General features: G+C 44.6%; 2 protein-coding genes, 1 long non-coding RNA gene and 1 pseudogene across 4 annotated transcripts; all 4 read right to left on the bottom strand.

Moving 5' to 3' along the window:
* Window positions 1-28472: 28472 nt before the first annotated feature.
* Window positions 28473-73719, bottom strand: LOC122934773 (zinc finger protein 883-like). 2 transcript variants are annotated; one of them, XM_044290468.1, is made up of 7 exons: window positions 73683-73719; window positions 65542-65698; window positions 65262-65429; window positions 65056-65179; window positions 33449-33546; window positions 33137-33194; window positions 28473-29895 (listed from the first exon to the last, which is right to left on the bottom strand). In XM_044290468.1, exons 2-7 carry the CDS (start codon window positions 65647-65649, stop codon window positions 28712-28714), a joined length of 1740 nt encoding a protein of 579 aa, XP_044146403.1. In that variant the 5' UTR covers window positions 65650-65698; window positions 73683-73719; the 3' UTR covers window positions 28473-28711. The 2 variants fall into 2 exon arrangements, with proteins under 2 accessions (XP_044146403.1, XP_044146404.1); XM_044290469.1 differs by lacking the exons at window positions 28473-29895; window positions 33137-33194; window positions 33449-33546 and adding an exon at window positions 62136-63933.
* Window positions 73720-86345: 12626 nt separating this feature from the next.
* Window positions 86346-114857, bottom strand: LOC122934779 (gastrula zinc finger protein XlCGF57.1-like). Its single transcript, XM_044290476.1, has 3 exons — window positions 114802-114857; window positions 94885-95008; window positions 86346-88076 (listed from the first exon to the last, which is right to left on the bottom strand). The coding sequence occupies exons 2-3, from the start codon at window positions 94967-94969 to the stop codon at window positions 86518-86520; spliced, it is 1644 nt and encodes a 547-aa protein (XP_044146411.1). The 5' UTR covers window positions 94970-95008; window positions 114802-114857; the 3' UTR covers window positions 86346-86517.
* LOC122934861 lies at window positions 95205-105838 on the bottom strand. The gene is made up of 3 exons (XR_006388718.1): window positions 105798-105838; window positions 95372-95527; window positions 95205-95259 (listed from the first exon to the last, which is right to left on the bottom strand). It is a non-coding gene; the product is annotated as an uncharacterized LOC122934861 (long non-coding RNA).
* A 23414-nt stretch (window positions 114858-138271) lies between the features above and the next one.
* Window positions 138272-144179, bottom strand: part of LOC122935555 — a 5988-nt pseudogene continuing 80 nt past the window's right edge.

Genomic DNA, 144179 nt, shown 5'->3' with positions numbered 1-144179 from the left:
TCTATCTTAAGAATGCTATGATTTGCCATTATAACCATGTTATAACGGAAAATAATAAAGTGAAGTTCGGGTCCCTTTGACTTTAATGGGGTCTGGGTTCGGTGTTCGGGCCCCAAACCTGAACTTTGACCTGAAGTTTGGGCGAACCCGAACTTCACCGGGTTCGCTCATCGGAGCTTCTTATGATCTCATGATTCCATGCTGAAGCTAAAAATGTCAAGAACATTTACTGTCTCTTAACATGTCAAAATACACTCACCTAAATAATTATTAGGAACACCATACTAATACGGTGTTGGACCCCCTTTTGCCTTCAGAACTGCCTTAATTCTACGTGGCATTGATTCAACAAGGTGCTAATAGCATTCTTTAGAAATGTTGGCCCATATTGATAGGATAACATCTTGCAGTTGATGGAGATTTGAGGGATGCACATCCAGGGCACGAAGCTCCCGTTCCACCACATCCCAAAGATGCTCTATTGGGTTGAGATCTGGTGACTGTGGGGCCATTTTAGTACAGTGAACTCATTGTCATGTTCAAGAAACCAATTTGAAATGATTCGAGCTTTGTGACATGGTGCATTATCCTGCTGGAAGTAGCCATCAGGATGGGTACATGGTGGTCATGAAGGGATGGACATGGTCAGAAACAATGCTCAGGTAGCCCGTGGCATTTAATCGATGGCCAATTGGCACTAAGGGGCCTAAAGTGTGCCCAGAAAACATCCCCCACACCATTACACCACCACCACTAGCCTGTACAGTGGTAACAAGGCATGATGGATACATGTTCTCATTCTGTTTATGCCAAATTCGGACTCTACCATTTGAATGTCTCAACAGAAATCGAGACTCATCAGACTAGGCAACATTTTTCCAGTCTTCAACAATCCAATTTTGGTGAGCTTGTGCAAATTGTAGCCTTCTTTTCCTATTTTTAGTGGAGATGAGTGGTACCCGGTGGGGTCTTCTGCTGTTGTAGCCCATCCGCCTCAAGGTTGTGTGTGTTGTGGCTTCACAAATGCTTTGCTGCATACCTCGGTTGTAACGAGTGGTTATTTCAGTCAACGTTGCTCTTCTATCAGCCTGAATCAGTCGGCCCATTCTCCTCTGACCTCTAGCATCAACAAGGCATTTTCGCCCACAGGACTGCCGCATACTGGATGTTTTACCCTTTTCACACCATTCTTTGTAAAACCTAGAAATGGTTGTGCGTGAAAATACCAGTAACTGAGCAGATTGGGAAATACTCAGACCGGCCCGTCTGGCACCAACAACCATGCCACGCTCAAAATTGCTTAAATCACCTTTCTTTCCCATTCTCACATTCAGTTTGGAGTTCAGGAGATTGTCTTGACCAGGACCACAACCCTACATGCATTGAAGCAACTGCCATGTGATTGGTTGACTAGATAATCGCATTAATGAGAAATAGAACAGGTGTTCCTAATAATACTTTAGGTGAGTGTATGTAGTCCATGGTGTCCAATATTGGAGGTGGAAAAGTCCTACTGTACCACTAATCTCTCACTCAAGTATGGGTTTTATTTAATTTACTCGGAAAAAAAAAATCTGAATGAGACAACACTCTTTAACATTATGTTAAAAATTTATGAGTTCAACAATGTGGATCAAAGATAATGCTACCAAAAACTGAAAATGCTGAGGCATTTTCTTATCTACATTTCACATAACCACTGATACAGTAAATCACTTCCAGTTGTGACCCCGTGAGATGTGAGGGTCAAATATTACTGCCATGATGACTTCTTTAGCAACCACAAACAGACATACTGGGAAGGTTTAGAGCAGGTGATTTCAGGTCCTACTACAGCATCTCTACTGGCTGCATTTCCTATAGCCCAGACGCAATGGGTCCTAAAATTTCTTATATTTATTGTGAATTAGGCTAAGTCTACATTCACATGAACGGGAGAAACGGCTGTCAGGTGGCCATTTTCAGAACCAACAAAAGTCTATGGGGATATTCACATGGCCAGATGGATCCCATTGAAAACAACGGCCGTTTAGACAGGAGTGCATCCGTCTTACGACCATTAAAAAAGGGTGTTAAAGTAAAAAGAACATTTTTAAAAAATCCAGGGAACAGGACCTGGCGCTCCCCTCGTCGTGACGTTACATCATGTGATGTCACCACGCTTTGCGTGTCAGATCCTGCTGCACCTAGTAAGGAGTGAATGTCCCTTCTTATGCAAGTGGATGAGGAATTTTATTTTAACCCCTGAATGTGTACCTGTTTTTATTGGTCGTTAGAGGGGTGCACTCCTGTCTAAATGGGCCCATTGATTTCAGTGGAGTCTGTCTGGTTGTGAAAACAGCCAAAAATAGGACAAGTCCTATATCTAAATGGCTGCTATTCACTAAAACCATGGTCGTTTCACAAAAACGACCATGTGAAAATAGACTTTAATTGCCACTGAAATAGCTGTCTAGTGGGCGTTTTTCACTGCCATTTGAATGTAACTTAAGTCTTTGAAATAAGCTATTGAAACGTATTTTTCTTCAGTGTCTTTCTTACCGCGGAGTGAAACTGATTGGAAACTGGCTGCTAAATAAAACATGTTCCGTATATGTTGTGTACAGACCAGTAAGACACCATGACACTCTAGGTGGGCTGGTACATACTAATGCCTAGCTAAGGAGGCAAGGCCAAAATGGGTGAGCAGAAGACAGTCAACCCCTTAAATGGGTATTCCAATCTCAGAGAATGGGGGGCATATCACTAGGATATGCCCCTATTGTCTGATAGGTGTGGGTCTCAGAGGTGGAACCCGCACCTATCACTAAAACAAAGCCTAACAAGAGGCCGGCAAAGTGGTGGGGTCCGGCCACCACCATGCCTTCCCATTGGCACACTCGGCTATTTTTGGAATCCCCATAGAAATGAGTGGGAGCACACCACACTTGCGTGGCCACCGCTCCCATTCATTTCAGCGGCTGCATTAAAATGAATGGAGGGCTGTCCCTCTGGGATTTTGACAGCTCCGTTAACGAGATAGGTGTGGGACCCGTACCTATCAGATAATGGGGACATATCCTAGCATCAATGGTTCCGTTAGGAGTCTCCGACACAGATTTGGATAAAAATACTGAACAAAATAGTGCTGGATGTGATGGAAGTCCGCAAGTCTTTTTTATTTATTTATTTATTTATTCATTTGATATAGCATTTAATGTGCGTTATAAATGACATACTACCTTTTTGCTGCCATTCAATGTGATTATGGAGATATTTATATTGTCTTATTATGTTTTATTACTTTTGCACAGTAAAAACGTTAAAAAAAGTTTTTGTGCCAGTTCATTCAAAGAATAAGCCTAAGATGGCAGTTTTTGGGGGTTCATTTTGTTAACCCACAATCCCCCAAGATGTGATAACAGGGATCCTTGGGTTAACATGGAGCCCCAAAAAGATGCTACAGTTGCTATTAACTGTGGTGTCTAGGGGGTTAAAATGCTGGGATCACAGTTAGGGCTTGTTCACATGAATGTTTTTTGCGTTCCGTGCTGTTCTGGCCTGCAATCTCCTGCAGGTTATTTGACAGTAAACACAGAATATTAATCAGCTGCGGCATACCCACTTCTTCAACCCCAGCACTCTCCTGCCCTACAGGTGGGAGCCCTTCTTCTGCCATCTGCTTTTCCTCCTTTTCCACATCATCTAATATCGCTGAGAATATATCATCAATAACATCCAGCTCCTCTTCTCTCTGCATCTTGCTGACTTTTCTAGAACATAAAGATGTTAAAGGATTATTTGGAAGAAGTAAAGGCAGCCATTTTAGGAAACCGTGCTTCATTACTACGAAGCTCGAGGAAATTCTGATTCGTTGCGAATCAAAGTTTTCCTAAACTTTGACCGAATTACGCTTCAAATGCTTAGCTTCACTCAACACTAGTAACAATCTCTGCTCCAGAAGCCTGTCAAAGAGGCGTGACCTGGGAGAACGGAGCCAATCAGTAAGATCAGTGTAATTAAAGGGAACCTGTCAACTAAAAAACGCCTCCAAAACCACCAGCATTACCTTAAAGTAGCCAGCAGTATGTTCCTAAAGATCCTTTCCTTTCTCCGGCCAGATGCACCAAAATCTTGAAAAACGAACTTTAATCCCCTGCACGCGCTATGTAACAGCAGAGTTTGAAGTCAAGGGGCAGCGGCCTCCTCGAGTCAGGATAACCACACACCCCCTTTCCCTGCCCCTTCACCTCTGATTGACAGCCACGCCCGGGTAACATCTGACGCACACTCACACTCGGCCGGCTTTGCTGAACAGCCGAAAGCTATCAGCTGTCAATCAAAAGTGAAGGGGAAGGGGGCGTGGTTATCTTGACTTGAAGCGAGGAGGCCGCTGAACCCTTGACTTCACACTCTGCTGTTACATAGCGCGTGCAGGGGATTAAAGTTTGTTTTCCAAGATTTTGGTGCATCTGGCCAGAGGAAGAAAAGGATCTTTAGGAAGGGACTGCTGGCTGCTTTAAGGTAATGCTGTTGGTTTTGGAGGTGTTTTTTAGTTGACAGGTTCCCTTTAAATCCTGCTGTGGGATTGCTCTATGTCAGTGCTGTAATTTTGAGCCCGGTTCCTGTTTGTGAAAGTTTGCTCTATGCATTGTATAAGTTTCACATGTTTTTCACCTGGGTCATTTATCCGGACCACTGCCCAGCCTTTTGTCACTGTGCTGTTTGTCTCTCCTGGTTTTGGCTCAGCTTGTCTCTGTTGTGGATTTTGGTTTCTCATTTGGTTTTGATGGGCCTACCTGTACACCCTGATGTGTTATTCCTACACCTGTATGAAATGCCTATTCAAAGGTACAAGTAATCCCTCCTATGTCACATGATTAATACAGCTCAATTCTGCACCCCCTTGGAGACATTAGGAACCACCCATTTTGGGCCTTTCTAGGGTCAACAAGATCATGAGAATGGAGGACCTCCTCTTATAGAAGTACAGCTATCTCTAACAATTAGTATAATTGACAGGCCTTACAATTTACTACAGAATACTACACCTTCTTGGAGTAAGCCTTGTATTTGGGAGAGTGGTGGTCCCTTACTGCACCCACTTTTCATATTCTCCTCCTTTCTACCTTTTTTTCTTCCTTCTCTTTCTCTCAGCTCTCTCTTTAGCGACTTCTCAGCCACTTTGGCTCTTCCTCTGTTTTATGTTGCCCCCAGGCTGAGGATAGCTTATAAAAATCTATTGCTTAGAGGCCCTGGAACAGTTTTCTGGTGGTTCACTCACCTAGGTAAGTCTACTTTTCTAATAGATGGTCTTTTAGGGTATGTTGTGCAACAACATACATGTTGCACTGTTCTGGAGAGTACTGCATCTCACCATAGGCCATCCTGTGACCAAGTGATGCTTGTTTAATAAAGATTTTTTATTTTTGCAATAAAAAGTTTATTTAAACACTAAACCATCTTCTTATGACAGATTCCATTTATCATCTTTATAGGATTGTTTACAGAGTTGCTTGACTGGTCTTCTCCAACTGCTTTTGTCATTTAGGATGTGTTTCGGATTGTTTGCCCCAAGTGTTTTACCCCTGTCATATTAGGTAAGTTATTTGTTGTCTACAAAGTCACAAGATATGTTATGGCCTATTAAATAAAGCTTGTCTGACCACCCACTGGAGATTAATGGGACATCTGTCACTACTGGACTTTACCTGGATGTGCTATAATGATGTGATCCTATCTTAACAATCCTTGCCAGATTGTTAAACACATTTTTCCAATTTTGTTGAAATTGACACTTTGCTCCACCAAAACCCTGTGAAAAGAAGGTGTGGGTCTTTCAGAACTCTGTGGAACTTTCCTCATTTGGACCTACTTGGCTGGTCAGTCTTGATATGTGTAAAGGCCGATTTATTGGCCTGCATTTGTGGGAGGGGTGTAGCTGCCTTTATATCCGGCATACGCCCCTCCCTCAATGAACGTCTCGTCTTTTTTCTACCTACCACACGTGCAGGCAGGTGACGGCGGCGTTCCTGGCTCACGAGTCTGCGGTCAAAGGTGAGTATGCTGCCTCATCCAGCAGCCATGTCCACATAGTCCTGCCGGCGGTGTTTCGGCTCCCCAAGGTAAGGGGGAGCACTACCGCACCGGAACGATCGGCAAGGGAGCTTCATGCGGCTCCCCACGCAGCCATTCATCGTAGGGTTACAGGGGACAGCGTGTTCCCAACTCCGGCGCAGCGGTAAAGTCTTGCACGGGCCGCCGTGCAGTTAGATAGGAAGGTAGAGAGGCAGAGCTGGAGTATGATCGGTGGTCTATTAGTCAGGTCTGCCTGCTCCAGCTCAGTGCACAGGTCAGATCCCTGCTTGCTGGTGAAGATTAACCCCTTAGTGACCAAGCGTTTTTTCATCAATGTACTTGTATGAGGTCTTATTTTTTGCAGGACAAGTTATAGTTTTTAATGCACCATTTTAAGTACAGGTACTGATTGATTAAAGCAAGCTGTTTAGCTAAAACCTCCTTTGTTTAAGTCAGTAAAAGGCGTATTAGTGGTCACTAAGGGGTTAAAATAAAATATTTAGTATATAAGAGGGGTACATATGTGGTTTAGGCAATTATGTTAAGCACCCTATTTGTGGTTTCTCAGCAGGCTTCTCTTTAAGTTGCAGCACATTTTTTATTTTTTTTTGTCTAGAAAATATGACACAAAGGGGGAGAGAGGCTGAAGGTGTTTGTGTAGGTTAATCAGGTTTTATTCTCAGTTTGGTACTATATTATAGTACTGCTACAGAGCATGGTCTTACGCCGTATGATTCTTTGTACTAGGCTCAGTTGTACACGCAGCGCAGCGTTTGTTCGTACACTGGTGTTTCATGATTTGACGTTCATTTCTAGGTCCGTGCTTCTCTTTTCTCGAGTATCGCCAGAGTTTTTCTTTCAGATCAGGGTGTGCTATTTTCTTCCTATTGCAGCTGTCAGTCTTCAAGGCTAATCCAGTTCGGGTAAGCATTGGGTGTCTGTGTGTGTGCTAATTTCAGGGTGGCGGTTCCTTGTTCTGTCCTGATGTCTTCCTTTATCCGTCTCACCCTCGGTTCACACGTAATGTCCACCAGGGTCAATCAGCACAGGGGGTTACACTAGTTCACAGTCCCAACTCCATGACACTGTTGTATGCTGTTTTCCGTAGTTGTGATGTCACGCGCTTCAGACATCGTTGAAGCTTCTGTGGATGAAAATGTCACCGGCATGTCGGAAGGGGGCAGTGTATCGTCCTTGCGCTCTTGGACTATATCTAGACTAACGTCAGAGCTTTCCAGGAGGGGTATCCCTTTCCCGGCTACCGCCAGAAAGGCCGAATTGTACCGACTGCTAACAAGCTCAGTGGGCCCACGTCAAGATGAGGTTCCCAGACGTCTCTTGGTCAATTGCACGCCATGTTAAATAATCTCACGTTAACCGTTAATAGTTTCCAGGCTAGGTTGGAAGCTATAGAATCTCGCAACTCTGTCGTCCCGGTTTCACCTCCAGACGTAACTGTGGCTTCGACGTCAGCAGCAGATCCCCCTCGTACAACGACGTCTGTGCCGGTACTCGCTCCCGCCCATTTTGTCCCGACGAATATCAGAAAGGACATTCTTGAGGGTTAATCTCGCTTCTCTGTTAATCGCCACCAGGGATATTTCTGACAATAAGGTTATTGCCTGTGGTGAGGTATCTGTTGTATTGAGGGGTCCCGATCAGAGACTGAACCGCAAATTGACAATCCCTGAATTTGTCATGGCCTTCAGCCTGTACAGAGATGTTGTTTGTTCCGTCAGACCCGACAGAAGGGAGGAGCTTGATTTATATCTGTTTAGAGTCACGGAGTTGGGGTATAAGTATGGTGGTAATTCATTTTATGATTACCACTGTTCTTTTTCCGCCAAGGCCGCCGCGGCTCTCTCGCAGTTTCAGTTTGTAACAAACTGGGCAAGTTTAGATACCGAGCTGTTTTGTAGACACTTCGCTGGTCTTAAAGCACCATCTTGTACGTTGTGTCAATCCATTTTCCACTCTACAGAGTGGTGTCACAAGTCCGCTGCCGGTTTTCAGACTAGCCCCTCTAGTTCACTGTCTGGACCAGACGCCCTCAGGCCTTCTGGGTCAGTTGATAAGTTAGGTCGACCTGTTGTATACCTGGGTAAGGCTCAGATTTGCAACAACTATAATTTTGCTGTATGTAATTTCAGCCAATGTCGTTTGTTGCACATCTGTACTAACTGTTTTAGGGCATATCCTAAGGTTACCTGTACATTAAAGAACAATCAGGAGAAGAGAGCGCTGCCGGCACTGCTACACCTGACCAGTATGCAGGATTGCTAGGAAGACACAGGTAGTGCGATTCAGTGAATGGATACGGTGGCGCTCTGCTGAGGCAGACACAGTGGTATATGTGAAAACCTACGGAAAAACCTAATGACAAAAACTCCACAAAATTGGGATCGGGATGCCCTAGCAGATACCACCGAAGGCAATCAATATTGATGACACTCATATAGGCTTTGATTGATTTTAATGTACAGGTAATATTTGAAGGAGAGATGAGAAGAAACAGCGGCACTCACCAATTCCAAAGTAAAACGTCCCGTTTATTAAACTTATTAAAATCGGGTACAAGCAGGTCTGTGCACATAGATCAGTAAAGGTACAGCCGTTTCACGCTAAACGCGCTTCATCATGCCTTTCATGCTGTGGAGGTGAGTGACCTATAAAAGGTCAGGTCAAGCCACTCCCCCTACCTGTCACAACCAGACAGCTGAGAAGCTCTGACAGAGGCCTTTCAGAACCTCCTCCTTGAATTTTCTGTGTTGTGGTATTCAGCTCCTCCTCTCGTCAGCCTCTCTCAGCTGTCATGTGTTAATTGCTTCCCTTTAAATGCCTCCCCAGAATGCTTTTCTGGGCGGCTTATATTACTTCCTGGAGTGTGTGTGCACGCTGATCTGTCCTCCTGTTTGCTTCAAAGCTAAGTGTACCTTTATCTGTTATTTTCTGTTTGCTGGATCCCAGGTGACCCTGACCCCCTCCGTGTCTTGTGTAGGGAGCCGGTGGTCGTGTCCCCTCACTACTGTAGGGTGCTCAGGGCTTTATAGTCAAGGTTCGTGGATATGCAAACCTCCACCATTCGGATCTTTGCATAGGCTGAGCAGCCAGGGAGAGTGGCAGGTCTTCTGCAGGGGTCTCCCTTGGTTCCTTAGTTTTTGGATCCAGCGAGTCGTTTATACATGTTGCTTTGCCTTGTTTCCTGTACACATTCCGTGACATTATAAGCCGCCAAAACCGTCTTAAGCATGGATCCGGTTTCACTTTTGGCTGAACGCTTCCAGGGTCTTTCATTGGAGGTAGCTGACCTCCGTAAGACTTTTTCTCAGCTTCAAGTGACCGGTTCAGCTTGCGTTCATGGAGCTTGTTCTGAGCCTAAGATCTCGCTCCCGGATACGTTCTCCGGGGGTAGTGAGAATTTTGTGCGTTTTAGAGAGGCTTGCAAACTCCATTTTCGCCTTCTTCCCCATTCTTCTGGTGATGAGGAACGGAGGGTGGGGATCATTATATCGCTGCTCAAAGGTAACGCTCAGTCCTGGGCCTTTTCGCTGCCGGAGGGGGCACGGCCCCTCCGTTCAGTGGATGAATTCTTTTTAGCCCTGGGTCAGATATATGATGATCCGGATCGTATTGCTCTGGCGGAGTCTAGACTACGTCTCCTATGCCAGGGTAAACAATCCGCAGAAATATACTGTTCAGAATTTCGGAGATGGGCAGCTGATACTGGTTGGAATGATGCTGCACTCCGAAGTCAATTTTGCCATGGTCTTTCAGAGGGATTGAAAGATGCATTTGCCTTTCATGAAAGGCCTATTTCCTTGGACTCTGCTATGTCTCAGGCCGTTCGTATTGACAGGCGTCTTAGAGAGAGAGGAGAGATCTCTCCTTCCTGTCATACTCAGGTCCCAGGACTGTGCAGCGGTCCCATTCTCTGCGCAGGGGTCTCAGTCGCTGTCAGCCCCTTCTGAGCAGGAGTCCATGCAGCTGGGGTTGATTGCTTCTGACAATAGAAGATTCAGCCCGCATGGGAGGGTTTGTTTTTGTTGTGGAGGTATTAATCATTTGGCAAATATTTGTCCCTCTAGGAGATTCAGGCAGTTCTCTGGGTATAATAAAGAAACAAAGAGGAAAAAATCTTTGAAAAATGTTCCGTCTGTTACTATTGGCAGGATTGAGGCAGAGATTGAAGATTTTCCGTTTGCTTGTAGTTCCCGTTTTGTCCTGCTGGCTAGGGTGGCGCTAGAGAGCAAGAACATTTTTTGTGAGATTTTTGTGGATAGTGGAGCAGCGGTCAATCTCATTGATAATCACTTTGCGATAACTCATGGTTTCCAGGTGTGCGCTTTGAGAAAGGATATTCCTGTGTTTGCTATCGATTCCGCCCCACTTTCTCAGAAGTCATTAAAGGGCATAGTTCACAATATCCGTTTAATTGTGAGTGATGCTCATGTTGAGGATGTGTCATGTTTCGTCCTTAGCGGTTTGCCGACTCCTCTAGTGTTGGGGCTACCCTGGCTCACTAAACATAACCCCACCATTGATTGGCAAGCAAGGCAAATAAATGGTTGGAGTGACTTTTGCAGAGAGAATTGCCTCACGACATCTGTTTCTGAGGTTGCTACTAAGACTGTACCATCTTTTCTCTCTGAATTTTCGGATGTCTTCTCTGAGAGTGGCGTTCAGGATTTGCCCCCGCACAGGGAGTACGATTGCCCTATTAATCTCATCCCAGACGCCAAGCTGCCTAAATCTCGTTTATACAATCTTTCCCAACCTGAGAGGATCGCTATGCGTACTTATATCTCTGAGAGTCTGAGAAAGGGACACATACGACCCTCAAAGTCACCTGTTGCCGCTGGTTTTTTCTTTGTTAAGAAAAAAGATGGTTCTTTAAGACCTTGTCTGGATTTCAGGGAGCTGAACAATATCACAATTCGTGACCCTTATCCGCTTCCTCTGATCCCGGACCTATTTAACCAGGTTGTTGGGGCTAAAGTCTTTTCCAAATTAGATCTAAGAGGGGCATACAACCTGGTCAGGGTCAGAGAAGGGGACGAATGGAAGACTGCCTTCAATACCCCTGAGGGCCATTTTGAGAATTTGGTTATGCCTTTTGGTTTGATGAATGCCCCAGCCGTTTTTCAGCATTTCGTGAACAGCATTTTTTATCATTTGATGGGAAAATTTGTATTAGTGTATTTGGATGACATTTTGATTTTTCTCCCTGATTTCAAAACTCATAAGGAACATTTACGTCAGGTCTTGCTCATCCTGCGGGAGAATAAATTATATGCGAAACTGGAAAAATGTGTGTTTGCGGTTCCAGAAATTCAATTTCTGGGGTTTCTTCATCTCCGCTTCTGGTTTTCGCATGGACCCCGAGAAGGTCCGCGCTGTGCTTGAGTGGGAGCTTCCTGAGAATCAGAAGGCGCTGATGCGTTTTTTGGGCTTTGCCAATTATTACAGGAAGTTCATTTTGAATTATTCCTCTATTGTTAAACCACTCACTGATATGACCAGAAAGGGGGTAGATTTTTCTTCTTGGTCAGTAGAGGCGCGTAAGGCTTTTTCTAATATCAAGGAGAGTTTTGCTTCCGCTCCCATCTTGGTGCAACCTGATGTTTCTTTACCCTTCATAGTTGAGGTTGATGCTTCTGAGGTGGGTGTGGGGGCGGTCTTGTCTCAGGGTTCCTCTCCTGCCAATTGGCGACCGTGTGCCTTTTTCTCAAGAAAACTCTCCTCCGCAGAGAGAAATTACGATGTGGGAGATAGGGAATTGTTGGCCATCAAGTTGGCTTTTGAGGAATGGCGCCATTGGCTAGAGGGAGCCAGACACCCTATTACCGTATTTACTGACCATAAAAATCTGGCCTACTTGGAGTCAGCCAAGCGTCTGAACCCGAGACAGGCCAGATGGTCGTTGTTCTTTTCTAGATTTAATTTTGTTGTCACGTTCCGCCCTGGAGTTAAGAATGTGAAGGCAGATGCCCTGTCACATGTTGTTTTCCGGGAGGCGGGAATTTTGAAGACCCGGGTCCCATTTTGGCTGAAGGTGTGGTGGTCTCTGCTCTTTTTCCTGAATTGGAGGCAGAGGTGCAGGCAGCCCAGTCAGAGGCTCCTGATCTTTGTCCTCCTGGGAGGTTGTTTGTGCCTCTCGCTTTAAGACACAAGATTTTTAAGGAACACCACGATACGGTCCTTGCTGGGCACCCGGGGGTAAGAGCCACACTGGATCTCATCGCTCGGAGATTCTGGTGGCCTGCGCTTCGTAAGTCGGTTGAGGGTTTTGTGGCAGCCTGCGAGACTTGCGCTCGTGCCAAAGTCCCTCATTCACGGCCATCAGGTCCTCTCCTTCCCTTACCTATTCCTTCCCGTCCTTGGACACATCTGTCCATGGACTTCATAACGGACCTGCCTCGTTCCTCGGGGAAGACTGTGATTCTGGTGGTGGTGGACCGTTTTAGCAAAATGGTGCATTTCATCCCTTTTCCTGGTTTGCCCAATGCTAAGACGCTGGCGCAGGCATTTAGTTGATCACATTGTCAAATTGCACGGTATTCCTTCAGACATAGTCTCTGATAGGGGCACGCAGTTTGTTTCCAGATTCTGGAAGGCTTTCTGTTCTCGCTTGGGGGTTCGGTTGTCATTCTCTTCTGCTTTCCACCCGCAGTCGAATGGCCAGACAGAGCGCGTCAATCAGAATCTGGAGACATATCTGCGTTGTTTTGTGGCGGAGAATCAAGAGGATTGGTGTTCTTTTTGTCCCTTGCTGAGTTTGCTTTAAATAACCGTCGTCAGGAGTCCTCTGATAAGTCACCATTTTTTGGTGCATATGGGTTTCATCCACAGTTTGGGACTTTCTCGGGAGAGGGGTCTTCTGGTTTACCTGATGAGGACAGATTCTCCTCGTCTATGTCATCTATTTGGCAAAAGATTCAAGATAATCTAAAGAGCATGAGTGAGAGATATAAGCGTGTGGCTGATAAGAGACGTGTGCTTGGTCCGGACCTGAATGTTGGTGATCTGGTGTGGTTGTCTACCAAGAATATCAAATTGAAGGTTCCCTCCTGGAAGTTGGGTCCTAGGTTTATTGGGCCTTACAAAATCCTGTCTGTCATCAATCCTGTTGCATACCGTCTTGATCTTCCTCAGACTTGGAAGATCCATAATGTTTTTCATAAGTCCTTATTGAAACCTTATGTTCAACCCATTGTACCCTCGCCTTTGCCTCCTCCTCTGATTATGGTTGATGGGAATCTTGAATTTCAGGTCTGTAGGATTGTGGATTCTCGTCTTGTCCGCGGGTTCTCTTCAGTACCTTGTTCATTGGGAGGGTTATGGTCCTGAGGAGAGGATGTGGGTCCCAGTGACGGACATTAAGGCCTCTCGTCTCATCAGGGCTTTCCATAGGTCCCATCCTGAGAAGGTGGGTTCTGAGTGTCCGGAGTCCACTCGTAGAGGGAGGGGTACTGTCACAACCAGACAGCTGAGAAGCTATGACAGAGGCCTTTCAGAACCTCCTCCTTGAGTTTTCTGTGTTGTGGTATTCAGCTTCCTCATCTCGTCAGCCTCTCTCAGCTGTATGTTGGACTGATTGCTTCCCTTTAAATGCCTCCCCAGAATGCTTTACTGGGCGGCTTATATTACTTCCTGGAGTGTGTGTGCACGCTGATCTGTCCTCCTGTTTGCTTCAAAGCTAAGTGTACCTTTATCTGTTAATATCTGTTTGCTGGATCCCAGGTGACCCTGACTCCCTCCGTGTCTTGTGTAGGGAGCCGGTGGTCGTGTCCCCTCACTACTGTAGGGTGCTCAGGGCTTTATAGTCAAGGTTCGTGGATATGCAAACCTCCACCATTCGGATCTTTGCATAGGCTGAGCAGCCAGGGAAAGTGCCAGGTCTTCTGCAGGGGTCTCCCTTGGTTCCTTAGTTTTTGGATCCAGCGAGTCGTTTATACATGTTGCTTTGCCTTGTTACCTGTACACATTCCGTGACACTACCACATCACATAGAGGAACAAGGTATTAACTCAATCAATACTCTATAGGACCAAAAAATCACAGTGTATCAAACAAAAACAAATAAATCACTCCTAATGGTCCCATCGCTTCTGTCTTAATAATCCATAATGCTTCTTTCTGTAGGAGAAGCTTTTTTCTGTCTCCGCCGCGAGGCGGTAATTTCACTATTTCTAGACCTGCAACCTGTAAAAGGTCCTCGCGGTTTTGATGCGTTTCTTTCATATGCTGAATTAATCTGGTAGCTCCAATCTCTGTTTTGAGGCTATGCTTGTGCTCTCTAAAACGATCAAAGAGAGGTCTAAAGGTTTTGCCAATGTAAAATTGGCCGCAGGGGCAGAAAAGGGCATAAACTACAAAGGTGGACCTACAATTAATGAAGTCTCTCACTCTGTGTTTTATCATTCCAATTTTCAGGTGTGCCCCTCTCCGCATCTGTTCACACATAGAGCAGTGTCCACACCTGAAGTTGCCCTCAGGAATGCAGCGTTCAAGCCAATTTTTATTCACATTACATTTAAACTGGCTCTGTGTGATCATACTTCCTATGGTTTTGCTTCGTCTGAAGCCCACCACAGGCACACTAGACACTTTTTCTAAAAGGGTCGGATCCCTTTGTAAAATGTGCCAGTTTTTTAATATGGCATTTTTTATTTGCTGCGCCATGGGTGAAAAGTCAAATGTGAACACTGGTCTACTAGGAACCATGTCTGGAGTGCAGTTTTTTTCTTGTAGCCCTACATTCTGCACCAGCGAATTGACCTTAGACCAACGTCGCCTGCAGATCTTCTCCCTGCAGACTTGCAGAAAGCTTGATCGATACTAGGTTCTGAGTAACCTCTTTGTAGAAACCTTATTTTCATTATTTTAGATTGTTCTAAAAACTCAGTATCACTGGAGATAATCCTATTCAAACGTGAGAATTGGCTGTAGGGGAGTGCAGAGGCTACATGCAGGGGATGGAAGCTATTGAAGTGCAGTAGTGCATTGGTGGAGGTGGGTTTCCTGAATATAGTAGTTTCCAGGCGACCTTGTTCCACCTTCACCAAGACATCCAAGAACTCAAATTCTGAGGAATTTATTTTACTGGTGAACAACATATTCATATCGTTTTCGCAATTTAAGTAATCCACAAAAGCTGCAAAGCTTTCTTCATTACCTGCCCAAACAATGAACACGTCATCGATGTATCTAAAGAATGCTTTGATACATCTGACGAAGGGATTTTTGACTGAAAACACAAATTTCGATTCAAAGTATGCTAGAAATAAATTTGCAAAGGTACATGCAATGGGCGTACCCATTGCTGTACCAGATTGCTGATGGTACCACAAATCATCAACAGGAAAGCATTGTGTGTAAGTATGAAGGAAATGAAGGAAAGGGAGTCTGTGATAAACTCCAATCACTTTTACTCCAAGTTTCTGGGGGATTCTGGTATACACACTTTCAACATCAATAGATGCTAGGAAAAATTCTTCATGCCATTCTATCTCTTTTATTGCTGTTAAAAAGTCGCTGGTATCCCTCAAATAAGAGGGTATCCCTTCCAACAGAGGGTGCAATAACCAATCGAGATATTGGGATAATGGCTCGGTTACCGAGCCAATCCCTGCTACGATTGGGCGTCCGGGGGGTTTTACCAGCGACTTATGACCAATGCATTACTGCACTTCAATAGCTCCCCTACAGCCAATTCTCACGTTTGAATAGGATTATCTCCAGTGGTACTGAGTTTTTAGAACAATCTAAAATAATGAAAATAAGGTTTCTACAAAGAGGTTACTCAGAACCTAGTATCGATCAAGCTTTCTGCAAGTCTGCAGGGAGAAGATCTGCAGGTGATGTTGGTCTAAGGTCAATTCGCTGGTGCAGAATGTAGGGCTACAAGAAAAAAACTGCACTCCAGACATGGTTCCCAGTAGACCAGTGTTCACATTTGACTTTTCACCCATGGCGCAGCAAATAAAAAATGCCATATTAAAAAACTGGCACATTTTACAAAGGGATCCGACCCTTTTAGAAAAAGTGTCTAGTGTGCCTGTGGTGGGCTTCAGACGAAGCAAAACCATAGGAAGTATGATCACACAGAGCCATTTTAAATGTAATGTGAATAAAAATTGGCTTGAACGCTGCATTCCTGAAGGCAACTTCAGGTGTGGACACTGCTCTATGTGTGAACAGATGCGGAGAGGGTCACACCTGAAAATTGGAATGATAAAACACAGAGTGAGAGACTTCATTAATTGTAGGTCCACCTTTGTAGTTTATGCCCTTTTCTGCCCCTGCGGCCAATTTTACATTGGCAAAACCTTTAGATCTCTCTTTGATCGTTTTAGAGAGCACAAGCATAGCCTTAAAACAGAAATTGGAGCTACCAGATTAATTCAGCATATGAAAGAAACGCATCAAAACCGCGAGGACCTTTTACAGGTTGCAGGTCTAGAAATAGTGAAATTACCGCCTCGCGGCGGAGACAGAAAAAAGCTTCTCCTACAGAGAGAAGCATTATGGATTATTAAGACAGAAGCGATGGGACCATTAGGAATGATTTATTTGTTTTTGTTTGATACACTGTGATTTTTTGGTCCTATAGAGTATTGATTGAGTTAATACCTTGTTCCTCTATGTGATGTGGTAGGGGGAGTGGCTTGACCTGACCTTTTATAGGTCACTCACCTCCACAGCATGAAAGGCATGATGAAGCGCTTTTAGCGTGAAACGGCTGTACCTTCACTGATCTATGTGCACAGACCTGCTTGTACCCGATTTTAATAAGTTTAATAAACGGGACGTTTTACTTTGGAATTGGTGAGTGCCGCTGTTTCTTCTCATCTCTCCTTCAAATATTACCTGTACATTAAAATCAATCAAAGCCTATATGAGTGTCATCAATATTGATTGCCTTCGGTGGTATCTGCTAGGGCATCCCGATCCCAATTTTGTGGAGTTTTTGTCATTAGGTTTTTCCGTAGGTTTTCACACCGGGTTGGTTACATTGCCAGAGTCTACTCACGAGTGTAAAAATCTGCAGTCAGCTGGTAGAAAGCCCAGCGCAGTAGACGCGTTGATTAAAGCTGAGTTGGACAAAGGTTTCCTCATCGGTCCCTTTAAAACCCCCCCTTTTCAGCAGTGGTGAGTCAGCCCGGTTGGGGTAGTCACAGGCAAATTCAGCAAGAAAGAAAGACTCATCATTGATTTGTCAGCCCCACATGAGTCCCATGTTGCTAGTCTCAACTCCCTCATCCCATCGGAGGAGGTTAGCATGAAGTATTCCTCTATTGACCAAGCCATAGCTATCATCATGCACTTAGGTCCTGGAGCAGCGTTATCTAAGGCGGATATATCAGACGCCTTTAAGCTTCTCCCGATCATGCCGGCCCTCTGGCAGTGGCATGGCATTAAGTGGAGAGACCAGTATTACTTCTCTTCGAAGCTCACGTTTGGCTCTAAAAGCAGCCCGTGGCTATTCGATCAGTTGGCACAGGCCCTCCACTGGGTGTTAGAGAACAAGGTACAGTGTGAGCATGTCATCCATTATTTAGATGACTTCTTGCTGATAGAGAGGCCAAGAGTGGCCCCAGTAGGTCTCAAGAAGCTTCTGGATTGTTTCTCTCGGTTAGACGTCCCAGTGTCCCCTAAGATGGTTGAGGGTCCGTCCACTGTCATCACCTTCCTGGGCATTGTTTTAGACTCGCAGAACATGCAAGCGAAGTTACCCACAGATAAACTGGTCAGGATCAGGGAAGTGATACACAGGTTCACGGTTACTACTGTGACCACTAAGGCGAGTTCCAATCACTGTTGGGCATGCTGAACTTTGCCATGCGTATAATCCCACAAGGCAGGTCATTCATTTCTCGTCTGTTGACACTCCTCCCCTCAGCACCTTGTCAGGACAGCCCGGTGCACTTAGTCTGGCTCTAGCGGATCTTCACATGTGGGATCACTTTCTCCACCAGTGGAATGGAATTTCCCTTTTCATTCCCGCAATATGTAGTAGTTCTCCTGTAATTTTTTCAGGGTTTGCAGCCATTTTTGGCACCCATTGGTTGGCAGGCGAGTGGCCAGTCGAAGTCAGACGAATCCCGGGTTTCTTGCAGACCTCAGCACTATTTGAGTTGTATCCCATTGTCGCGGCCGCCCGTGTTTGGGGTAGCAATTGGTCTAATTGCTCAGTTTTGTTTGTAACAGATAACGCAGCTGTTATCGATATTTTAACCAGCGGTTTGTCTAAGTCCTTACATATTATGAGTCTCCTAAGGCGTCTAGTACAACTTTCATTAATACATAATTTCCATTTCAGTTGTGCACACTTGCCTGGTACACAAAACTTGGCAGCGGATGCCTTGTCACGAGCTAATACCTCCCTTTTCTTTCAGATCATGCCAGAAGCGGACATCACAGGTGCCATGATTCCTCCGCACGAGTCACTAGTCCTGGTCTAACTGAACACTTAGCTACTGCTCACATGTTGCTTGCTAAATCTCTCTCACCTAATATGGCCAGAGCTTACCACACAGGGTGGAACACATATTGTAGGTTCCAGGAGCGGTTCCCTCAGGGGCAGTCCAGCTTTGTAGAATATGTTCTTGCCTTCATAGGGTTTTGTCACTCCGAGTTGAAGTTATCCCATAATACGGTTAGGTCCTACCTAGCAGGGGTTCAGCACTTTCTGGCTGTGAGCTACCCGGATCGGGGTTCCTTATTCTCTGTCCACGCTGTTAAGGCCGCTTTGAGGGGTCTGGGTAAATGTAGCGTGAAAGGACGGGTCCGTAGACAAGCCATTTCAGGTCAGGTTTTCCGTGATCTCTCTGACGCCTTAGACGCCTTAGAAGGGTCCTTATGGTTTCCTCCTTAGCCTAGTGCTCAAAGCTGCTATTTATTTAGCCTTTTATGGGTTTTTGAGACCTGGTGAGTTCACGAGCTCCTCCAACAGCAGTAAGTTCGTAGCAACTAGCCAACTGGTTCCGAGTGTTGAGGGTTTCTCTTTACTATTGCCAGTGTCGAAAACGTCACAGGTGGGTCCTCCGGCTCAGGTGTCATTCTTCCCCACAGAACACCGTTGGTGCCCCGTCCGTGTACTCAATCAGTTACTGGCAGCATTAGATGGCCTTGGGCCGAGTAGTCCATTATTGCCTTTTGGCCAATCGCCTCTCACAACCCACCAATTTGTATCCCATTGGCCAGCTTAGGTGTGGATCCAGCTTCGGTGTCGGGTCATTAATTCCGCATCGGGGCTGCATCCGCAGCTTCAAAAAAATCAGGTGCCGACACACGTCATCCAAAAGTTAGGTCGCTGGCGGTCATCGTGTTTTAGCAGGTATATTCCTCATCCTAAGGTCGAAATGTCGCTTGCTTTTCAGAATCTGGTTCTGTAATTTTGTGTTGTAATAAAGGAAATCCTGCCTTTCAGTTTGCTGTTTTTGCCCTCTATTCAGGCGTCCCTACATCACCGTGGTTACGGCATAATTCTAGTCGCTTTAGAGTTGAGGGGGCCGTAGATGGGGTCAGTTCCTTCTCGCCATCATTAACCACGACCACAAGTGTAAAGGCCGATTTATTGGCCTGCATTTGTGGGAGGGGTGTAGCTGCCTTTATATCCGGCATACGCCCCTCCCTCAATGAAAGTCTTGTCTTGTTTCCCCCTCCCTTTCATATTACTACTCTTAAGGGGATGCCCTCTATTCAGGCGTCCCTACATCGCCGCGGTTACGGCATAATTCTAGCCGCTTTAGAGTTGAGGGGGCCGTAGATGGGGTCAGTTCCTTCTCGCCATTATTAACCACGACCACAAGTAATATATTTTAAACAGTGTAACAGGGCACTCAAGAAATCGTGACCATGTGGTTGGTACAGTTTGATATCTTTATTACTATTGTGAATAATGTTACTCTAACAAATCAATTGTAAAAATCGATAGATGAATCGATAAAATATTCGATAATATTTAATAAAAATAATCGATTTACACAAGGGCTCAGGATAATATAGTGCAAATATCGACAGTCATAAAACACAATCTCAAATTCAATTGTTCAGTCCAAATTTGGTGTGTACATCTGGGTATTGATAAAGTCCAATCGAATATTGTTATGTCCCACTTCCAATTGCAGCAGCGTCCCGCTGAAAATGAAGTAGATAGCGGCGTCCCGCTATAAAATTACTTGCAAGTAAAGTTTACCTTATATCAACCGAAGGTTCTCCAGACTTTAAACTTTGGATCCTCTCCTCTCCTCAGAAGTGTCTGTGACACGATGTATCAAGAGGTTTTCTTAGACGACTCTGTGTTTCTGTTGGATTTAACTGCCAAGTCCACCAGATCTCAATCTATTGGTGGAAAGTTTGCAGTGGCGTTTGTAGCAGAGATATTTCGTCGAAAGAGGCTTCCAAATGTAGTCTGTAAGTCGGTCGGTTTAAGGTACTTCGTTCCTTCAATATAAAGATGGGGGGTGTAGCACCAGACGCGTTTCGGGGTCCAAGTTATTGCCCCTTCCTATATTACTTCCTATAAGTAATATATCTGGCTTGTGACCCACTACATGACCTTGATACCACTGTATGGGGTCAAGACTAACAACTGAAGGGTCTTTCCTAAAGCTGATGCCACCTGACTTGACTTGCCCTACGTTCATTGTAATAAACACCCTCTGCCTCTCTCCACCTGTTCTCAAACATACTGCAATTTCACAACAGTTTTAGGGTCCATTCAGACGTCCGTAGGTGTGTGCACACCGGCAATGTGCGTTCCGCATTTCGCAGACCGCACATCACTGGCACTATAATAGAAAATGCCTTTTATTGTCCGCAGTTGCGGACAAGAATAGGACATGTTCTATTTTTTGGGGGAACGGAAATGCGGACAGCACATAGTGTGTTGCCCGCATTCGTTCCGGTCCCATTGAAAATTTATTAGGGTCCGCCCCCATTCCGCAAAATTGCGGATGTGCAAGTTGCGGACGTGTGTATGGACCCTATAGGAAACGTCAGTTTTTTATATCTCATTGAAAGAACCTAAACATAAGATATATTTTACATTTATCTTGAAACATGAATATTGTGGAATGATGCTTCTAATATAGTATGAAAATATCTCATATGAAGAGAACAGATTGATAATGGTGGAGGAAAACTCAAGATTGAAAGCCTCTCAACAACCGGCATCAGTTTCCACAAGTACAAGTGGTCCCTCAAGTAACAATACTAATTGGTTCCAGGATGACCATTGTATGTTGAAACCATTGTAACTTGAGTAATCCGTTCCAAAGCCCCAAAATGTCATCCAATATAAGAGAAAATGAAGATTTAAGAAAAATAAGCAGATAACTAAGACAGATAAAGCAAGTCTTTACATTTAAGTCAGGAATAGCTGATTACTAGCAACTAATACAACTAGTTTACCAGAGAAGTGGCCGTTGATTGGTTGGATCGAGTCTAAGACATTGTATGTTGAGTCTTACGATGGGTCAGTAAGGACCATTGTATGCTGAAAATATTGTATCATGAGGCCATTGTATATTGAGGGACCACTGTTCTTTCTTCCATATGATCTCTTCTGTAAATTGGATATGAGGGATTTCACAAACGAATTAGTCCGTTTTTAAGGACTAGAATTTAAACACAGTTGATACAAATTCAATTAGCTCACCTCCATCCACTATGTTGGTACACGACTAGCTCCCAAATGATATATGGAAAATAGAAGTTTGTTCAGTGCTCAGATAAAATCCATCATACTTTATTTACAATAGTCTTGAAACATATAGAAAAATTTCAAATCAATTTCTATATGTTTCAAGACTTACGATGGATTTTAAAGGGCCTCTGTCACCCCCAAAACTAATTTTTCATTTTTGGGCATATTAAAATCCTTATTGGCTCTTACCTTGTTCTGTGGCTTGGTTTCACAAAAAATCGATCTTTTAAAATATGCAAATGACTTCACTACCAGCAACTAGGGCGTCTACTTGCTGGTAGCCGCCGCATCCTTTAAAAAAAATGCCCCCTCCTCCTGCTGATTGACAGGGCCAGCGAGCGCTCTCCTCCTCCTTTCGGGTTTAGAGGTGACGTCATCGGCGCAGGCGCACTGAGGAAGTGCTGAGGAAGCGAGCGACCTTCTCTCAGAGCGCCTGCGCCAAATGAGGTGCAGGCGCGGGATTTGAATTGCAGACAGGGCCAGTCGGAGGAGGAGAGCGCTCGCTGGCCCTGTCAGCAAGAGGAGGGGGCGTTTTTTTTAAAGGAGGATACGGCGGCTACCAGTAAGTAGACGCCCTACTTGCTGGTAGTGAAGTCATTTGCATATTTTAAAAGATCGATTTTTAGTGAAACTAAGCCACAGAACAAGGTAAGAGCCCTATATAGGGAATAGTTATCCAATAAGGATTTTAATATGCACAAAAATGAAAAATGAGTTTTGGGGGGTGACAGAAGCCCTTTAAGTGAGTTCTAGAATTTAAAAACCAAAATTTGGAATTTTCTGAAGAATTAATAGTGTTACGCTGCCCAATAACCAATAGAAGATAACACATTTATCTGTGCTTGTTTGCACCTGCCTGACTACACAAGCCAATTCATACTGAATGTGGGAGGAACGATTGCTGCCACAGTCATTCCTCAACCATTTTGTTCTATTCGTTATTGGCAGTGTAAGCCATGTACCGGTGTGGCCTGCCCAGGATACAGTGAAGTCACGAACGAGGAAAGCGACCCCAACACCAGCTTTTGCCAAAACAGAATTATACTTAAATGCGGCAATAAACACAACCGCAAATGCTGGGAACATACAATCAATTTAACTACACCCAGCCCGTAGGCTGAGACCCTTGTGCTGCACAGCATGGCGCCCTCCGATAGATGAAGGAGGAAAGTGCAGTAATTTACCTACTGGCGGGCACAACTAAACTGCCACACCTTACCTGTTGTTACCCTAAAAACAAAAACCACTGTATGGGTGTTTGTCACGGGCTATCCTGCGGTGCAGCACAGCGGCTTACAATCTTATCAAGTTCTACAGTATTCCCCCTCCCATAACTGGTCTTGTAGCACGTGCCTGAGTATTCCCCCTGAGCAAGAAAACGCCAGCCTGGCTTGAGTTTGTGAGAATTTTATAATTTTATTAGCTCTCCAATGTGAAATGTCACTTTAAGTTATGGAGTCCTTGAAATGAACAGTAGTAACACTTGTGGCCTGACACAAACAGAAACCCTAACTAACTACAGGCCTAGTCTCAGTCTCTAGGCGCCAACACGGTGATGAGGTGTGTGCATGATCTTACCGACCTGGGTATGCTTTGCATCCGCTAGTGACTCTGAACAGAACAAATGTCTCTCCAACAAGCATGCCTTACCGCAGTTTGTGTTGCTTTGTTCCTCTGCTCTCATCAGCGTTCCTTGCAGAAATCCTTCTTCCTCTGGACAGAATCAGGATCTTGGACATGATCAGCTTCACTTAGCTGCAGCTCTGGTCACTGAGGGAGGCTCTCACACCTGGATGCCGTCAGATTCTCTGCTTACACAGTTCCTTAGTTTCACCTCCCTCTAAGATGGCTGCTCTCCCCTTCTCTTCCCTCCAGACTCTGTTTAAACCCCACCTCTCTCATGAATATGGAGATATATGTGCAGTCTGTAGCTGTGTTTAGGAAACAGCAGCATCTTGTGGCCAAACAGCAGAATGTCAGTCCAGAACATTTAATTTAATCACACAAAACAGTATTCAGACTGCTGTTTCCACATCTCACAGCAGCACATCTCTGATTAAACAGGAAGATGTGCTGCAGTTAATGGGGTATTTTTCATCCTGGTGAAAAGTGTCCGTCAGATGACGAATGTTTGCTCGTTTATCTGCTGTTCGATTATATGAGCTGATTTTCGTGTAATAGGGCCTTTAGGCACATTATTAGGCATACTTCTACTGTAGAATGTGTCCATTTAATGGCAGGAGCTTGTAATTCTGTAAATGAATTTCCATGTCAAGCCAAATACATTGAGGACATTTACAGCCCCTTAATCTTTTAAAACACTTCAGAAGGCCAAGGTATTCAAGGAACATGAACCATAATTATAACAATATTATCACACTCTAATATAGGTTCATTATCTCAGTTTTCACATATACAGTCAAGTCACATTATTATGACCACCAGTTAAGACCTACAGTAACCACGTGTGTAGCACGAACAGCAAATAGACAGACTGGGAGTGACTCAGTAAGGTCCTGGTAGGCTGTCACAGGTATCTGGAGCCATGCTGGAAGTATTCATAGAGTGAACACAATGATCAATTTAATTCCTGTCTGGGGAATTAGGAGGCCAGGGTAGTACTTGGAAGTCTTGGTCATGCTCCTCCAATCAATGGCAGACATTTCTAGCCGTGTGACATGTCGCAATGTCTTGCTGGAAGATCCCATCCACCCAAGACAAGACAATAGGAATGTATTTGCGTACAGCGTACATGATCTGCAAGGATGGATTCATACCCAAATCGATGGAGAGTGGCTTCCACATCGATAAGTGTGCCCAAAGAATGCCACAAAAACCTTTCCAGGCCATAATGCTGCCACCACCAGCTTGTGTTTTTCCACCAATGATTGCAGGGTGTTTGTTCTCTGATGTTTCTCGCCTAACATGCCAACATCCATCTGTTCAATGAAGCAGAAAGCGTGACTCATCAGAGAAGACAGCCCTTTGCCAGTCAGCGTAGGGCCAATTCTGAAACAGCAGCTTAAATTGAAGCCTTTTCTGCTGATGCAACTTTGTTAGAAAAGGTGCAGTGTCCATCTGTCTGCTTTGGAGTCTCATACGTAGTACAGTTCGCTGAACTGTTGTTTTAGACACTAGTCTGGTAGACCCCTGGTTCATTTTGGTGGTGAGCTGCTCCACTATAGCATGTCATGCCGCCCTCCTGCACCTTGCTAGCTGAGTTTCACCTACCACATCAATGGCGCATGGTGCTCCGCAGTTTCCATGTTGCTTATTCGCAATGGTTCCATTCAACTCACAATACACTTTCACCACAGCAGCATGATAACAGTTCACAAACTCCACCCTTGGCCTGAAAGCCAGTGATTATTCCTTTTTGCAACTTTGATAAATCTCCCTCTTACCCATGATAGCAATTACAGATTTATGTGCAGACAGCCTATCACACACCTTATATACCCACCAAGTTCACCAAGCTCACCACACACGACTTCCTTCATCAACTACACGCTGTCGACGCCGAATGTAGGAAGTGGTCATATTAATAGGACTCGACAGTGTAAATGAAAACTTCAGACTGAGACAACACTCTTGGACCCCATATTAAAAGATGAATACACTGATAGCAGAGTTCTGCTCATCTTCATCTCTCTAGATGAAAGATGATATAATTCTACAAAAATCTGAGAATTTGGAGGCAATCTATTTCCTTTATCATGTCTCCACCTCCTGTACAAGTTGTTGTAATCCTAACTACATGTCGTAGTTTTATTCCGGCCGCCTCTCGGCATGTTTGCAGTGCACGGATTCCGACAGGCTGTTCACTCGCACATTTTTCTGCACTTATTATCGCATCTTAGGTCATGCTCTCTTTCCACTAAGCCATACCCTCTTGCCAGGTGAGTAAAAAAAAGTGTCTAAAACAATGTGGTTCAAAGCATGTAGGCCAGCTGTTTGGCACAAATTGCACCAGCATTTTGAATAGTAAATCTCCCCCATTGACTTAGAGTTAGAGTTTTCCAACCATTTTGCAGAAAGGGGGGGGGGGGTATATAAGAGGTCACTTCACGTATTGTGAATTGTGAATCTGAGGAAGCTGGTATCTGTAGTGCCCTGGAGCCAGGGTACTGTGAAGTCTGGACATTTGCCCCTGTTTCCCCAATGCAAAGTCATCAACTCCTTACTTTATTTAAATTGAAAGGGTTAACTGTTTAACTGCATTTTATATGTATGTTGTGATATATATCCTGTTAATTTGCATTGTATTTACATGGCTCTGTGGAAAGGGCTAATGAATATTGAGAGACTTTTGGGGACTTTGAATGAGAAGCTGGTAATTTTCCACAGCTACCATGAGGTTTAAAGAAGAGCATGTTTTGGAGGGAAAAAGCCAGACTTGTTCACCACCAAAACCCGACAGACTGACCTTTTAAATGTTTGGTTTTAGCTCTGTTGTTATGTCTGAAAACTTGTTTGTGTCTGGAAAAACTGCTGTGTCATTGCCATTGAGTGTCATTGAAGCTCTAATGTAATGTCTATGCCAGACAGGAGTTGTAACTTTGTAATTGTTTGTGCTGAGCTTCTCCACTCCACCCCTCCCACTAGAAGGTTCCAGTCTATCTAGAAATTGTATATAAGGAGAGCAATCAGAGCCCCTAGTGTTCTACAGTTAGGGAACAGTGCTTGGAAGAGGAGACTCTGCCAAACTACGGAGTGACCAGAAGAAGATGCTGAGATGGGGATACTCTGCCACAGACCCTGGATCACCAGCCTTTGACCAGGGTACCAGCCTTCTGAAGAGAAAGAGGGACAGCTAGCTTAGTCCTTTCCTCAGCATCAAACCCTTCTTCTGCCAGGAGAAGCCAGCCCTATACCTCGCCTGTATTGTTTTGCACCTGAGTTCCTCCAGTAAAGAAGCACCCTGGTTTACTGCAGACCCTGACTCTCTGGACTTATTTCCCATCGGGGTGCACAACGCCTTGCCATCCCTTCCAGAGAGCAGCAAAACGCGGTGAGACCTCAACGGTGTCCGGGGGACCCAGAGTAGAGTTTGGGCCACCCCAAACCCTGCCACTGCATATCCACCCGCAATACACATGAGGTAGAGAATGTGCACGCCTTAACCTGGACACATTTATTATGCTGATTGGGTATCTATCTTTGGTATTGGATTTAATGTGTGCCATTTTGCTGTAATGTATTTTTCAGCTGTCTGGGTATTGCTACCATTCTTATTAAGAATTAGGAGTGCACTTATATGTAGGGATGGATATGGAGTCCCTTATAGGGTCTTTACTATATACAATATTTTGACTTTGTTGTTTTGCTGGGGCTATAATAAAGATTGTCATATTTTATATCCTTGGGATGTAAGGCTGTTTAATATAGCACTTCTGTTCTATACTCTGATTGGATTCATGAGCTACTAGTATCCTAGTCTAATATTTCCAATGTGCTCCCCTCCTTTGTTTATATTAATGATCTGTTTGTCTATCATCTGACCTGACCTGTGCCTGATACTATGATCTGTTTGTCTGCCTGTGCTCCGCCTTGTGCTTGTTGCCTGAATTATAACTCTGTGCCACCAGCCCTGTCCTGGGACTGTTTCTCTGACTCATATGTACTCTGCTGTCACGGCCTATGGTGTGTTTAGTGACACTTTCCTTCACTCGTGGTTGCCCGTGGCAACGTGTGGTGTTGTGTGCATGTGGTGGCAGTGTCTAGGCCTTCTGGCTGATCCCCAGGACATGGTTGCCACGCATGCCGTTGCCCGCGGTAACAGGTGGAGTGTGTGCTTGTTTGTGCTTTTCCCTTTTAAGTAGCTTCCATCCCTTGTCTGGTATTGGAAGGGTTAATTCCCTTCCTAGTGTGTGAACACTGGGTGTGTCTCTGTGTGGGTGTGGCTACTTGGGGCTATTTAGCTCCTGCTGGATGCCAGAAGCTGAGGGGTACTTCAGCCATGCGGTTTGCTGGAGTCATCCTCCTGGTATTATTCCAACTGTCCACTGAGGGCCACCCTTGTGGTCATAACTTATGTTAGACATTATTGTTCTTGTATTATTATAGGTCTAGTAGTGTCTTTATCTTTATTGCAGCATATGGTCCTGGGTTCCTGTGTGATGTGTGGTGTGGGCTGTGTCCGTTTGTGTTCTTGTGGACAGCAGCACTCCTGCATGGGTTTCAGGCTGTGTGTCTGTGGCAGGTACGTGTGATACTTGTCTACTTACCTGCCATTGCCATATGCTGTACATGTTCCCTTTTCCTTGCAGCTTGGCCAGTGAGACTCCGGTTCCTTCGTGAGGTGGCGGAACAGGTCGTCTTACTCTACTCCTAGTCCAGGGCCACCCTGAGGGCTAGTAGGGATCTTAGGTTCCTGAGTATGAGCCCTCCTACCATCAGGGCTGGCTCATACGGCTAGGAGACAGGGTCAGAATTAGGGATGTGATAGGAGGTGACCTGCTCCCTGATTCCTGTCCTGGCCAAGCAGCGACCAAACATCTTCTGGCATCGCACGGCTGAGGGTTTCCCCCATCCTCAGCTGTGACATCTGCCTGCCTGACCTCTGCCTGGTTCTATGTGTTTTGCTCAATCTTTCAGTTCCTCGTACTGGTGTCTAAGACACCCATGGGTAAGAAGCCAGCCAAATCAATTGGTTAGCACAGTAGTTCCACAACAATTGTCTGTAAGTATTTATTACGATTAATACATGAAAATGGCTTCCTAGGATAAACACATGACACATTCCCTTTAACAAGAACCGATTTTGAAAATAAACTTGAAAATGTTTTCTCTTCTGTGTGAATTCTAAGATATTCTACAAGATTTGTGACTAAAACTTTTCCTACATTCAGAATATGCAAATGAGCTCTCCTTTGAACTGATTTCTGACCAAAACATTTCCCACATTCTGAACATAAAAATAGTTTCTCGCCGTTTGAGTTCTTAGATGTTCCACAAGATGTGATTTGTGACTAAAATATTTTCTACATTAAGCGCATGAAATGACTTCTCCCCCGTATGAGTTCTCTGATGTTTAACAAGACTACTTTTCTTACTAAAACATTTACCACATTCTGAACATGAGAATGGCTTCTCTCCTGTGTGAGTTCTCTGATGCTCCATAAGACTAGATTTCTGAATAAAACATTTCCCACATTCAGAACATGAAAACGGCTTCTCTCCTGTGTGAATTCTTTGATGTTCCACAAGATTTGATTTCTGACTAAAACACTTCCCACATTCTGAGCATGAAAATGGTTTATCTCCTCTGTGAATTCTTTGATGTTCCACAAGATTTGATTTCTGACTAAAGCACTTCCCACATTCAGGACATGAAAATGGCTTCTCCCCTCTGTGAATTCTGAGATGTTTAACAAGAACTGATTTCTGGCCAAAACATTTCCCACATTCTGAACATGAAAATGGCTTCTCCCCTGTGTGAGTTCTCTGATGTTGCACAAGATAAGATTTGTGACTAAAACATTTCCTACATTGAGGACATGAAACTAACTTCTCCCCTCTGTGAGTTCTCTGATGTTTAACAAGAACCGATTTCTTGCCAAAACACTTCCCACATTCTAAACATGAAAACGGCTTCTCTCCTGTGTGAGTTCTTAGATGTTCCATAAGATATGACTTCTGAGCAAAACGCCTTCCACATTCTGAGCATGAAAATGGCTTTTCTCCTGTGTGAGTTCTCTGATGTTTAGCAAGAACTGATTTCTGGGCAAAACATTTCCCACATTCTGAACATGAATATGGCTTCTCTCCTGTGTGAACTCTTAGATGTTCCACAAGATTTGATTTTTTGCTAAAACACTTCCCACATTCTGAGCATGAAAATGGCCTTTCATTACTGTGAATTGTTTGATTGAAAGAAAGATTGCAATTCTTTTGAAATGATTTCTCAAATGGAAATATTGTCCCTTGTCTATACCCAATTATTGGATCACCAATCAGTGAATGATTAGATGATGGTTTCTTGTGACCAGCAGTATTAGTGGATAGATCTCCGCTGAGCAGGTATGAAGGTACATTGAAAGTTATTGAATTAGCTTGTGCATAATTGTCATTTCCTATTTCACGATATAAAAGATGTCCACGGGAGTCTCTCATCCAGTCTTTACCTAGAATGAAAATATTTTTTACTTTCTAAAATAAAATAATTTTCTTTATTAAAGGAACACTTACATCAATTTTTTAATCACATTAAAGTTCTTTTGTTTAACCAAATTTGGGCAAATTTTTTTTTTTTATATACAGTACAGACCAAAAGTTTGGACACACCTTCTCATTCAAAAAGTTTTCTTTATTTTCATGACTATGAAAATTGTGGATTTACACTGAAGGCATCAAAACTATGAATTAACACATGTGGAATTATATACATAACAAAAAAGTGTGAAACAACTGAAAATATGTCATATTCTAGGTTCTTCAAAGTAGCCACCTTTTGCTTTGATTACTGCTTTGCACACTCTTGGCATTCTCTTGATGAGCTTCAAGAGGTAGTCATCTGAAATGGTCTTCCAACAGCCTTGAAGGAGTTCCCAGAGATGCTTAGCACTTGTTGGCCCTTTTGCCTTCACTCTGCGGTCCAGCTCACCCCAAACCATCTCGATTGGGTTTAGGTCCGGTGACTGTGGAGGCCAGGTCATCTGGCGCAGCACCCCATCACTCTCCTTCATAGTCAAATAGCCCTTACACAGCCTGGAGGGGAGTTTGGGGTCATTATCCTGTTGAAAAATAAATGATGGTCCAACTAAACGCAAACCGGATGGAATAGCATGGCACTGCAAGATGCTGTGGTAGCCATGCTGGTTCAGTATGCCTTCAATTTTAAATCCCCAACAGTGTCACCAGCAAAGCACCCCCACACCATCACACCTCCTCCTCCATGCTTCACGGTGGGAACCAGGCATGTAGAGTCCATCCGTTCACCTTTTCTGCGTCGCACAAAGACACGGTGGTTGGAACCAAAGATCTCAAATTTGGACTCATCAGACCAAAGCACAGATTTCCACTGGTCTAATGTCCATTCCTTGTGTTCTTTAGCCCAAACAAGTCTCTTCTGCTTGTTGCCTGTCCTTAGCAGTGGTTTCCTAGCAGATATTCTACCATGAAGGCCTGATTCACACAGTCTCCTCTTAACAGTTGTTCTAGAGATGTGTCTGCTGCTCGAACTCTGTGTGGCATTGACCTGGTCTCTAATCTGAGCTGCTGTTAACCTGCGATTTCTGAGGCTGGTGACTCGGATGAACTTATCCTCTGCAGCGGAGGTGACTCTTGGTCTTCCTTTCCTGGGGCGGTCCGCAAGTGAGCCAGTTTCTTTGTAGCGCTAGTGGTTTTTGTGACTGCACTTGGGGACACTTTCAAAGTTTTCCCAATTTTTCAGACTGACTGACCTTCATTTCTTAAAGTAATGATGGCCACTTGTTTTTCTTTACTTAGCTGCTTTTTTCTTGCCATAATACAAATTCTAACAGTCTATTCAGTAGGACTATCAGCTGTGTATCCACCTGACTTCTCCACAAAGCAACTGATGGTCCCAACCCCATTTATAAGGCAAGAAATCCCACTTATTAAACCTGACAGAGCACACCTGTGAAGTGAAAACCATTTCAGGTGACTACCTCTTGAAGCATATCAAGAGAATGCCAAGAGTGTGCAAAGCAGTAATCAAAGCAAAAGGTGGCTACTTTGAAGAACCTAGAATATGACATATTTTCAGTTGTTTCACACTTTTTTGTTATGTATATAATTCCACATGTGTTAATTCATAGTTTTGATGCCTTCAGTGTGAATCTACAATTTTCATAGTCATGAAAATAAAGAAAACACTTTGAATGAGAAGGTGTGTCCAAACTTTTGGTCTGTACTGTATATAGATAGATAGAGGGTGGTATCATTGTTATTTTTTGTTCTATTAAAAAGGGTATATGGGTCAATCTCCCTTTTTCTCGTCCTCGTCCTCCTCCATCATATCAACATGCTCATTAGGCTGCCCTCGCTCCTAATGTTTTAGATGTTCAGCTCAGCAGCGGGCTCTTACCCATGTTTTAGAGGGTCACCAGCAGGCCCTCACCCATAATGTTTTTGAGGGTCACCAGCAGGCCCTCAACCATAATGTTTTAGAGGGTTAGCTCAGCAGCAGCAGACTCTCACCCCTAAATTTTTAGATGGTCAGTGCAGCAGCAGGCCCTCGCCCAATTTTTTTTTAGATATTCAGCTCGGCAGCAGGCCCTCGCCCAGATTTTTTAGATGCTCAGACCAGCAGCAGGCCCTCGCCCATAATGTTTTAGAGGGTCACCAGCAGGCCATCAATTATAATTTTTCAAGGCTGTGTATGATGCCCTCCTTTATGTGTAATAAAGGGTCTATTGGAGTGCCGGTTCCTTGTAATATTTGGCAGCCCTTTCCCTTAGTGCATAGACTTTATGAGTGTAGGAGTCCCACTACCTAAACTATTGTACCACAATGTGAATGAGGCCCTCCATTGGGTGATATACAGGTTGTGTCGGAGTGCCTCTTCGTTGTAATTTTTGGCAGCACTTGCACTTTATATACAAGTAAATATACAGGAAAGAATGTTTCCTAACAATTTTTCCTCTAAAATCGATTTTATCTTCGGTTTTGTGTGTATTATTGTCAGTCTGTAAAACTGGCGTACTACTCGGACAACATCGTTCCTAGCAGCGACCTGGGAGTCCAAGATGCATCCAGACATCGTCCCCATGCTGTTCCCGAACCATTTCGGTGGTGTTTCCATCAATTTCTGACCTTTTCCTATGAACCAGACGCCCTCCCCTCTTCAGAGCAGGGGGTACCTGGTTTAATGCTCGGGTTCTCCCATTGACTTCCATTGTGCTCGGGTGCCCGAGCATCCCAATCTGTTCTACTCGAGCACCCGAACACTTTGGTGCTCGACCAACACTAACGCCTATACATAGATATATATACAGTATATATATATATATATATATATATAATTTTTTTGTTTGTTGGAGGATTTGTTTTGGACTCATTTTTTAATTTAGCTGCAATGCAGTTTAAGTCACAAAACGTGGGTTTGCCACATTTTTACGCCAGTTTCTGGTGTAGGGGGGGCCAACCTATGTTTTGATAGAGAGCTTTTAGGCTCCGCCAACAGAGACAAATCATGCAACCTTCACTCTGAACCATCATTTATCCTCCAGTGTTTTTTTGTGTTTCTGATTGTATCTGTCCGTATTATGTCACAAAATGAATTATTAACAACAGTAGTAATAACGATGTGGAGGAGGCGGAGGACTGCTCTCTGAACCTCTTATCATTTATAACATACATAAAGACATTTACAACCAAACAAGATTGAGGAAAGGCTCTTACCATTCACAAACAATGATATAGGATTTTTAAGTCCACGCTTTGTTCCACCAGAACTTTCCTGCAAGAATCCCACATTAAAGACATGAGGATGCATTACATATTTGAAAGGAGTAAAGATTAGTAACCAGTGAGTCAATAACTGTTTTGATACATGACAATATTTTGCCATCAATGCAGCTGACTGGCATTGTGCTGTTATTTAGAGCAAAACTATACTCCACTGCTGCTGGGGGGGGGGGGGGGGGGGGGGTCAGTAGAAAGCTCCATTACATCAGTCTATAAAGGATTTGTAGAAACCTCAGCTTCACCCACCTGATGATCCAGTGGGATATTTGGTTTCTCCTCTGGACAGTCCTGGGAATACTGAGGACTGGGACATCTCTCTGGTGGATTTCTCTGACTGGATCCATCTATAGGAAATACACACAGTGACTGAATACATTGTCTACATGTGATGATCAGATGATGGGGAATCTGACTCTTAAAACTGTTCTCCCCTCTACAGTCATGGAAGGTCTCCTCTTACCCGGTGATGTGAGGGACTGGTGATTCTCCGTCATGACGTCCTTGTACAGATCCTTGTGTTCTTCTAAATACTCCCACTCCTCCATGGAGAAATAGACAGCGACATCCTGACACCTTATAGGAACCTGACAACACAAGGATACAGTCATTACCAGACCCCTCCCTTGGCGTTATTGTATATTGTCCCAGCATTCCCAGCAGCGCTCACCTCTCCGCTCAGCAGCTCAGTGATCCTGGTGGTAAGTTCTAGGATCTTCTGCTCATGTATCAGGGAATGAGGTGGAGGCTCGGTGATGGGGCTCTGGGTCCTGCTCCGTCCTCCTGACACACGGGGTGTCACACACTCACCAGACGACTTCTTCACTACTGTGTAATCCTGTGTATGGGGAGACGCCGATCACTACAGAGATTCTAAGAATCCTTCACCTTTCCGGTCATTTCCCTGGTTTATTACTAGAGATAAGAGTGATGTCATGTGAGACTCTCACCTCTCCAGTTATCAAGGAGATGATCTCCAGGGTGAGGTCTAATATCCTTGCAGCCATGTGGTCTCTGTCCTTCTCCATCCTTAGTTGGTCATTGGTGGAAAGAGAGTCGTGCACCCAAGAAAGCTGTGGAAAATGTGGAACTCTGAGAGCAAAATTACATCTGGAAAAACATCTCACATGAAGTGAAGTGTCTCAGAAACTGGTAATTATAATGGACCAATGATTGAGTAGGATGGTGGTGACTTAGCTATTGACAGGTCTTATATATAGCAGATTGCTGATCATAATATATCGATTAGTGGCCGCCCCGTCTATACAGTGAATACAGTTACACAGGATACACACTGAAGCGTACTGCATACAGCAGCCAGATCTCATCTTCCAGCCAAATCTAAATCTCATATCCCACTAACTTCAAAGTAATGCCATAATCCTCCAAAGACATTAAGAGTAGCTGCAGTTCTTTCAAAACAACCGGTCTTATAGGGTCTTCCTCGTATCTAGTAGATAGTACCTACCAAAAGTGTTCCAGGGAAGGAGAATTGGGGACAGGGACAAAGATGCGCAAGACTCACTGATGCACATAGAGAGTGAAGGATAGCCTGACTGGTCCAATCCCACAGAAGAGATACCATAACACATCTATTTTTACAGTGATCTGTTGCTAAAGACCTTTGATGATGTCACAGTCATGTGATCAGTTGCATAGGATGCATGTAAAGTTTAGTGGCTGTAGGACCTTTGATGGTTACATTGGTCACATGACAGGAAGTGTTAAACAGTGAAAAACCTCCATAGTTTTGCTCCTCCCCTCATGTATATGATCACATGACTATGACATCATCAAAGGTCCTGTAGTCAGAAGCATATACCATCTATAGATAAGTTAGTGTAGTCTACTCAAATATACAGCAGAGACCAGAAGTAAATGGGTAAAACTGTTCCCCATTTTTCCCCCTCTCTCACATAGACTGTTCACCATGGTTCCCCCTCTCTCACCCAGTACCCCATGGTTACCTCTCTCTCACAAAGACCGCTCCCCATGGTTCCCCCTCTCTCACACAGACCGCTCCCCATGGTTCCCCCTCTCTCAGACAGACCGCTCCCCATGGTTCCCCCTCTCTCACACAGACCGCTCCCCATGGTTACCTCTCTCTCACAAAGACCGTTCCCCATGGTTCCCCCTCTCTCACACAGACCGCTCCCCATGGTTCCCCCTCTCTCACATAGACCGCTCCCCATGGTCCCCCTCTCTCACACAGACCGCTCCCCATGGTCCCCCCTCTCTCACACAGACCGCTCCCCATGGTCCCTCCTCTCTCACACAGACCTCTTCCCATGGTTCCCTCTCTCTCACACAGACCGCTCCCCATGGTTCCCCCACTCTCACATACACCGCTCCCCATGGTTCCCCCACTCTCACATACACCGCTCCCCATGGTCCCCCTCTGTCACACAGACCGCTCCCCATGGTCCCCCCTCTCTCTCACAGACCACTCCCCATGGTCCCCCCTCTCACACAGACCTCTCCCCATGGTTCCCCCTCTCTCTCACACAGACCGCTCTTCATGGTTACCCCTCTCTCACACAGACCGCTCTTCATGGTTCCACCTTTCTCTCGCAGACTGCTCCCCATGGTTACCCCTCTCTCACACAGACAGCTCTTCATGGTTCCACCTTTCTCTCGCAGACAGCTCCCCATGGTTCCCCCTCTCTCACACAGACCGCTTCCCATGGTTCACTCTCTCTCACACAGACCGCTCCCCATGGTTCCCCCTCTCTCATACGGGTACATAAGGTAAATATGTTGTCATATGCCGATCTACTAACCAAGGTACTACATAGTGGACTTTTCTTCCATTCGCAGTAGAGCCATAACTGTGCAGATATAAAATAGCCTATAGAGCAGGGAGGGCTGAATCTTCCATATTTTATCGGCTTATAGAGATGTTGCACTTTGAGTCTTACACGCTTCCTGCCCCAGAATAGGTCATTAATAATTCTCTCCATTAGTTAAAAAAAAAAAATCCTCAATTGATATTGGGGAATTACTAAGAATATAGAGGAGCTGGGGTAGAATCACCATCTTGACTAGGGATATTCTATAGGCTTTAGATAAAGGGAGTCTAAGCCATGTTGCCATTTTATACCTCAATTTACTTAACAATGGAACCAAGTTAAGGTGCAGATAATCTTCACCCTTAGGAGATATCATCATACCCAAATATTCTAAAGAATCCGAAGTCTTTAAAGTACTCAAAGACCCCTCAATGGGGAGCTCAAATCTGTCTACAGGCATAAGTGTGGTTTTTGCCCAATTAATATCAATACCTGAAACTTCACCAAAATAATTAACTATTTGAATAATTATTGGGAGTGTAATATTAGTATTATGTATATAAAATAACACATCATCTGCAAATAACGAGATGCGATCCTCTATTTCTGATATCCCAAACCCTTCAATCTGGAATCTTGCCTTATCCTAGCCGCAAGAGGCTCAATATAAATATCAAATAGTAGAGGAGAAAGTGGGCACCCTTGACGGGTACCCCTATTCAGTATAACGCTATTTGTCAAGCTTCCATTAATATTCAAAGTCGCCTTAGGGACTAATACAAAAGCTTAAACATAGTTATGAACCTATCTCCAAATCCCATTTTTTTCTAAATTCTTCCATAGAAATCTCCACTTCACCCTATGCAAGGCCTTAGAAGCATCAAGAGACAGGATGGCGCGAGAACCCCCCCCTTCCCCCCGGAGGATTGTATATTCGCAAACAAGCAATGCAGAATATAATGGGTACCTTAATTTGGAATAAAGACATTCTGATCAGCATGTATAATCGATGTAATAACCTTGGCAAGCCTTGTAGCCAAAACCCTTGAGAGAATCTTCACATCCGTATTCAACAAAGATATCGGCCAATGCGACCCCATATCTAGAGGAGCCTTGTCCTTCTTTAAAATTAGTGTTATCACAGCTTCTGTCATTTATTCCGGAAGGTTACCATCCTCCGGTGATTCAGTAAATACCCTCAATAAACATGGGAGGATAACTTCACTATATTTACGATAAAATTGTCGGAATATTTATGCTGTCTCCGATTGACAGTCTATATTATTTATGTGAATAAATTAGAATATGTAATGAAGGAGATTCTAGTCTGTTATCATAAATACCAAGCTAAAACAAGCTCGTGATCTGCGTTGAACTGAAGACAAAACCCCGTTATAAACAAAATATATATATAATTTTTTAATACAATTTTAGTGCAAAATAACATATAATATAATGTACAGTGGGTAACAATCAAATACTTATCAATTGAAAATCAATAACAATAGATTAATAATGATCAAAATATGTCATTAGGAAAACTCAAGATAATTCCACCGAATATACTCTAATTGCAGATATGTTAATAACCTAACTCCTTAACCTTGATCTCTCCCAGCCAACAGATGGATCAGATATTCAGAAAATGTCCTTATACATATAGATATTTTCATCCATATATAACTAGAACAAAATCAGTTCTTTAGGTTCTTCATGCTGAACAAAATTTACAAGATTCAACTCAATTCAGTATAAATCCTACCTACACAATATGGTTAATACAATATGTATATGTATAATATAAAGCTACCATATAAAAATTTATACTATACCGGATGATCTGACTGGAAAGATCAACGTCACGGTTCAGGGATACCACCAGGATTTTCAAATAAATGGAGAGATGGATGGAATTGCTTGGATAGTAGGATAGCTAGTCAGATGGCTTCCCCAGGTATCAAAAAGTGGATCTCTGGTTTCAAAGATGGATTTCAAAGATGGATCCTTCTATCCTCAAGATGACCATGCCAAGCTGATTTCAGAAGAGTCCTGATGACCCCTCTCTGTAGTTCCATACCCTCTTTTATTACATTTTAGAAAGGGCTTGGTCAAGTTTTATCATTAACTAGTGACATCATTTGATAACTAATAGGACCTCCCATAATGAATTTTACACTCTAAACCTTAATGTTAACCTAACACTAGATGGCACTAGTACCTTGTACCTAACCTGAAGATCCAATAAGCCTCCCTCAGGAGGATTTTTTTCTGCAAATTACCACCTCTAAAGGGAAGCTTTCTCAATAGCAAATATCCGACTGTATGTAAGTACCATGGTGGGTTTGGCAGATACATCGATGATCTGCTCCTTATATGGAGTGGCGATGTGTCTGCCATACTGGACTTTGTTTAGTATTTAAATACCAATCTATACAACCTACGTTTCACCCACTCCATAGATTCTCATAGCATTTTCTTCCTAGATTTGACTCTCATAGGCATTTCTGATAAATTTTTATATACAGAAACGTATCACAAAGAGATCACAGGTAGCACCATTTTGCAAGCAAGCAGTCACCATCCCAACCATACCATTAAAGCCATCCCGGTAGGTGAATTCATCAGAGCTGAGTTTTCATAAAGAAGAAGATTATATTTGGAACAGGTTGAAAAAAAGAGGTTACCCTAGTTGGATGCTAAAAAAAGAGCCAAAAATATAGCTGCTAATAAAAATTTAGATAAATTACTTTCTAAACCAGGTAAATATGCACATAAAGCTCCAACCAGATGTTCCAAACCCACCATGGTACTTACATACAGTCGACAATTCAGCTCCATCAAACAAGCGGTTTACAAATGCCTCCCAAGCCTATATGAGGATAGTATCCTGTATGATACACTCAAGGATGGGTGCAGAATTGTCCCCCGACGGTCCTGCACATTGGCTAACATGCTGTCTCCCTCATTCTTTTTACTAAAACTACTTTTACCAGGAGCTCCTGGCTAAAATATCAGGGCTTCACTAAATGTGGAAGACATCCACGTAAGACCTGCAATTTTGGACACTGCAACTACTACGTTTGAACATACAACACAAATGGAAAATTTTAACGTCAAAAGTTACATTAATTGCAATTCAACTGGTGTAATTTATATCATCAAATGCATATGTTGTGATCTTCTGTATGTAGGCTGTACTACTAGACAACTAAAAACACGAATACGAGAACATCTCAATTATGTGGCCAATCCCCAAGCTTTGGGGATTTCTAGCGCAGCGAAACATTTTATCAATATGCATAATAGAAGTGTCAGCTACTTGTGGATATTTGCTATTAAGAAAGTAACGCTTACCTTTAGAGGTGGTAATTTGAAGAAAAAAATTCTCCTGAGGGAGGCTTATTGGATCTTCAGGTTAGGTACAAGGTACCCTGCAGGTCTCATTCTTAAAAAAGAATTCATGCTGTTATATCACTAATGGCCAATTTCTCCCTTAGATTTATTATTTATGATAGTATTGTCATTCAGAGTCAGGAGCAGTTTTAACATCCACACCTATTTCACACTCATAATACAGACATTCAATTTTGGTATTGGTGACTGTTCACACCTATCGGTACCAATGTTGCAGGATTTTGTTAGGAGTTGTGCTCTGACATGGTTTTATGTATTCACCTTTTATGTCCCATGTATCACTTGGCATTCTTAATGCTACACTAGACAGCGGTGGTCTGTCTTTTTATGGTTTTGTAGTATATGTTTTGTCATGTTTAATGGTGTTGGATTTGATACGTGGCAACCCAGGGGTTAAGTGGCTGTGTATTCAGCAGTTTTCCTTCCCTCCCCCTACCTCTTGAAGCTCATCAAGAGAATGCCAAGAGTGTGCAAAGCAGTAATCGAAGCAAAAGGTGGCTACTTTGAAGAACCTAGAATATGACATATTTTCAGTTGTTTTACACTTTTTTGTTGTGTATATAATTCCACATGTGTTAATTCATAGTTTTGAAGCCTTCAGTGTGAATCTACAATTTTCATAGTCATGAAAATAAAGAAAACTTTTTGAATGAGAAGGTGTGTCCAAACTTTTGGTCTGTACTGTATATAAAGCACACATATTTAAATTTAAATCAATTATAGAAAATCTGAATTCATTAATATGGGTTAATCACCAATAACATTAATCTCTTTCTATTCCCTGCATCTAATTTGACTCAACAGATTTCTAGGTATCTGTCACAACCAGACAGCTGAGAAGCTCTGACAGAAGCCTTTCAGAACCTCCTCCTTGAGTTTTCTTTGTTTTGAATTTCAGTTCCTCATCTCGTTAGCCTCTCTCAGCTGTCATGTAGTTGGACTGATTGCATCCCTTTAAATTCCTCCCCATAATGCATTAGTGTGCGGCTTATACAACTTCATGTAGTGTGTGCGCATGCTGATCCTATTTTCCAGTCTTCTACAAGATAAGTGCTGTACATTTATTTGTGATTTTCTGTTTGCTGGATCCCAGGTGACCCTGACTCCCTCCGTGTCTAGTGTAGGGAGCCGGTGGTCGTGTCCCCGCACTATTGTAGGGTGTTCAGGTGGTATATAGTCGAGGTACGAGGATATGCGATCATCCACCATTGGGATTTTTGCATAGGCTGAGCAGTCAGGGAGAGTGCCAGGTCTTATGCAGGGGTCTCCCTTTTGTTCCTTAGTTTTGGATCCAGTGAGTCATATATTCATTTTGCATTGTTTTGTTTCCTGTACACCTTCCGTGACATTATAAGCCGCCAAAACCGTCTCAAGCATGGATCCGGTTTCACTTTTGACTGAACGCTTCCAGGGTCTTTCATTGGAGGTAGCTGATCTCTGTAAGACTCTTTCTCAGTTTCTAGTGACCGGTTCAGCTTGCGTTCATGGAGTTTGTTCTGAGCCTAAGATCTCGCTCCCTGTCATGGTCTTACCTCCTTGCTGTTCCCTTCGTTTGACATGTGCTGGCGGCCATCTTGGTTTCTGGGTTTTCTTGTAGCCTCCCACCCTGCGGCTCCTCCTTCCCACTGGGAGGAGCTGGATGCCCAGCTCATATATATAGGAGGTCTGTGGCTTCAGTTCCTTGCTTGGTCCTCCTGTGTTCACATGCTTCCAAGACTGCTGCTGCTTCTGGTTCCTGATCCTGGCCTCGTCTGACTACCCCGTTGGTTCCTGATTCCGGCTTCGTCTGACTACCCCGTTGGTTCCTGATTCCGGCTTCGTCTGACTACCCCGTTGGTTCCTGTTCCTGGCTTCGTCTGACTACCCTTCTGGTTCCTGACCTCTGTCTCCGCAAGACCCTGCTTCGGTTTAGCCATCCGTTCGGACTTTGCTTACGGCTTGCTCTTCAATAAAACCTTCTTATTTTCCACTTATCTCTTGTTGTACGTCTGGTTCATGGTTCCATGACATTAGGACCAAGCCATGAATTCTGACGGTACAGGGCCACCCTCGCTACCTACGCTGGTTGCCAGACTTGATCAGCAGGATCACCTGTTGGGTCGGTTCGCTGTGGCGTTGCAAACCCTGCTTGAACGCACGGCTCATTTAGCTTCCGTTGCCGATGGGTCGGTTGTCGCTCCTGGGCCCGCTCCTACTGCCGCTCCGGTTGTTGCGCCAGAGTCTACCCTGACACCTGTTGCTGCGCCTGTGGTGTTTCAGGGTATGACCGGTTCTGCCCCCCTTCCACAGCGCTTTGGGGGAGAGCCAACTCAGTGCCGAGGTTTCCTTAACCAGGTGGGCATTTACTTCGAGTTGCTGCCACATGCCTTTCCTACTGAGAGATCAAGGGTGGGCTTCTTGATCTCGCTGCTCTCGGACAAGGCCTTGGCCTGGGCCAGCCCTTTATGGGAGAACAACAATCCGGTGGTTGCCGAGTTTTCCGGTTTTGTTGCTTCTCTTCGGAAGGTATTCGATGTGCCGGCTCGTGCTGCCTCTGCTGCGAAGCTCCTTATGTCCATCAGACAGGGTTCACGATCCGTAGCTGAATACGCCATTGAGTTTCGTACCCTGGCAGCAGAGGTGGGCTGGAATAATGAGGCTCTGGTCGCTGCTTTCTCTCATGGTCTCTCGGATGCCTTGAAGGATGAGGTTGCAGCTAAGGACCTACCAGTGGAGCTCGAGTCTCTTATTTCTTTCCTGATTTTGATTGACACCAGACTCAGGGAGAGACCTTCCTTTAAGGAGAGCCTGCGGAGGTCTCCTAACAGATTGGCGCCTACGTTTGCTGTCCCACCCGTGCCTCCCTCTCCTCCCACGCCTCCTGGGGATGACTTGTCTGGGGGTGAACCCATGCAGCGGGGGTTTGCTCGCCTGTCTGAGGGGGAGAGGGTACTCCGGAGACGCGAGGGCCGATGCATGTACTGTGGTCTCGGTGGGCATTTTCGGTTGGCATGTCCGAACCGTCCGGGAGAACGCTCGCACCTGAGGTCCTGTCGGGGGCAGATCTTGGGTGGAGTCTCCTCGTCCCCGGTTTCCCGTGTTGACAAACCACTGATCACGGTTGTCCTCTCCTGGGTCGGGGGCTCGGTGACGACCCAGGCGTTGGTGGACTCTGGTGCTGGTGGTTTGTTCATTGATAGAGTGTTCGTTGCCGCCAATTCCATTCCTCTGCAGCCTCGAGGTTCCCCACTGGCTCTTGAGGCGATAGACGGCAGACCCCTTCTGCCGCCACACGTGACTCATGAGACCCTTCCAGTGGGGATAGCCATTGGTGCCGTTCACAGAGAGTCGGTCTGTCTCCAGGTTATTTCGTCTCCACACTACTCGGTGGTCTTGGGGTACCCCTGGCTCCAGAAGCATAATCCGACTTTCGATTGGAGATCGGTCGAGATCCTCTCGTGGTCACCGCAGTGTGGGGCTAGTTGCATCCATGGGCCTGTCAAGTTGCTGTGTACTTCCTCGGACTCTCTGTTGCCTCCTGAATACGAAGAGTACCGGGATGTATTCGATAAGGTGCGCGCGGTTGCCCTACCTCCGCACCGCCCATACGATTGTGCCATAGAGTTACAATCCGGTGCCGTTCCTCCTCGTGGCAAAGTCTATCCACTGTCGGTAGCGGAGAATGAGGCCATGGAGGAGTACGTGAGGGAGGCGCTTTCACGCGGACACATTCGCAAATCCTCGTCCCCGGCAGGGGCTGGATTTTTCTTTGTGAAAAAGAAGGGCGGCGAGTTGAGGCCTTGCATCGATTACAGGGGTCTCAATCGCATCACGATCAAGAACGCTTACCCGATACCCTTGATTTCCGAGCTGTTCGATCGCCTCAAAGGGGCCACGGTCTTTACCAAACTCGACCTGAGGGCGGCATATAACCTGGTAAGGATCAAGGCGGGCGATGAGTGGAAGACCGCGTTTAACACCAGGACCGGTCATTATGAATCCTTGGTTATGCCCTTTGGGTTGTGCAATGCGCCCGCAGTCTTCCAGGAATTCATCAACGATGTTTTCCGTGACCTGTTGCAGCAGTGTGTGGTGGTCTATTTGGATGACATCTTGGTATATTCTGCATCCATGGAGGCCCACATTCTGGATGTCAGACGAGTGTTGCAACGCTTACGAGAGAACAAGCTGTTCGGTAAGCTTGAGAAATGCGAATTTCACCGATCCCAGGTAACCTTCTTAGGTTACATCATTTCCGCTGAGGGGTTCTCCATGGATCCTGAGAAGGTTTCGGCTGTCTTACAGTGGCCCCAGCCCAGTGGGCTTCGTGCCCTGCAGCGCTTTTTGGGCTTCGCCAATTATTATCGGAAGTTCATCAGGGACTTTTCCATGCTAGCCAAGCCTCTCACGGATCTGACCAGGAAGGGCAGTAATCCTCAGGTCTGGCCGCTCGAGGCCATCCGAGCTTTTGAGGCTCTAAAGTCCGCCTTTGTGTCGGCTCCGATTCTGTCGCATCCCAACCCTGGGTTGCCTTTTGTCCTCGAGGTGGACGCGTCTGAGACGGGAGTAGGCGCCCTCCTGTCTCAGCGTAGAACACCAGAGGGTCCTCTGCTTCCTTGTGGGTTTTACTCCCGGAAACTGTCTTCCGCGGAGTGCAACTATCAGATTGGTGACAGGGAGTTATTGGCCATCGTGCAGGCCCTTAAAGAATGGAGGCACTTGCTCGAGGGCTCGGTGGTTCCGGTTCTCATCCTGACGGACCACAAGAATCTGACCTACCTCTCTGAGGCCAAGAGATTGACACCACGTCAGGCCAGATGGGCTCTGTTCTTGTCACGTTTTAATTACGTGGTCTCCTACCTACCCGGCTCCAAGAACATCAGAGCGGATGCCTTATCACGGCAGTACTCCGAGCTGTCCGGGGAGGAGTCGATTCCGACTACGGTCATACCCCCGAATCAGATCCTGGCCGCTATTCGCACCAGCCTGACTTCTCCTCTGGGTGAGCAGATTTTGGCGGCTCAATCTGGTGCTCCCTCTGGGAGACCCAACGGCAGATGTTTTGTGCCTGAGGAGTTGCGCACTCGGTTGTTGCGAACCTACCATAACTCCAAGGCCGCGGGGCACCCTGGAAAGAATCAGCTGTCCTGGGCGGTTTCACGTCTGTTCTGGTGGCCTTCTCTACGTTCCGACATCGCCGCATATGTAGCGGCATGCTCCGTTTGTGCCCAGAGTAAGTCCCCTCGGCACCTTCCGTTGGGCCTTTTGCAACCCATAGCCACCGGGGAGCGTCCATGGTCACACCTGGGGATGGATTTCATTGTGGACCTCCCTGCATCCCGAGGCCATACGGTCATTCTCATGATTGTGGATCGGTTTTCCAAAATGTGCCACTGTGTTCCTCTCAAGAAGTTACCCTCTGCACAAGAGTTGGCCTCGATTTTTGCCAGGGAGGTCTTCCGGTTGCACGGTTTGCCCAAGGAGATTGTGTCGGATCGGGGGAGTCAGTTTGTGTCCAGGTTCTGGCGCGCCTTTTGCTCCCAGTTGGGGATTCATCTCTCTTTCTCCTCGGCCTACCACCCTCAGTCCAATGGGGCCGCAGAACGATCCAATCAGGCCTTGGAGCAATTCCTTCGTTGCTATGTCTCCGATCACCAAGACAATTGGGTTGACCTCCTGCCTTGGGCTGAGTTTGCCAGGAACACGGCGGTGAACTCTTCCTCTGGGACGTCTCCCTTCATGGCCAATTATGGGTTCCAACCTGCCGTGTTACCGGAGGTATTCTCTCCCCAGGATATTCCGGCTGTGGAGGATCACCTTTCCGTCCTACGTGCTTCTTGGGTACAGATCCAGAGGTCCCTTGAGGTCTCTGCGCAGCGCCAGAAACTCCAGGCTGATCGCAGACGAGCGCCCGCTCCTTCCTACCAGGTCGGAGACCGCGTATGGTTGTCCACCCGCAACCTCAACCTTCGAGTGCCCACTCCCAAGCTGGCGCCTCGCTTTGTTGGTCCCTTCCGAGTGCTTCGCAGGGTAAACCCGGTAGCCTATGCCCTTGCGCTTCCTCCTGGCATGCGGATCTCCAACGTGTTTCATGTCTCCCTGTTGAAGCCACTGGTGTGTAATCGTTTCACTTCCTCGATTCCTCGGCCTCGTCCGGTCCAAGTGGGCAATCGTGAGGAGTATGAGGTGAGCAATATCCTGGACTCACGCCTGGTCCGCGGCCGGGTGCAGTTTTTGGTCCATTGGCGTGGTTATGGTCCAGAGGAGCGTTCCTGGGTTCCCTCCGCAGATGTCCATGCTCCTGTCTTGCTCCGAGCCTTCCACGCACGCTTCCCTCAGAAACCGTTCCTTACTCCGCGGAGGAGGGGCCCTTGAGGGGGAGGTACTGTCATGGTCTTACCTCCTTGCTGTTCCCTTCGTTTGACATGTGCTGGCGGCCATCTTGGTTTCTGGGTTTTCTTGTAGCCTCCCACCCTGCGGCTCCTCCTTCCCACTGGGAGGAGCTGGATGCCCAGCTCATATATATAGGAGGTCTGTGGCTTCAGTTCCTTGCTTGGTCCTCCTGTGTTCACATGCTTCCAAGACTGCTGCTGCTTCTGGTTCCTGATCCTGGCCTCGTCTGACTACCCCGTTGGTTCCTGATTCCGGCTTCGTCTGACTACCCCGTTGGTTCCTGATTCCGGCTTCGTCTGACTACCCCGTTGGTTCCTGTTCCTGGCTTCGTCTGACTACCCTTCTGGTTCCTGACCTCTGTCTCCGCAAGACCCTGCTTCGGTTTAGCCATCCGTTCGGACTTTGCTTACGGCTGCTCTTCAATAAAACCTTCTTATTTTCCACTTATCTCTTGTTGTACGTCTGGTTCATGGTTCCATGACACTCCCCAATACGTTCTCCGGGGGTAGTGAGAATTTTGTGCATTTCAGAGAGGCTTGCAAACTCCATTTTCGCCTTCTTCCCCATTCCTCTGGTGATGAGGAACGGAGGGTGGGGATCATTATATCGCTGCTCAGGGGTAACGCTCGGTCGTGGGCCTTTTCGCTGCCGGTGGGGGCACGGCCCCTCCGTTCAGTGGATGATTTCTTTTTAGCCCTGGGTCAGATATATGATGATCCGGATCGTGTTGCTTTGGCTGAGCCAGGGTAAACAATCTGCAGAGATATACTGCTCAGAATTTCGGAGATGGGCAGCTGATACTGGTTGGAATGATGCTGCACTCCGAAGTCAATTTTGCCATGGTCTTTCAGAGGGATTGAAAGATGCATTTGCCTTTCATGAGAGACCTATCTCCTTGGACTCTGCTATGTCTCAGGCCGTTCGTATTGACAGGTGTCTTAGAGAGAGAGGAGAGATCTCTCCTTCCTGTCATACTCAGTCCCAGGACAGTGCAGCGGTCTCATTCTATGCGCAGGGGTCTCAGTCGCTGTCAGCCCCTTCTGAGCAGGAGCCCATGCAGCTGGGGTTGATTGCCTCTGACAATAGAAGATTCAGCCCGCATGGGAAGGTTTGTTTTTGTTGTGGAGATTCAGGCAGTTTTCTGGGAGTAATAAAGAAACAAAAAGGAAAAAATCTTTTAAAAATGTTCCATCTGTTACTATTGGCAGGGTTGAGGCGGAAATTGAAGGTTTTCCGTTTGCTTGTAGTTCCCGTTTTGTCCTGCCTGCCAGGGTGGCGCTAGAGAGCAAGAACATTTTTTGTGAGATGTTTGTAGATAGTGGAGCAGCTGTCAATCTTATTGATAATCATTTTGCGATAACTCATGGTTTTCAGGTGTGCACTTTGGGAAAGGATATTCCTGTTTTTGCTATTGATTCCGCTCCACTTTCTCAGAAATCATTAAAGGGCATAGTTCACAATATTCGTTTAATTGTGAGTGATGCTCATATTGAGGATGTGTCATGTTTCATCCTTAGCGGATTACCTACTCCTCTTGTGTTGGGGCTACCCTGGCTCACTAAACATAACCCCACAATTGATTGGCAAGCGAGGCAAATAAATGGTTGGAGTGACTTTTGCAGAGAGAATTGCCTCACAACATCTGTTTCTGAGGTTTCTACTAAGACTGTACCACCTTTTCTCTCTGAATTTTCGGATGTCTTCTCTGAGAGTGGAGTTCAGGATTTGCGCCCGCACAGGGAGTACGATTGCCCAATAATCTCATCCCAGGCGCCAAGCTCCCTAAATCTCGTTTATACAATCTTTCCCAACCTGAAAGGGTCGCTATGCGTGCTTATATCTCGGAGAGTCTGAGAAAATGACACATACGACCCTCGAAGTCACCTGTTGCCGCTGGTTTTTTCTTTGTTAAGAAAAAAGACGGTTCTTTAAGACCTTGTCTGGATTTCAGGGAGCTGAACAGTATCACAATTCGTGACCCTTATCCGCTTCCTCTGATCCCGGACCTGTTTAACCAGATTGTTGGGGCTAAAGTCTTTTCCAAATTAGATCTAAGAGGGGCATAAAACCTGGTCAGGGTCAGAGAAGGAGACGAATGGAAGACGGCCTTCAATACCCCTGAGGGCCATTTTGAGAATTTGGTTATGCCTTTTGGTTTGATGAATGCCCCAGCCGTTTTTCAGCATTTCATGAACAGCATTTTTTATCATTTAATGGGAAAATTTGTATTAGTGCATTTGGATGACATTTTGATTTTTTCTCCTGATTTCAAAACTCATAAGGAACACTTACGTCAGGTCTTGCTCATCCTGCGGGAGAATAAATTATACGCGAAACTGGAAAAATGTGTGTTTGCGGTTCCAGAAATTCAATTTCTGGGGTTTCTTCTCTCCGCTTCTGGTTTTCGCATGGACCCCGAGAAGGTCCGCGCTGTGCTTGAGTGGGAGCTTCCTGAGAATCAGAAGGCGCTGATGCGTTTTTTGGGCTTTGCCAATTATTACAGGAAGTTTATTTTGAATTATTCCTCTACTGTTAAACCACTCACTGATATGAGCAGAAAGGGGGAAGATTTTTCTTCCTGGTCGGTAGAGGCGCGTAAGGCCTTTTCTAATATCAAGGAGAGTTTTGCTTCCGCTCCCATCTTGGTACAACCTGATATTTCTCTACCCTTCATAGTTGAGGTTGATGCTTCTGAGGTGGGTGTGGGTGCGGTCTTGTCTCAGGGTTCCTCTCCTGCCAAATGGCGACCGTGTGCCTTTTTCTCGAAGAAACTCTCCTCCGCAGAGAGAAATTACGATGTGGGAGATAGGGAATTGTTGGCCATCAAGTTGGCTTTTGAGGAATGGCGCCATTGGCTAGAGGGAGCCAGACACCCTATTACCGTGTTTACTGACCATAAAAATCTGGCCTACTTGGAGTCAGCCAAGCGTCTGAACCCGAGACAGGCCAGATGGTCTTTGTTCTTTTCAAGGTTTAATTTTGTTGTCACGTTCCGCCCTGGGGTTAAGAATGTGAAGGCAGATGCCCTGTCACGTTGTTTTCCAGGAGGTGGGAATTTTGAAGACCCGGGTCTCATTTTGGCTGAAGGTGTGGTGGTCTCTGCTCTTTTTCCTGAATTGGAGGCAGAGGTGCAGGCAGCCCAGTCAGAGGCTCCTGATCTTTGTCCTCCTGGGAGGTTGTTTGTGCCTCTCGCTTTAAGACACAAGATTTTTAAGGAACACCACGATACGGTCCTTGCTGGGCACCCGGGGGCAAGAGCCACAGTGGATCTCATCGCTCGGAGATTCTGGTGGCCTGCGCTTTGTAAGTCGGTTGAGGGTTTTGTGGCAGCCTGCGAGACTTGCGCTCGTGCCAAAGTCCCTCATTCACGGCCATCAGGTCCTCTCCTTCCCTTACCCATTCCTTCCCGTCCTTGGACACATCTGTCCATGGACTTCATAACGGACCTGCCTTGTTCCTCGGGGAAGACTGTGATTCTGGTGGTGGTGGACCGTTTTAGCAAAATGGTGCATTTCATCCCTTTTCCTGGTTTGCCCAATGCTAAGACGCTGGCGCAGGCATTTATTGATCACATTGTCAAATTGCATGGTATTCCTTCAGACATAGTCTCTGATAGGGGCACGCAGTTTGTTTCCAGATTCTGGAAGGCTTTCTGTTCTCGCTTGGGGGTTCGGTTGTCATTCTCTTCTGCTTTCCACCCGCAGTTGAATGGCCAGACAGAGCGCGTCAATCAGAATCTGGAGACATATCTGCGCTGTTTTGTGGCGGAGAATCAGGAGGATTGGTGTTCTTTTTTGTCCCTTGCTGAGTTTGCTTTAAATAACCGTCGTCAGGAGTCCTCTGATAAGTCACCATTTTTTGGTGCATATGGGTTTCATCCGCAGTTTGGGACTTTCTCGGGAGAGGGGTCTTCTGGTTTACCTGATGAGGACAGATTCTCCTCGTCTTTGTCTTCTATTTGGCAAAAGATTCAAGATAATCTAAAGAGCATGAGTGAGAGATATAAGCGTGTGGCAGATAAGAGACGTGTGCCTGGTCCGGACCTGAATGTTGGTGATCTGGTGTGGTTGTCTACCAAGAATATCAAATTGAAGGTTCCCTCCTGAAGTTGGGTCCTAGGTTTATTGGGCCTTACAAAATCCTGTCTGTCATCAATCCTGTTGCCTACCGTCTTGATCTTCCTCAGACTTGGAAGATCCATAATGTTTTTCATAAGTCCTTATTGAAACCTTATGTTCAACCCATTGTACCCTCGCCTTTGCCTCCTCCTCCGATTATGGTTGATGGGAATCTTGAATTTCAGGTCTCTAGGATTGTGGATTCTCGTCTTGTCCGCGGTTCTCTCCAGTACCTCGTTCATTGGGAGGGTTATGGTCCTGAGGAGAGGATGTGGGTCCTAGTGACGGACATTAAGGCCACTCGTCTCAGCAGGGCTTTCCATAGGTCCCATCCTGAGAAGGTGGGTTCTGAGTGTCCAGAGTCCACTCGTAGAGGGAGGGGTACTGTCACCACCAGACATCTGAGAAGCTCTGACAGATGCCTTTCAGAACCTCCTCCTTGAGCTTCCTTTGTTTTGGTTTTCAGTTCCTCATCTCGTTAGCCTCTCTCAGCTGTCATGTAGTTGGACTGATTGCATCCCTTTAAATTCCTCCCCATAATGCATTAGTGTGCGGCTTATACAACTTCCTGGAGTGTGTGCGCATGCTGATCCTATTTTCCAGTTTTCTACAAGATAAGTGCTGTACATTTATTTGTGATTTTCTGTTTGCTGGATCCCCGGTGACCCTGACTCCCTCCGTGTCTAGTGTAGGGAGCCGGTGGTCGTGTCCCCGCACTATTGTAGGGTGTTCAGGTGGTATATAGTCGAGGTACGAGGATATGCGATCATCCACCATTGGGATTTTTGCATAAGCTGAGCAGTCAGGGAGAGTGCCAGGTCTTATGCAGGGGGTCTCCCTTTTGTTCCTTAGTTTTGGATCCAGTGAGTCATATATTCATTTTGCATTGTCTTGTTTCCTGTACACCTTCCGTGACAGTATCTTATCTGCGTCAATATCTTTATTGAATCTGTCTAAAGCCTCTTCATATGTAAACTCTCCTAAGTTTCATAAACAAAAGCCTTCACATAAATCTAATCTTTGGTTAGTGATTCTAAGTCCAAAAGGAGTACCATTTTGAAAAATATCACTTCAGACCAACATGTCTTCTCTTTTCAAAGTTCCTATTCAGATACCTATGTTGGCCTTATTTGATGGACTCATTAACATCAAAAGTTCTGACAAAATTCATTTCGGACCAGGGGAGAAATTTCCCAAACAGGCCTTTATTGCAGCCTCTAGCTCCTGTAGGGAGAAATCAACATCCAGAAATTCTCTTCGAGTGTCCGTAAGGACTGGAAGAGAGATTGACTCCAAATATGAATCCATCACTTTATCTGGGATATTAGTATCTGATTTATATAAATCCGCAGAGTGCTTGACAAAAATTATTTTTATGCTATCTTGACCTTCAATAATTCTACCTTCGGATGAACGAATACTTACTATCTCTTTTTTTGTTGTTCAAATTCTTTTATTAAGAGGAGCCAAGAAAAGAACAATACATCAAAAACAGCCCAATTACAAGTTGAGGCTGTGTACATATATCTGTATACAAATCAGATGATCATGAATAGAATAAGCACAGGAATAGAGAAGTATGCAAATAGGAATATATCCAGTGGTCACATCTTCTCTTGAAATGTCATATCAAAATCTCAATAACAGGTGTAGAGAGGCAAGAAGCCCTGACGTATACTACATATCACAAGGACAAATGACTAAGACAAGGACACGTAAGGAAAAGAAGGGAAGGGGAGGGGGTTTCCTGACAAGAAAAGTAGTCGGATATTAAGCAAGACAGTAATAAATCCCAAATTGCCCAAACCTGCATTAAAATACTCTATAGCTCAAATGGAACTATCAGTGAGGCCTGAAAAAATCCATTAGGGGGATGAGTCTCCCTAGGAACTGGCGACATCCCTGCTTAACCAGTTGAGATAATCATTAGATCCCTTAAACAGAATCCAGGGAGTCCAGATTTTTAAGAACTTATTGGAGTTGCCCGTGTCCTCCGCCCAGAGCTCCTCCATTCTGTAAATTTTCTCAAATGTGATGAGCCAGTCCCTAAGAAGAGGGGCGGATGTGGATTTCCAAAATCTAGGTGTGACCAGGCGAGCGGCTTGTACAAAGAATCTTAGGAGACCTTTTTTCAAAGTGGAGGTAGAACTAGGAAACATAGAAAGCAGAGCACCCTCCGGTGTCCACCTGGAAGAGCTGCCACTAACCATATCATATAAATCATTAATAGATTCCCAGAATGGTGTAATTTTGCTGCAGAACCACCAGATGTGGACCTACTGCCCTCCTCCCGGCCACATCTCCAGCATAAACTAGGGCATGCGGGAAGGAAAGAATGCAACAGGGCCGGGGTCCTGTACCACCTGGACATGATCTTAAATTTTTTTTCCTGGAGTCCGCAGCTTATAGACGACTTATAGGATAATTCGAATGCCTTCTCCCATAGCTCGGAGGGGAATGACTTCCCCAGTTCTTTTTCCCATACACTTACAAAGGGTAGGGTGGAAATGGAGTCATCCTTCCCCTGGAGTAGCCCGTAAATCAAAGACACTAAGTGTGTAGGAGGGGATGTTTGGGTGCACAGCGCTTCAAAGGTTGTAAGATCCCTAGAAAGCGCATCTTTGGGGCCTAAGGAGGACAGGTACGTTTTTAGACTGATATACCAAAACCACGCCCCTTTAGAAGACCTCTCCGGGAAGGAGGAAAGGGGCCGTAAGGTGCCCCTCTCCATAACTGAGGACACAGAAGGGTTATCTGCAAGGTCCAGACCCAAAAACGATTTATGACTCATGCCCAAAGTGAATTCAGGGTTATTGAAAAGAGGGGGCAGGGGGCTGGGGGATTGGGTGAGGCCTAGAGGTATTGCAATTTTATCCCACATTTTCAGAATGCCCGAGGTCAATATGGGGAGCCGCGAGGGTCTTTTAGACTTAGAGATCCAGAGCAAGTTTTGGGCTGGAAACCCCACCTCATGCTTCTCGAACTGGATCCATCTTTTAGATTGTCCATTATGAAACCAATCCAGTATATATGAGAGGATTGATGCTCTATGATAATTTGGTAGGTCAGGGACCCCCTCGCCTCCCCTTGATCTATGGAGCACCAAAAATCTCATCCCCATCCTAGGAGAAGAGCCCGCCCAGATAAATTTAAGGAACATAGATCTAAGAGTCCTGAAGAAGGCGTTTGGAAGGGGTATGGGGATAGTGCGAAAAAGGTACAAGATACGTGGAAGAATATTAATTTTAAGCGTGTGTATCCTACCGAACCAAGATAATGGTAGCCCTTTCCAGGCCTTCAGGTCCCTCTTATCATCATCTTAATCATCCGCATAAATGGCAATCTTCGACTCCAGATCTCCTATTCTCAGGCCCTTGATAGACTCATTGGCCCTAAGAGCTCTGGCTAAAAATTCCATAACCATAATGTATAGCAGAGGGGAAAGAGGACACCCTTGTCTGGTGCCATTATGGATACGGAACGGTGTCAATAATGATCCATTAACTCGGACCTGGGTGCTAGGATCACGGTACAATGCCAGAATTCTATCTATCATGCCAGGGCCGAAACCGAACTCCTTCAGGGACTCGTTTAGGAAGGACCAGTCCACCCGATCGAACACTTTCTCTGCGCCGATCGATAAAAGACACAGAGGGGACCCCAATCTACTAGCTCTGTTAATGATGGCCATGGAACGGATGGTATTATCACGTGTTTCCCTCCCTGGGACGAAACCCGCTTGATCTACATGGATCAAAGATGGTATAAACGGCTTCATTCTGTCTGCTAAGATTTTTGTGTAGATCTTCACATCTACGTTGATCAGAGATATAGGACGGTAATTGCCACATGCTAACGGATCTTTCCCCGGTTTTGGAATAACACATATGTGAGCAATCAAAGCCTGGGGAGGGAAAGACGAGCCACCCGCCAAGGAGTTACACATTCTAGTAAAAGGGGGGGGAAATCTCACCCAGAAAGTACTTGTAAAAGCGAGGCGTGAAGCCGTCAGGGCCCGTGCTTTTACCAACTGTCAACCCTTTAATTGTTTTATGAACCTCCGAGTCCGTTATCTCCCTCTCCAGCTCCTCCCTCTGTTCAAAGGATAACTTAGGGCCGAGCAAGCCAGACATATATTCCCTGACCTTCTTAGTTCCTTCCCCCCCCGCCCTGCGGTTTAGGGAAGGAATATACGAGGCGTTCGACCTCGGCAGCAACATTCTGTGCGAGTCTCGCAGAGCTTTTGGAAAACCTCATTGGAGAGTGACCCTGCTTCTGCTCCAAACCAGCCAGTTTCAGCAGTAGTGCTTTAACCTCCCCAGCTCTAATTTTCTTAACTCTAGAAGCGTGTAAGATAAGTCTACCTCTAATTACACATTTTAAGGCTTCCCACTGAATGGTCGGGCTAGAGGTGTCAGATTCGTGGTTCAAAGCAAAGTCAGAAAGGGCGGATCTAATGTCAGCTGCACATACCGGATCCCTAAGTATGTTGTCATTGAGTTTCCTGGTACCGGACGATCTGGAGGGGTCACCAGTGTCTAGAGCTACCCAAGTCATAAAGTGATCTGAAAATAAGGCAGGTTCAATGCCCGCCACGGGGTATGATTCAAGTAAGAGAGAGAAATGAATATATAGTCTAGACGGTGATACGTGTTGTGTGAGGCAGAAAAAAACGTGTAGTCTTTTGTAGTGGGAGATAGGATGCGCCATACGTCTATCAATTTAAGGAATCGGAGATGTCTCTTGAAGCCACGGGCCACCCCAGGGGAAATAGAGGACCTACCGGAGGAGGCATCCAAGGATACGTCCAAGGGGAAGTTAATATCTCCACCAAGGACAATCAGCAGGCCATCAGCGAAGTCGATCAGGGCGGAAAACATTTTGGAGGCAAAACGAGAATGCCCTGTATTAGGAAAGTAGACATTAGCAATAATTCGGAGTTTAGACGATAAAGAAACCTTAATGAAAAGGAAGCGGCCAGAACCGTCAGATACTGTGTCTATAATTTCACAAGGTACTGATTTGTGGACGGCATAGGACACACCCCGAGATTTAGACTCTGAGTGCGTGCAGTGCGACCAGGTCGTGTAATATCTATTTTTGCAGGAGGGCACATGTCCTGTTTTGAAGTGGGTCTCCTGCAAAAGAGCTATTGAGACCTTTTGTTTATGCATGCTATACAGAATTTGATTACGTTTAATAGGCTCATTGAAACCATTCACATTGTAAGAGATAATAAGCATCTCAGGGGTATCTTGGCCACACAAACTAAACAGGTAGGAGCGATGGAAGCCCAGGGTGAGCAAACACCCCACCACCACCACCACCACTCACATATAAGGCATAACTGGTAGTAAGCTATTTGGTATACACGTTAATGCCCTTGTCTTAGTCCTACAAATGGGAGCACAGGACAAGGCCAAAATAAACAAGAACTGCATATAATACCCACAGGGGTATATTAATAAATTAGAAGAACGGCTATAGAAAACTAGCTGTAAACTAGTAATAGGAACTGAATACAGGAACCTTGAGGTTTGCAAAATCGTGGAGAAACTTGTGTCCACTGTACTCTGTCTGACAGATGTGCTGGAGGTGGCATCACCGGCCACTCTGGAAGGGAGACCTTGGGTAGCGAGAAAGTCACTAAGAATTTAGGGAGATCATCTATGTCTCGGAACGTCGCCATCTTGCCGTCTTTCCTGGCATGCAATTGGAAAGGGAAGCCCCAGCGGTATATAATGTCCTGCTCTTTCAGTAGGGCAAGAATAGGGCGTACCGCTCTGCGCAGTTGAAGTGTTCTTCTAGATAGATCTGGTAGGATCTGATTTGAGCCCCCTGATAGGACAAGTCCTCGGACTGCCGTGCGGCCCTCATAATGTCCTCCTTGATTTTGAAAAAGTGCACGCGGCACACAATGTCCCGCTGTCTGTTGGGGTCGGCTGATTTAGGCCCTAAAGCCCTGTGTACTCGATCCAGCTCAATGGGGGTATCATTTGACCTCTTCAACAGAGAGCTAAATAGCACCTGAACGGTGGCTTCCAGGTCAGACGGCGCAACAGTTTCTGCTAGCCCCCTTATCCGGAGGTTGTTTCTCCGGTGACGATTATCAATGTCGTCAATGTAGGATAATATCTGGGAGATTTGCAAGGAGTGTGCAGAAAGCACTTGCTGGTGGTCTGCGAGGTGTTCAAATACGGCCTCCTGTGTTTTTTGAGAGGCCTCCACCCGGTGTCCCAAGTGAATGATTTCCCCCTTCAGTACCTCCATCTCTGATTTGTAGGTCTGCTCGAGTCGGGAGACCCAATGTTCTAAGACCTCCTTTGTAGGCAGCGCTTGCAACTGAGCTTGTAGGTCCCAGCTGATATCGGAGGTGCATGAAGAGGGACTCCTGGAGTCTGTATCCGAGGGAGCCGAGCGGGAGCCGCGGCCTGGAAGCGGTGTGGAGGTGCTGGCGGCCATCTTGGGAGCTCCCTGCTGTCCCACTGTGTTCGGCTGGGATCCGAAAAATTTCTGAATGCCGCTCCGTCACCTTGCTGGTTGGTATCCGCATTGCCCTTTGTTGTTTTCCTACCCATTTTGATCAGGTGATAGCAGGTTTTATAGCCTGAAAATAGCTGTTTAAGCCGGAGTGGCGGGAGAGCTGCAGCGACACACGTCCTACTCAGCCATGAGCAAGCCACGCCCCCTATCTCTTTTTTTGGATCCGGATTCGAACTCACCCTGGCCAACAATTTCCCTGGACGGCCCGATTCAGCTAAATATTTTTGTCTCTTAAAAAAAAGCCTCTGCCGGGCCTTATCCAATAAGAAGTTGGAATACTCCTGGCTTGCATTCTGCATGCTTTTCCTATTTTCCTCTGTTTTATTCCTAGAACATTCCTTCCTGGTGCCTGCCGCTGCTTCTTTTAATTCCCTCTCTTTCATACCATACCTCTTTCTTAAGTTAGAAATGTTTCTAATAAATAGCAAACTCATAAAGGCCTTGAATATATCTCATACTAATTGAATTTTTACCGAGTTATAATTAGTATCCCAAAAACTGACAATCTCCTGTTCTATCATTTTATGATTATCCATTATAGAAATCCAATGGGGACTTAATCTAAATGGGGGTCTTACCCTATATTTATTATCTATCATGGATACCTCCAGCGAGTACGGTACATGATCCGATAGAGCCCTGGCCTCATATTTCATCCGCTTTCTACATCTACGATGGTTTTTATTTATCAGAGCCAGATCTATCCTGGACATGGAATTTCCAGATTTACTTACACAAGAGAACGCTCTTTTCCCCTTCCCCAAACATCAAGAAAATCTGATTCCTGACAAAATCTTGCCAAAGGGGGACCCTTGAACAGAAATATGGGTATCGCCCCCCCATTGAAATCCTATCTCTGGATTAAAAACACAATTGAAATCCCCATTAACTAGCGAGGGACATTCAGACCATTGATCCATAAATGTTAGCAAACAATTAAGTACATAGAGAGAGAAAGGTGAAGGAATATAAATAAAGGCCAAAATACATAATCTTCCAACAAGCTTTCCATAAAGAAAAACTAATTTCCCCTGCTTATCAATAGAGGATGCCTCGCAGACAAAATTTATTCCTTTGTGGTTTAGACTTATCATTTCCACTAGAAAAAGTGGAATCATAAGTCTGCAGGGCCTATCCTCTACCGAACCACGTAGCTGTCTCCTCAGTGAAATGGGTCTCCACTAGGCAAACAATCGCTGGTAAGTGTCTCTGAACCAAATAAAAAACTGCCTGCCTTTTTAACTTATTGCCCAGGCCCCTAACATTCCAGGTTAAAATTTTAATCTACATCAAATCAGCTAATAGAGCCAAAAACAACAGATCCCCATCTCCACCCTTCATACCCCCTCCTAGGAGACACATCGCAATCCACCCTATCCCCCCCAAACCTCTTGATCCGCCACATTACTGCACCAGATCTCTGAACTAAGACCACCCTCCCCCTCTCCTCCAACCCCACCACTACCACAAAAAAAACATATAGAAAACAACTGCTTAAATATTATTCTGATCAAGCCGATCTGTCACATGGTCAGAGGTGTCAAAAAATTAGTTTCCCCGTTGTAAATTATCAGAAATTTTGCTGGATAGACAAATGAGTACTTAATGTCCCTTTCTTGCAGTCGTTTCTTAACCGCCATGAAGCTGCGTCTCTTTTCTTGAATCTCTTTAGAAAAATCAGGAAAAAAGGACAATTTACTCCCATTAAACTAGACAGGAGGGCACTCCCTGGCCCTTCTCAAAATCATATCACTGTCTCGTGAGACAAGGATCTTCACCAGAAGTGCCCATGGCTGTCTTCCAGGGATTGGTTTACCCCCTGGGCCCCGATGTGCTCTTTCTACCAAATACAATGGCGAAAAATGTTCCTTTCTAAATTTTTCCAGAATTAAAGTCTGTATCATGTCTGTATCATGTCTTCTGTACCTTCAGGTAGGCCTAGGATTCTCACATTACCTTGCCTCAACCTGTCCTCCAAGTCTACCACCTTTTTTTTTTTTTTTTTAGAGATATTAACATCTATTCTCAGAGTGGAGATTTCAATTTTAAATATTTTAACATCATTTTCCAGGACCCCCACTGAGCTTTCTATATTTGTAACTCTGTCCCGTATCTTTGATACATCATCCCTTATGAGGATCACATCAGTCTTGATTGCCCCAAGCTGCGTTGAAATATCTTAATTCTCCATTTTTTTTTAACCGCCACCAAGATTTCTTTTAGTGGGGAGGATTCAGCATTAGACAAGCTGTTTATGTCCTCTCTCTCTGCCCCCTCATCATGAATGTAATCATCCACCACATCTTCCACTCTGGATCCAGCATTGGTTTTAATATTAGGATCATGCATCACTTTTTGACCAGCTCCTACTCTTGTGATTACATTAGGGGATTTCAAAAACTGGTACATTTTTGCTGATTCTGGAGGTTTCTGCCCCATTTTAGAGTAGTCCTCTGACCACCTATTTTGCTTAGGACCCTTTTTATTTCCTCTGTCCTCTCCCCCTTTTTTCTTCCCCCTCCCTTCTCTTCGATTCTATCTCATTCTACAGTGTCCTGTTCTTTGATATAAACCATGGCAAAAGGCAAAAAAAGAGGAAAAAAAGAAATAGAAGAAAAACAAATCCAGAATGGGCAAATCTCACAGGTCTTCATACAGTAGAAGAAATGTAGCAGCAGTTCATATTCATTTAAGGTGGTACCATCATAAATCCACTGTCAGCCTCAATCCACACCAAGAAGCCACAAGAGTGTAAATTGTGGAAGAACCGGTAAGCCATTAATTCCTGGATGTCAGCAGAAGGATCGGAGAGGCAAATATAAAGCAGCAAGGCAAGGTGGCTTAAACATGGAGGCCAAAGGTATGAGGCTAGGGGTTTTCAGACCTACTTAGATGCTGGCAGGAAGGAGAGACAGGGAGACCAGATCCAGAAGAAGCCAGGCGCACCATCCCCAGGGAGCCATAAACAGGGATCGATGTTACTGCGCAGCACAACCGCAGAAAGTCATCAAGTCAGGCTGACGTTTGGCGTCTCCAGCACTCAAAGGCATGTTCCGCCCAGCAAGTAGAACAGACCACGGCGTGGCGAGGTGGAGAAGGAGGAATGTTGTGCATTTTTATAAGTACACAGTATTATCTAATGATATTATAGCCAAAATGAATGCTCATTGCCTTTAAGAGGAAATCAGCTTGAACCAAAGTTCTGTTATGTGGCTGAAAAGACCAAGATGAGTTCATGGCAAGTTCAGTTTATATAAGAGTCATAGTGAATATGAATGGACATTGTATTTTAAAAGTTATTGCTAAAAGATATGGGTTTATCTATGGGGAGTATACTGGCTTCTCCAGACATGTCTGTCTGAAGGGAACAATGTTTGTTTCATGGCTAAACCATGACAAGATAAGAATTTATATCCTTAAGACACATCTGGTGTGTGGTGTCTATTCATATATTCATAAGTATTATGTATATTCATGTGTGCATTTATTTAGCTTTTTAGTATGAACATATCAATAATTCATGTATAATATGCAATATTGATATGTAGTATAACCAAATATTAAGGTAATACTTTATGCCGTATCACACTGAGCGAATAGAGTCTCAGGAGGTAAAGAAACACTAAGGTTTTCTGCTGTTGGAAGTTTCTCAGAAAAGCTAATGTTATTCCAGGCGTCGTTACTCAATAGCTTGGACAGTTAGATATACAAACCCACAGTGCGAGTGAGTATAAGGCCCATTGTATTTCTTATCTGACCATATACAAGATGGTATGGGAACCATCAAATTGGTTCTACCAAGTCTGGGAAAGATTACTTCAGAGTGTCAGAGAAGTATCGCTCCTCTTTGATTTACGTTGAGAAAGGTTAAAAGGTACCTAATAAAATAAAGCCACGTTATCTAAGTTTTAACTTAAAAGTCTGATGTTACAACAGTGCCATCTGGAGGCAGATGGACAATATTATATTATTTTACCATTTGTTTTATACCATGTCAAGGGTTAATATGACATCATTGTGTTATTAGCATACGAATACACCCACCTTACCTGATTGGAAATCCCTAATCCAGAGGGGATGATTCTTAGATAAGGTGGGGAATAATTACTCGTGTGCAGAGCATCAACTCACTCAGACAAACTCACAAAGGAAACTGACCACAAGAAATATACCCAAAAAAACTTGGATTATTTTGGCTACTAGGAAAGTTCTTGAGAACTGGTCCCATCTGAAACTCTTTTTTACCTCTGACCCAGTAACGTATACTGTGCTTACTGCTAGTGATATTAATAAGATATTTATCTCGGTATATAGCCAAAAGTCCCCATACTGTGGGAATATATAGTGTTAGGCGCCTCCATAATGCTGATTATTCTCTTAGCAAAGATGCATATTGCTAATGGAAAATCTGACATTATTTGAAAAGAGGATTAAACCCTTGGAAAGTTATTTTCCATAGTCCGATTGCCAAGCTGGATATTTTTTCGTATTAATATCATATATTTTGATTGGTCATAGGGAAGCAGAGTCAAGTGATAACATTTATTTTTCCTTTATTAATCCGTGTTTTATTGTTATAGCCTGTTTGGTAAACAGAAGATCCCAAGTTTCTCCTGGTATATAAATCATTGGTCTGCTTGTTAAAAGTATAGCATCAACATTTTGTGATAGATAAATTTAAGTTGTACTGTGCTTCATTGTTTGTCTTTGCAATCGTATTGATTTTATATTCTTTGTTTTGTATTGTGTATAATAAACTACATATATTTTTTTGCATAGACAATTGTCCCTTTATTCACTGCTTGTACAAATCGAATTAAGATACTCGATAAAAGAACTTAGAGGTGATTATGTCCGCCTGAAGGATCATATAATTTTGATATTTTTAATATAATTTTTTATACTTTTTTTTTTATCCTCTCTTTTATATGAAGATTCTTTTTATATAGAAGATATTCGACAGGAAGAGGGGGTGACGCAGCCATACCTACATCATCACGCCTATGGTGGAATATCTAGGAGGGAAGAAATTTTATGAACTGACTTGTCACAGCGGTGGCATCCTAATATAGGACCATGCTGTAATTTAGAAATCTCTTAGAACAAGCCATTCTTTCACAAATGTTCACAAAGACGACTGCATGTCTAGGTGCTTGATTTTATACAAGTGTGCAAATGCAACTGAATGAAACACCTGCATTAAATTAAAGGTTTTAATTGGTAGAGGTCTGAGTGCGAAACGCTCATTCATGGGGTGAAATGTTCTTTGGTGCACACATCTCAATCATCGATTCTGGGCAACAGATTGTGCCGTTTAAACAGCACTCTGCTACCCAGAAACAATGAATTTGTATGAGCGCTGTATCTGTGTTTTAGTAACATGCAAATAAATTGGTTTGAGCACCAAGGGACCGGCCAGAGTCCTTGGAGCACCTCTTTGGTAACACCCATCTGCTCTGGGCAATTTCCACTCCCCTTGCTTAATTATCTAGCCCTGTCAATCAATGGGAAGAGTGGAGTTCCTAGATCAGAGGGGTGCTACAAATGCAGTACGCCAAGGGTTTTGGCTGGCCCTTTGGTGCTCAAACCATCTAATTTGCCTATTGCCAAAAACGCAGATATCTCGGCAACATTTCAACCTACCGATATGACAAAGGTAAAGGAAGCATGCTCTGATGCTCTTTGAAAACAACTTTTATTTATACATATTAAAAAAATAACTATTCCTAACCTAAACATAGGTCACATAGGCTGTAACAGAGGTTAAGGTGCAGTAGGAGCTATAGAGAGTTGGTTATTGACCTCTGCACCATTAATAGTACTCACATATATACACACATACACCTGTCCCTGTGCTAAATAAAGTAATTTGATGGGCTGATTTGCCTAGCTGTCATTTTCTGCCTGTTTCTGCACATTTAATTATAATTGAACATAATTAGGGGCAACTCAGGTGGAATAATACAACACTGTGGGGTGCAGAAAAGTTTGAAATCCTAATGTGCAGCGGCATTGCTAGCTTTGATACCAGCCTTATAAATATACTCTATCCCGCCTTGAAGTATAATGACAGTCCAGTATTTGGCCAATTGGAGGAGAGAACATCACAACAACGTCATTCGACTCACTGCTAGTCCAACTGCCCTAGAAGCTGGGGAGACAGCACTCTAATGGGTCAGTTATAAATGGTTATTTTTTAAATATATCTAGATAAAAGCTGTTATCCATAGATTATTCAACGACAGACATCACTACCTACTTCTGTATCATCTATTTAACTATCATTCTCAATGTCTTTCTGACCTCAAAATATGAACATAATATGTTCTGTACATCTGATCCCCCTTTGGAGCAATCAGTGATTTCTGTTCTTCAAGCAGGATGATGGCTCTATATTCCGCTGTAGTCCTGCTCCCGCGAGCATCGTGGCAGCGTCCATAGGATCAGAATGTTTCAACAGTTCAACGCAGGTCCTTTGACCCTAAGAAGGCATCATTACTAGGTAGCTGGTTCTACAATGAAGCTGCACATGTTTCAGATTTTCTACAATCTGAACATTAAGGTGGCTTCTCTCCTGTGTGAGTCCTCTGATGTTTAGAAAGACCTGATTTCTGTTTAAAACATTTCCCACATTCTGAACATGAAAATGGTTTCTCCCCTGTGTGAATTCTTAGATGTTCCATAAGATTTGATTTATGGGTAAAACATTTTCCACATTCTAAACACGAAAACGGCTTCTCTCCTGTGTGACTTCTTAGATGTTGTATAACACTTGATTTTTTGCTGAAGCATTTCCCACATTCTGGACATGAAAATGGCTTTTCCCCTGTGTGAATTCTTAGATGGTTCACAAGACTTGATTTCTGACCAAAATACATCCCACATTCTGAACATAAAAACGGCTTCTCCCCTGTGTGACTTCTTAGATGTTCCATTAGATTTGATTTATGGGTAAAACATTTCCCACATTCTGAACATGAAAATGGCTTCTCTCCTGTGTGAGTTCTTAGATGTTGTATGAGACTTGATTTCTTGCTGAAACATTTTCCACATTCTAAACATGAAAGTGACTTCTTCTCTGTGTGACTTGATTTCTGACCAAAACATGTCCCATATTCAGAGAATGGATTCTTGCCTGTGCAAGTCCTCTGATGTTTAAAAAAGTTTACTTTCTTGGTAAAAGATTTCCCACAATCTGAACATGACAATGGCCCTTCACTGTCTATTATCTCATGGAACGAATGATTAGATTCCTTTTTTAACAGTTTCTTACACGTTAATATTTTCCCGCATTTTAGTTTAGTTCTTGTTCTGCCAATTAGCGACTGATTTGGTGAAGGTTTCGTGTGACCAGTGGTGTTGGTGGATAGATCTCCGCTGTGAAGGACTGAGGATACATTAGGAGTTATTGAATTAGCTTCTGTGGTATTGTTGTCTTCTCCTTCATGATGGGAAGATAAATGGAGATGTCTGTGGGAGTCGCTCATAACATCTTCACCTGAAAAAAAGGCCACAATTTTCTTATCTTTCCTAAGTAAGTAATTTGTAACCAATCACACATGTAAGAAAACAGAATAATATACAATTTCCGTAATCACATGCCTGAAAGCAAAGAAAGATCATAGAAAGCATAAATTTATGAGTTCAGGATATAATCCCTTGTAGAGATAGCGACAGGTGTTTGAACCAGTGTAATAGGATCCAATATTGACAACAATAGGTAAAAATATATATCATTAGTGGAAACTAATTCTTCAAGAACATGAACAGATTTAACAAGTGGCAGCATGAGTGGTGCAACGCATTAGGCCAACATGGAAACTACAATTTCATAAGTTTTCATAGCATATTATAGGTTACACATTAAACTGCTAAACAAATGTGGTTACATGTATAATGTGTATGTAAAGGCTAATCAACGCCTAGATCCTTTACTTAGAGGGGAGATAAGCCGCTGCCAGAGGAGTGCATAACTACATATGCATGCTTGGAGTAGCATTCATATGTACGGGAGGATCAGAATAGGTGCCTGTTAGGATTGTTCCGTCAACAACTATCTCATGTGTATGGCTGGCTTTAGATTTCAACTGCCTAGCATGTTTATCACATCTCAACTAATTATCATTGGCAGGATTTAGGGCCATACCCATTAGAAGTGTATGGGCCCAACCTGAAAATTTTGGAGGGTTCAGTGACCATGTCATGTGCATGGTGGCCTCCTGACTCTATCCTGATGGCTTCAGGCCCCTGGTATACATTACAATGGTAACATAAACTAATGTCCAATGACTAATACAGACAAATCAGATGACTCCTGATGTACTGTAAACACATCGGCCACTGATCACATACTTCCCATTTGGAGCACTGCTCTGTCCTACAGTATACCATTTAAAGTGCATGCCTACATAAACGACTAAAGTATGGGTCACTAGTATTTAATGATACAGAATTCTTGTACAAGCCATTCTAAATGAGAAAGTCAGTCAGATGACTAGCGAAAGTCTTCAAGAAAAAAATACAAGTCCAGTTGCTCAAAATTTAAGGGGTTTTCCAGAATCAGGATGGCCTCTGGATAGGCCATCAATATCATTTACAATCATGGAAGGTCTCCTCTTACCCGGTGATGTGAGGGACTGGTGATTCTCCGTCAGGACGTCCTTGTACAGATCCTTGTGTTCTTCTAAATACTCCCACTCCTCCATGGAAAAATAGACAGCGACATCCTGACACCTTATAGGAACCTGACAACACAAGGACACAGTCATTACCAGACCCTCCCTTGGCGTTATTGTATAATGTCCCGGCATTCCCAGCAGAGCTCACCTCTCCGCTCAGCAGCTCAGTGATCCTGGTGGTAAGTTCTAGGATCTTCTGCTCATGTATCTGGGAATGAGATGGTGGCTCGGTGATGGGGTTCTGGATTCTGCTCCATCCTCCTGACACACGGGGTGTCATACACTCACCAGACGACTTCTTCACTACTGTATAATCCTGTGTATGGGGAGACGCCGATCACTACAGAGATTCTAAGAATCCTTCACCTTTCCAGTAATTTCCCTGTTTTATTACTAGAGATAAGAGTGATGTCATGTGAAACTCTCACCTCTCCAGTTATCAAGGAGATGATCTCTAGGGTGAGGTCTAATATCCTTGCAGCCAAGTGGTTTCTGTCCTTCTCCATCTTTGGTGGGTCATTGATGGAAAGAAACATTGTCTTTCAAAAGAAAACTTTGGCCAAGACCGTCTTGTACCTAAGGCACCTGAAGGAACACAAGCAGGATGTGGAAGAACATCTTATATGCAACAAAGTGTTTCACAATTAGACCACCGATAACGTATGATGGAGGTGACTTAGCTATTGAGATGTCTTATACGTGGGCTATGAAAAAGAGAACCCTATATGCTTTTTGTGAAGTTTTTACGGGATAATTGACAAATGGAAGTGGTTTCTCCAAATTTGTTCCCATCTTATGTTCAAGAATACCTTCTGCAACATCACAAGTTCCATATTCTGTCGCACACTATTAGGTCTGGTGCCTTTGGAGGCCACAACCCTTTGCTCACAGTATCTTTTTTTGTGAATGCCACATAAACTCAGCAAAGGGGTAAATAAGATTTTTGGCAACTGGCCCTGAGTTGCTGAAAGAAACAATACTAACCCTCATTTTAGTTAACTGTTCATACATGCATACATCCATTAGGATGGCCTTGCTCACATTTTTATCAAAGTACATTGTACATCTGCATATCCATAGCTGTCCACCGAACACCAATTTTGGATCATAAAGTTGCTGTTCATGTAAATTATGTGAACAGAAAATGGTGACCTGGACTATTATTTTCATGTATGATCCCACCGATGCAGCAAACTGTAAGTAAGATGGAATGAGTGCATGTCTTGATCCTTTAGTGAGCTGACAGACATCTTGTCTCTCCAGAGAAACTTGAGACAGCCAACATGGAAGAAGTCAAGAGAATTACGATGGTCATGAAGGCTGCTACATTGACAGCAAAAGTAAGAGACTGATGTCATCAGGGAGTCCTGTTTGCAGGAAGTAATGACATTAGGGGATCAGAGTTTACTGCAACAGGAAAACCTTCTGCCAACTGGTGATTAGGTGGAACTTCTCTAGGTTGTCTCAACATACAATTGTAGCAGACGTTCTGAGCCAGCTGAGATGAGGAAGTTGCCCAGATCTGTTATTATCAGAATTTTCTGCTGATATAATGTAAATAGCTAGAGACTGTCATGATCTCGTCATAAAGTCCGAATGGGAGAGTCATGAAAAAAATATTGATCTAGAAGACTGGTAATGGATTCGATAGTTTCCATTTTTAATTCAGGCTTTTTAAATTTATTATGAGCCTGAAGGTCCCATTTGTTTTTTTACACCATGAACACTATAGAGTAGGATCCTGATCCTGTTTAGAAATTGGCACTGGTGTCTCACCTGCTCTTCGCAATTGCGATCAAGCTCCTTGGTTGCTTGATTGGTGAGGCAAGGTAACAAACTCCTCTATGCACCATCTTTCGTTATGTTGGAGACCCTGCTACCGCTATTGATCCTTTTTTGACTATTATAACAGACTTTAGACGCATTCAGTCCTGAATATTAACTGGGGTAAATCAATAATTTTACCATTAGACCCACTGCCTTTGGACCTGCGCTTAGTTCATACTAATCTGCTGGTTGTGAGAATCTTTAAATATTTGTGGGTGGAGATATTGGCAAGAGTGTCTGATTTTATAGAGGCTAACCTAACACTGTTAATGGTGAAGTTCACACAAAAAATTCCACTTTTGGTGTGGATAGGTTGTGGAAATTTGATAAAGATGGTTATGATGCTGCAGCTTTTGTATATTCTCCACAACTCACTGGTGTGTATTCATCTGTGGTCTTTTCACAAGATACATTTCGTACTTTGTTATGGAAGAAGCAATTTAGTCAAATTTGCTATGAGACTTTACAGAGGGACAAGTCATCTGGCAGTCTTGTGCTTCCTAATCCCCTATTGTACTCTTTGGCTGACAGATGCAGCATTTTAAAGGCTGGAACAGTAAGGATTGCTGGAAGATGAGTGGTTGATTAACATCTTGGGTTATGGGCTTGAGTCCCCCTATAGCTGCCCTTGAAGAGGGGCCAGAAGATGGTTTGGGATTTTTCCCTACTTTGATGCTCATGAGGAAGGTCTGGGAAGGTCAAAAATATATTTAAAGCCCCTATTCAGAATTCATTGTCTTTCCCCTATGTCACTCCGCCCCCCTACCTGACCTGTCCATTACATTTAATAGCACAACGCTTTCTCCAGTCTCGCAGGCCTGCAGCCCGGGGTAACATTAGATTCTGCCCTTAGCTTTTAACCACACATCCAAACCCTCACCTCCACCTGCTGATTTCAACTTAAGAACATCTCTCTTATTCGCGCCTTCCTCACCCGAGTCAACTAAAATACTAGTGCACGCTCTCGTCATCTTCCGCCTGGACTACTGCAACATCCTCCTGTGTGCCCTTCTATCCAGCCTCTTGCTCCCCTCTAATCTATTCTCAACTCTGCTTCCCGTTTAATCCACCTCTCACCCCCTTTCTCCTCTGCCTCCCCATCACCCAGCAAATTCAGTTTAAAATACTTATAACTACATAACAGCTGTCCACAACCCGTCCCCTCCTTAGATCTCTGACCTGCTCCCCCAGTACATTCCCACACGTAATCTCAGATCCTCACAGGACCTCCTCTGTTCTCCTCTCATCTGTTCTTCACACATCGACTACAAGATTTCATGTGCCTCTCCCCTACTGTGGAACTCTCTCCCCCAACATGTAAGCCTTCAAGAGTAACCTGAAAACCTACCTCTTCAGGAAAGCCTACCATCTCCAATGAGCATGCTGCCACCACACAGCCAGATGAGCAGCCTATACCCTCACCCAAGGGCGTAGCTATAGGGGGTGCAGAGGTAGCAGTTGCTACCGGGCCCAGGAGCCTGAGGGGCCCAAAGACCCTTGTGTCGCATAAGAAGATACAGGTATTATAGAAAGTGCATGCAGGTCAAGTTACACTTCTGGCTGAAGGGAAGGGGTGAGGTCAAGAATTTTGCATAAGGGGGTGGACGTTTCAATTTTTGCCTCAGGCAGCACGAAGGCTATGTGCTCCCCTGCCCCTGTCCACCAAGCACTCGGGGAAGGGGGACCCCAAGCTGAATTTTTGCACCAGGGCCCATTAGCCTTTAGCTACGCCCCTGCCCTCACCTACTGGGTTCTCCCCTTTCCTTATAGACTGTAAGCTCCAGCGAGTAGGGTCCTCTACCCCTCTGTACCAGTCTGTTAATAGTTTGTTTATTGTGTTTTTATGTTTGTGTAACCCCATCTGTATGTACAGCGCCATGGAATATCCCAGAGATCTAGGAAGAGAGACAGTTTTCTCTTGTAAGATATATTACAAACTTTCTTACATTCACCTGTACTATTCAGGTATTCAAAGTTTGTTGAAAGTACATTAACCATTTAAAGTCTTATACACACAACCATATTTTGTATCCATTTGTGCAGATTGCACCTGTTGGACCTATTCATTTCTATGGGTCTGCAAAAAGAACGGAAATCCGTGTGCTGTCCGCATCCATGTGTCCATTCCACAGATTATAGAACAAGCCTTATTCTTGTCCGTATTGCAGACAAAAATAGTAAATTCTAGTGATGGGCGTGAAAACCATGCGGATTGCAGATGGAAGGTGCCTGTATTTTCTGCATCCGTGAGCATAGGACATCCCTTTAAGTGGAGCCTTGCCAGTCACTCCCTGCAATTTGCTTCTGCTGCCTGTACAAGTGTGTAGCTCCACATGCATCAACACTGTATCTGCAATTCATTACACTCAACTATGCAAACACCTACATGATAGGCAGGGATCTGCTGCTCAGCTGGTTTAGCACTGAGTCCCCCTTCAAAGTTTCCCCTGCACAGTGGCGCTCCCAGTCACCCACGGTGCAGCAAACACTGAGGGGACATGACCTAGTGCCCAGACCCTCATAATCACAAACAGATGGCATATGCTATTGATACTCCCATTGTGAGACAGGAAAACCCCTTTAATCCAGAACAGCCTACCATTAGGCCTTGTTCACACTGCATGTGTAGTGTCCTCCTGAGATTTCTTGATATGCTATCCTCAGTATAGGTCAGGGATCAGCAACCTCCGGCATTCCAGCTGTTCAGAAACTACAACTCCCAGAATGCTTTATTCACTTCTATGGGAGTTAGAAGAGCAGCTGAGTTTCACAGCAGCTGGAGAGTCTAAGGTTTCTGATCCTTGGTATAGGTCATTGATATTCAATCTGTGAGCGTCTGACATCATACCTCCCAACCTCCCCAGATCCTGCGGGACAGTCCCAGATTTGAGTGGCTGTCCCGCGGTCCCGGTATGGGGGAGGTATGTCCCGCGTTCTGGCAGCCGCCCCTGTTTCCATAGGAAGCAGAGACAGTTGCCTGTAATGATGAAGCAGAAATCCGTCCGTCCGCTCTTTGCTCCATCATTCCTTCCCCTGTCTGCGCTCCACACTGCTGGTCTGGGCAGGGGGCGGCCGGGGGCTCTGTGCATCATCCTGCTGCTGCTGTTGGGGAATGAGGTGAGTATTGTGAGGGATAGCTTTCTTTACGCGGATCATCCTCACAAATACCTTCGCAGACAACAGGTTTTCATGTCATACCCCCCTTTTGTTCAAGCCCGTGAGGGTGAACACATGCATAACCACAGGAGGCTGGTAAAAGGGCAACCACCTGGCCTATAACCTTCCCTTTATTCCGCCAGACCCATGCCCAGCTTCCCACAAACACCAAGCTCACAGACTTGCCACTCATCCCGTCAGATTCCACAGACGTCTGGTTGCCACAAGCAACCACCTTGGTTTCTTAGTACCTTGACATGGCAGCCTCGGCCTGCTATCGGTCACAGCACATACGTCGCATACACAGCTTGTGTCATTATTAATCCTGACCTCTAGGGGCACCGATGAGTCAATCCCCACCTGGGACATTTTCTTATTAACCATAGAAACCTGTGAGACTGTCTATCCACCTCTGGTACATGTGGTGCACCCCCTAGCACTGCCACACTTTCCACATTGGGTTCCCCCAGCTGTATTCTCTCAACATTTATCAACACTTCTGCATTCTTTTTAATTTTTTTCCCCAGAAAGCGCTATTCCCCTGACCACATCCTGCAACGGAAAAGGCATGCCACTGTCACCACATATTTCATATGACATCACATTTTCATTATGCATTCCCACACTCTTGGCACCATTACTTTGCATTTTACAAGCACCATTGTTTTTTATGGTCACATCACTTAAAGGGGTCGGTACTGGTTCTGCAGGAGTTTCCTCACTAGCTGCAGAAGTGTTTCCCCACAGTCCCCATACCAAAAGAAAACCACGGCCCCACTTCATCTCATGTACGAGCATTTTAACATCACCAAGATCCCAGTTCCCACTTGAGTCTCACACTCAGTGAGAGCCACCGGACAGTTCATGCTATCCCCATGAAAGTCCCGCACATAGTTCACAGCTTCCCGGCTGGCATCAACCAGGCTCCCCTGGCTCTCCGCTTCCAACACCGCCTGGACTGGACTGCCATACACCACAATGTCGCACATTCTCGGCGCAGTCTCTAGTCCCGGTGTCTCCACACTGAATGGCTCGGCAGATAGCAACTGCCACTGGCCCACATCACCACTCATGGTCTCCGAGGCATTAGGGCACCGGTCAGGAACATGCCAAACCTCCAGAGCTTTGCTCCCTGTCACTTTAACTACTGTAGAAGAAACAACTGGAACGCTCTTACCCACAGTCATCATGGGTTTGGAGCTCTCAAGTGCTGTACGCACGTCTCCACAGCAGTCATCTTCATCGGGATGTTGGGAACCTCCAGCCCTTGGTTCCGGGTCATCCGAACACACAGAGGCTGCTCAGTGCAGTCGTTGCCATTGGAAACACCTCGACTCCGGTCACTCCAGCCGCACCCACTGGCAGGTAATGCCAGAACTCTTGAGAGCCGCACCGCTCTCCATCTCACTCTCTTCCTGTCGGTTGCCCTTGGCAACGGCATATATCTTTTCCTCCAGCACTCCACTCTCAGCCAAGTTCAGAGCAGTCTCTCCAAGTGCAGCACTCGGCTTTCTCAACAAGGAATTAGTTTCCAGCACCAGCTGCTCCATTACTTCCTCTGTGGCCTTGGTTTTTCGCCAAAATGGGCCACTACCCTCGGTATGAGTGGTTTCCACCACGCCGGACCATCTTTCACCCAGGTCGCCATTTTGACCAAAAAATTTCCACAGGTTAGTCTCTGTAAATTAGGGCTACTGGACCTTTAAGCTCCACACAGCCTTACAGCAGCAGTCAGCAGCACCTGTTCGTTCTGTCTTGTCGCTGCTCCCAGCAACACTTTGCCTTTTACTGTTCGGCGCGGATGCTTGCCGCTAGCAACACTTTATATCCGCGTACAGCAATTTCTGCAGCACTCCACACAAATAATGCTTGCTGGTGCCCTCAGGTGCCCTGGTGCCCGCATCCTCCACCAAATTGTGGGGATTCGCTCTGGTAGGCAGGTCAGCGGACGCAGTGTAGAAGGCAAAGGACCAAGTTGTAAATCACTCTTCAGTGTTTATTCACACTTATAACACAGCAGTCACTTTTCAGGTTTGGTGCTTGTTCACACACAGAAAAACAAAATAAAGTTCACCTGGTATCCTGGGTGTCAGTTCACACCCGGCTGAATGCTCAGCCTCAGACAGTCCAATTGCAGGCTTTAAGGCGGCCTGCTCGCCTGACACACGGTCTGCAGACCTCAGCACAGAGATCTCCAGAGCTCCACTGTCAGAGGGAGGTAATCCACACCACCCGGCAGTGGAGCTCTGGAGATCTCTGTGCTGAGGTCTGAAGAACGTGTGTCAGGCAAGCAGGATGCCTTAAAGCCTGCAAGTGGAGTGTCTGAGGCTGAGCATTCAGCCGGGTGTGAACTGACACCCAGGAGACCAGGTGAACTTTATTTAGTTTTTCTGTGTGTGAACAAGCACCGAGCCTGAAAAGTGACTGCTGTGTTATAAGTGTGAATAAACACTGAAGAGTGATTTACAACCTGGTCTTTTGCCTCTACACTGCGTCTGCTGAAGGGGGCACAGCTGGGCATATTACTTTACCTGGGCATATTACTGTGAGGGGACACATAACTGGGCATATTACTGTGAAGGGGCACAGCTGGGCATATTACTGTGAGGGGGCACATAACTTTGCATATTAATGCGAGGGAACACCTTGGCATATTACTGTGAGAGGACACATATCTGGGCATTTCTACTTTGAGGGGGGCACATATCTGGGCATCGCTACTGTGAGAGGACACATATCTGAGCATAACTATTGTGAAGAAGGCACAATGCTGTGAGGGGCACATATATGGGCATCGCTGTGAGGGGGCACATATCAAGGCATCTCTACTGTGAGGGGGCACATATCTGGGCATAACTACTGTGAAGTAGGCACAATGCTGGCATAACCACTGTGTGGTGGCATAAAGGAGGAATAATTAATATGTTGGGGCATTTAGGGGACTAGAGGAGATTTGTTGTTTAGTTATGTTTTGGGGCGGAGTTAGAGGCGTGACATAATGCTGAAAACATTTGCGCCGCACATACTGTTCCTCTTCGGATGTTGGGAGGTATGCTGACACCCTGTACTCCCACAGATCAGCTGTTCCCTGCAGCCTCCGGTACAGAACCTAGAACAGGAAGCACAGGTCCGTAATGTAGGGTACTGCAGCGCAGCACTCTATTCAGTGGTAGCTGAGCTGCAGTAACTCAGCACGGCCACTACACCTTGAACGGAGCCGTCTGCTTCCTGTTCCAATTATGAGCTAGGTTCTGTACTGGAGGCTGCAGGGAACAGTCGACTGGTGGGGGTGCAGGAGTGTCAGACCTCCACCGATCAGATATTAATGACCTAACCTGAGGACAGGCCATCAATATCAGGAACCTGGAAGACCACCAAGCACCAGAAGGTACAGGAGAACCTCACTACCCCTCCAACAGGCAGCTCACCTGCAAAAACATCAATCTCTCTCCCTTCAGACTCCTCCAACATGCATTCACATGTAAATAAAACTCCCCGCAGCCTCCTCCAAAATACAGTCCCATGTAAAATAACATCCCTGACAACAAGCAGTCCCAAGTGCAAAACTTTAACAATCTCTCTTTACCTGAATACAAAACAAGGACAGCCGTGTGGGGTGTAACTGATCACATGACTGTGACATCATCAAAGGTCCTGTAGCCAATAACATTAACAGCCCTCCCATGTAACTGATCCCATGACTGTGACATCATCAAAGGTCCTACAGCCAGTAACATTTACAGCCCTCCCATGTAACTGATCACATGACTGTGACATCATCAAAGGTCCTACAGCCACTAACTTTTAGGTTGCGTCTGGTGGAGTTGCTCCTGGCAGTTGAGTAGTGTGGAAGCTAGAATGGAGAAGCCATCTTCCATAGTTAGCCAAAGACACATGAGGACGTTCCCACCACCTCTGCGTCTTATCATCTCCGGCATTAAGTCTCTCAGAGACTCTCACTTTTCTTCAATACCCTGTACGCAGAATTCCAGGGTTTTTACTCGACAGCTGAGATATATTAACCTCTTCATGACCGAGCAATTTTCCATTTTTGTGTTTTTGTTTTTTACTCCCTGTCTTCTTGATGCCATAGCTTTTTTACTTTTCCGTTCACATAGCCGTATAAGGACAAGTTGTACATTCTAATGGCACCATTTAATATTGCATAGGATGTATTGGGAAGCTGGAAAAAAAAAAATGTAATTCCTTCAGAGTTTTATGGATTTTGTCTTTATGGGGTTTCCTATGAGATAAAACTGACCTGTTCCCTTCATTCTCCAGGTCACTGCGATTACAGCGATACCACGTTTGTATTGTCTTTCTGAACAAAAAAACTTTGAAAACAACTTAAAGGGGTTGTCCGAGTTATGAAAAAAAATTATATAGCACTGAAAATCTGATGTATAACTGAGCTAAGCAAGTTTTATGCCCAAAAAATATATATATTTCCTCATTTCCCTGGTTCTTTTCTGGGCCTTTGTTTACATGCAATAAAAAAAATCTCTGCCCCTCCCCCTGCTCTGCTAAGGAAGTGGATACAAGAGCTGCCCTGAGTGACATGTCTGCCTGCTGGGAGACTCTGCAGCATGTTGTATGTGTAGGACTACAAGTCCCAGCTGTATAATGACACTGCCAAGGGAGTGGATACAAGAGCTGCCCTGAGTGCTGGGAGAAAACAGCAACTTGTACGTGTAGAACTACAAGTCCCAGCTGTATAATGACACTGCTAATACACACAGGATCTTCCCCCTACCTGTAATGCTTTGCAGAACTTCTCTTTCAGCTCCTGTGCCCAGCAATTGTCTCCTCACTGCCTGCAGCTACACAGTAAACACTTCAGCCCTGTGTCTGTGCAGCTGAAGGGGTTAAGAATCCTAGGATAGAGAGCAGCCCGGCAGTGAAGGGGGCGTGGCCAGCACAGTAACATCTCCTTTACAGGCTTATGAATGAACATCATCAGAGCAGGGAGAGAAGCTGACATCACCGGTCATGTGACCCTGAGTGAAATCTGAGAAACCAGCAACTGGAGATAAAGTGAGTTAATTGTAAAGTTGTTATATTTGCCCAGTTAGGAACATAGAAAGAACAAAAAAATAACTCGGATAACCCCTTTAATTATTATTTTCACCTGAATATTCTGACCCGCATAACTTTTTAATAGTTATGTCTACGAAGCAGTGTGAGGACTCGATTTTTGGTGGGATGATCCGTAGTTTTTATTGATACAATTTTTTTGGGGGGTGTGATGTTTTGATCACTTTTTATACTGGGGAGGTGAAGTGATGAAAAAAACAGTGAATTGGCCGTATTGATTTTTTTTCCTGTTACGCCGTTCACTGTATGGGATAAGATGTTTAATATTTTAATAGTACAGGCATTTTCAGATGCAAAGCTGTCTATGATGATTTTTTATTTTGGGGAAAAGGGGGTGATTTGAATTTTTAGATAAATTTGTTTATATTTTTTAAAACATTTTAAAAAACAATTTTAGGTCCCAAAGGGGACCACAACATGCAATCATTAGATTGCAATTCGTATAAAGTAATGGCATTTTATCCATTACCCTATACAAAGATCAGTATATTTCAAATTCCTGAATTGGAATGTACCAGTAATAGCCTCGAAGCCCAGTACAGGCTCTAACTTATTACTGCAGTGGAACGCCTTCCCTGATCTCAGCCCGGGGTAGGCGTTCCTGCCTGGGAACCGCATGCTTCTGTTTTTTTTGCATTTCAGATGCTGTGGTCACATTTGACCACGGCATCTGAGAAGTTAAATGTCTGCAAGCGGCATTACCGCCAGTTGCAGACTTTATCCCCAGGTGTCTGCTGTGTGAAACAGCAGGCACCTGGGAACTCTGCTTCAGAGCAGGTGCCATCTTTAAAGACCTGACATGTGATGTACTATTACATCACGTCGAGAAAGGGTTAAAAATGTTTCACAATTTTGTTTGGCTTAAGGATTTTTATTTTGTTCCATTTATATTCATGTCTTCCCCATACACTAACCATGGCTGTCATTCAGTATCATTGGATAGTCAGACACTGAATAGGAGTATGAGGCACTTTACAATCAAAGCTGTTGGCTTGGCTGTTGCTAAGTTACCAGCACACGTGTCTACACGCAAGCGTACTGGCTATGATCCCTTTGCCATGTAGTGATGTCATCACATTATGACGCGGGAGCACAAGCACATGTGCATTGGAGAGAGCTGAACACCGGGGGTGCTGACACTTTGAACAATGTTATTAGGGTGGCCATTGCTGGTTCTATCTTTGCTTTTGTAAGTGACGCACTAGAGATGAGTGAACCTTTTTAAATTCAGTTGTGGTTCACCGAATTTTGGAAAAAAGTTCTGTTTGGACCTGATTGGATGCTACCTGAATTAAAGTGACTGGGTGGGGTGACTCCAATTGCCCTGAAAATTGGTTTATTTTGGCTTTTTCTCTCCCCCTCCCTAAGCTCTTGAATGCAATGACAATATATTGCAAATCATATCTGAGTGAAACTGACATATATAGCTACGGGTTAACACACATTTGACGGCATTAACCAACAGCTCGTTTTAAAACACACCGCGCCAGCACATGTCTCGTGCTTTTTCATATTCTAAAGCTTTCAAAAATGTTCCCTTATCAGTGGCAGATGATGTTCAAACAAACAGTGATATGGGATAAAGAAAAAAGAAAAACAGTGGCTTGTTGGGACCAAGCATCCCAAAATTATGCCTTGATGGGGTCAGAATGTCTGTCCACACAACACACACAAGTGTTAATTGTCAGATTAAAAAGTGTTCAGAACGTACAGGGTGGATGTGGAAAAGGACCGCAATAGTAGTGGCAGCAGAAGCAGCATAGCATGAAACATATAAAGCAGTAGATTGGCTGTGTATGGGTAGTAGTAGTAGCGGTGGATGCGTAGCTTTAAAGACTATGTACACCTTTGGAGGCATTTTTTTTAATGATGGCATTTAACTTATTTTTGGCTAAAAATCATATTTTCAATTGGCCTTTATTAAAACTATGGAGCTGTTCTGTCACAAAGGGTTAACTGTTTTTCTAGTTGTGCGACTGGTACTTTCACTTTGTGCCCTATCTAAGAAGCCTTATCTCTAAACTATTAAGAGGTCATAAACACTTATTCAAGGCACATTCTTATTAGTAAGATAAGGATTGAGCTTTAATGAGTATTTAGAATTAGTGTTGATCGCTAATATTCTAATCGTGAATTTTTATTGCGAATATCGGTACTTCATTTGCTGTCTGTTTTTCTGTGCTGTGATAGGGATTTGTGTCCTGTGATAGGAATTACTCTGCTGTGTAAGGGATTAGTGTCTTTGTCTTTCGTCTTTGAAAAAAAAAAGTCATTTTCTGTCTATTTTTCTGAATCCCTATTTTATTAGATTTTTGACCCATTGTCCCAAACCCAATAAAGTCATCTCAAGGTCCCTCTTTGTCTTCTTTGTATAGTTTTTTTGGCTGTAAAACATTTTTTGCTGTGTGCCGGCAGCGGTTGTCGTGGTAGGAGAGTTGGTTCTAGTGCTGGACTGCTGCCTGCACGGGGCCGCTCCTCTAGCAAAGTGAGCCACGCCTGTTTTGCGCACACAATATGTGCATATTACATTGCCATTTTTTGCAATCAAGAAAATAATGACTGAAGATCACGAATTTTAGAATTTGCTAATTTATGGCGAATATTAGGCAAAAAATTTGTGAAATATTGTGAAAACGAATAATAGTCTTTGTTACTCATCACTATTTATAATGTAAGAAAGCAGAGATAAGAAGTCCTGCTGTTCCTCAGATGACGAAAAAGACAAAACATCCATAGGCAGCTAGTAGAGCATGTCAGCTCCATACACAAAAAGGATTCCTTATTGTTAATAAAGACCAGTAGAAATTATTTTTAGCTCAAAATAAGTATAATGCAATAATAAAAAAATATTGCGCCCAAAGCATTTAATAGTGGTGGCAGTAGGGGAATGGCAACAAGCAGGTGCTGGCAGCAGCCCTATGGTACATGTTGGCAGGCATACAGCAGTAGTGGTATGATGGCGGTGGCAGCAGCTGTACAGAAGATGATGATGGGCAGACAACAACAGTGGAAAGATGGGGCACCATCACCGAGGCTAGATCTATTTATTGGCCTCAGTCAGAAGAGTGTGAAAATCCTTTCAAATCCAGACATGGCTTATTTAGCAAAAGTGATGTTTTGGACACTGGAGGAGGACAACTTGGTCTGTTTGGGTAGCACCACATTGCCTGCAGCGCTAAAAACCCTCTCTAAGATGACACTGGAGGCTGGGCAAGAATGAAGACAGAGAGCAGGTAGGCCTAACCTGGAAACTGAGGTGAGAGGTCTCCACTTGCTGATTTGCCTCAGCATGGTGCAGCAGGTGAAAAACTGTTCTATCATGTTGAGGAGACTGAACTGGCTGCTGCGGCGGCTACTGCTGTTTGTTGCGGCAGGAGATGGGTGACCCTGCAGGACCCGGAGAGGAGTCTCCCTGTCAGACACGCTAGTGGCAGGCATCTGCTTGCTGAAAGCGGCAGCACGCTGTGTACACAGTGTTTCTGGGTAATAACGTAATTTGGCCTCCCTTTTGGGGGAGGAAAGCATTCCCTAATTTAGCTTAAATAGCGGGGGTCTAAAAGCATGGATATCCAGTAATCATTAGACTGTTTGATGTGAATGATATGCATGTCCGTACATAAGCAAGCAAGCATATAGGTCCCCATTCTGGCTAGCATGCCCGAGGAGCCAGTTTTTTCTGGCTCCACCCCCTACTAAGACGATTAGGTGTCGTGATTATCATCCTTCACCTCATCCTCCTCCACTGGCAGCTCCTCATCCTTCATTGGACTCTCTCCTTGTGGTTCCCTAATAACTACAGGGAGGAAAGCAAGATGTGCTAGCTGTTATTCTTCGCATGAGCATTAGAGTCTGTTCTGAGATAAATATGAGGGGAAATAGATTGTTAAAGGGGTATTCCCATCTTGCAAAATCAGCCAGAGTTGCAGTTACTTCACAAATCACTTCCTGTTTTTCTGTTTCTAAGGCTGGGCGGGCTTAGGCAGCTAGACTGAAGCCTGTCCACGCCTCCTTATGACATCACACTGAGAGCTGAGTCCTACGTGCTCGTTCATGTGAAAAGTATGACTCACCAGTCTGGCTTGTACCAGGAAGTGTCTGTGAAGCTCATCTCTCCTGCTGAGGACTCAGATCAGTCCGTGGAGCAATGGTCAGTGATTTTATTGACTACCATTTAGATGACCTGAATACGAACTACACATAAAAGTTTTCATATCTATTCCAAACCCTATCTGTGCAGCAGAAACTGTAATTTACTGCAGCCCAAATGCATGTCTGCTAGTATCCATATGATTCGTTTTTTTGTCTCCTATAAAAAAAAAATCACTGAACAGCACAGATGCAGATTTGTTACCATTAGAGCTGTACTACATTAGAGTAATAACGTGCATATTCAACTCAGCCACATATCAGTGTATTACCCTATCTCTCCACCATTCTTTATATGCCATATATTGATAATCCCCACCTCACCAATCACTAAGAATGTACCAGCGCATACCTAGCTCTGCTACATAACCCTGTTATGTCAGTCCTACACCTGTAATATCTCTCCACCATTCTTTATATGCCATATATTGATAATCCCCACCTCACCAATCACTGAGAATGTACCAGCGCATACCTAGCTCTGCTACATATCCCTGTTATGTCAGTCCTACACCTGTAATATCTCTCCACCATTCTTTATATGCCATATATTGATAATCCCCACCTCACCAATCACTGAGAATGTACCAGCGCATACCTAGCTCTGCTACATAACCATTTTATGTCAGTCCTACACCTGTAATATCTCTCCACCATTCTTTATATGCCATATATTGATAATCCCCACCACACCAATCACTGAGAATGTACCAGCGCATACCTAGCTCTGCTACATATCCCTGTTATGTCAGTCCTACACCTGTAATATCTCTCCACCATTCTTTATATGCCATATATTGATAATCCCCACCTCACCAATCACTGAGAATGTACCAGCGCATACCTAGCTCTGCTACATAACCATTTTATGTCAGTCCTACACCTGTAATATCTCTCCACCATTCTTTATATGCCATATATTGATAATCCCCACCACACCAATCACTGAGAATGTACCAGCGCATACCTAGCTCTGCTACATAACCATTTTATGTCAGTCCTACACCTGTAATATCTCTCCACCATTCTTTATATGCCATATATTGATAATCCCCACCTCACCAATCACTGAGAATATACCAGCGCATACCTAGCTCTGCTACATAACCATTTTATGTCAGTCCTACACCTGTAATATCTCTCCACCATTCTTTATATGCCATATATTGATAATCCCCACCTCACCAATCACTGAGAATGTACCAGCGCATACCTAGCTCTGCTACATAACCATTTTATGTCAGTCCTACACCTGTAATATCTCTCCACCATTCTTTATATGCCATATATTGATAATCCCCACCTCACCAATCACTGAGAATATACCAGCGCATACCTAGCTCTGCTACATAACCATTTTATGTCAGTCCTACACCTGTAATATCTCTCCACCATTCTTTATATGCCATATATTGATAATCCCCACCTCACCAATCACTGAGAATGTACCAGCGCATACCTAGCTCTGCTACATAACCATTTTATGTCAGTCCTACACCTGTAATATCTCTCCACCATTCTTTATATGCCATATATTGATAATCCCCACCTCACCAATCACTGAGAATGTACCAGCGCATACCCAGCTCTGCTACATATCCTTGTTATGTCAGTCCTACACCTGTAATATCTCTCCACCATTCTTTATATGCCATATATTGATAATCCCCACCTCACCAATCACTGAGAATGTACCAGCGCATACCTAGCTCTGCTACATATCCCTGTTATGTCAGTCCTACACCTGTAATATCTCTCCACCATTCTTTATATGCCATATATTGATAATCCCCACCTCACCAATCACTGAGAATGTACCAGCGCATACCTAGCTCTGCTACATAACCATTTTATGTCAGTCCTACACCTGTAATATCTCTCCACCATTCTTTATATGCCATATATTGATAATCCCCACCTCACCAATCACTGAGAATGTACCAGCGCATACCTAGCTCTGCTACATATCCTTATATGCCTCATATGCCCCCCATCAGCCTCATATAGCCCCCATCAGCCTCATATAGCCCCCATCAGCCTCATATGGCCCCCATCAGCCTCATATAGCGCCCATCAGCCTCATATGCCCCCCATCAGCCTCATATAGCCCCCATCAGCCTCATATAGCCCCCATCAGCCTCATATGCCCCCCATCAGCCTCATATAGCCCCCATCAGCCTCATATAGCCCCCATCAGCCTCATATAGCCCCCATCAGCCTCATATAGCCCCCATCAGCCTCATATGCCCCCCATCAGCCTCATATAGCCCCCATCAGCCTCATATAGCCCCCATCAGCCTCATATAGCCCCCATCAGCCTCATATAGGGCCCCATCAGCCTCATATAGGGCCCCATCAGCCTCATATAGCCCCCATCAGCCTCATATAGCCCCCCATCAGCCTCATATGCCCCCCATCAGCCTCATATAGCCCCCATCAGCCTCATATAGCCCCCATCAGCCTCATATAGGCCCCCATCAGCCTCATATAGGCCCCCATAAGCCTCATATATCGCCCCCATCAGCCTCATATAGGCCCCCATCAGCCTCATATAGTCCCCCATCAGCCTCATATAGTCCCCCATCAGCCTCATATAGCCCCCTATCAGCCTCATATAGCCCCCATCAGCCTCATATAGCCCCCATCAGCCTCATATAGTCCCCCATCAGCCTCATATGCCCCCCATCAGCCTCATATGCCCCCATCAGCCTCATATAGCCCCATCAGCCTCATATAGCCCCCATCAGCCTCATATGCCCCCCATCAGCCTCATATAGCCCCCATCAGCCTCATATAGCCCCCATCAGCCTCATATAGCCCCCATCAGCCTCATATAGGCCCCCATCAGCCTCATATAGCCCCCCATCAGCCTCATATGCCCCCCATCAGCCTCATATAGCCCCCATCAGCCTCATATAGCCCCCATCAGCCTCATATAGCCCCCATCAGCCTCATATAGCCCCCATCAGCCTCATATAGGCCCCCATCAGCCTCATATAGCGCCCCCATCAGCCTCATATAGCGCCCCCATCAGCCTCATATAGCGCCCCCATCAGCCTCATATAGCGCCCCCATCAGCCTCATATAGCGCCCCCATCAGCCTCATATAGCCCCCCCTTTAGCCTCATATAGCCCCCCCTTTAGCCTCATTTTGCCCTACCCCATTAGCCTCAATAGCCCACCATCATCATCCATCCGCCCCAAATATCAGTCAGTCCGTCTGCCCCCTCAAGTGCCTCCATCAGCCCCCAATCTCATATATAACATATACTCACCCCGCTGTCTCTCCCACGCCGTCCGCTCTCTGAGTCCTCTCTCCCTTCCACGAAGTAATCGGCCACGCATGCGCAGATCTATTTTCCTCTTTGCTGCGCTACAACGCGGCTCAAAGGAAAATAGATCTGCGCATGCGCGGACCGCCCGGCGACGTGCGCGATCTTGATAAAAAGTACAGCCGCCGCTAGATCACCAGGGAAGGAGTGCGCAAGCGCGGCCAATGGATGCGGCCGGCGAGCGGCGGCCGTATCCATGGGCAGCGCTTATAAACTAGTGTTTTTTGAATTTGATTTTATAAAAGAATAGTAGGTTTTTTTAAATTGGTTGTATTTAGTAAAAAGTTTATTGGGGGGGGTGTAATTGAATGAAACTTGATTATATAGATGGGAATACCCCTTTAACGCCGCATTTGTCCCTACTGACAAATTTTGTGGCCTCTATAAAGGACTTCTGCACCTGACACACATTTTTAATGAGCTGCCAGTGCCTGATCTCGAAACAACATATGCTCCCTGCTGAGGCCATTTGGTGCATGACAAAATAATTTGAATTCCAGCGAGTTGGAATATCGCGGATTAAGTGGTGTAATGGCAGACCATTCTATCACTGCAAGCCCAGGAGAGCATCCCTCGTCACGTAAGAATGGCTGAAATGCAAGGACAGTCTCCTGGACATTGCCAGCCTGTGTAGCTACTCTCGCCCAGGCTGATCAGCTCCAACACTACATGGCAACGCTTGACTTGACACATGTAATAGGAAGGAGGGGGAGTGGGAGCAACACTGTACCATGCTGCTGTTGGGGACAGAAGGTGTGACGGCTGAGGATGGGGAAAACCCTCAGCCATACGATGCCAGAAGATGTTAACCACTGCTCGGCCAGGACGAGAGAACTAGGGAGCAGGTCACCTCCTAACGCATCCCTAATCCGTCCCTAACTCCTAGCTGCATGGGCCGACCTTGAAGGTAGGAGGGCCCATGCTCAGGAACCTCAGATCCCTACTCACCCTCCGCCGGTCCCTGAACTAGGAGTGAAGGGTAAGACGACCTGTTCCTTCTGGACACGGAGGAACAGGAGTCTCACTGGCCAAGCTGCAGGAAAAAGGGGAACAGAAACAGGCCTATGGATATGGCAGATGAACTGAACTAGTTCCAGCCACCTGCCACAGCCTTGCTGACTGGATCCGTGTGCAGGCAAGCTGAAGTCCACAACAATACAAAATAGAACTCAGCACACACACATCCACACACAGGAACCCAGATCCATAGCTGCACTGAATAATAAAGGAAAACATCAACTTAAACATCAGACATAAACTTAAACTTATGACCACAAGGGTGGCCCCCACTGGCAGGTGAGATAACACAGGAGGCTACTCCAGCTAGTCATGGCTGAAGTACCTCTCAGACTGGAGATAACAATGAGGCTTTATGGGCCCAAGTAGTCACACCCACACAGACACACCCAGTGTTCACACACACACAGAAAGGAATTAACCCTTCCAACACCAGGAAGTGTAGTGAGACCACATAAGGGAAAATAGACACAAATACTCACTGCAGCTGTTACCGTTGACAATGACATGTGTGGCAGACGTGTCCTGGGAGCCGGCCAAAAGGCCGAGACACTGCCACCACATGTACTAAACCCCAAACGTTGCCACGGGCAGCCACAGATAAAAGGAAAATGTCAGAGTGCACACCAAACATAAAACAGAGTGCACACCAGACATTCAGAGTGCATACATACACCCACACCACTCAGGTGTAACCGCATGCACTTGACAGTAAGCAACCTAGCACCAGCTCCGGCTGCTATACTGCCAAGTACAACCACATGTTGCCAGCGGCAACTACAAGTGAGGCAACATACTAGCGGCCCTCACCTGTGGCTGAACAACAACAACCAAACTGCAGGCAACAGTATGCAGACACAGGAGTCACGACCATGACCATGGCCGTGACACTCCCACCCCCCAAAGCCCCCCCCCCCCCCCACCAAAAAAAAGAAAACTAGTGAGGGACTCACACAAGGGGATAGGAGAAAGGGAATCAGTGTCAGTACCTGCGAGTCTCCCCAGGACTGCTGCCGGACCCTGGAACAACACACAGGAACCAGGATCCGACTGCCAGCCTCTGGAACAACACACAGGAACCAGAGACCAGCAAAGAAACAGCCCGAGGAGACCGCACTGACACTGCGTCCACTCTCCACTCACGTCCCCACTCCAGTCGCTGCCGGCAGACACTCCTAACCAGCACGCAGCTGGACCACTAACGGAATTCTGCCAGCAGACGACCAGACATAGGAACATGGAGAGAGACGAGGGATCACCAACACGGACACGGAAGGTAAGGTGGCGGGGAATAAGCCACGATGCCAGAAGATGTTAACCACTGCTCGGCCAGGACGAGAGAATTAAGGAGCAGGTCACCTCCTAACGCATCCCTAATCCGTCCCTAACTCCTAGCTGCATGGGCCGACCTTGAAGGTAGGAGGGCCCATGCTCAGGAACCTCGGATCCCTACTCACCCTCCGCCGGTCCCTGAACTAGGAGTGAAGGGTAAGACGACCTGTTCCTTCTGGACACGGAGGAACAGGAGTCTCACTGGCCAAGCTGCAGGAAAAAGGGGAACAGAAACAGGCCTATGGATATGGCAGATGAACTGAACTAATTCCAGCCACCTGCCACAGCCTTGCTGACTGGATCCGTGTGCAGGCAAGCTGAAGTCCACAACAATACAAAATAGAACTCAGCACACACACAGGAACCCAGATCCATAGCTGCACTGAATAATAATGGAAAACATCAACTTAAACATCACACATAAACTTAAACTTATGACCACAAGGGTGGCCCCCACTGGCAGGTGAGATAACACAGGAGGCTATTCCAGCTAGTCATGGCTGAAGTACCCCTCAGACTGGAGATAACAATGAGGCTTTATAGGCCCAAGTAGTCACACCCACACAGACACACCCAGTGTTCACACACACACAGAAAGGAATTAACCCTTCCAACACCAGGAAGTGTAGTGAGACCACATAAGGGAAAATAGACACAAATACTCACTGCAGCTGTTACCGTTGACAACGACATGTGTGGCAGACGTGTCCTGGGAGCCGGCCAAAAGGCCGAGACACTGCCACCACATGTACTAAACCCCAAACGTTGCCACGGGCAGCCACAGATAAAAGGAAAATGTCAGAGTGCACACCAAACATAAAACAGAGTGCACACCAGACATTCAGAGTGCATACATACACCCACACAACTCAGGTGTAACCGCATGCACTTGACAGTAAGCAACCTAGCACCAGCTCCGGCTGCTACACTGCCAAGTACAACCACATGTTGCCAGCGGCAACCACAAGTGAGGCAACATACTAGCGGCCCTCATCTGTGGCTGAACAACAACAACCAAACCGCAGGCAACAGCATGCGGACACAGGAGTCACGACCATGACCATGGCCGTGACAGAAGGTTGTCCGTGGAGGAGGAGGTGAATAAATGCCTTGTGTGAGAAACAGGCCGAATACAAGGCAGGAATGGCTTTTTGGGAGAAATAATCATGACTAGATATCTTTCAGTGAGTTTGAGTACACACCATCAGCTCCCTAAAAGCAGCAAGCTCTAATAAATGGTATAGCAGTGACTGCACCGCCAGCAACTTGGCCAGCTAATATGTCCAACTAATAAACCACACTAAGGATTTGCAAAGAAGAGTGCTATTTATTATTGATATCCTAGCAATATGCCACCAATGTTCGAGGTAACACAAGCCCTTTAATGGTGACAGGGGACGTGACTTGTATTCTTTGCACTTTATACATCAGAAGGCATTGTTAGGCAGCAGGTCCTACAATGAATTGCCACATCTGCCACATTTTTTTACAATCTGAACATTATAATGGTTTCTCCCTTGTGTGATTTTTCAGATGCCTAACAAGAACCCATTTCCAGTTAAAACGTTTCCCACATTCTGAACAAGAAAATGGTTCTTCCCCTGTGTGAGTTCTCTGATGTCTAACAAGGGCCCATTTCTGGCTGAAATATTTCCCACATTGTGAACATGAAAATGCCTTTTCTCGTTCGTGAGTTCTCTGATGATTAAGAAGAGTTGATTTATGGGTAAAACATTTTCCACATCCTGAGCATGAAAATGGCTTCTCACCTGTGTGAGTTCTTAGATGTTCCACAAGAAATGATTTCTGACTAAAACACTTTCCACATTCAGAACATAAAAATGGCTTCTCCCCTGTGTGAGTTGTCTGATGTCTAATAAGACCCTCCATCTGGGTAAAACTTTTCCCACATTCTGAGCATGAAAATGGCTTCTCTCCTGTGTGAGTTCTTAGATGTCTCACAAGTTTTGATTCGTGGATAAAACACTTTCCACATTCTGAACAAGAAAATGGCTTTTTCCTTGAGTGACATTGTAGATGTTTCGCAAGATTCGAATTCTGGGTAAAACATTTCCCACATTCTGAGCATGAAAACAGCTTCTCTCCTGTGTGAATTCTTAAATGTTCCACAAGAAATGATTTCTGACTAAAAGATTTCCCACATTCTGAACATGAAAACGACTTCTCTCGTTTGTGAGTACTCTGGTGATGAAGAAGAGTTGATTTATGCGTAAAACATCTTCCACATTCTGAGCATGAAAACGGCTTCTCTCCTGTGTGAATTCTTAAATGTTCCACAAGAAATGATTTCTGCCTAAAAGATTTCCCACATTCAGAACATGAAAATGGCTTCTCACCTGTGTGAGTTGTCTGATGTCTAACAAGACCTGTTTTCTGGCTAAAACATTTCCCACATTCTGAGCATGAAAATGGTTTCTCTCCTGTGTGACTTCTTAGATGTCTCACAAGTTTTGATTCATGGTTAAAACATTTTCCACATTCTGTACATGGAAATACCCTTTTCCTTGAGTGACAGCGTAGATGTCCCACAAGATCTGATTTCTGGGTAAAGCATCTCCCATCTTCTGAACATGAAAAAGACTTCTCCCCTGTGTGATCTCTCTGATGTTTTTCAAGAGAACCCTTCCACATAAAACATTTCCCACATTCTGAACATGTATATGGCTTATCTACTTTGTGAGTTCTTTGATGTCTAACTAAAAGTAATTTCCTGGTAAAAGACTTTCCACATTCAGTGCATGAAAATGTCCCCTTCTCTATGTGATTTTTCTCATGCACAAGAAGATTAGATTTCTTTTTAAAGTGTTTCCCACGTAAAAATATTTTCCCCCATCTATGTCCAGTTATTTGTTTGAAAGTCAGTGACTGATTAGCTGAAGGTTTCTTGTGACCAACGGTATCGGTGGATATATCTCCACTGTGAAGGACTGAGGGTACATTAGGAGTTATTGAATTTGCTTGTGTGATATTGCTATCTTCTTCTTCATGATGGGAAGATAAATAGAGATGTCCATGGGAGTCGATCATCCCATCTTTACCTGGAAAAAGATACAAAATTTTCATATTTTCACAGAGAAATTAACAGATTTTTTTTTAAATGAATAAACCAACCTTTATTGAGACAATAGTAAGCAAGTAAACAAAGTAAATAGATGTAAGAAAACAGGACACAGAACAATTTCAGCAAGTAAAGAATATTTACTTATAAAAAAAGGAAATCCCACTTTAGCAAAAAAAAAATTGCAACTTTTCTCCCTTCCCGAAAATGTGGGTGAGGTCTACGCAGTCCGACATATGTAACAATACCAACACCAGAAACATCAGCGTAACTATAGCCATAGCACTTGCTATAGGCCAAGAGGTTAGGGGGTTCTATCAGGTGCTATATTGTGGGTTTTCTGATATACTCCATTATGTTCAAACCGGATTCCAAAAAAGTTGAGACACTATACAAATCGTGAATAAAAACTGAATGCAATGATGTGGAGGTGCCAACTTCTAATATTTTATTCAGAATAGAACATAAATCACGGAACAAAAGTTTAAACTGAGAAAATGTACCATTTTAAGGGAAAAATATGTTGAATCAGAATTTCATGGTGTCAACAAATCCCCAAAAAGTTGGGACAAGGCCATTTTCACCACTGTGTGGCATCTCCCCTTCTTCTTACAACACTCAACAGACGTCTGGGGACCGAGGAGACCAGTTTCTCAAGTTTAGAAATAGGAATGCTCTCCCATTCTTGTCTAATACAGGCCTCTAACTGTTCAATCGTCTTGGGCCTTCTTTGTTGCACCTTCCTCTTTATGATGCGCCAAATGTTCTCTATAGGTGAAAGATCTGGACTGCAGACTGGCCATTTCAGTACCCGGATCCTTCTCCTACGCAGCCATGATGTTGTGATTGATGCAGAATGTGGTCTGGCATTATCTTGTTGAAAAATGCTAGGCCTCCCTGAAAGAGATGACGTCTGGATGGGAGCAGATGTTGTTCTAGAACCTGAATATATTTTTCTGCATTGATGGTGCCTTTCCAGACATGCAAGCTGCCCATGCCACACGCACTCATGCAGTCCCACACCATCAGAGATGCAGGCTTCTGAACTGAGCGTTGATAACAACTTGGGTTGTCCTTGTCCTCTTTGGACCGGATGACATGGCGTCCCAGATTTCCAAAAAGAACTTCGAATCGTGACTCGTCTGACCACAGAACAGTCTTCGATTTTGCCACACTCCATTTTAAATGATCCCTGGCCCAGTGAAAACGCCTGAGCTTGTGGATCTTGCTTAGAAATGGCTTCTTCTTTGCACTGTAGAGTTTCAGCTGGCAACGGCGGATGGCACGGTGGATTGTGTTCACTGACAATGGTTTCTGGAAGTATTCCTGAGCCCATTCTGTGATTTCCTTTACAGTAGCATTCCTGTTTGTGGTGCAGTGTCGTTTAAGGGCCCGGAGATCACGGGCATCCAGTATGGTTTTACGGCCTTGACCCTTACGCACAGAGATTGTTCTAGATTCTCTGAATCTTCGGATGATGTTATGCACAGTTGATGATGATAGATGCAAAGTCTTTGCAATTTTTCGCTGGGTAACACCTTTCTGATATTGCTCCACTATCTTTCTGCGCAACATTGTGGGAATTGGTGATCCTCTACCCATCTTGGCTTCTGAGAGACACTGCCACTCTGAGAAGCTCTTTTTATACCCAATCATGTTGCCAATTGACCTAATTAGTGTTAATTGGTCTTCCAGCTCTTCGTTATGCTCAAATTTACTTTTTCCAGCCTCTTATTGCTACTTGTCCCAACTTTTTGGGGATTTGTTGACACCGTGAAAATTTGAATCAACATATTTTTCCTTTAAAATGATACATTTACTCGGATTAAACATTTGATCTGTCATCTACGTTCTATTACAAATAAAATATTGACATTTGCCATCTCCACATCATTGCATTCAGTTTTTATTCACAATTTGTTTAGTGTCCCAACTTTTTTGGAATCCGGTTTGTATGTATTATATGCTATTATACCTTCTTTGGTGTCTCTAATATGAAAGGAGAAATATGTATCTGCAGTATCTGCACATTTGACAAATTTCAGATTGGAACGTTTCGGCCTTTTCTGTTCCGGTTACTTAACCCTTTCACTACCGGATTTTTTTATTTTTTTTTGTGTTTTAATTTTTCTTCCCTATCTTCCTTGAGCCATAACATTTTATATTTCCATTCACATAGCTTTACGGAGGGCTTATTTTTTTTACTTTAGCTAAAGCCAGGCTGAGCAATAATTGTGTTGCAAACACAATTATTGCTCAGCCTGGCTTCAGCTAAAGTGCTAAAGATATAGAAACAGGATCTACGCTTAACGGGAACAGTACTCCGATTGGGACATTGCCGTCACATTGCCATATGTTTCAATATTATTCATAGTGACTGTTTTATGCTATATTAGTCGCTTGACATAGCGGCTTCACTGAGGACTTGTGGACGCAGGAATCTCCACAATAGTGCAATATTGTGTGTAAGAGTGGGGACCCCGAACGCCATCCACTATTTATTGCGTTATATGTAGATTTTATTTAAAAAAAATTGGGGTATGTTTTTAGAATATTAAAGTATATTATTACTATCACCATTCGTGTTTCCCTTCTGAGTGTGCTCCTTCATATTTGCTTACACCTCGATTATTGCTACATATGTTGCTGTTTTTATTTTGTTACACTAGGTGGTCTAATTTTGCTATGTGACCATGTGAATTATAGTTACGCCCCTGACCAGGAAACTGGTGTATGTTCTACCTAAAATATACAAATTCACTTTTTGGTGCATAGACATGTCACGGATGTAGTAGGGGAGAACACCAAAAGACAATCAAGAAGGAAGGGGAAAGACACTAAGCCTCCCCGCTAGGGAAGGAAAAGGGTCACCACCTATGAAACCATGCTCCTGGCCCTAACTTTTATCCATATGGGCACCTCTCGATGGTAGAGATACCCATACACAGGAACCTAGAAAACCCTGGTGACCCTCAGATGCCCTAAAGATAATGACAAGGGAGAGACCACCCGTTCCTTCCCTGGTGAAGGAACTAGCGTCTCACTGAGGCCTAGTAAACAACCGGAAGGGGTTGGGGGGAATACAAAACACAACAAGCGGAACACTTAACTTCAGAGGATGATGGATGAACAGGACGTCAACACAAACCACACTCCAGCTCTTCAAGACCAAATTAAGCTATCCCAAGCAAGGAGTGATGGGAAAAGTCAGACTAAATAGGGCGAGGTAAAGGTCACATGATCCACACCTGAACAGGAGGTGTGGACATACCAGCAACACACAGACAAAGTGAAACCGAAAGAGGCTGTCAGATCACTAATGCGTAGATAATCTTTCAGACCTTCTGAGACCTGTCACAGATGGGACAGTACCCCCACTTCTACGGGTGACCTCTGGGCACCCAGGACCAACCTCATCAGGATGAGCTCTGTGGAATGCTCTCACCAGACGACTAGCATTAACATCAGTCGCTGGAACTTTCAATGCCTGAGGAAGTTCAAGACGGAAGGCTACAGGGTTAACAATGGCAGTGATCTTATATGGACCAATAAATCTTGGGCCCAACTTCCAAGAAGGTACCTTAAGTTTAATGTTTCTTGTAGACAACCACACAGAATCACCCACTCTCAGGTCTGGACCCCTCATACGCTTCCTGTCAGCCGCATGCTTATACCTGGTGCCCATCTTTTTCAGGTTATTTTGGATTTTCCGCCAAATAGAAGACAAAGAAGAGGAAAATCGTTCCTCCTCAGGAATGCCAGAATTTTGAGCACCAGAAAATGTACCAAACTGTGGATGGAACCCATATGCCCCCAAAAATGGCAACTTATCAGTGAATTCCTGTCTACGGTTATTTATAGCAAACTCAGCTAACGACAAAAATGAAGACCACTCTTCTTGATTCTCTGAAACAAAACATCTCACGTAAGTCTCCAGATTCTGATTAGTGCGCTCCGTCTGTCCGTTCGACTGAGGATGAAGAGCCGAAGAGAATGACAATTGTACACCCAGACGAGTACAGAACGCTTTCCAGAATCTGAAAACAAACTGAGTCCCTCTGTCGGACACCACATCAGAGGGAATGCCATGTAGTTTCATGATGTTGTTGACAAACACCTGTGCAAGAGTTTTAGCATTGGGTAGACTAGGTAATGCAATAAACTGTGCCATTTTACTAAAACGATCTACAACCACCAGAATCACAGTTTTTCCCGAAGAATTCGGTAAATCCGTGATAAAATCCATGGACAAATGGGTCCAAGATCTGAACGGGATGGGCAATGATAGCAGAGATCCGGAAGGCCGAGTATGTGTCACCTTAGCACGTGCACAGGTACCACAGGCTGACACATAGTCCTCAACCCCGGCCACCAAAATCTGCGAGAGATGAGATCTACAGTCAATCTGTTCCCAGGGTGCCCAGCAAACACCATACAGTGATGTTCCTCAAACACCTTGTGACGTAATTCGGAGGGAACAAACAACTTCCCCGGAGGACAAGAGTCCGGAGCATCCTCCTGTGCCTCCAACACCCTGGCCTCAAGATCAGGATAAAGAGCGGATATGACTACCCCATCAGATAAAATGGGACTAGGGTCATTAGACCCCCCCCCCCTTCCAGGAAAGCTACGTGACAAAGCGTCCGCCTTGATGTTCTTAACCCCAGGGCGGTAAGTGATGATGAAGTTAAATCTGGTGAAAAACAATGACCATCTGGCCTGCCTTGGGTTCAGTCGCTTAACCGACTCCGGGTAGGGATGCTGGTGTATGGCTGAGCGGTGTTAGTGCACTCCCGCCAACCCATACACGTAAGTGACCCCCAATTCACAGCAAGTCTCATGGGGTACAGTGTTTTTTACCTTATAGGTAGCTCACAATATATTATTTCACCCATTTTTTAACAGAAGTAAAATCTATGTTTTATTAGTCTGGGACAAGAGTGGTTAGTAGCCGTACAGGCAGTAGTGTTTAAGCTCTTTAAGCAATGAAATAATCATACCCACACGTTGACACTCATCCTCAGAAGAGTATGGACGCAGCTCAAAGTATAATTTACATGACTCCCTAAACCGGATGAAATTGTCACTACCCCCGGAAAACCTGTCCGGGAGAGGCACCTTCGGTTCAGGACAGGCCTGGGACCCACCACCGGAATCAGCAGCCTGTGGACTCTGAATCTGCAAGACAGTTGCGCAGAGGTCTGCTACCTCCAAAGTCAGATTCTGCAGCTGTTCGACCAGTGCAGACATAGTATCCATAGCTGCACAGATCAGAACAAAAATGGTGGTATCGGCTTGGGATAATGTCACAGATGTAGTAGGGGAGAACACCAAAATACAATCAAGAAGAAAGGGGAAAGACACTAGGCCTCACCGCTAGGGAAGTAAAAGGGTCACCACCTATAAAACCCTTCTCCTGGCCCTAATTATCCAGGGCACCTCTCGATGGTAGAGATACCCATACACAGGAACCTAGAAAAGCCTGGTGACCCTCAGATGCCCTAAAGATAATGACAAGGCAGAGACCACCTGTTCCTTCCCTGGTGAAGGAACTAGCGTCTCACTGAGGCCTAGTAAACAACCGGGGGGGGGGGGGAATACAAAACACAACAAGCGGAACACTTAACTTCAGAGGATGATGGATGAACAGGACTTCAACACGAACCACACTCCAGCTCTTCCAAGACCAAATGAAGCTATCCCAAGCAAGGAGTGGTGGGAAAAGTCAGACTGAATAGGGCGAGGTAAACGTCACATAATCCACACCTGAACAGGAGGTGTGGACATACCAGCAACACACAGACAAAGTGAAACCGAAAGAGGCTGTCAGATCACTAATGCGTAGATAATCTTTCAGACCTTCTGAGACCTGTCACAGATGTGACAAGACAGTGTACTAAGAGTGGCGTATAAAGACAGCATAAGAGTACATCTCTCTGGTGTCTCTAATATGAAAGGAGAAATATGTATCTGCACATTTGACAAAGAGAATCCATGTATTTTCTGGGGTTATACATTGATGTGATAGGACATATGACAGAGAGACAGAAAAAAATTGTATCTTTAAATGCAGAATACAACTAGTTTAGTGTCAGGGAGAGCTTTGTGAGACAACATGAAGTTATATTTAATTAACTGACAGAAAGGTTTTTTTTTTATGTGTATTACCCCGATGTAGATCCCTTAATTCACCTCCTGGCATGTTTTTCTGTGTATGAGCTGCTGTGTATTGTACTGTCCAATTAACTATTTAAAAAACATTGCAGTTTAAAAAAAAAAAAACAGTTGATCACAGAAGCCTTTTCTGCATCATAGTGTATTGGTGGAGAGCATTATGTATATATATTTTTTAATTTTCCTTGAAAAAATTCTAATCTGCTACTTTTCCAGAAGAATGGTTAGTTTTTGTACTGTTTAAAATTAAAGTATAAATAATCCCACAGTGAAACACATTTTTTAAACAGGCTTTGTTATGGCGGACTATCATCCATTTACCCATAGGCATATATTTTGCTGTCACTTTGACATTACTAATGCTGTCTTCAAGTTAAAGAGCTTCAAATGGGTTGGATACAGTACTAGGAGACCTCAGAGTTTCATATTTGACTTTTTAGGGCACTCCCAATACAGACTGAATTTATTCATACCAGAATAACATCTGAAGACCAGATAGTATGAATCAGTCCCTAAAGGAATTTCAGGAAATTCACGAATCACTAATGATGAGTAAATCTAGGTGACTCTCAAAATTGTTCTCTCCTCTACAGTCATGGAAGGTCTCCTCTTACCCGGTGATGTGAGGGGCTGGCTATTCTCCATCATGACATCCTTGTAAAGATCCCTGTGTTCTTCTAAATATTGCCACTCCTCCATGGAGAAATAGACAGCGACATCCTGACACCTTATAGGAACCTGACAACACAAGGACACAGTCATTACCAGACCCCTCCCTTGGCGTTATTGTATAATGTCCCAGCATTCCCAGCAGCGCTCACCTCTCCGCTCAGCAGCTCAGTGATCCTGGTGGTAAGTTCTAGAATCTTCTGCTCATGTATCAGGGAAGGAGGTGGAGGCTCGGTGATGGGGCTCTGGGTCCTGCTCCATCCTCCTGACACACAGGGTGTCACACACTCACCAGACGACTTCTTCACTACTGTGTAATCCTGTGTATGGGGAGACGCCGATCACTACAGAGATTCTAAGAATCCTTCACCCTTCCAGTCATTTCCATGTTTTATTACTAGAGATAAGAGTGATGTCATGTGAGACTCTCACCTCTCCAGTTATCAAGGAGATGATCTCCAGGGTGAGGTCTAATATCTTTGCAGCCAAGTAGTTTCTGTCCTTCTTTATTCTTGGTGGGTCAATGATGGAAAGGAACATTGTATTTAAAAGAAAACTTTGGCCAAGACCGTCTTGTACCTAAGGCACCTGAAGGAACACAAGCAGGATGTGGAAGAACATCTTATATGCAACAAAGTGTTTTTACAATTAGACCACCAATAATGTATGATGGAGGTGACTTAGCTTTTGAGATGTCTTATACGTGGGCTATGAAAAACAGAACCCTATATTCTTTTTGTGAAGTTTTTACGGGATAATTAAAGAATGACCTACTTACCATTATAAGAGATAATAGAAGTGGTTTCTCCGAATTTGTTCCCATCTTATGTTCAAGAATACCTTCTGCAACACCACAAGTTCCATATTCTGTCGCACACTATTAGGTCTGGTGCCTGTGGAGGCCACAAACCTTTGTTCACAATATCTTTTTTTGTGAATGCCACATAAACTCAGCAAAGGGGTAAATACGATGTTTGGCAACTGGCCCTGAGTTGCTGAAAGAAACAATACTAACCCTCATCCATGCACATGGCCCTGCTCACATTTTTATCAAAGTTCATTGTACATCTGCATATCCATAGCTGTCCACCGAACACCAATTTTGGATCATAAAGTTGCTGTTCGTGTAAATTATGTGAACAGAAAATGGTGACCTGGACTATTATTTTCATGTATGATCCCACTAATTTAGCAAACTGTAAGTAAGATGGAATGAGTGCATGTGTTGATCCTTTAGTGAGCTGACAAACATCTTGTCTTTCCAGAGAAACTTGAGACAGCTAACATGGAAGAAGTCAAGAGAATTACGATGGTTATTATCTCTGAAGGCTGCTACATTGACAGCAAAAGTAAGAGACTGATGTCATCAGGGAGTCCTGTTTGCAGGAAGTAATGACATTAGGGCAGGCATGTCCAAAGTGCGGCCCTCCAGCTGTTGCAAAACTACAACTCCCAGCATGCCTGGATAGCTTACAGCTATTTGGGCATGCTGGGAGTTGAAGTTTTGCAACAGCTGGAGGGCCACAGTTTGGACATGCCTGCATTAAGGGATCGGAGTTTACTGCAACAGGAAAACCTTCTGCCAACTGTTGATTAGGTGGAACTTCTCTAGGTTTACCAGCCATCCCAGATTCGAAAATGTCTGCAGGACTGTCTCAACATACAATTGTAGCAGATGTTCTGAGCCAGCTGAGATGAGGAAGTTGTCCAGATCTGGTATTATCAGAATCTTCTGCTGATGTAATGTAAATAGCTAGAGACGGTCATGATCTTGGTGAAGATTTTGGCGCCACATACAGTCCGAATGGGAGAGTCATGGAAAAAATCTTGATCTAGAAGACTGGTAATGGATTTGATAGTTTCCATTTTTTATTCAGGCTTTTTAAATTTATTTACTTGGGAGATAAATGATTGTCTCACATGTAATACATCTGGAGTCATCTATCTACTACAGTGTCCGTGTAAACGCCAGTATATTGGTAGAACCAAAAGAACATTAAAGATTAGAATCAGTGAACACATTGCTAATATCAAAAAGGGTTATGCAAAACATTCTGTCTCAAAACATTATGATGAGGTACATAATAGGGACCCGTCTAAATTATTCTTTACAGCGTTAGAGAAAGTCAATAAACACTGGAGAGGTGGGGACTATATAAAGAGGATGTCCAGAGCCGAATCTAAACTTATCTATGAATTTGGCTGCCTATTACCGGCAGGTCTGAATTCGGATCTGGAGATTTTCGGCTTCTTATAAGGTGGGGGTCCCGTCTCCGATGGGGGGTCCCAGAGTTTACCATTTTGGGTTCTGGGACTTTCCCTCGGAGTTGGGGCTCCCGCATTAAACACGTCCGTTTTTGATCTTCCCATGCTGCTATCAGTTTCTCCATAAAAATGCATATATATGATCTTGTTCTATGGACTTCCCAGCTTAGTATATATGGATGAATTTGCATGATTAGGGACCTATTTATAGTTTTAGTGTTTTAGGTATATTAATGTTACCAATGGTTTTTATTGATAATACTATGTTATTTTGACTTTTGAATGGGGTATATGTTAATTTTAATATGTTTTTAACTGGATTTGTGATAAAACGCAATGAGGTTGTGAAAAACCGCAACAATACCGGATCGAAACCGCAATGGAACACATTTGTCCCAAATCCGGATTTTTGTGAGTACCGAGTGGACTATAAAGGGTGGAGTGGGAGGTCTTGCGCTCTTACCACTGAGGAAGGGGTTTAGAACGCCCCGAAACGCGTCTGGTGACTGGAAGAAGCGCCCACCCAATCTACTGGATTCTGATAAAATACATTGCATGGCCATGCGATAAGGAATCCTATTAATACTCCACTAAGACATAGGAGCTGAATACAGGTCCCAATAATTGCCTACCATCCATACCAGCCAAATCCTGTGTTCCCGCGATACTGTGACGTCAGCGGCTCGAGATTTGTGACGTGAGACGCCGAAGCGGCCGGCACACTTGCTGCTCGTGGCAGGACGGCCCAGCGGAGAACAGTCTGGTGAAACTTTGGATTAAGGTAGGAACCTGAATTGGGCATATAATACCTATAGCCCCTTGTGGACACACTGTACCAGTTGTGGAGAGACTGCCTGATTGAGAGACATCTTTATGCACGTGGACACTTTAATCCGGAGCCACACGAATTTGTATTGGGACATTATATTTGCGGTCTGCGGTTTCATTGCCACCATATAATCCCAGTTGGTGGCAAGTGTGAATTGATCACTATACAAGGCTTGCGCAATTATCACCCGCCAGTGTGATTTTATGTTGGTACCACCTATTATTTTATGTGATTTTATTGTATTTGTGTGGTGTTATGAATTATTAAATAAGAATTAAATAATATTTATTCCCCATGGTCCAGATAGTGTGAGTGCTCACTCCTTTCTCTTTTTGTCATATTGTCTATCAATTTTTGGGTTCGGGCACCCAATTTGTGAGTTTGCAGCACCCGTCCGTAATTATCTAAGTGTGAGCCAACCACCAATTTACTCTATTTTTAAATTTATTATGAGCCTGAAGGTCCCATTTGTTTTTTACACCATGAACACTATAGAGTAGGATCCTGATCCTGTTTAGAAATTGGCACTGGTGTCTCACCTGCTCTTCGCAATTGCGATTAAGCCCCTTGGTTGTTTGATTGGTGAGGCAAGGTAACATACTTCTCTATGCACCATCTTTCGTTATGTTGGAGACCTTGCTACCGTTATTGATCCTTTTTTAACTATTATATTTGGACGTATTCAGTCCTGAATATCAACTGGGGTAATAATTTTACCATTAGACCCACTGCCTTTGGACCTGCGCTTAGTTCATACTAATCTGCTGGTTGTGAGAATCTTTAAATATTTGTAAGGTGGAGATATTGGCAAGAGTGTCCGATTTTATCGAGGCTAACCTAACACTGTTAATGGTGAAGGTTACACAAAAAATGTCATCTGCCACTTTTGGTCATAGGTCGTGGAAATTTGATAAAGATGGTTATAATGCTGCAGCTTTTGTATATTCTCCACAACTCACCGGTGTGTATTCATCTGTGGTCTTTCCACAAGATACATTTCATACTTTGTTATGGAAGAAGCAATTTAGTAAAATTTGCTATGAGACTTTACAGAGGAAAAAGTCATCTAGCAGTCTTGTGCTTCCTAATCCCCTATTGTACAGTCCTGATCAAAAGTTTAAGACCACTTGAAAAATGGCAAAAAAATCATATTTTACTTTGTTGGATCTTAACAAGGTTCCAAGTAGAGCTTCAACATTCAACAAGAAGAAATGAGAGTTAGATAAAACATTTTTTGAGCATTCAATATTAATTGAATATAACGATTAAACTGAAACAGGTTGTTTTTCAACTGATCAAAATTTTAGGACCACATGCCTTTAAAAGGCCAAATCTGATCTGTGCAAAGATGTGGATTCATTGTCATTTTCTGTCAGGTAGTCACAAGTTGTGATGGCAAAGGCAAAAAAACTCTCCCTTTTTGAATGTGGTCGGGTTGTTGAACTGCATAAGCAGGGTCTCTCACAGCGCGCCATCGCTGCTGAGGTGGGACGCAGTAAGACAGTCATTTGGAATTTCTTAAATGATCCTGAGGGTTATGGAACAAAAAAGTCAAGTGAAAGACCCCAAAAAATTTCATCAGCACTGAGCCGGAGGATCCAATTGGCTGTCCGTCAAGACACTGAACGATCCTCGATCCAAATTAAGGCCCTTACTGATGCTGACTGCAGCCCCATAACCATCAGACGGCATCTGAGACTGAAGGGCTTCAAAAACAAAAAACGGCTTCAAAGACCTCGTCTTCTTGAACGCCACAGAACTGCTTGTTTGGACTTTGCAAGAGAGCACCAAACATGGGACATTCAAAGGTGGAAGAAAGTTTTATTCTCTGATGAGAATTTTTTTTACCTTGATGGTCCTGATGGTTTCCAACGTTACTGGCATGACAAGCAGATCCCACCTGAGATGTTCTCTACGCGCCACAGTGGAGGGGGCGCCATAATGGTTTGGGGTGCTTTTTCCTTCAGTGGAACAATGGAGCTTCAGGAAGTGCAGGGGCGTCAAACGGCCGCTGGCTATGTCCAGATGTTGCAGAGAGCATTCCTCATGACTGAGGGCCCTCGTCTGTGTGGTAACGACTGGGTTTTTCAACAGGACAACGCTACAGTACACAATGCTCGCAGGACAAGGGACTTCTTCCAGGAGAATAAGATCACTCTTTTGGCCCATCCTGCGTGTTCCCCTGATCTAAATCCAATTGAGAACCTTTGGGGATGGATGGCAAGGGAAGTTTACAAAAATGGACAACAGTTCCAGACAGTAGATGGCCTTCGTGCGGCCGTCTTCACCACTTGGAGAAATGTTCCCGCTCACCTAATGGAAACGCTTGCATCAAGCATGCCGAAACGAATTTTGGAAGTGATAAACAATAACGGCGGAGCTACTCATTACTGAGTTCATGTTTGGAAGTTTGGTTTTGGGGGGGGTTTAGTTTTTTTTGGAGGTGTGGTCCTAAACTTTTGATCAGCTGAAAAACAGCCTGTTTCAGTTTATTTGTTGTTTTCATTAAATTGAATGCTCAAAAAATGTTTTGTCTCACTCCCATTTATTCTTGTTGCATGTTGAAGCTCTACTTGGAACCTTGTTAAGATCCAGCCATGCTAAATATGATTTTTTGCCATTTTCCAAGTGGTCTTGAACTTTTGATCAGGACTGTACTTTTTGGCTGACAGATGCAGCATTTTGAAAGGCTGAAACAGTAAGGATTGCTGGAAAATGAGTGAGGGATTAACATCTTGGGTTATTATGGGCTTGAGTTCCCCTATAGCTGCTCTTGAAGAGGGGCCAGGAGATGGTTTGGCATGTTTCCCTAATTTGATGCTTATGAGGAAGGTCTGGGAAGGTCAAAAATATATTTAAAGCCCCTATTCAGAATTCATTGTCTTTCCCCCATGTCACTCCGCCCCCCTACCTGACCTGTCCATTACATTTAATAGCACAACGCTTCCTCCAGTCTCGCAGGTCTGCAGCCCGGGGTAACATTAGATTCTGCCCTGTCCTATAAACCACACAACCAAACCCTCACCTCCACATGCTGATTTCAACTTAAGAACATCTCTCGTATTCGCGCCTTTCTCACCCGAGTCAACAAAATTACTAGTGCATGCTCTCGTCATCTCCCGCCTGGACTACTGCAACATCCTCCTGAGTGGCCTCCCATCAAGCACTCTCGCTCCCCTCCAATCTATTCTCAACTCTGCTGCCCGTTTAATCCACCCCTCACCCCCTTTCTCCTCTGCCTCCCCGTCACCCAGCAAATTCAGTTTAAAATACTTATAACTACATAACAGCTGTCCACAACCCGTCCCCTCCTTAGATCTCTGACCTGCTCCCCCAGTACATTCCCACACGTAATCTCAGAACCTTACAGGACCTCCTCTGTTCTCCTCTCATCTGTTCCTCACACATCAACTACAAGATTTAATGTGCCTCTCCCCTACTCTGGAACTCTCTCCCCCAACATGCAAACCTTCAAGAGTAACCTGAAAACCTACCTCTTCAGGAAAGCCTACCATCTCCAATGAGCATGCTGCCACCACACAGCCACATGAGCAGCCTATACCCTCACCTACTGGGTTCTCCCCTTTCCTTATAGACTGTAAGCTCCAGCGGGTAGGGTGCTCTACCCCTCTGTACCAGTCTGTTAATAGTTTGTTTATTGAGTTTTTATATTTGTGAAACCCCGTCTGGATGCACAGCGCCATAGAATTAACGGCGCTTTAAAATAATAATAATAAAATCCATATATCCCAGAGATCTAGGAAGAGAGACAGTTTTCTCTGATAAGATATATTGCAAACTTTCTTACATTCACCTGTACTATTTCAGGTATTCAAAGTTTGTTGAAAGTACATTGACCATTTACAGGGCCGGTGCAAGGATTTTTGCCGCCGTAGGCAAAGATCCATTTTGCCGCCCCCTCATGTCACTCACTCACTGACAGACAGACACGCACACACTCACTGACAGACAGACATACACCTACCCACTGAAACACACAGACACGGAAACTCACTGACAGACAAACACACACATATACTCACTGACAAACATACACATACTCACTGACAAACACACAGACACTTACTGACCGACAGACATCCACACTCACTGACATACACACAAAGACACTCAATGACAGACGCACATACATTTACTGACAGAAATATAGACATACATACACTCAATCACTCACTGACATAAATACACAGGCAGACACTCACTCAGTCAAACACTTAAACAAACACTCACCTTCCTGGGGTCCAGTGTGGTGCAGCTCCTCAGTCCTCCAGCGCGCCATTTAGTATGCCGGGGCCGGAATGACGTCATATTCCGGCATTACAGAGGGCGCACGAGGGAGGAGTGGGGAGCTGCTAGAACAGCCTCCCTTGCCGCCCGCCTCCTCTCCTCCGGTAATTTACTGGCAGAGCATGCACCTGCCATCAGGGTAAGCAGATGCCTGTTCTGCCATATTTAAGAAGGACCTCCACCTGCTGGCCCCCCTGTAACGGCGCTGGGGGCGGCTCAAGAGCCGCTCGCCCTGTTGCCCAGGGCTGCAGCCCCAGTCAGGGGGAGCCCACCAGGGCGCCCCCAGCAGGCCGGCGCCATAGGCGAATGCCTAGTTCGCCTATATGGTTGTGCCGGCCCTGACCATTTAAAGCCTTATACACACACAACTGTATTTTGTATCAATTTTTACAGATTGCACCTGTTGGACCTATTTTTGCAGATTGCACCTGTTGGTTCCCTCAGCAAACACTGAGGGAACATGACCTAGTGCCTAGACCCTCATAATCACAAACAGATGGCATATGCTATTGATACTCCCATTGTGAGACAGGAAAACCCCTTTAATCCAGAACAGCCTACCATTAGGCCTTGTTCACACTGCATGTGTAGTGTCCTCCTGAGATTTCTTGATATGCTGATATGCTATCCTTTAGTATAGGTCAGGGATCAGCAACCTCCGGCATTCCAGCTGTTCAGAAACTACAACTCCCAGAATTCTTTATTCACTTCTATGGGAGTTAGAAGAGCAGCTGAGCATGATTGCAAGCTGGGAGTTGTAGTTTCAAAGCAGCTGGAGAGTCTAAGGTTGCTGCGGAACAGTTCCAGATTTTAGAGGCTGTCCCGCGGTCCCGGTATGGGGTGAGGTATGTCCCGCTTTCTGGCAGCTGTCCCTGTTTCCATAGGAAGCAGAGACAGTTGCCTGTAATGATGAAGCAGAAATCCGTCCGTCCGCTCTTTGCTCCATCATTCCTCCCCCTGTCTGCGCTCCACACTGCTGGTCTGGGCAGGGGGCGGCCAGGAGCTCTGTGTATCATCCTGCTGCTGCTGTTGGGGAACGAGGTGAGTATTGTGAGGGATAGCTTTCTTTACGCGGATCATCCTCACAAATACTTTCGCAGACAACAGGTTTTTATGTCCCAACGCATGCTTTATTGCGACACAAGCGCTAACGATACAAAACAAGATGGAAGCCTGCCCGGCTAGGCTCTACCTAAACACAGTAGATCCCTGACTCACTTAAGTCACCGTTCACACACGTGAACCCATGCGGCTTTCCCTGTCCTAATGTCCATCAGCCTCCTGGCTGTTACCACACCGGTGTCTTTTGGGGGATTGTGGTCTAGTCGTCCCCCCGATGCTGACCATGCGACCCTTATCCCTAGGCATCGCGGGACCCCCCAAACCTCAGGCTAATCCCAGCCTCGTGGTCTGTCAACGCTCCCAGCTCAGACCACACACAGAACCACCCCAAGCTTCTGTACAACACAAGACAGACCCCTCTCACTTTGAGGACAGCTTTATGCTCCATTGATTGTGACACTTGTTGCTGCCTGACCACTGATGGGAAAGAGATGGATAATCCTGCTATTCCTCTCTCCTAACAGCCATGAGGCCTCTCACTGTCCCACATACCCCCACCCCTTTGTTCAAGCCCGTGAGGGTGAACACATGCATAACCACAAGAGGCTGGTGATAGGGAAACCACCTGCCCTATAACCTTCCCTTTATTCCGCCAGACCCATGCCCAGCTTCTCACAAACACCAAGCTCACAGACCTGCCACTCATCCCATCAGATACCACAGACATCTGGTTGCCACAAGCAACCACCTTGGTTTCTTAGTACCTTGACATGGCAGCCTCACTCTCCGAGTTGCTATCGGTCACAGCACATACGTCGCATACACAGCTTGTGTCATTATTAATCCTGACCTCTAGGGGCACCCATGAGTCAATCCCCACCTGGGACATTTCCTTATTAACCATAGAACCTGTGGAGACTGCCTATCCACCTCTGGTACATGTGGTGCACCCCCTAGCACTTCCACACTTTCCACATTGGGTTCCCCCAGCTGTATTCGCTCAACATTTATCAACACTTCTGCATTCTTTATAAAAAAAAAAATCCCCAGGGAGTGCTATTCCGCTGACCACATTCTGCAACGGAAAAGGCATGCCACTGTCACCACATATTCATATGACATCACATTTTCATTATGCATTCCCACACTCTTGGCACCACTTCAGACCTCAGCACAGAGATCTCCAGAGCTCCACTGACAGAGGGAGGTAATCCACACCACCCGGCAGTGGAGCTCTGGAGATCTCTGTGCTGAGGTCTGAAGACCGTGTGTCAGGCGAACAGGCCGCCTTAAAGCCTGCAAGTGGAGTGTCTGAGGCTGAGCATTCAGCCGGGTGTGAACCTACACCCAGGATACCAGGTGAACTTTATTTTATTTTTCTCTGTGTGAACAAGCACCGAGCCTGAAAAGTGACTGTTGTGTTATAAGTGTGAATAAACACTGAAGAGTGATTTACAACCTGGTCCTTTGCCTCTACACTGCGTCCGCTGAAGGGGGCACAGCTGGGCATATTACTTTACTGTGAGGGGGGCACAACTGGGCATATTACTGTGAGGGGGCACAGCTGGGCATATTACTGTGAGGGGGCACAGCTGGGCATATTACTGTGAGAGGACACATATCTGGGCATCTCTACTGTGAGGGGGGCACATACCTGGCCATATCTAGTGTGAGGAGGCACATATCTAGGCATTCTGTGAAGGGCCACATATCTGGGCATAACTACAATGCTGGCATAACTGCTGTGTGGTGCCATAAAGGAGGAATAATTAATATGTTGGGGCATTTAGGGGGTGGAGTTAGAGGCGTGGCATAATGCTGAAAACATTTGCGCCGCACATACTGTTCCTCTTCGGATGTTGGGAGGTGTGCTGACACCCTGTACTCCCACAGATCAGCTGTTCCCTGCAGCCTCCGGTACAGAACCTAGAACAGGAAGCACAGGTCCGTAATGTAGGTTACTGCAGCTCAGCACTCTATTCAGTGGTAGCTGAGCTGCAGTAACCCAGCACGGCCACTACACCCTGAACGAAGCCGTCTGCTTCCTGTTCCATTCATGAGCTAGGTTCTGTACTGGAGGCTGCAGGGAACAGTCGACTGGTGGGGGTGCAGGAGTGTCAGACCTCCACCGATCAGATATTAATGACCTAACCCGAGGACGGGCCATCAATATCAGGAACCTGGAAGACCACCAAGCACCAGAAGGTACAGGAGAACCTCACTACCCCTCCAACAGGCAGCCCACCTGCAAAAACCCCTCTCTCTCCCTTCAGACTCCGCCAACATGCATTCACATGTAAATAAAACTCCCCGCAGCCTCCTCCAAAATACAGTCCCATGTAAAAGAACATCCCCGACAACAAGCAATCCAAAACTTTAACAATCTCTCTTTACCTGAATACAAAACAAGGACAGCCGTGTGGGGTGTAACTGATCACATGACTGTGACATCATCAAAGGTCCTGTAGCCAATAACATTTACAGCCCTCCCATGTTACTGATCACATGACTGTGACATCATCAAAGGTCTTGTAGCCAATAACATTTACAGCCCTCCCATGTAACTGATCACATGACTGTGACATCATCAAAGGTCCTGTAGCCAATAACATTTACAGCCCTCCCATGTAACTGATCACATGACTGTGACATCATCAAAGGTCCTACAGCCACTAACCTTTAGGTTGCGTCTGGTGGAGTTGCTCCTGGCCGTTGAGTAGTGAGGAAGCTAGAATGGAGAAGCCATCTTCCATAGTTAGCCAAAGACACATAAGGACGTTCCCACCACCTCTGCGTCTTATCATCTCCGGCATTAAGTCTCTCAAAGAGTAGCTCTCACTTTTCTTCAATACCCAGTACGCAGAATTCCAGGGTTTTTACTCGACAGTTGAGATATATTAACCTCTTCATGACCGAGCGATTTTCCATTTTTGTGTTATGTCTTCTTGATGCCATAGCTTTTTTACTTTTCCGTTCACATAGCCTTATAAGGACAAGTTGTACATTCTAATGGCACCATTTAATATGGCATAGGATGTAGTGGTGGAATCGGGAAAATAAATTCAATTCCTTCACAGTTTTATGGATTTTGTTTTTATGGGGTTCCCTATGAGATAAAACTGACCTGTTCCCTTCATTCTCCAGGTCACTGCGATTACAGCGATACCACGTTTGTATTGTCTTTCTTGTGTTTTAATACTGAACAAAAAAAATAAACTTTGGAAACAACTTAATTATTCTTTTTATCGCCATATTCTGACCCGCATAACTTTTTAATAGTTATGTCTACGTAGCAGTGTGAGGGCTCTATTTTTTGTGGGACGATCCATAGTTTTTTTGTTATACCATTTTGGGGTGTGTGACGTTTTGATCACTTTTTATACTGGGGAGGTGAAGTGATGAAAAAAACAGTGAATTGGCCATATAGATTTTTTTTACTGTTACGCTGTTCACTGTATGGGATAAGATGTTTAATATTTTAATAGTACAGGCATTTTCAGATAAGGAGCTGTCTATGATGATTGTCCAGTAATAGCCTAGAAGCCCAGTACAGGCTCTGAATCATTACTGCAGTGGAACGCCTTCCCTGATCTCAGTCCGGGGGGAGGCGTTCCTACTTGGGAACCGCATGCTTCTGGGTTTTTTGCATTTCAGATGCCGTGGTCACACGCTAGTGGCAGGCATCTGCTTGCTGAAAGCTGCAGCAAGCTGTTGTCATGGCTGAGGATGGGGAAAATCCTCAGCCGTGTGATGCCAGATGATGTCCGGTCGCTACTCGGCCAGGGCAACAGAATAGGAAGCAGGTAACCTCCTATTGCGTCCCTAACGCTGACCCTGTCTCCTATCTGTATGAGCCGATCCTGGTGGTTGGAGGGCTCATACGCTGGAACCTAATAGTCCCTGCAAGCCCTCAGGATGGCCCTGAACTAAGAAGCAGGGTAAGACAACCCACTCCTCCTAGGCACGGAGGAGCAGGAGTCTCACTGGCCAAGCAGCATGAAGATGGGGAACATAAACAGGACTATGGACATGACAGGTGGACCCAACAGTTCCTCACTAACCTGCCACAGCCTTGCTGACTGAAACCCGTGCTCAAAAAACGCTGTCCACAGAAACATAAAACAAACAGCACACACATAAGAACACTCAGGAACCAGGACATCCATAGCTGCACAAAAACCAAAGACATAGGACATCAAGGTAAAGGATTTATGACCGGAAGGGTGGCCCTTACAAGAAGGACGGTTACAGGGTAACAGGAGGACAACTCCAGCAACATGCCTGGAGTACCCCACCAGAGAACTGAACTGGACTGAGACTTTATAGCCCAGGTAACCACACCCCACAGTCAGACACACCCAGTGACTCACACACACACTGGGAAGGGAGTTAACCCTTCCAGCACCAGGGAAGGGAAACACCAACTTAAAGGGAAAGTGTCCAACAGTAGAACACACTGTGGCTGTTGCCGCTGGCAACGACATGGGTGGCAACTAAGTCCTGGGAGTCAGCCCGAAGGCCGGGACAGTGCCACCACATGTACAACTCCAACCAAACGTTGCCACGGGCAACCACAGTGTAGGAAAGTGCACACGACACAATACACAGAGTGCACACAGACAAACAACAAGAGTATACAAACACACACACCTAACAGAAAGGTAGTTAGGTGCAACCGCATGCCATGCAGCAAGCTGCCCAGCAACGCTCAGGCTGCTCTGCTGAAACCAACACAAGTGAGGCCACACACCAGCGGCCCTCACCTGTGATTGAACACTAAAACCAAACCGCAGGCAACCGCATGCGGTTGAGGAGTCACGGTCATGGCCGTGACAGCTGTGTATACAGTGTTTCTGGGTAATAACGTAATTTGGCCTTCCTTTTGGGGGAGAAAAGCTTGGGGGAGATTTAGCTTTGATAGTGGGGGTCTAAAAGCATGGATATCCAGTAATCATTAGACTGTTTGATGTGAATGATATGCATGTCGGTGCATAAGCAAGCAAGCATATAGGTCCCCATTCTGGCTAGCATGCCCGAGGAGCCAGTTTTTTCTGGCTCCACCCCCTAAGACGATCAGGTGTCGTTATTATCATCCTTCACCTCCTCCACTGGCAGCTCCTCATCCTTCATTGGACTCTCTCCTTGTGGTTCCCCAATAACTACAGGGAGGAAAGCAAGATGTGCTAGCTGTTATTCTTCGCATGAGCATCAGAGTCTGTTCTAAGATAAATATGAGGGGGATTAGATTGTTAATGCCGTAGTTGTCCCTACTGACAAATTTTGTGGCCTTTTCAAAGGACGTCTGCACCTGACACACATTTTTAATGAGCTGCCACTGCCTGATCTCGAAACAACACATGCTCCCTGCTGAGGCCATTTGGTGCATGACAAAATCATTTGAATTCCAGCGAGTTGAAATATCGCGGATTAAGTGGTGTAATGGCAGACCAGTCTCCTGGACATTGCCAGCCTGCGTAGCTACTCTCGCCCAGGCCGATCAGCTCCAACACTACATGGTAACACTACACATGTGATAGGAAGGAGGGGGAGTGGGAGCTACACTGTGCCATGCTGCTGTTGGGGACAGAAGGTTGTCCGTGGAGGAGGAGGTGAATAAATGCCTTGTGTGAGAAACAGACCAAATACAAGGCAGGGATGGCTTTTTGGAAGAAATAATCATGACTAGATATCTTCCAGTGAGTTTGAGTACACACTATCAGCTCCCTAAAGGCAGCAAGCTCTACTAAATGGTATAGCAGTGACTGCACCGCCAACAACTTGACCAGCTAATATGTTCAGCTAATAAACCACACTAAGGATTTGCAAAGAAGAGTGCTATTTATTATTGATATCCTAGCAATATGCCACCAATGTTCGAGGTAACACAAGCCCTTTAATGGTGACAGGGCACGTGACTTGTATTCTTTGCAATATATACATCAGAAGGCATTGCTAGGCAGCACATCCTACAATGAATTGCCACATCTGCCACTTTTTTTTTTACAATCTGAACATTATAATGGTTTCTCCCTTGTGTGATTTTTCAGATGCCTAACAAGAACCCATTTCCAGTTTCCCACCTTCTGAACAAGAAAATGGTTCTTCCCCTGTGTGAGTTATCTGATGTCTAACAAGAGCCCTTTTCTGGCTAAAACATTTCCCACATTGTGAACATGAAAATGCCTTTTCTCTATCATGAGTTCTCTGATGATTAAGAAGAGTTGATTTATGGGTAAAACATTTTCCACATCCTGAGCATGAAAATGGCTTCTCTCCTGTGTGAGTTCTTAGATGTTCCAAAAGAAGGTATTTCTGACCAAAACACTTTCCACATTCAGAACATAAAAATGGCTTTTCCCCTGTGTGAGTTGTCTGATGTCTTATAAGACCCCCCATCTGGGCAAAACTTTTCCCACATTCTGAGCATGAAAATGGCTTCTCTCCTGTGTGAGTTCTTAGATGACTCACAAGTTTTGATTCGTGGATAAAACACTTTTCACATTCGGAACAAGCAAATGGCTTTTTCTTTGAGTGATATTGTAAATGTCTCGCAAGTTTCGAATTCTGGGTAAAACATTTCCCACATTCTGAGCATGAAAACTGCTTCTCTCCTGTGTGAATTCTTAAATGTTCCACAAGTAATGATTTCTGACTAAAAGATTTCCTACATTCTGAGCATGAAAATGACTTCTCTCGTTTGTGAGTACTCTGGTGACGAAGAAGAGTTGATTTATGCGTAAAACATCTTCCACATTCTGAGCATGTAAACGGCTTCTCTCCTGTGTGAATTCTTAAATGTTCCACAAGAAATGATTTCTGCCTAAAAGATTTCCCACATTCAGAACATGAAAATGGCTTCTCTCCTGTGTGAGTTGTCTGATGTCTAACAAGACCTGTTTTCTGGCTAAAACATTTCCCACATTCTGAGCATGAAAATGGTTTCTCTCTTGTGTGACTTCTTAGATGTCTCACAAGTTTTGATTCATGGTTAAAACATTTTCCACATTCTGTACATGAAAATACCCTTTTCCTTGAGTGACATCGTAGATGTCCCACAAGATCTGATTTCTGGGTAAAGCATCTCCCATCTTCTGAACATGAAAAAGACTTCTCCCCTGTGTGATTTCTCTGATGTTTTTCAAGAGAACCCTTCCACATAAAACATTTCCCACATTCTGAACATGCATATGGCTTCTCTGCTTTGTGGGCTCTTTGATGTCTAACTAAAAGTAATTTCCTGGTAAAAGACTTTCCACATTCAGCGCATGAAAATGTCCCCTTCTCTATGCGATTTTTCTCATGCAAAGGAAGATTAGATTTCTTTTTAAAGCGTTTCCCACGTAAAAATATTTCCCCCCATCTATGTCCAGTTATTTGTTTGAAAATCATCAGTGATTGATTAGCTGAAGGTTTCTTGTGACCAGCGGTATCGGTGGATATATCTCCACTGTGAAGGACTGAGGGTACATTAGGAGTTATTGAATTAGCTTGTGTGATATTGCTATCTTCTTCTTCATGATAGGAAGATAAATAGAGATGTCCATGGGGGTCGATCATCCTATCCTTACCTGGAAAAAGATACAAAATTTTCATATTTTCACAGAGAAATTAACAGATGAATAAATCAACCTTAATTGAGACAATAGTAAGCAAGTAAACAAAGTAAATAGATGTAAGAAAACAGGACACAGAACAATTGCAGTAAGTAAAGAATAATATTAAAAAAATCCCACTTTAGAAAAAAAAACTTTTTGGGTGAGGTCTACACAGTCCGACACATGTAACAATACCAACACCAGAAACATCAGCGTAACTATAGCCATAGAACTTGCTGTAGGCTAAGAGGTTAGGGGGTTCTATCAGGTCACAGAAAAAATGCACCAAACGGATATGCCACTGACTATACTAGCTAGTCATACAAGCAGATATTAAAAGCTGAGACTTTTGCCAATATATTTCTGTCAGGAACACATCGGAGCCCATCATGCACCACGTCACGGTCTCTCAGCACGGCAAGGGTCCTACCACTAAGCTAACTATGGTGTGAACACGGTCTGAAGGTGATGAAATCCAGCTCACAGCCAAGCTTCCACACAACCGCATAGCAGGACAACTAATGCAATGTGAATAAAGCAAGACTGTAAGCCACACCCATATCAGACCGTGTGATGGAGGCTACCAGGTGCAAAAGAATGTTTAAATGCCAGGTAAAGGCACATTCAATACATATAAAATCACAGAAATATAGTGGCAAATATGGGGGAACTGCTCAAACCCCAAACACTGTAGCGTGTTTATCATTGGGGGAGCAGTCCCACCGCACGTGGACCGCAGCAAACGACCATCCCCAGCAAAAAATGAGTACAATGGAGGATGCCGGCGCGGTCCACATGCACCACAAAGGCATTCTACACAAAACGGAGTATTGTGCGGATGAAAATATAATTATATACTGTACATCACCGAAAAAATGCACCAAACGGATATGCCACTGACTATACTAGCTAGTCATACAAGCAGAATTTAAAAGCTGAGACTTTTGCCAATATATTCCTGTCAGGAACACATCGGAGCCCATCATGCACCATGTCATGGTCTGTCAGCATGGCAAGGGTCCTACCACTACGCTAACTATGGTGTGAACACGGTCTGAAGATGATGAAATCCAGCTCCCAGCCAAGCATGTGGACTGCGCCGGCATCCTCCATTGTACGCATTTTTTGCTGGGAATGGTAGTTTTCTGCGGTCCACATGCGGTGAGACTGCTCCCCCAATGAGAAACACGCTACAGTGTTTGGGGTTTGAGCAGTTCCTCCATATTTGCCACTATATTTCTGTGATTTTCTTTTATATGTATTGAATGTGCCTTTACCTGGCATTTAAACATTCTTTTGCACCTGGTAGCCTCCATCACACGGTCTGATATGGGTGTGGCTTACAGTCTTGCTTTACTCACATTGCATTAGTTGTCCTGCTATGCAGTTGTGTGGAAGCTTGGCTGTGAGCTGGATTACATCACCTTCAGACAGTGTTCACACCATAGTTAGCTTAGTGGTAGGACCCTTGCCATGCTGAGAGACCGTGACGTGGTGCATGATGGGCTCCGATGTGTTCCTGACAGAAATATATTGGCAAAAGTCTCAGCTTTTAATATCTGCTTGTATGACTAGCCAGTATAGTCAGTGGCATATCCGTTTGGTGCATTTTTTCTGTGATTTATATAATTATATTTTCATCCGCACAATGCACCGTTTTGTGTAGGATGCCTTTGTGGTGCATGTGGACCGCGCCGGCATCCTCCATTGTACGCATTTTTTGCTGGGGATGGTCGTTTGCTGCGGTCCACATGCGGTGGGACTGCTCCCCCAATGAGAAACACGCTACAGTGTTTGGGGTTTGAGCAGTTCCCCTATATTTGCCACTATATTTCTGTGATTTTGGTTCTATCAGGTGCTATAATGTGGGTTTTCTGATATACTCAATTATGTATGTATTATATGCTATTATACCTTTTTTGATTATTGCTACATATGCTGCTGTTTTTATTTTCTTCCACTAGGTGGTCTAATTTTGCTATGTGACCATGTGAATTATAGTTACGCCCCTGACCAGAAAACTGGTGTATGTATTACCTAAAATATACAAATTCACTTTTTGGTGCATAGACAGTATACTAAGAGTGGCGTATGAAGACAGCATAAGACTACATCTCTCTGGTGTCTCTAATATGAAAGGAGAAATATGTATCTGCACATTTGACAAATTTCTGATTGGAACGTTTTGTCTTTTTCTGTTCCGGTTACTTAACCCTTTCACTACCGGAGTTTTTTTTTGTTTTGTTTTTTTCGTGTTTTAATTTTTCTTCCCTATCTTCCTTGAGCCATTACTTTTTATATTTCCATTCACATAGCTTTATGAGGGATTATATTTTGCGGGACAAGTTGTACTTTCTAATGCCAACATTTATTAAGGCATACAATGTAGTGGGGTGGAATCGGAAAGCAAAAAAATCACATGACTGCCAGGCCGGAACAGGAAGCGCTGTGTATGCAGCGATCTAGAAGGCAGGGAAACCCGATCTGCGTGCAGCTGCGATCTCTGAATGGAAGTTCAGAAACATCCATTCAGAGATAGAGAACCACCTCCCGGATGTTTATAGTCATCGTGCGGACGGGAGGTGGTTAATAAGTTTCACTCCCAATTTTTTATTATTTTTTTTTAAGTCACAATCTCACTCCAGGAGAAGGGTGAAGTAGTAAAACTGGAGTAGCTTTTCTGGACAGAAGAGAATCCATGAGTTTTCTGGAGTTATACATTGATGTGATAGGACATATGACAGATAGACAAAAATAAAAATGTATCTTTAAATGCAGAATACAACTAGTTTAGTGTCAGGGAGAGCTTAGTGAGACAATATGAAGTTATATTTAATTAACTGACAGAGAGGTTTTAACTAGGGACAGGACATGAGTCAATGTCTTGTCACTTTGTAATTTAGTTAGGCTATCAACCATTTTCAGTGAGTGGTGCACCGATATTTAAAGCTATTCTACTTAATTTTTTTTTTATGTGTATTACCCCAATGTAGATCCCTTAATTCACCTCCTGACATGTTTTTCTGTGTAAGAGTTGCTGTGTATTGTACTGTCCAATAAACCATTTAAAAAATATTGCAGTTTTTCTAAAAAATTCAGTTGATTACAGAAGCCTTTTCTGCATCATAGTTACCGTTATATTGGTAGAGAGCATTATGTATATATATTTTTTTATTTTTCTTTAAAAAATTCTAATCTGTTACTTCTCCCCAAGAATGGTTAGTTTTTATACTGTTTAAAATTAAAGTATAAATAATCCGACAGTGAAACAGGCTTTGTTATGGTGGGCTACCATCCATTTACCCATAGGCATATATTTTGCTGTCACTTTGACATTACTAATGCGGTCTTCAAGTTAAAGAGCTTCAAACGGGTTGGATGCAGTACTAGGAGACCTCAGAGTGTCATATATAACATTTCAGGGTACTTCCAATACAGACTGAATTTATTCATACCAGAATAACATCTGAAGACCAGATAGTATGAATCAGTCCCTAAAGGAATTTCAGGAAATTCACGAATCTCTAATGATGAGTAAATCTAGATGACTCTCAAAATTGTTCTCTCCTCTACAGTCATGGAAGGTCTCATCTTACCCGGTGATGTGAGGGACTGGTGATTCTCCATCATGACATCCTTGTACAGATCCTTGTGTTCTTCTAAATACTTCCACTCCTCCATGGAGAAATAGACAGCGACATCCTGACACCTTATAGGAACCTGACAACACAAGGACACAGTCATTACCAGACCCCTCCCTTGGCGTTATTGTATAATGTCCCAGCATTCCCAGCAGCGCTCACCTCTCCGCTCAGCAGCTCAGTGATCCTGGTGGTAAGTTCTAGGATCTTCTGCTCATGTATCAGGGAATGAGGTGAAGGCTCGGTGATGGGGCTCTGGGTCCTGCTCCATCCTCCTGACACATGGGGTGTCACACACTCACCAGACGACTTCTTCACTACTGTGTAATCCTGTGTATGGGGAGACGCCGATCACTACAGAGATTCTAAGAATCCTTCACCTTTCCAGTCATTTTTCTGGTTTATTACTAGAGATAAGAGTGATGTCATGTGAGACTCTCACCTCTCCAGTTATCAAGGAGATGATCTCCAGGGTGAGGTCTAATATCCTCGCAGCCATGTGGTCTCTGTCCTTCTCCATGCTTGATGGGTCATTGATGGAAAGGGCTATTGTTTTTCAAATGAAAATAGTCCTGTACCTAAGAAACCTGAGGGAAACATGGAGGACTTAGTGCAAATTCTTATTTGAAAGGACATTTTACATGAAGTTTAGTGTCTCACGAATTGGTAATTATAAAGGACTACTGATCGAGTACAATGGAGGTGACTTAGTTATTGTGTTGTCTCATGTATACCAGATTGCTGATAATAAAATGAGGTAAGCTGCCTGCACCTGCTATAATACAGTGAATACAGTGTTACATAGAATGTACACTGCTGTGTATCACATCTTCCAGGTCACTATAACTCTGATACCCCCTTTATCCTGACGTAAGACTATATTTCTCCCAAGACATTAGCAGGAGTAACTGTTCCAATATTGATCTGCCTTTTAGGCGGGGATCCTTTCCACTTTCTATCACTTCTCCAACCCTATAACACTCTAAATTAGAAGACAGCACTTCTGTAGTACAGACTCTTAAATACTCACTAACTTTTCACACAACTTTGCATATCTCAATAGAACAGGCAAATAGAAGAAACTTTGTAATATATCTTATTACATTTTTCCTTTTTGTTCAGATCTTTAGTGCTTTGGGTTTCAAAAACTTTCAAGGAAGCTATACAAACATCCCTTAGAACTGTTTATATGGCGCTTCATGTTGCCACTGTTCCGTGCATCCTGGCCTTGGTCACTTGTGGGTGTAAATTAGTGCCAATGAGCTTGTATTTCTCCTCAGTTCAGTATTGCATAAGTTAAAGGCTATTCCAGTAGGTAAAGGTAAGCCCCTATCCACACCCCCTATTGATCACGAGAACGGGGCCCTGTAACCCTTGCTGCTCCCCTGAAATGACCTGAGCAGCGAGTCGCACATGCACACGGCATTCATTTCTACTGGAGTTCCGGAGATAGCCGAGCGCTCAACTTGTCTATCTCTGGAGCTCCCATAGAATCGAATGGAGCGGCCGTGTACATGTATGACTGGCCACTCCAATCATTTCAGGGGAGCAGCAGGGGGTACGGGGCACCCATTCACATGATCGGTGGGGGTCCCAGTGGTAGGACCCCCACCGATCTGAGAGTTATCCCTTGTGATGTGGGTAGGGAATAACTTTTACCTACTGGAATACCCCTTTAATGTTCCTTGGTCTTGTTTGTACATTTATTTGATTAATGAGACGGATCTCCATACAGTATTATTCCGAAGTTTTGAACGAAGCGACTTCGGATGAAGCATCTGAAGCTCTCTTCGCTCAACACCAGCTACAACCACACAAAGTTTTTGGACAAGGTCTTGAAGCAGATCTGCCTGCAGGATTTTGTGCCAAAGCCAGAAGTGTATTTGAAAGGAATGGGAAATATAAAGGAAGAATTCATACTTTGCCTTCCTGATGGATTCACTTCTTGCTTTGGCTGAAAATCCCGCAGGTAGATCTGCTCAAAAACTCATCTAAAGAACTCTGTGTGGCTGTACCCTAAGAAGCATTCCCACCATAATCCTCCATTCCACTCACCACATGAGGACTAGTGATGTCGCGAACATAAAATTTTCCGTTCGCGAACGGCGAACACAAATTTCCGCAAATGTTCGCGAACGTGCGAACCGGGCGAACCACAATAGACATCAATAGGAAGGGGAATTTGAAAACCCACAGGGACTCTTTGTGGCCACAGTAGTGATGGAAAAGTTGTTTCAAGGGGACTAACACCTGGACTGTGGCATGCCGGAGGGGGATCCATGGCAAAACTCCCATGGAAAATTACGTAGTTGACCCAGAGTGTGGTAAGTTGAAATCGCAATGCAATTTATAGAACTTGAATTAATCGCATTGCGATTTCAACTTCGAGCTTCTGCTGACTTCTGTGCTCATGGAGCGTCCCCATCACCATGGGAACGACTCCATGCTAGAATGTACTGTCGGATTTGAGAAAGTTGTAATGCAGGTTATATTAATCGCATTGCGAATTCAACTTAGAGCTGCTGGGTTCCTAATGGTTGTATTGCTAGAATATAACGAAGATTGAGACTATAGTGCTATATTCGTTATATTCGTCAATTCTAGCAATACAACCATTAGGAACTTAGCTTGCATTCGCAATGCGATTAATATAACCTGTATTAATCGCATTGCGATTACAACTTTGTGACACTGCAGCTTCAGAATGAATCTAAGATGGATGCTGTCCTTGCTTTTTGATAGGCGGTGGGAGGGTCTGGGAGGGAGGGTCTGCTGCTGATTGGCTGGAATGTGTCTGCTGACTGTGAGGTACAGGGTCAAAGTTTGCTCAATGATGACGTATAGGAGGCGGACCGAACATCGCATATGTTCGCCCGCAGCGGCGAACGCGAACAAGCTATGTTCGCCGGGAACTATTCGCCGGCGAATAGTTCGGGACATCTCTAATGAGGACGCCAAACATACACTGGCGCTCTGATGTCATCATCGCAATGGTTGCCCTTCTGGTGGTGTGCACACATTGATTTCACAGAAGTTCGGGTTTGGGATCGGTGTTGTGTAGATTGTATTATTTTCCCTTATAACATGGTTATAAGGGAAAATAATAGCATTCTGAATACAGAATGCATAGTAAAATAGCGCTGGAGGGGTTAAAAAAATAATAATTATTTAACTCACCTTAATCCACTTGTTCTCGCAGCCCGGCTTCTCTTCCGTCTTCTTCTTTGAGGAATAGGACCTTTGATGACGTCACTGCGCTCATCACATGATCTTTTTACCATGGTGATGGATCATGTGACGGACCATGTGATGAGCATAATGACGTCACCACAGGTCCTTTTCCTGTGCACAGCAAAGATGAAGACAGAAGAGAAGCCGGGCTGCGCGATCAAGTGGATTAAGGTGAGTTAAATTATTAAATTTGTTTAAATTAACCCCTCCAGCGCTATTGTACTATGCATTCTGTATTCAGAATGCTATTATTTTCCCTTATAACCATGTTATAATGGAAAATAATAATGATCAGGTCTCCATCTCGATCGTCTCCTAGCAAACATGCGTGAAAATCGCACCGCATCCGCACTTGCTTCCGGATGCTTGCGATTTTCACGCAGCCCCATTCACTTCTATGGGGCCTGCGTTGCGTGGAAAACGCACAAAGAGGAGCATGCTGCTATTTTCACTCAACGCACAAGTGATGCGTAAAGATCACCGCTCGTCTGCACAGCCCTATAGAAATGAATGGGTCCGGATTCAGTGCGGGGGCAATGCGTTCACCTCACGCATTGCACCCGCGCGGAAAGATGGTCGGACCATTGTATAAGACAAGAACTTGTTACCTTCTGTGTTACACCATCTCCTCATAGATTGTAAGCTCTTGCGAGCCGGGCCCTCATTGCTCTGGTTATAATTGTTGACCTGTTTGCTGTTCTGTCATTTATGACTCTGTTTGTACTTGAGCCCCCTGACTGTAAAGCGCTGCGGAATATGTTGGCGCTATAGAAATAACGATTATTATTATTATTACTAATAGGGAATCCGGATTGTGAGCTCCACTGGGGACAGTGATTAATGACATTGTACGTAAAGCGCTGCGGAATAGGTTGGCGCTATATAAGCAACAAAAGTAATAATAAAACCGTATACCACATCGTATAAATATCTCACTGTATCGCCCGGCATGGAGAGGATGCTGCGCTATTCCATGAAGCAAAAAAATAAAATACAAACCCCAGCGGCTCCCTGCACAATGGACACCAAGTCAGCAGTCTCTTGGCCTCCCACAGTATAGTGGCCTGTGGGTCAATTTAACCCCTTAGTGGCCACCCATACGTCTTTTTACGGCAGTCACTAAGGGGAGACTTAGGCTGGGCCGTTGATGTTTCACGGTGGCCCAGTCTAAGCGCTGCACGGATCCCCAGTGCAGCGGAGAGCAGGGGCTCGGCACTCACATGAGAGCCACAGTTCTGCCCCAACAGCCCGGACCGTCAGGAGAGACGATTCAAGCTGTTTAACCCTTTACATGCCGTGGGAAATGGCGCCTGTCGCATGTAAAGTGGTAACAGAGGGAGCGGACTCCCTATGTCTCTCATTGGCACCCCGCAAATGTGATTGCGTGGCTTCGATGCCTCTCTGGTCCTGCATCTATGGGCCGCGCTTGCGCAGACTGCACTTACTTTTCACCCAGGCAGCCGGTCATTCCCACGAGAGCGCGCACGTCTGCTACAGAGCCGCGCATGCGCTTTTCATCTTTCTTCAGGGGAGAGAATCGAGAACAATTTGCGGAGGAGCAGGGGCTTTGTGATCTATTGGCAGCGTTCAGCAGTGCAGCCCTGATGAGTGGTGAGGAGATCGGGGGTGCGCTGCTGTTTATACCTATGAACTTTGTATCGGGTGATGGCAGATGAGCCGGAGAGGCGGGGGAGGTAGTGCAGAGAGAAGATCCCGGGGAGAGAAGTCGCGCTGCTGACGCTGCTGCCACAGTCCAGGATTTTGACCCTGAAACACAGGTGTCACTGACACAATCATGATAATGGGCAGGAGAGGCTGTGAGTAATGGACTCTTTATATTTCTGAGGTCTCCGTACAGATAGCGAGCTCAGCCAATGCAGCAAGAAACCCCCCCCCCCCCCCAATAAGGATTATGAAAGTGCAGGTTAACCCCTTAACCGCCGACACGCCAGTGAAGACTAGAACCAGAAATAATTAATCGGGCCAAACAGTGCGGCTATAGGCTGAACGCTGTGTATAGGGGAGGCCGCAGGATCCTCGCCATGGGATCCAACTACAGATTAGGCCGCGGGATTGCATTCTAAGCAATTTCCTTGTATAATAAGGGTGGAGGAGTAATAGCAGAGCCGTCCTGCCGGCCATTTACAGAATACAGGCTGCCCTAAACAGCACTCGCTAGACGGTGAAGGGCACAACGATGCCACCCAGTTCTGTGCTGGGATTATTCCTGCGTGTAAAGGGGCCACTCTGATAGCAATGTTCTATGAGGCAAATCTAGCAGAGCTGTATATGAAGCTAGTGGGGGAGGAGAATAAAGATGTAGCAGAGCTGTATAGGAAGCCATTCAGCCAAAGTGATGTTAGGGGACTGGAGTAGCCTTGTGTAGCTGAGCTGTATATGCATCTATACAGATACATAGTGTAAGGTTTATGCACAACTGGAGCACAGCTGTAATGGAAGCAAATCTGCATCAGTGCTGGGGGTGGGGGTTGGTCGTGTTTTATGGGAGACAAAAGCACAGATTATACGTTTACTGGCTGACAAGCTTTTGAGCTAATGTATAATATGGAATTATTTTTGATAAACAAAATGGGTTTGTAAAAGATCAGACAGAGATTTTATGTGTAAAACTGCAGAACAGCCATGTGTTCCTGTACACTGAGCTCACTGCACAACCTGGGTGAAGTTGGCACCCCATGTTCTTAAATTTCACCATTCGTTTGTGCTGCGTTTGTGCCGCTTTGGTTTCCGAGATATTGCGCGCTTGATATTTGCTGAAACCCCGCCCACTTTCCACCCCATGTTCTTAAATTTCAAAAATAAATACACCATTCGTTTGTGCAGCATTTGTGCCACAAAAATGAACGCTTGCGCCGCTTTGGTTTCCGAGATATTGCGCGCTTGATTTGCTGAAACCCCGCCTACTTTCCACCCCATGTTTTTAACCCTGACCCTAGACCCCCCAGATGTGCTGCAGCTTGCCCCCCCCCCACAACTTTTTTTGGGGCACAAGCATATTATTATTATTTTTTCCGCGTACACTGACTGTGTCGGGACTCTTAGCGTCCGGCCACTGTTAGCGCATCGCACACCCCACCGCTGATCAACTTCAGACGGTTGATCAGCGAGTTGAAATTTTTTTTTTTTTTTACATTCACTTTTTTTGGCCTTTATTTTTTAAAAATGTTATGTCTATTAGGTTTAGGGCAAGTTCGCGAACAGCCTCCCCCCCCCACACACACACACACACACACCAAATAAAGTTTATCACGCACACACACACACACACACACTCCCCTGTGGCCTGCCGAATGTTCTCGGCTGAGGAGGCATACGCCCATATTGCCTCCGAGTCCGAGAGCCCCAGTGAGGACGAGGATGACCCCATTTTCCTTTTGTCATCCGCATCCTCCTCATCATCTAGCGATGATGATGAGACCCCAAGGCGGCGGAGACGCCGCCAGGCGGAGCAAGGGGACCGCCATGATAGGGGCCCTGTGGCCCACACTAGTACGTGAAGCTCTGGGGCTCGTACTAGTTTTCCAGCCCACCAGTTAAGTCCACCGGAGCCCCTTACCGGTGAACTTGTCTGGTGTACCCCAGAGCGTTATGAGCCCGTGATTCCTGATTTTGTAGGACAACCAGGAATCCAGATTTCCACTGTGGGCTTCACTGAATACGACTACTTTTGTCTTTTTTTCAGTGACCACTTTGTGAATCTGATGTTGGAGCAGACGAACCTGTACGTCCAACAGTTCATTGCTCAACACCCGGGCTCCTTTTTGGCTAGGCCCGGTGGCCCTACTCCGGTCTGTGCAGCCAAGATGAGGACGTTTTGGGGCCTCGTGCTGCATATGGGCCTAGTCAAGAAACCTAGTGTCAGGCATTACTGGAGTGGAGACGTCCTCTACCAGACCCCACTTTACAGTACGGCCATGACACGTACCCGGTTTGAGGCCATCCGGAAATGCCTGCATTATGCAGATAATGCAGAATGTCCCCCCCAAGGTGATCGTGCCTATGACCGTCTGTATAAGATACGGATGTTCATCGATCACTTTGGGGCCAAATTTGTGCAGGCCTATGTACCTGGAAGAGAGGTCGCGGTTGATGAGTCTCTCATTGCTTTCAAGGGGAGACTCATTTTTTGCCAGTATGTTCCCTCTAAGCAGGCGAGGTATGGCGTGAAGCTGTACAAACTTTGTGAGAGTACCTCAAGGTACACTTACAGTACAGGTTTTGTGTGTATGAAGGGCGAGATTCCCGTATTCAACCCCCAGAATATCCCCCCACTCTGGGTGTTAGCAGGAAACTTGTGTGGGACCTTATGCACCCACTGCTAGATAAGGGTTACCACCTGTACGTGGATAACTTTTATACTAGTATCCCCTTGTTCCAGTCCCTCGCCGCCAGATCTACGTCCGCTTGTAGGACCCTGCTGAAAAATCAACGAAGCCTCCCTACCCACCCCCTCCAGGTACCTATACCCAGGGATGCGACCCATGCCCTTACCAGTGGAAACCTGTTGCTGGTCAGATATAAGGACAAGAGGGATGTCCTTGTACTGTCCACAATTCACGGTAACAGCATCACCCCTGTTCCTGTGCGAGGTACCGCGGCAACGGTCCTCAAGCCTGATTGGAGCAGTTGATCTCTCTGATCAAGTCCTCAAGCCATATAACGCCATGCGCAAAACCCGGGCATAGTACACAGGGCCAGCCTTAGGTGTTCAGGCGCCCTGTGCGAGCTAACCTTGTGGCGCCCCCCCCCCCCCAAAAAATAAATAAAACACTGCTTGTTGCTGGCATCATGGCATAGGCTGGCTGACTATCCAACCAAGTAGTTACCAGCCCGCACACCCCAAAGGCCGGTGTAATGTTATACTTCCCTACTTCGTGAGATTTCCCTACCTTCGTCACTTCCGGTCGCACCGGACATGACGTGAGGAGGTGTGCAGCGCCGTGCAGGGGCACAACGACAGGTTAGGGAAATTTCACAGCAGAGTGCACATGCGCCGGGAGCCTCGCCGGCGGTTAGGGTAGGGAAAAACTATGGGCCAGTGTGCAGGCGCAGTGATCGGATGGATGTTCTCAGCTGGACACCGGCCGACACTGCGCATGCACCGGGAGCCTCGCCAGCGGTTAGGGAAGGGAAAAATTACGTACGGGCCAGTGCTTTTTCCCTACCCTAACCGCTGGTGAGGCTCCCAGCGCATGCGCAGTGTCGGCCGGTGTCCAGCTGAGAACATCCATCCGATCGCCGCACCTGTGCACTGGCCCATAGTGCGCCCCCCCCAATACCCCAGTATAATAAACATTGGTGGCGCAGTGGGCCCCCCCAATATAACAAACATTGGTGGCGCAGTGCACCCCCCCAACACCCCAGTATAATAAACATTGGTGACGCAGTGCGCCCCCCCATATAATAAACATTGGTGGTGCAGTGGGCAGTGCCAATGAGGGTTAAAAAATAAAAAAATAAGTATGGGGGACCACACCTGGAAAGTGTTGGCCAGAGACGATCCGGGCACCTACAGTTCCCGAGGTACTCCGGCCTGCTCTTTCCCGGTCCGAAAAGATCAGGTCCTTGAGGACTGCCTCATAGAACTGAAGGAATGTCCCTTTGTTGCCAGCGCTCTGGGACAGCACAAAAGAGTTATACAAGGCAATCTGCACCAAGCAGACCGCAACCTTTTTATACTATGCCCGGGTTTTGCGCATGGCGTTATATGGCTTAAGGACTTGATCAGAGAGATCAACTGCTCCCATATACCGATTGTAGACAATGATACAATCGGGCTTGAGGACCGTTGCTGCGGTACCTCGCACAGGGACAGGGGTGATGCCATTACCGTTAATTGTGGACAGTACAAGGACATCCCTCTTGTACTTACAGTCATGTGAAAAAATTAGGACACCCTTTGAAAGCATGTGGTTTTTTGTAACATTTTTAATAAAAGGTTATTTCATCTCCGTTTCAACAATACAGAGAGATTAAAGTAATCCAACTAAACAAAGAAAACTGAAGAAAAGTCTTTTCAAGATCTTCTGTAAATGTCATTCTACAAAAATGCCTATTCTAACTGAGGAAAAAGATAGGACACCCTCACATGTATTCCCTCTTAAATTGGCTCAGATCTCACACAGGTATATCACACCAGGTGCACATAATTAGTAGATCGTTACTCTGCATGTTGAATGAGGCTTGCCCTATTTAAACCTCAGACATTTAGTTTGGTGTGCTCCTGACTGTTGAAGTGAGAGTGAGCACCATGGTGAGAGCAAAAGAGCTGTCAGAGGACTTCAGAAAAAAGATTGTAGCAGCCTATGAGTCTGGGAAGGGATTTAAAAAGATCTCAAAAGATTTTGAAATCAGCCATTCCACTGTCCGGAAGATAGTCTACAAGTGGAGGGCTTTCAAAACAACTGCCAACATGCCCAGGGCTGGTCGCCCCAGCAAGTTCACCCCAAGAGCAGACCGCAAGATGCTAAAAGAGGTCTCCAAAAACCCTAAAGTGTCATCCCGAGAACTACAGCAGGCTCTGGCTACTGTTGATGTAGAAGTACATGCCTCTACAATCAGAAAGAGACTGTACAAGTTTAACTTGCATGGGAGGTGTGCAAGGAGGAAACCTTTGCTTTCCAAGAGAAACATCGAGGCCAGACTGACATTTGCCAGAGATAAAGTTGACAAAGACCAGGACTTCTGGAATAATGTTCTTTGGACAGATGAGTCCAAAATTGAATTATTTGGACACAACAGCAGAGGACATGTTTGGCGTAAACCAAACACAGCATTCCAAGAAAAGAACCTCATACCAACTGTGAAGCATGGAGGTGGAAGTGTCATGGTTTGGGGCTGCTTTGCTGCAGCAGGACCTGGTCAGCTCACCATCATAGAATCCACGATGAATTCTACTGTGTATCAGAAGGTGCTTGAAGAACATGTGAGACCATCAGTTAGAAAATTAAAGCTGAAGCGGAACTGGACCATGCAACATGACAATGACCCAAAACATACTAGTAAATCAACCAAAGATTGGCTGAAAAAGAAGAAATGGAGAGTCCTGGAATGGCCAAGTCAAAGTCCAGATTTGAATCCCATTGAGATGCTGTGGGGTGACTTGAAAAGGGCTGTACGTGCAAGAAACCCCTCAAACATCTCACAGCTGAAAAAGTTCTGCATTGAGGAGTGGGGTAAAATTTCCTCAGACCGATGTCGAAGACTGGTAGATGGCTACAAGAACCGTCTCACTGCAGTTATTTCAGCCAAAGGAGGTAACACTCGCTATTAGGGGCAAGGGTGTCCTATCTTTTTCCTCAGTTAGAATAGGCATTTTTGTAGAATGACATTTACAGAAGATCTTGAAAAGACTTTTCTTCAGTTTTCTTTGTTTAGTCGGATTACTTTAATCTCTCTGTATTGTTGAAACGGAGATGAAATAACCTTTTATTAAAAATGTTACAAAAAACCACATGCTTTCAAAGGGTGTCCTAATTTTTTCACATGACTGTATATGTGACCAGCAACAGGTTTCCACTGGTTAGTGCACGGATCGCACCCCTAGGGATAGGTACCTGGAAGGGGTGGGTAGGGAGGCTGCGTTGATTTTTCCGCACGGTCCCACAAGCGGACGTGGATCTGGCGGCGAGAGACTGGAACAAGGGGATACTAGTATAAAAGTTATCCACGTACAGGTGGTAACCCTTATCTAGTAGTGGGTGCATAAGGTCCCACACAAGTTTCCCGCTAACACCCAGAGTGGGGGGATATTCGGGGGGTTGAATACGGGAATCTCGCTCCTCGTACACACAAAACTTGTAAGTGCACCCTAAGGTACTCTCACAAAGTTTGTACAGCTTCACGCCATACCTCCCCCGCTTAGAGGGAACATATTGGCGGATAATGAGTCTCCCCTTGAAAGAAATGAGAGACTTATCAACCACGACTTCCCTTCCAGGTACATAGGCCTGCACAAATTTGGCCCCAAAGTGATCGATGACTGGCCTGATTTTGTACAGGCAGTCATAGGCAGGATCACCTTGGGGAGGGGACATGCTGCATTATCTGCATAATTGTAAAGTGGGGTCTGGTAGAGGACGTCCCCACTCCAGTAATGCCTGACACTAGGTTTCTTGACTAGGCCTATATGCAGCACGAGGCCCCAAAACGTCCTCATCTTGGCTGCACAGACTGGAGTCCAGCCACCGAGCCTAGCCAAAAAGGAGCCCGGATGTTGAGCAATGAACTGTGGGGCGTACAGGTTCGATTGTTCCAACATCAGATTCACAAAGTGGTCACTGAAAAAAAGACAAAAGTAGTCGTATTCAGTGAAGCCCACTGTGGAAATCTGGATTCCTTGTTGGCCTACAAAATCAGGAATCACGGGTTCAAAATGCTCTGGGGTACACCAGACAAGTTCACCAGTAGGGGGCTCCGGTGGACTTAACTGGTGGGCCGGAAAACTAGTATGAGCCCCAGAGCTTCTTGTACTAGTGTGGGCCACAGGGTCCCTAGCATGGCGGTCCCCTTGCTCCGCCTGGCGGCGTCTCCGCCGCCTTGGGGGTCTCATCATCATCGCTAGATGATGAGGAGGACGAGGATGACAAAAGGAAAGTAGGGTCATCCTCGTCCTCACTGGGGCTCTCGGACTCAGAGGCAAGCTGGGCGTATGCCTCCTTAGCCGAGAACATCCGGCAGGCCATAGGGGAGTGCGTGATAAACTTTATTTGGTGTGCGTGTGTGTGGGGGGACGGGTGTTTGCGAACTTGCCCTAAACCGAACAGACACAAAAAAAAAAGGCCCAAAAATGTGAATAAAAAAAAAAGAAAAAATTAAAACTCGCTGATCAACCGTCCGAAGTTGATCAGCGGTGGGGTGTGCGATGCGCTAACGGTGGCCGGACGCTAAGAGTCCCGGCCACAGTCATCGTACGCAGAAAAAAATAAAATAATATGCTTGTGCCCCAAAAAAAGTTGTGGGGGGGGGCGGGAGGGGGGAAAGCTGCAGCACACCTGGGGGGTCTAGAGTCAGGGTTAAAAACATGGGGTGGAAAGTGGGAGGGGTTTCATCAAATCAAGCGTGCAATATCTCGGAAACCAAAGCGCCGCAAGCGTTCATTTTTGCAGCACAAACCAGCACAAACGCAGCACGAACGAATGGTGTATTTATTTTTGAAATTTAAGAACATGGGGTGGAAAGTGGGCGGGGTTTCAGCAAATCAAGTGTGCAATATCTCAGAAACCAAAGCGGCGCAAACGTTCATTTTTGCGGCACAAACCAGCACAAACGCAGCACAAATGAATGGTGTATTTTTTTTTTTAAATTTAAGAACATGGGGTGCCAACTTCACACAGGTCACTTCACGTGGCTCTCTGATTCCCCGGCAGGGGGAGGGGCCTCAGACACTGCAGGCTGCCAGACTGATGAATCATAGTCTTCACATGAACTAGCATGTAACAACTCAGCTCTCAGTGTGATGTCATAAGGAGGCGTGGCCGGCCTTCACTCTAGCTGCCTAAGCCCGCCCAGCCTTAGCTGCAGAAAACCAGGAAGTGAACAACAGAGTGACTGCAGGGAAGGATGAATAAGCAAGATGAGAATACCCCTTTAAAGATTTTGCTGAGAAGTAAACATGAGGTCAAAGGAGCTCTCCATGCAGGTGAAACAAGCCATCCTTCATCTGTGAAAACAGAAAAAACTCATCCGAGAAATTGCTACACTATTAGGAGTAAGAAAATCTACAGTTTGGTTCATCCCGAGAAAGAAAGAAAGCAGTGGTGACCTCAACCATGCAAAAAGACCTGGACGCCCACGGAAAACAACAGTGGTGGATGATGGCTGAATAATTACCATGGTGAAGAGAAGCCCCTTCACAACAGTCAACCAAGTGACCAACACTCTTCAGAATATAGGCGTATCAATATCCAAATCTACCATAAAGAGAAGACTGCATGAAAGTAAATACAGAGGGTTCACTGCGCGGTGCAAGCCACTCATCAGCCTCAAGAATAAGAAGGCTAGATGGGACTTTGCTAAAAAATTAATCTTAAAAAACCAGCACACTTCTGGAAGAACATTCGTTGGACAGAGGAAACCAAGATTAACCTCTACCAGAATGAGGGAAAGAAAAAAGTATGGTGAAGGCATGGTACAGCTCATGATCCAAAGCATACCACATCATCTGCAAAACACGGCGGAGGCAGTGTGATTGGCTTGGACATGCATGGCTTGGGCCCTAGTTTTTATTGATGATGTGACACAGGACAGAAGCAGCCGGATGAATTCTGGGGTTTTCAGAGACATACTGTGCGCTCAAATCCAGCCAAACTGATTGGTCGGCGTTTTATAATATAGATGGACAATGACCCAAAACATAAGGCCAAAGCAACCCAGGAGTTTATTAAAGCAAATAAGTGGAATATTCTAGAATGGCCAAGTCACCGGATCTGAACCCAATAGAGCATTTCACTTGTTAAAGACTAAACTTCAGACAGAAAGGCCACAAACAAACAGCAACTGAAAAGGCCGGGCCGAGCATTAACCTCTTGCGGACACAGGGCGTACCTGCACGACCTGATGTCCGAGTCCTTAAGGACACAGGGCGTACAGGTGTCCGCGGGACGGTGATCGGAACGGGGTGCCTGCTGAAATCATTCAGCAGGCACCTTGTGACAATGCCGAGGGGGGTCCTGTGACTTCCCCGTATCGGCGATCACTGTGGATTAACCCCTTCAGCACACTGTCAGGTGGTGTGAATTACCTCCCTCTGACAGTGGAGCTCTGGAGATCTCTGTGCTGAGGTCTGAAGACCGTGTGTCAGGCGAACAGGCCGCCTTAAAGCCTGCAAGTGGAGTGTCTGAGGCTGAGCATTCAGCCAGGTGTGAACTGACACCCAGGATACCAGGTGAACTTTATTTTGTTTTTCTCTGTATGAACAAGCACCGAGCCTGAAAAGTGACTGCTGTGTTATAAGTGTGAATAAACAGTGAAGAGTGATTTACAACTTGGTCCTTTGCCTCTATACTGCGTCCGCTGACCTGCCTACCAGAGCGAATCCCCACAGTATGTGGAGTGTATTTTTATTTTTTTACTGCCTGTGAAGGGAGCACAGCTGGGCATATTACTGTGAGGGGGCACAGCTGGGCATATTACTGTGAGGGGGCACAGCTGGGCATATTACTGTGAGGGGGCACAGCTGGGCATATTACTTTACTGTGAGGGGGCACAGCTGGGCATATTACTGTGAGGGGGCACAGCTGGGCATATTACTGTGAGGGGCACAGCTGGGCATATTACTGTGAGGGGGCACAGCTGGGCATATTACTGTGAGGGGGCACAGCTGGGCATATTACTGTGAGGGGGCAAAGCTGGGCATATTACTGTGAGGGGGCACAGCTGGGCATATTACTTTACTTTGAGGGGGCACAGCTGGGCATATTACTGTGAGGGGGCACAGCTGGGCATATTACTGTGAGGGGGCACAGCTGGGCATATTACTGTGAGGGGGCACAGCTGGGCATATTACTGTGAGGGGGCACAACTGGGCATATTACTTTACTGTGAGGGGGCACAGCTGGGCATATTACTGTGAGGGGGCACAGCTGGGCATATTACTGTGAGGGGGCACAGCTGGGCATATTACTGTGAAGGGAGCACAGCTGGGCATATTACTGTGAGGGGGCACAGCTGGGCATATTACTGTGAGGGGGCACAGCTGGGCATATTACTGTGAGGGAGCACAGCTGGGCATATTACTGTGAGGGGGCACAACTGGGCATATTACTGTGAGGGGGCACAGCTGGGCATATTACTGTGAGGGGGCACAACTGGGCATATTACTTTACTGTGAGAGGACACATATCTGAGCATAACTACTGTGAAAAAGGAACAATGCTGTGAGGGGCACATATCTGTCATAATTACAGTGAGGGGCACATATCTTGGCATAACTACTGTGAAGTAGGCACAATGCTGGCATAACTACTGTGTGGTGGCATAAAGGAGGAATAATTATTATGTTGGGACATTTAGAGGACTAGGTGAGATTAGTTGTTTAGTGATGTTTTGGGGCGGGGTTAGAGGCGTGACATAATGCTGAAAACATTTGCGCCGCACATACTGTTCCTCTTCGAATGTTGGGAGGTGTGCTGACACCCTGTACTCCCACAGATCAGCTGTTCCCTGCAGCCTCCGGTACAAATCCTAGAACAGGAAGCACAGGTCCGTAGTGTAGGTTACTGCAGCTCAGCACTCTATTCAGTGGTAGCTGAGCTGCAGTAACCCAGCACGGCCACTACACCTTGAACGGAGCCGTCTGCTTCCTGTTCCATTCATGAGCTAGGTTCTGTACTGGAGGCTGCAGGGAACAGTCGACTGGTGGGGGGTGCAGGAGTGTCAGACCTCCACCGATCAGATATTAATGACCTAACCCGAGGACGGGCCATCAATATCAGGAACCTGGAAGACCACCAAGCACCAGAAGGTACAGGAGAACCTCACTACCCCTCCAACAGGCAGCCCACCTGCAAAAAAAAAACTCTCTCTCCCTTCAGACTCGTTCAACATGCATTCACATGTAAATAAAACTCCCCGCAGCCTTCTCCAAAATACAGTCCCATGTAAAAGAACATCCCCGACAACAAGCAGTCCCAAGTGCAAAACTTTAACAATCTCTCTTTACCTGAATACAAAACAAGGACAGCCGTGTGGGGTGTAACTGATCACATGACTGTGACATCATCAAAGGTCCTGTAGCCAATAACATTTACAGCCCTCCCATGTAACTGATCACATGACTGTGACATCATCAAAGGTCCTGTAGCCAATAACATTTACAGCTCTCCCATGTAACTGATCACATGACTGTGACATCATCAAAGGTCCTGTAGCCAATAACATTTACAGCCCTCCCATGTAACTGATCACATGACTGTGACATCATCAAAGGTCCTACAGCCACTAACTTTTAGGTTGCGTCTGGTGGAGTTGCTCCTGGCCGTTGAGTAGTGAGGAAGCTAGAATGGAGAAGCCATCTTCCATAGTTAGCCAAAGACACATGAGGACGTTCCCACCACCTCTGCGTCTTATCATCTCCGAAATTAAGTCTCTCAAAGAGTAGCTCTCACTTTTCTTCCATACCCAGTACGCAGAATTCCAGGGTTTTTACTCGACAGTTGTGATATATTAACCTATTCATGACTGAGCAATTTTCCATTTTTGTGCTCTTGTTTTTTACTCCCTGTCTTCTTGATTCCATAGCTTTTTTTACTTTTCCGTTCACATAGCCGTATAAGGACAAGTTGTACATTCTAATGGCACCATTTAATATGGCATAGGATGTAGTGGTGGAATCGGGAAAATAAATTCAATTCCTTCACAGTTTTATGGATTTTGTCTTTATGGGGTTTCCTATGAGATAAAACTGACCTGTTCCCTTCATTCTCCAGGTCACTGCGATTACAGCGATACCACGTTTGTATTGTCTTTCTTGTGTTTTAATACTGAACAAAAAAAAATAAAAAATTTGGAAACAACTTAATTTTTTTTTTTTTGCCATATTCTGACCCGCATAACTTTTTAATAGTTATGTCTACGAAGCACGTCTATTTTTTTGTGGGACGAGCCGTAGTTTTTATTGATACCATTTTGGGGTGTGTGACGTTTTGATCACTTTTTATACTGGGGAGGTGAAGTGATGAAAAAAACTGTGAATTGGCCGTATTCTTTTTTTTTCCCTGTTACGCCGTTCACTGTATGGGATAAGAGGTTTAGTATTTTGATAGTACAGGCATTTTCAGATACGGAGCTGTCTATGATGATTTTTTGATTGTTTATTTTTATTTTGGGGAAAAGGGGGTGATTTGAATTTTTAGATATTTGTTTATATTTTTAAAAACCATTTTAAATCTTTCTTTACGTCCCAAAGGGAACCACAACATGCAACCATTAGATTGCAATTCGTATAAAGTAATGGCATTTTATCCATTACCCTATACAAAGATCAGTATATTTCAAAACAGTGCAGCCACCTGCAGGCCTGAATTGGAATGTACCAGTAATAGCCTAGAAGCCCAGTACAGGCTCTGACTCATTACTGCAGTGGAACGCCTTCCCTGATCACAGTCCGGGGGAGGCGTTCCTGCCTGGGAACCGCATGCTTCTGTTTTTTTTGCATTTCAGATGCCCCCTGAGGAGCGAAACGTGCGTCTGGTTGCGCTCTCTGCCAGACCTGGGTTTGTTCCATCCGTGCCTCCTATCAACTCTAGGTAATATGTTATAGTATATTTTTTTCCGTATTCAACGTTTATTGCTACTATTGTTGTCCCTCCATACTGCTTATGGGCTAGCTATAGGTGCTGTTATTTCACCTTTTTTTCTCCTATTTTTGCAGTTGTTGTATGTTTATCTGTGGGGGTTGGAGGCTTGTACATGTATTGGGGGTAGGGTTTATATTGCCTGCTCAGTGCAGCATACACGTTTCCCTATTCCTCTTTTGGATTTTTGGATTCATTTACCCAGAGTCAGACGGCTGAGCTGCTTATCGCAGCGATTGTCTGCACTGCTGCTACTCATTTTATCATTGTCTATGGTCTGTTGTTATATTTATTATTTAATAAAATATTTGTGTTATAATTGTACATGTGTGTCTTTTGTTTCAATTGGTTGTGTTATAACTCTTTGGCACACATAATCTCATCCTTTGGATGATTTAATAGGTGGCACGGCATCTGAGAGGTTAAATGTCTGCAATCGGCATTACCGCCAGTTGCAGACTTTATCCCCAGGTGTGTGCTGTGTGAAACAGCAGGCACCTGGGAACTCTGCTTCAGAGCAGGTGCCATCTTTAAAGACCTGACATGTGATGAACTATTACGTCATGTCGAGAAAGGGTTAAAAATGTTTCACAGTTTTGTTTGGCTTAAGGATTTTTATTTTGTTCCATTTATATTCATGTCTTCCCCATACACTAACCATGGCTGTCATTCAGTATCATTGGATAGTCAGACACTGAATAGGGGTATGAGGCACTTTACAATCAAAGCTGCTGTTGCTAAGTTACCAGCACACGTGTCTACACGCAAGCATACTGGCTGTGATCCCTTTGCCATGTAGTGACATCATCACGTTATGACGCGGGAGCGCAAGCACATGTGCATTGGAGAGAGCTGAAGACCGGGGGTGCTGACACTTTGAAGAATGTTATTAGGATGGCCATTGCTGGTTCTATCTTTGCTTTTGTAAGTGACGCACTAGAGATGAGTGAACCTTTTTAAATTCAGTTCTGGTTCACCGAATTTTGGAAAAAGTTCTGTTTGGACCTGATTGGATGCTACCTGAGTTAAAGTGACTGGGTGGGGTGACTCCAATTGCCCTGAAAATTGGTTTATTTTAGCTTTTTCTCTCCCCCTCCCTAAGCTCTTGAATGCAATGACAATATATTGCAAATCATATCTGAGTGAAACTGACATACAGTACAGACCAAAAGTTTGGACACCTTCTCATTCAAAGAGTTTTCTTTATTTTCATGACTATGAAAATTATAGATTCACACTGAAGGCATCAACACTATGAATTAACACATGTGGAATTATATACATAACAAAAAAGTGTGAAACAACTGAAAATATGTCATATTCTAGGTTCTTCAAAGTAGCCACCTTTTGCTTTGATTACTGCTTTGCACACTCTTGGCATTCTCTTGATGAGCTTCAAGAGGTAGTCACTTCACAGGTGTGCCCTGTCAGGTGTAATAAGTGGGATTTCTTGCCTTATAAATGGGGTTGGGACCATCAGCTGCGTTGTGGAGAAGTCAGGTGGATACACAGCTGATAGTCCTACTGAATAGACTGTTAGAATTTGTATTATGGCAAGAAAAAAGCAGCTAAGTAAAGAAAAACGAGTGGCCATCATTGCTTTAAGAAATGGTCAGTCAGTCCAAAAAATTTGGAAAACTTTGAAAGTGTCCCCAAGTGCAGTCACAAAAACCATCAAGCGCTACAAAGAAACTGGCTCACATGCGGACCGCCTCAGGAAAGGAAGACCAAGAGTCACCTCTGCTGCGGAGGATAAGTTCATCCGAGTCACCAGCCTCAGAAATCGCAGGTTAACAGCAGCTCAGATTAGAGACCAGGTCAATGCCACACAGAGTTCTAGCAGCAGACACATCTCTAGAACAACTGTTAAGAGGAGACTGTGTGAATCAGGCCTTCGTGGTAGAATATCTGCTAGGAAACCACTGCTAAGGACAGGCAACAAGCAGAAGAGACTTGTTTGGGCTAAAGAACACAAGGAATGGACATTAGACCAGTGGAAATCTGTGCTTTGGTCTGATGAGTCCAAATTTGAGATCTTTGGTTCCAACCACCGTGTCTTTGTGCGACACAGAAAAGGTGAACGGATGGACTCTACATGTCCTGGTTCCCACCGTGAAGCATGGAGGAGGAGGTGTGATGGTGTGGGGGTGCTTTGCTGGTGACACTGTTGGGGATTTATTCAAAATTGAAGGCATACTGAACCAGCATGGCTACCACAGCATCTTGCAGCGGCATGCTCTTCCATCCGGTTTGCGTTTAGTTGGACCATCATTTATTTTTCAACAGGACAATGACCCCAAACACACCTCCAGGCTGTGTAAGGGCTATTTGACCATGAAGGAGAGTGATGGGGTGCTGCGCCAGATGACCTGGCCTCCACAGTCACCGGACCTGAACCCAATCGAGATGATTTGGGGTGAGCTGGACCGCAGAGTGAAGGCAAAAGGGCCAACAAGTGCTAAGTATCTCTAGGAACTCCTTCAAGACTGTTGGAAGACCATTTCAGGTGACTACCTCTTGAAACTCATCAAGAGAATGCCAAGAGTGTGCAAAGCAGTAATCATAGCAAAAGGTGGCTACTTTGAAGAACCTAGAATATGACATATTTTCAGTTGTTTCACACTTTTTTGTTATGTATATAATTCCACATGTGTTAATTCATAGTTTTGATGCCTTCAGTGTGAATCTACAATTTTCATAGTCATGAAAATAAAGAAAACTCATTAAATGAGAAGGTGTGTCCAAACTTTTGGTCTGTACTGTATATAGCTATGGGTTAACACACATTTGACGGCATTAGCGAACAGCTAGTTTTATAACACACCGCGCCAGCACATGTCTTGTGCTTTTTCATATTCCAAAGCTTTCAAAAATGTTCCCTTATCAGTGGCAGATGATGTTTAAACACACAGTGATATGGGATAAAGAAAAAAGAAAAACAGTGGCTTGTTGGGACCAAGCGTCCAAAAATTATGCCTTGATGGGGTCAGATGCCTGTCCACACAACACGCGCAAGTGTTAATGGTCAGATTAAAAAGTGTTCAGAACATACAGGGTGGCTGTGGAAAAGGTAGGGTATTAGCGGCATGTGGCCGCAATAGTAGTGGCAGCAGAAGCAGCATAGCATGGAACGTACAAGGCAGTAGATTGGCTGTGTATGGGTAGTAGTAGTAGCGGTAGATGCGTAGCCTTAAAGGCTATATACACCTTTGGAGGCATTTTTTTTTTATGATGGCATTTAATTAATTTTTGGCTAAAAATCATATTTTCAATTGGCCTTTATTAAAACTATGGAGCTCTTCTGTCACAAAGGGTTAACTGTTTTTCTGGTTGTGTGACTGGTACTTTCACTTTGTGCCCTATCTAAGAAGCCTTATCTCTAAACTATTAAGAGGTCATAAACACTTATTTAAGGCACATTCTTATTAGTAAGATACGGATTAGGCTTTACTGAGTATTTATAATTAGTGTTGCTTGCAAATATCGGCACTTCATTTGCTGTCTGTTTTTCTGTGCTGTGATAGGGATTCCTGTGCTGTGATAGGGATTACTGTGATGTGGAAGGGATTAGTGTCTTTGTCTTTAGTCTTAAAAAAAAAGTAATTTGCTGTCTGTTTTTCTGAATCCCTAATTTATTAGATTTTTGCCCCATTGTCCCAAACCCAATAAAGTCATCTCAAAGTCCCTCTTTATTTTCTTTGTATAGTTTTTTGGGCTGTAAATACATTTTTGGCTGATCATGAGCGGCCGTGGGTGTGCCGGCAGACGGCGGTCGTGGTAGGGGAGTTGGTTCCAGTGCTAGACCGTGGCCAGCACGGGGCCGATCCTCTAGCAAAGTGAGCCATGCCTGTTTTGCACATGCAATACGAGCATATTACATTGCCGATTTCTGCAATCAAGAAAATAATGACTAAAGATCACGAATTCTAGAATTTGTGCATTTTTGGTGAATTTTAGGCCAAAAATTTGTGAAATATTGCGAAAACTAATGTTGCTTTTGTTGCTCATCACTATTTATAATGAGAGCGCAGAGATAAGAAGTCCTGCTGTTCCTCAGATGACAAAAAAATCCATAGGCAGCTAGTAGAGCATGTCAGCTTTGTACACAAAAAGGATTCCTTATTGTTAATAAAGACCAGTTGAAATTATTTTTAGCTCAAAATAGGTATAATGCAATAATAAAAAATTGCCCCAAAGCATTTAATAGTGGTGGCAGTAGGGGAATGGCAACGAGCAGGTGCTGGCAGCAGCCCTATGGTACATGTTGGCAGGCATACAGCAGTAGTGGTATGATGGCGGTGGCAGCAGCTGTACAGAAGATGATGATAGGCAGACAACAACAGTGGCAAGATGGGGCACCATCACCGAGGCTAGATCTATTTATTGGCCTCAGTCAGAAGAGTGTGAAAATCCTTACAAATCCAGACACGGTTTATTTTGAAAAAGTGATGTTTTGGACACTGGAGGAGGACAACTTGGTCTGTTTGGGTAGCACCACATTGCCTGCAGCGCTAAAACCCCTCTCTAAGATGACACTGGAGGCTGGGCAAGAATGAAGACAGAGAGCAGGTATGGGCAAGAATGAAGACAGAGAGCAGGTAGGCCTAACCTGGACACTGAGGTAAGAGGTCTCCACTTGCTGATTTGCTTCAGCCTGGTGCAGCACGTATAAAAACTGTTCTATCATGTTGAGGAGACTGAACTAGCTGCTGTGGCGGCAGGAGATGGGTGACCCTGCAGGACCCGGAGAGGAGTCTCCCTGTCAGACACGCTAGTGGCAGGCATCTGCTTGCTGAAAGCTGCAGCAAGCTGTGTATACAGTGTTTCTGGGTAATAACGTAATTTGGCCTCCCTTTTGGGGGATGAAAGCATTCCCTCATTTAGCTTTGATAGTGGGGATCTAAAAGCATGGATATCCAGTAATCATTAGACTGTTTGATGTGAATGATATGCACGTCGGTGCATAAGCAAGCATATAGGTCCCCATTCTGGCTAGCATGCCCGAGGAGCCAGTTCTATCTGGCTCCTACCCCCTACTAAACGATCAGGTGTCATGATTATCATCCTTCACCTCATCCTCCTCCACTGGCAGCTCCTCATCCCTCATTGGACTCTCTCCTTGTGGTCCTCTAATAACTACAGGGAGGAAAGCAAGATGTGCTAGCTGTTATTCTTTACATGAACATCAGAGTCTGTTCTAAGATAAATATGAGGGGGATTAGATTGTTAATGCCGCAGTTGTCCCTACTGACAAATTTTGGGGCCTCTTCAAAGAACTTCTGCACCTGACACACATTTCTTAATGAGCTGCCACTGCCTGATCTCGAAAAAACACATGCTCCCTGCTGAGGCCATTTGGTGCATGACAAAATCATTTGAATTCCATCGAGTTGGAATATCGTGGATTAAGTGGCGTAATGGCAGACCATTCTGTCGCTGCAAGCCAAGGAGAGCATCCCTCGTCACATAAGAATGTCTGAAATGCAAGGACAGTCTCCTGGACATTTCCAGCCTGCGTAGCTACTCTCGCCCAGGCCGTTTAGCTCCAACACTACATGGCAACGCTTGACTTCATACATGTGATAGGAAGGAGGGGGAGTGGGAGCTACACTGTGCCATGCTGCTGTTGGGGACATAAGGTTGTCCGTGGAGGAGGAGGTGAATAAATGCCTTGTGTGAGAAACAGGCCAAATACAAGGCAGGGATGGCTTTTTGGGAGAAATAATCATTACTAGATATCTTCCAGCGAGTTTGAGTACACACCATCAGCTCCCTAAAGGCAGCAAGCTCTACTAAATGGTATAGCAGTGACTGCACTGCCAGCAACTTGGCCAGCTAATATGTTCAGCTAATAAACCACACTAAGGATTTGCAAAGAAGAGTGCTATTTATTATTGATATCCTAGCAATATGCCACCAATGTTCGAAGTAATACAAGCCCTTTAATGGTGACAGGGCATGTGACTTGTATTCTTTGCAATATATACATCAGAAGACATTGTTAGGCAGCAGGTCCTACAATGAATTGCCACATCTGCCACGTTTTTTTTTAACAATTTGAACATTATAATGGTTTCTCCCTTGTGCTATTTTTCAGATGCACAAGAACCCATTTCCAGTTTCCCACATTCTGAACAAGAAAATGGTTATTTCCCTGTGTGAGTTCTCTGATGATGTTTAACAAGAGCCCTTTTCTGGCTGAAACATTTCCCACATTGTGAACATGAAAATGCCTTTTCTCTATCATGAGTTCTCTGATGATTAAGAAGAGTTGATTTATGGGTAAAACATTTTTCACATGCTGAGCATGAAAATGGCTTCTCTCCTGTGTGAGTTCTTAGATGTTCCAAAAGAAAGTATTTCTGACTAAAACACTTTCCACATTCAGAACATAAAAATGGCTTTTCCCCTGTGTGAGTTGTCTGATGTCTAACAAGACCCGCCATCTGGGTAAAACCTTTCCCACATTCTGAGCATGAAAATGGCTTCTCTCCTGTGTGAGTTCTTAGATGACTCACAAGTTTTGATTCGTGGATAAAACACTTTCCACATTCTGAACAAGAAAATGGCTTTTTCCTTGAGTGACATTGTAGATGTTTCGCAAGTTTCGAATGCTGGGTAAAACATTTCCCACATTCTGAGCATGAAAACGGCTTCTCTCCTGTGTGAATTCTTAAATGTTCCACTAGAAATGATTTCTGACTAAATGATTTCCCACATTCTGAGCATGAAAATGACTTCTCTCGTTTGTGAGTACTCTGGTGATGAAGAAGAGTTGATTTATGCGTAAAACATCTTCCACATTCTGAGCATGAAAATGGCTTCTCTCCTGTGTGAATTCTTAAATGTTCCACAAGAAATGCTTTCTGCCTAAAAGATTTCCCACATTCAGAACATGAAAATGGCTTCTCTCCTGTGTGAGTTGTCTGATGTCTAACAAGACCTGTTTTCTGGCTAAAACATTTCCCACATTCAGAACATGAAAATGGCTTCTCTCCTGTGTGAGTTGTCTGATGTCTAACAAGACCTGTTTTCCTGCTAAAACATTTTCCACATTCTGTACATGAAAATACCCTTTTCCTTGAGTGACATCGTAGATGTCCCGCAAGATCTGATTTCTGGGTAAAGCATCTCCCATCTTCTGAACATGAAAAAGACTTCTCCCCTGTGTGATTTCTCTGATGTTTTTCAAGAGAACCCTTCCACATAAAACATTTCCCACATTCTGAACATGTATATGGCTTCTCCGCTTTGTGAGCTCTTTGATGTCTAACTAAAAGTAATTTCCTGGTAAAAGTCTTTCCACATTCAGCGCATAAAAATGCCCCCTTCTCTATGTGATTTTTCTCCTGCAAAGGAAGATTAGATTTCTTTTTAAAATGTTTCCCACGTAAAAATATTCTCCCCCATCTATGTCCAGTTATTTGTTTGAAAATCTGTGATTGATTAGCTGAAGGTTTCTTGTGACCAGTGGTATCGGTGGATATATCTCCACTGTGAAGGACTGAGGGTACATTAGGAGTTATTGAATTAGCTTGTGTGATATTGCTATTTTCTTCTTCATGATAGGAAGATAACTGGAGATGTCCATGGGAGTCGATCATCCCATCTTTACCTGGAAAAAAATACAAAATTTTCATATTTTCACAGAGAAATTAACAGATTTTTTTAAATGAATAAATCAACCTTTATTGAGACAATAGTAAGCAAGTAAACTAAGTAAATAGGACACAGAACAATTTCAGTAAGTAAAGAATTATATTAAAAAAATACTACTTTAGTAAAAAAAAAATTTGCAACTTTTCTCCCTTCCCGAAAATGTGGGTGAGGTCTACGCAGTCCGACACATGTAACAATACCAACACCAGAAACATCAGCGTAACTATAGCCATAGCACTTGCTATAGGCCAAGAGGTTAGGGGGTTCTATCAGGTGCTATAATGTGGGTTTTCTGATATACTCCATTATATGCTATTATACCTTTTTTGATTATTGCTACATATGCTGCTGTTTTTATTTTCTTACACTAGGTGGTCAATCTTTTCTATGGGACCATGTGAATTATAGTTAAGCCCTTGACCAGAAAACTGGTGTATGTTCTACCTAAAATATACAAATTCACTTTTTGGTGCATAGACAGTATACTAAGGCCCCTTTCACACGGGCGAGTATTCCGCGCGGACACGATGCGCTGAGTTGAACGCATTGCACCCGCACTGAATACCGACCCATTCATTTCTATGGGGCTGTTCACATGAGCGGTGATTTTCACGCATCACTTGTGCGTTGCGTGAAAATCGCAAGCATGCTCTATTTTATGCGTTTTTCACGTAACGCAGGCCCCATAGAAATGAATGGGGTTGCGTGAAAATCGCAAGCATCCACAAGCAAGTGCGGATACGGTGCGATTTCATGCACGGTTGCTAGGAGACGATCAGGATGGAGACCCGATCATTATTATTTTCCCTTATAACATGGTTATAAGGGAAAATAATAGCATTCTGAATATAGAATTCATAGTAAAATAGTGCTGGAGGGGTTAAAAAAATATATAATTTAACTCACCTTAGTCCACTTGATCGCGCTGCCCGGCATCTCGTCTGTCTCCTTTGCTGAACAGGACCTGTGGTGACGTCACTCCGGTCATCACATGTTCCATCACATGATCTTTTACCATGGTGATGGATCATTTGATGACCGGAGTGACGTCACCACAGGTCCTGTTCCTGCAATGAATGCTCACCACAGGTCCTGTTCAGCAAAGGAGACAGAAGTGATGCCGGGCTACGCGATCAAGTGGACTAAGCGGAGTTAAATTATTTATTTTTTATTTTTTAACCCCTCCAGCGCTATTTTACTATGGATTCTGTATTCAGAATGCTATTATTTTCCCTTATAACCATGTTATAAGGGAAAATAATACAATCTACAGAACACTGATCCCAGACCCGAAGTTCGGGTTTGGGTACCAAAAATGCACGATTTTTCTCACGCGAGTGCAAAACGCATTACAATGTTTTGCACTCGCGCAGAAAAATCGCGGGTGTTTCCGCAATGCACCCGCAAATTTTCCCACAACGCCCGTGTGAAAGAGGCCTCACGCTGGGTTCACACCTAGGCGTTTCTCAAACGCGCGTTTCTATGCGCGTTTTTGTCGCGCGTTTTATGCGCGTTTTTTTTAATAGTGAACGCGCGTTTGACGCGCGTTTGGGTGATTGACAGCAGTGTTGTCCAAAGAGTCTATGGCCCAAACGCGCCAAAAAAAGCTCCTGTACTTGTTTGAGCGTCGGGCGTTTTACAGCGCGATCGTACGCGCTTTAAAACGCCCAGGTGTGAACCCTTCCCATAGGGAATCATTGGTTCTTGCCTGTTGTGCGTTTTACAGCGCGTAGGAACGCGCTGTAAAACGCTCAGGTGTGAACCCAGGGTAGGAGTGGCGTATGAAGACAGCATATGACTACATCTCTCTGGTGTCTCTAATATGAAAGGAGAAATATGTATCTGCACATTTGACAAATTTCTGATTGGAACGTTTCGTTCTTTTCTGTTCCGGTCCCTTTCACTACCGGATTTCTTTTTTGTTTCGTTTTTTTTTTAGTTTTTTTGGTTTTTGTGTTTTAAATTTTCTTCCCTATCTTCCTTGAGCCATAACTTTTTACATTTCCATTCACATATTTTCATGAGGGCTTATTCTTTGCGGGACAAGTTGTACTTTCTAATGCCAACATTTATTATGGCATACAATGTAGTGGGGTGGAATATTTTTTTTTTATAATAATAATAAAAAAATTAAAAAATAAACTGTTCCTCCACCATTTTACAGGTTTTGTTCCCACAGCGTTTCATTTGCGGCAACACTGACCCATGCCCTTCATTCTCTGGGTCAGTACGATTACAAGGATACCCTATACGTGTATATTTTTCTTTTTTATAAATAGTAGTCTAAATTGTGAAATACATTTTCATTTTTTATTTATTTTTTATTTCTATATCACTATATTCTGACCCCCATAACTTTTTTATAGTTATATCAACTGAGCTGTGTGGGGGCTCATTTTTTGCAGGACAATCTGTAGTTTTTATTGATACCATTTTGAAGGGATTTTATTACATTTTTTGGGTAAGAAAAGCAATGAAATTATGGCAAATTGGTTATTTTGACCTTTTTTTCCATTACGCCATTCACCATATTTTTGGGTATTTTTATTATACGGAAAGGGGGGTGATTTAAACTTTTATGTATTTTTTTACAGTTTTTTGTTATTTTTTTGTAATGGTTTTTAAGCTCATATATGAGCCTATAAAATCAGGTTTTGTTTTTTTTTTCATTTTGAATGATTATGTAGAACTCTTTCTAATGAGACTAATTGATTCACTATTCCACTCATCCCTGATCATATTGCCAGACGCCAGACCCTCTTCATTGATCAATAGGAAATACACACAGTGACTGAATACATTGGCCCTGAATTCTGGAGTAAAAAAAAATGCGCAAAATAGGCCTTTGCGACTTTTTTTGCACTTGTTTGCACAAAAAAAATTGCAACTCTTTGTGTGCACTTGCGAGGCACAGGACGGCAATGCCTTTAAACATCAGAGCAAGAGCAAGATACACACAGCCCACAATACATCGCAATACATTCCAACCGAACCCATAACAACATACACAATATTCAAGATAGCCCGAATGCAATCTGCTACACAGTCTCAAAGGCCATTGTTCCCAAAAGTCACAACATGTCCACGGATGGTCCCCAAAGGGCCAGCAGCAGCAACACAAAACACCACATGCCCAAATTGCATTCAAACGTACAAATTCACCAGGGGCCATAGTCGGCGGGTAGCCAGTCCTCTCCAATGCCCAGTGGCGAGGCAGGTTCCGCCCCAACAAAATATCTCACTTTATGTGGTAATAACTTTGGAACGCTTTTACTTATCCAAGCCATTCAGAGATGGTTTTCTCGTGACACATTGTACCTCATGACAGTCATAAATTTGATTTGAATCAATATATTTCAGTTTAGTGTCAGGGAGAGCTTAGTGAGACAATATGAAGTTAGTTATATTTAATTAACTGACAGAGAGGTTTTAACTAAGGACAGGACATGAGTCAATTTGTAATTTAGTCAGGCTATCAACCATTTTAAGTGAGTGGTGCACCGATATTTAAAGCTATTCTACTTAATTTTTTTTTAAATGTGTATTACCCCAATGTAGATCCCTTAATTCACCTCCTGACATGGTTTTCTGTGTAAGAGTTGCTGTGTATTGTACTGTCCAATTAACCATTTAAAAAATATTGCAGTTTCTCTAAAAAAATTCAGTTGAACACAGAAGCCTTTTCTGCATCATTGTTACCTTGTATTGGTAGAGAGCATTATGTATATATATATTATTTATTTTACTTTAAAAAAAAAATCTAATCTGTTACTTCTCCCCAAGAATGGTTAGTTTTTATACTGTTTAAAATTAAAGTATAAATATTCTGACAGTGAAACACATTTTTTTAAACAGGCTTTGTTATGGCGGTCTACCATCCATTTACCCATAGGCATATATTTTGCTGTCACTTTGACATTACTAATGCTGTCTTCAAGTTAAAGAGCTTCAAATGGGTTGGATGCAGTACTAGGAGACCTCAGAGTGTTATATATAAATTTTCAGGGCACTTCCAATACAGACTGAATTTATTCATACCAGAATAACATCTGAAGACCAATTAGTATGAATCAGTCCCTAAAAGGAATTTCAGGAAATTCACAAATCTCTAATGATGAGTAAATCTAGGTGACTCTCAAAATTGTTCTCTCCGCTACAGTCATGGAAGGTCTCCTCTTACCCGGTGATGTGAGGGACTGGTGATTCTCCATCATGACGTCCTTGTACAGATCCCTGTGTTCTTCTAAATACTCCCACTCCTCCATGGAGAAATAGACCGCGACATCCTGACACCTTATAGGAACCTGACAACACAAGGACACAGTCATTACCAGA

The sequence above is a fragment of the Bufo gargarizans genome, chromosome 4 (genome assembly GCF_014858855.1).
Source record: "Bufo gargarizans isolate SCDJY-AF-19 chromosome 4, ASM1485885v1, whole genome shotgun sequence".
Classification (NCBI taxonomy): Eukaryota; Metazoa; Chordata; class Amphibia; order Anura; family Bufonidae; genus Bufo; species Bufo gargarizans.
Note: the sequence above shows the minus strand (reverse complement) of the source record. Positions and strands in the feature narration are given on the sequence as shown.

Coding starts and splice junctions, on each gene's coding strand:
- LOC122934773 (XM_044290468.1), bottom strand. CDS start 65,649: ATGTTTCTTTCCATCAATGACCCACCAAAGATGGAGAAGGACAGAAAC. Junction 33,195..33,448: donor ATATCCCACTGGATCATCAG/GTGGGTGAAGCT, acceptor GGATTCTTGCAG/GAAAGTTCTGGTGGAACAAA. Junction 29,896..33,136: donor TATATCATTGTTTGTGAATG/GTAAGAGCCTTT, acceptor TTTTCATTCTAG/GTAAAGACTGGATGAGAGAC.
- LOC122934779 (XM_044290476.1), bottom strand. CDS start 94,969: ATGGAGGAGTGGCAATATTTAGAAGAACACAGGGATCTTTACAAGGAT. Junction 88,077..94,884: donor CCAGCCCCTCACATCACCGG/GTAAGAGGAGAC, acceptor ATCTTTTTCCAG/GTAAAGATGGGATGATCGAC.